Here is a 144,179-nt window from a genome sequence, read left to right as displayed (position 1 = left end):
CGGTACCAGAGCTGGATCGGTATAGCGGCTGGATCGGTACCAGTGCTAAAACACTACCAGAGCTGGATCGGTACCGGTCCTGGATCTGTACCAGTGCTAAATCAGTACCAGAGCTGGATCGGTACCAGTGCTGGATCGGTACCAGTGCTAAATCAGTACCAGAGCTGGATCGGTACCAGTGCTGGATTGGTACCAGTGCTGGATCGGTACCAGTGCTAAATCAGTACCAGAGCTGGATAGGTACCAGTGCTGAATCGGTACCAGTGCTAAATCAGTGCCAGAGCTGGATCGGTACCAGTGCTGGATCGGTACCAGTGCTGGATCGGTACCAGTGCTAAATCAGTACCAGAGCTGGATCGGTACCAGTGCTGGATCGGTACCAGTGCTAAATCAGTACCAGAGCTGGATAGGTACCAGGGCTGGATCGGTACCGGTGCTGGATCGGTACCGGTGCTGGATCGATACCAGGGCTGGATCGGTACCAGGGCTGGATCGATACCAGTGCTGGATTGGTACCGGTGCTGGATCGGTACCAGTGCTAAATTAGTACCAGAGCTGGATCGGTACCAGTGCTGGATCGGTACCGGTGCTGGATCGGTACCGGTGCTGGATCGGTAGAAGTGCTGGATCGGTACCGGTGCTGGATCGGTACCAGTGCTGGATCGGTACTGGATCGGTACCAGTGCTGGATCCGTACCAGTGCTGGATCGGAACCAGTGCTGGATCGGTACCAGAGCTGGATCGGTACCAGTGCTCAATCAGTACCAGAGCTGGATCGGTACCGGTCCTGGATCGGTACCAGTGCTAAATCAGTACCAGAGCTGGATAGGTACCAGTGCTGGATCGGTACCAGTGCTAAATCAGTACCAGAGCTGGATCGGTACCAGTGCTGGATCGGTACCAGTGCTAAATCAGTACCAGAGCTGGATAGGTACCAGGGCTGGATCGGTACCGGTGCTGGATCGGTACCGGTGCTGGATCGATACCAGGGCTGGATCGGTACCAGGGCTGGATCGATACCAGTGCTGGATTGGTACCGGTGCTGGATCGGTACCAGTGCTAAATTAGTACCAGAGCTGGATCGGTACCAGTGCTGGATCGGTACCGGTGCTGGATCGGTACCGGTGCTGGATCGGTAGAAGTGCTGGATCGGTACCGGTGCTGGATCGGTACCAGTGCTGGATCGGTACTGGATCGGTACCAGTGCTGGATCCGTACCAGTGCTGGATCGGAACCAGTGCTGGATCGGTACCAGAGCTGGATCGGTACCAGTGCTCAATCAGTACCAGAGCTGGATCGGTACCGGTCCTGGATCGGTACCAGTGCTAAATCAGTACCAGAGCTGGATAGGTACCAGTGCTGGATCGGTACCAGTGCTAAATTAGTACCAGAGCTGGATCGGTACCAGTGCTGGATCGGTACCAGTGCTGGATCGGTACCAGTGCTAAATCAGTACCAGAGCTGGATCGGTACCAGTGCTGGATCGGTACCTGTGCTAAATCAGTACCAGAGCTGGATCGGTACCAGTGCTGGATCGGTACCGGTACTGGATCGGTACCAGTGCTAAATCAGTACCAGAGCTGGATCGGTACCAGTGCTGGATCGGTACCAGTGCTGGATCGGTACCAGTGCTAAATCAGTACCAGAGCTGGATATGTACCAGGGCTGGATCGGTACCGGTGCTGGATCGGTACCGGTGCTGGATCGATACCAGGGCTGGATCGGTACCAGGGCTGGATCGGTACCGGTGCTGGATTGGTACCAGTGCTAAATTAGTACCAGAGCTGGATCGGTACCAGTGATAAATCAGTACCAGAGCTGGATAGGTACCAGGGCTGGATCGGTACCGGTGCTGGATCGGTACTGGTGCTGGATCGATACCAGGGCTGGATCGGTACCAGGGCTGGATCGGTACCAGTGCTAAATTAGTACCGGAGCTGGATCGGTACCAGGGCTGGATCGATACCAGTGCTGGATCGGTACCAGTGCTACATTAGTACCGGAGCTGGATCGGTACCAGTGCTGGATCGGTATCGGTGCTGGATCGGTACCAGTGCTGGATCGGTACCTGCGCTGGATCGGTACCAGTGCTGGATCGGTACCGGTGCTGGATCGGTACCAGAGCTGGATCGGTACCAGCGCTGGATCGGTACCAGAGCTGGATCGGTACAGCTGCTGGATCGGTACCAGTGCTAAATCAGTACCAGAGCTGGATCGGTACTGGTCCTGGATCGGTACCAGTGCTAAATCAGTACCAGAGCTGGATCGGTACCAGTGCTGGATCGGTACCAGTGCTAAATCAGTACCAGAGCTGGATCGGTACCAGTGCTGGATCGGTACCGGTGCTGGATCGGTACCAGTGCTAAATCAGTACCAGAGCTGGATAGGTACCAGTGCTGGATCGGTACCAGTGCTAAATTAGTACCAGAGCTGGATCGGTACCAGTGCTGGATCGGTACCAGTGCTAAATTAGTACCAGAGCTGGATCGGTACCAGTGCTGGATCGGTACCAGTGCTGGATCGGTACCGCTGCTGGATCGGTACCAGTGCTGGATCGGTACCAGAGCTGGATCGGTACCGCTGCTGGATCGGTACCAGTGCTGGATCGGTACCGGTGCTGGATCGGTACCGGTGCTGGATCGGTACCAGTGCTACATCAGTACCAGTGCTGGATCGGTACCAGTGCTGAATCGGTACCGGTGCTGGATCGGTACCAGTGCTGGATCGGTACCAGTGCTACATCAGTACCAGAGCTGGATCGGTACCAGTGCTGGATCGGTACCAGGGCTGGATCGGTACCGGTGCTGGATCGGTACCAGTGCTAAATCGGTACCAGGGCTGGATCGGTACCGGTGCTGGATCGGTACCGGTGCTGGATCGATACCACGGCTGGATCGGTACAAGGGCTGGATCGATACCAGTGCTGGATTGGTACCGGTGCTGCATCGGTACCAGTGCTAAATTAGTACCAGAGCTGGATCGGTACCGGTGCTGGATCGGTACCGGTGCTGGATCGGTACCAGTGCTGGATCGGTACCAGTGCTGGATCGGTACCAGAGCTGGATCGGTACAGCTGCTGGATCGGTACCAGTGCTAAATTAGTACCAGAGCTGGATCGGTACCAGTGCTGGATCGGTACCAGTGCTAAATCAGTACCAGTGCTGGATCGGTACCAGTGCTGGATCGGTACCGCTGCTGGATCGGTACCAGTGCTGGATCAGTACCGGTGCTGGATCGGTACCGGTGCTGGATCAGTACCAGTGCTGGATCGGTACCGCTGCTGGATCGGTACCAGTGCTGGATCGGTACCGCTGCTGGATCGGTACCAGAGCTGGATCGGTACCAGTGCTGGATCGGTACCGGTGCTGGATCGGTACCAGTGATAAATCAGTGCCAGAGCTGGATCGGTACCAGTGCTGGATCGGTACCGGTGCTGGATCGGTACCGGTGCTGGATCGGTACCAGTGCTAAATCGGTACCAGTGCTGGATCGGTACCAGTGCTGGATCGGTACCAGTGCTAAATCAGTACCAGAGCTGGATCGGTACCAGTGCTGGATCGGTACCAGTGCTAAATCAGTACCAGAGCTGGATCGGTACCAGTGCTGGATCGGTAACAGTGCTAAATCAGTACCAGAGCTGGATAGGTACCAGTGCTGGATCGGTAACAGTGCTAAATCAGTACCAGAGCTCGATCGGTACCAGTGCTGGATCGGTACCGGTGCTGGATCGGTACCAGTGCTAAATAAGTACCAGAGCTGGATAGGTACCAGTGCTGGATCGGTACCAGTGCTAAATTAGTACCAGAGCTGGATAGGTACCAGTGCTGGATCGGTACCAGTGCTAAATCAGTACCAGAGCTGGATAGGTACCAGTGCTGGATCGGTACCAGTGCTAAATTAGTACCAGAGCTGGATCGGTACCAGTGCTGGATCGGTACCAGAGCTGGATTGGTACCAGTGCTGGATCGGTACCAGAGCTGGATCGGTACCAGTGCTGGATCGGTACAGGTGCAGGATCGGTACCAGAGCTGGATCGGTACCAGTGCTGGATCGGTACCAGAGCTGGATCGGTATAGCGGCTGGATCGGTACCAGTGCTAAAACACTACCAGAGCTGGATCGGTACCGGTCCTGGATCTGTACCAGTGCTAAATCAGTACCAGAGCTGGATCGGTACCAGTGCTGGATCGGTACCAGTGCTAAATCAGTACCAGAGCTGGATCGGTACCAGTGCTGGATTGGTACCAGTGCTGGATCGGTACCAGTGCTAAATCAGTACCAGAGCTGGATAGGTACCAGTGCTGAATCGGTACCAGTGCTAAATCAGTGCCAGAGCTGGATCGGTACCAGTGCTGGATCGGTACCAGTGCTGGATCGGTACCAGTGCTAAATCAGTACCAGAGCTGGATCGGTACCAGTGCTGGATCGGTACCAGTGCTAAATCAGTACCAGAGCTGGATAGGTACCAGGGCTGGATCGGTACCGGTGCTGGATCGGTACCGGTGCTGGATCGATACCAGGGCTGGATCGGTACCAGGGCTGGATCGATACCAGTGCTGGATTGGTACCGGTGCTGGATCGGTACCAGTGCTAAATTAGTACCAGAGCTGGATCGGTACCAGTGCTGGATCGGTACCGGTGCTGGATCGGTACCGGTGCTGGATCGGTAGAAGTGCTGGATCGGTACCGGTGCTGGATCGGTACCAGTGCTGGATCGGTACTGGATCGGTACCAGTGCTGGATCCGTACCAGTGCTGGATCGGAACCAGTGCTGGATCGGTACCAGAGCTGGATCGGTACCAGTGCTCAATCAGTACCAGAGCTGGATCGGTACCGGTCCTGGATCGGTACCAGTGCTAAATCAGTACCAGAGCTGGATAGGTACCAGTGCTGGATCGGTACCAGTGCTAAATCAGTACCAGAGCTGGATCGGTACCAGTGCTGGATCGGTACCAGTGCTAAATCAGTACCAGAGCTGGATAGGTACCAGGGCTGGATCGGTACCGGTGCTGGATCGGTACCGGTGCTGGATCGATACCAGGGCTGGATCGGTACCAGGGCTGGATCGATACCAGTGCTGGATTGGTACCGGTGCTGGATCGGTACCAGTGCTAAATTAGTACCAGAGCTGGATCGGTACCAGTGCTGGATCGGTACCGGTGCTGGATCGGTACCGGTGCTGGATCGGTAGAAGTGCTGGATCGGTACCGGTGCTGGATCGGTACCAGTGCTGGATCGGTACTGGATCGGTACCAGTGCTGGATCCGTACCAGTGCTGGATCGGAACCAGTGCTGGATCGGTACCAGAGCTGGATCGGTACCAGTGCTCAATCAGTACCAGAGCTGGATCGGTACCGGTCCTGGATCGGTACCAGTGCTAAATCAGTACCAGAGCTGGATAGGTACCAGTGCTGGATCGGTACCAGTGCTAAATTAGTACCAGAGCTGGATCGGTACCAGTGCTGGATCGGTACCAGTGCTGGATCGGTACCAGTGCTAAATCAGTACCAGAGCTGGATCGGTACCAGTGCTGGATCGGTACCTGTGCTAAATCAGTACCAGAGCTGGATCGGTACCAGTGCTGGATCGGTACCGGTACTGGATCGGTACCAGTGCTAAATCAGTACCAGAGCTGGATCGGTACCAGTGCTGGATCGGTACCAGTGCTGGATCGGTACCAGTGCTAAATCAGTACCAGAGCTGGATATGTACCAGGGCTGGATCGGTACCGGTGCTGGATCGGTACCGGTGCTGGATCGATACCAGGGCTGGATCGGTACCAGGGCTGGATCGGTACCGGTGCTGGATTGGTACCAGTGCTAAATTAGTACCAGAGCTGGATCGGTACCAGTGATAAATCAGTACCAGAGCTGGATAGGTACCAGGGCTGGATCGGTACCGGTGCTGGATCGGTACTGGTGCTGGATCGATACCAGGGCTGGATCGGTACCAGGGCTGGATCGGTACCAGTGCTAAATTAGTACCGGAGCTGGATCGGTACCAGGGCTGGATCGATACCAGTGCTGGATCGGTACCAGTGCTACATTAGTACCGGAGCTGGATCGGTACCAGTGCTGGATCGGTATCGGTGCTGGATCGGTACCAGTGCTGGATCGGTACCTGCGCTGGATCGGTACCAGTGCTGGATCGGTACCGGTGCTGGATCGGTACCAGAGCTGGATCGGTACCAGCGCTGGATCGGTACCAGAGCTGGATCGGTACAGCTGCTGGATCGGTACCAGTGCTAAATCAGTACCAGAGCTGGATCGGTACTGGTCCTGGATCGGTACCAGTGCTAAATCAGTACCAGAGCTGGATCGGTACCAGTGCTGGATCGGTACCAGTGCTAAATCAGTACCAGAGCTGGATCGGTACCAGTGCTGGATCGGTACCGGTGCTGGATCGGTACCAGTGCTAAATCAGTACCAGAGCTGGATAGGTACCAGTGCTGGATCGGTACCAGTGCTAAATTAGTACCAGAGCTGGATCGGTACCAGTGCTGGATCGGTACCAGTGCTAAATTAGTACCAGAGCTGGATCGGTACCAGTGCTGGATCGGTACCAGTGCTGGATCGGTACCGCTGCTGGATCGGTACCAGTGCTGGATCGGTACCAGAGCTGGATCGGTACCGCTGCTGGATCGGTACCAGTGCTGGATCGGTACCGGTGCTGGATCGGTACCGGTGCTGGATCGGTACCAGTGCTACATCAGTACCAGTGCTGGATCGGTACCAGTGCTGAATCGGTACCGGTGCTGGATCGGTACCAGTGCTGGATCGGTACCAGTGCTACATCAGTACCAGAGCTGGATCGGTACCAGTGCTGGATCGGTACCAGGGCTGGATCGGTACCGGTGCTGGATCGGTACCAGTGCTAAATCGGTACCAGGGCTGGATCGGTACCGGTGCTGGATCGGTACCGGTGCTGGATCGATACCACGGCTGGATCGGTACAAGGGCTGGATCGATACCAGTGCTGGATTGGTACCGGTGCTGCATCGGTACCAGTGCTAAATTAGTACCAGAGCTGGATCGGTACCGGTGCTGGATCGGTACCGGTGCTGGATCGGTACCAGTGCTGGATCGGTACCAGTGCTGGATCGGTACCAGAGCTGGATCGGTACAGCTGCTGGATCGGTACCAGTGCTAAATTAGTACCAGAGCTGGATCGGTACCAGTGCTGGATCGGTACCAGTGCTAAATCAGTACCAGTGCTGGATCGGTACCAGTGCTGGATCGGTACCGCTGCTGGATCGGTACCAGTGCTGGATCAGTACCGGTGCTGGATCGGTACCGGTGCTGGATCAGTACCAGTGCTGGATCGGTACCGCTGCTGGATCGGTACCAGTGCTGGATCGGTACCGCTGCTGGATCGGTACCAGAGCTGGATCGGTACCAGTGCTGGATCGGTACCGGTGCTGGATCGGTACCAGTGATAAATCAGTGCCAGAGCTGGATCGGTACCAGTGCTGGATCGGTACCGGTGCTGGATCGGTACCGGTGCTGGATCGGTACCAGTGCTAAATCGGTACCAGTGCTGGATCGGTACCAGTGCTGGATCGGTACCAGTGCTAAATCAGTACCAGAGCTGGATCGGTACCAGTGCTGGATCGGTACCAGTGCTAAATCAGTACCAGAGCTGGATCGGTACCAGTGCTGGATCGGTAACAGTGCTAAATCAGTACCAGAGCTGGATAGGTACCAGTGCTGGATCGGTAACAGTGCTAAATCAGTACCAGAGCTCGATCGGTACCAGTGCTGGATCGGTACCGGTGCTGGATCGGTACCAGTGCTAAATAAGTACCAGAGCTGGATAGGTACCAGTGCTGGATCGGTACCAGTGCTAAATTAGTACCAGAGCTGGATAGGTACCAGTGCTGGATCGGTACCAGTGCTAAATCAGTACCAGAGCTGGATAGGTACCAGTGCTGGATCGGTACCAGTGCTAAATTAGTACCAGAGCTGGATCGGTACCAGTGCTGGATCGGTACCAGAGCTGGATTGGTACCAGTGCTGGATCGGTACCAGTGCTAAATTAGTACCAGAGCTGGATCGTTACCAGTGCTGGATCGGTACCAGTGCTAAATCAGTACCAGAGCTGGATAGGTACCAGTGCTGGATCGGTACCAGTGCCAAATTAGTACCAGAGCTGGATCGGTACCAGTGCTGGATCGGTACCAGTACTAAATTAGTACCAGAGCTGGATCGGTACCAGTGCTGGATCGGTACCGGTGCTGGATCGGTACCAGTGCTGGATCGGTACCGCTGCTGGATCGGTACCAGTGCTGGATCGGTACCGCTGCTGGATCGGTACCAGTGCTGGATTGGTACCAGCGCTGGATCGGTACCAGTGCTGGATCGGTACCAGTGCTAAATCAGTACCAGAGCTGGATCGGTACCAGTGCTGGATCGGTACCAGTGCTGGATCGGTACCAGTGCTAAATCAGTACCAGTGCTGGATCGGTACCAGTGCTAAATCAGTACCAGAGCTGGATAGGTACCAGTGCTAGATCGGTAACAGTGCTAAATCAGTACCAGAGCTCGATCGGTACCAGTGCTGGATCGGTACCGGTGCTGGTCGGTACCAGTGCTAAATCAGTACCAGAGCTGTATAGGTACCGGTGCTGGATCGGTACCAGTGCTAAATTAGTACCAGAGCTTGATCGGTACCAGTGCTGGATCGGTACCAGTGCTAAATCAGTACCAGAGCTGGATAGGTACCAGTGCTGGATCGGTACCAGTGCTAAATCAGTACCAGAGCTGGATAGGTACCAGTGCTGGATCGGTACCAGTGCTAAATCAGTACCAGAGCTGGATATGTACCAGAGCTGGATATGTACCAGGGCTGGATCGGTACCGGTGCGAGATCGGTTCCGGTGCTGGATCGATACCAGGGCTGGATCGGTACCAGGGCTGGATCGATACCAGTGCTGGATTGGTACCGGTGCTGGATCGGTACCAGTGCTAAATTAGTACCAGAGCTGGATCGGTACCAGTGCTAAATTAGTACCAGAGCTGGATAGGTACCAGGGCTGGATCGGTACCGGTGCTGGATCGGTACTGGTGCTGGATCGGTACCAGGGCTGGATCGATACCAGTGCTGGATCGGTACCAGTGCTAAATTAGTACCAGAGCTGGATCGGTACCAGTGCTGGATCGGTACCGGTGCTGGATCGGTACCAGTGCTGGATCGGTACCGGCGCTGGATCGGTACCAGTGCTGGATCGGTACCGGTGCTGGATCGGTACCAGAGCTGGATCGGTACCAGTGCTGGATCGGTACCAGAGCTGGATCGGTACAGCTGCTGGATCGGTACCAGCGCTAAATCAGTACCAGAGCTGGATCGGTACTGGTCCTGGATCGGTACCAGTGCAAAATCAGTACCAGAGCTGGATCGGTACCAGTGCTAAATCAGTACCAGAGCTGGATCGGTACCAGTGCTGGATCGGTACCAGTGCTAAATCAGTACCAGAGCTGGATAGGTACCAGTGCTGGATCGGTAACAGTGCTAAATCTGTACCAGAGCTGGATCGGTACCAGTGCTGGATCGGTACCGGTGCTGGATCGGTACCAGTGCTAAATCAGTACCAGAGCTGGATAGGTACCAGTGCTGGATCGGTACCAGTGCTAAATTAGTACCAGAGCTGGATAGGTACCAGTGCTGGATCGGTACCAGTGCTGGATCGGTACCAGTGCTAAATCTGTACCAGAGCTGGATCGGTACCAGTGCTGGATCGGTACCGGTGCTGGATCGGTACCAGTGCTGGATCGGTACCGGCGCTGGATCGGTACCAGTGCTGGATCGGTACCGGTGCTGGATCGGTACCAGAGCTGGATCGGTACCAGTGCTGGATCGGTACCAGTGCTGGATCGGTACCAGTGCTAAATCAGTACCAGAGCTGGATAGGTACCAGTGCTGGATCGGTACCAGTGCTAAATTAGTACCAGAGCTGGATCGATACCAGTGCTGGATCGGTACCAGTGCTAAATTAGTACCAGTGCTGGATCGGTACCAGAGCTGGATCGGTACCGCTGCTGGATCGGTACCAGTGCTGGATCGGTACCGGTGCTGGATCGGTACCGGTGCTGGATCGGTACCAGTGCTACATCAGTACCAGTGCTGGATCGGTCCCAGTGCTGGATCGGTACCGGTGCTGGATCGGTACCAGTGCTGGATCGGTCCCAGTGCTACATCAGTACCAGAGCTGGATCGGTCCCAGTGCTGGATCGGTACCGGTGCTGGATCGGTACCAGTGCTGGATCGGTCCCAGTGCTACATCAGTACCAGAGCTGGATCGGTACCAGTGCTAAATCGGTACCAGGGCTGGATCGGTACCGGAGCTGGATCGGTACCGGTGCTGGATCGGTACCGGTGCTGGATCGATACCACGGCTGGATCGGTACCAGGGCTGGATCGATACCAGTGCTGGATTGGTACCGGTGCTGGATCGGTACCAGTGCTGGATCGGTACCGGTGCTGGATCGGTACCAGAGCTGGATCGGTACCAGTGCTGGATCGGTACCAGTGCTAAATCAGTACCAGAGCTGGATCGGTACCGGTGCTGGATCGGTACCGGTGCTGGATCGGTACCAGTGCTGGATCGGTACCGGTGCTGGATCGGTACCAGAGCTGGATCGGTACCAGTGCTGGATCGGTACCAGAGCTGGATCGGTACAGCTGCTGGATCGGTACCAGTGCTAAATTAGTACCAGAGCTGGATCGGTACCAGTGCTGGATCGGTACCAGTGCTAAATCAGTACCAGTGCTGGATCGGTACCGGTGCTGGATCAGTACCGGTGCTGGATTGGTACCGGTGCTGGATCAGTACCGGTGCTGGATCGGTGCCAGTGCTGGATCAGTACCGGCGCTGGATAGGTACCGGTGCTGTATCGGTACCAGTGCTGGATCGGTACCTGTGCTGGATTGGTACCGGTGCTGTATCGGTACCAGTGCTGGATCAGTACCGGTGCTGGATCGGTACCAGTGCTGGATCAGTACCGGTGCTGGATCAGTACCAGTGCTGGATCAGTACCAGTGCTGGATCGGTACTGGTGCTGGATCGGTACCAGTGCTGGATCAGTACCGGTGCTGGATCAGTACCAGTGCTGGATCGGTACTGGTGCTGGATCAGTACCAGTGCTGGATCAGTACCAGTGCTGGATCGGTACTGGTGCTGGATCGGTACCAGTGCTGGATCAGTACCGGTGCTGGATCAGTACCAGTGCTGGATCGGTACTGGTGCTGGATCAGTACCAGTGCTGGATCAGTACCAGTGCTGGATCGGTACCGGTGCTGGATAGGTACCGGTGCTGTATCGGTACCAGTGCTGGATCGGTACCTGTGCTGGATTGGTACCGGTGCTGGATCGGTACCAGTGCTGGATCGGTACCAGTGCTGGATCAGTACCGGTGCTGGATCAGTTCTGGTACTGGTTCAGTTCTGGTACTGGTTCAGTTCCAGTGCCAGGTTCACAGGATGAAGAATCCCAGCAATCGACTACTTTAAATTACAGGAAACTTAGCATTTCCTTCAAAATCCTTACCCTGTAATGAGTGACTGGTTTCTCTTCACTCGGGATGTGTAGTACAAAGCATCTGTAGGGCATAGATCTTAATCAAAGTGCAGCCTGAGAATATAACCTCAGAAAACCTCAAGCTGTCACCTACAGGAATCTGACTCTCCACAGCAACTTATGGCCACATCACCATCTTTCATGTTCACAGCCATGGGCAGAGTCTTGTTTTGAGCTTCATTGAGCTGAGTGGAGGTCAGTGACAAAGAACAAATATCCATTGGATCATGCTGTGTGCTGGCATGTCTTAAAGGGACAGGCCAGGCAGCATCTGAAGTTACACAAGTGGATCAGAGGTGAAGCATTCATTGATTAACTTGAGGTGGAGATTCTGAAAACAGTTCTTGCCCAAGACGGCAAGGCCAACACCTCCCAAATCTGGCATGTTAAGGGTTAACTTGCGAACAGAGAGCTTTGCTGTGGGAAAATAAAAAATCAACTCACGGTTGACATGGGAAAATGAACTTAATGTTAAATCCAGGGATTTAAGTTTTGAAATCCAGACAGGAGGCTCAGTAACTCGAGCAGTTGACTCCTGACACTCAAACACCATGGGCTGAAGTCCCAGGGCTGCCTGTCACTTTAAATCACTCACCTCAGTCTGCAGTTCAAAGTCAGTGCAGAGAGATTCCAAGTGTTCATCAACACTGATACTCCCTAATTCTTTTGCTGGGCAAATATCTCATGCCTGAGCCAATCTGCTGCTCAGAGTGATGGGACCAGGTCATACCTGCGATTCCCTCACGTGTCCTTATGTTGTGTTGGGTGAAAACAGACTTGCATTTGTCCAGCAACTTCCAGGCCCTCACTCTATCCCATAGTGTTCTGCAGCCAATGCAGTGCTTTTTGAAGTGTAGTCACTTCAGTTTTGGAAACCAATTTGTGCACAGCAAGATTCCATAAAAGGCAATGAGAAAACTGACCAGTTTTAGTGATGTTGCTTGAGGGATAAACATTGGTCAGGACACTAGGGAAAACACCATTGCTCTTTCTCAAATACTGCCATGGGATATTTTACGTTCACCTGAGGGGGCAGACAAAGCATCATTTCAACACCTCATCTGAAAGATAGCACCGCCAACAGTGTAGCATGGAGGCATCAAGTCAAAATTACAGAAGCCCCTTGAGTGAGAATTGAACCCATGATCTTTTAAATCAGATGTAAGAATACTACCACTGATCCACAGCAGACACCTGGATCAGTCTTTAATACAATCAAGTGTGTGATCCTGGCATGAAACTGTGCCAGCCAGGAGCCTGTATCAAAAGGTGGCACACAGGGACTACTAAGGTTTGCTGCATGGGTGCATGATACACACTCTGAATAGGCAAAGTTCTCTGTGCTAGGACTGTGTAAGATTGACTCTCAATGTGGTGTGTTGTTACTAAACAGCAGCTCCCACTTCCTAAGCTGCAAAGTGACTAAGCATACATTCAGTGCACAGAGTGCCCAGTAAGATCAGGTATAGTGATATCCTGAAGGGCGCAAGTGGGTTCCCAGGAAAGCGGCCTGGACCTCAGAGGCCTGTAGTGTCAGCTCCTTTACAAAGGAGGCCAAAAATGATCTCACCAAGGGAATGCATGGGGTAACACCTGATCAGCATGGCAGCAGGGTACAACGTCCTCTACACTACCCCAACAAACATTCCCAGTCAATGAGCTCTTACAGACTAAAGTTCTACCTACCCTGCTCCACCAAACTTCTGCAGCTACAGCATGGGTTATATACAGAGTAACACACACTGTACTGCCCCAGGCGACAGCCAGCATTGTTTCGACCCTGAGTAAAGCTCCCTCTACACTGTCCCATCAAACACTCCCAAGACAGGTACAGCATGGGTTAGATACAGAGTAAAGCTCAAAAGAAAAGGAAAAAAAAAGAAGAAAATGGTGTTGGTTGCTGGCTAATTGGAGCTACTCAGGACCAGTGAGCAACAAGAAGTTTCAGCTGACTTGACTGTGAGTGGAGGCTGTTCAACTGCTGCAGGGAGGGAGAGACAGAAACAGAGAGAACACAAGAACACAAGAAATAGGAGCATAAGTAGACCATATTGCCCATCGAGCCTGCTCCGCCATTCAAAGAAAAAAAGGGAACAAAAAGGGATTAAAAACAGAGACAAGCTCCCTCTACCATGTCACATCAAATACTTGCATTAAGGTACAGCACAAGTCAGATGCAGAAGTAAAGCTGCCACAAAACCACCCATCAAACACTCCCTGACAAGACTCTGCATGGGTTAGATACAAGTGACAATCACCATGTACACTGCTCAGCTAATGTGCCCAGGGCAGCTACAGCGTGGGATAAATACAGAGAAAAGATTTCTCTAAACTGTCCCAAACACTCTTAGGGCAGTTACAGCATGGGTTGGATACAGAGTAAAGTTCCCTCTGTACTGCCCCATCAAACATTCCCAGGGCTGGTATAGCAAGGGTTAGATGCAGAGTAAAGCTCCACCTAAACTGTCCCACAAAGCAATCCCAAGGCAGGCACAGTATAAGTTATTGACAGTACAAAGCTCCTTCTGCTCTGGCCCATCAAATACTCTCAGGGCAAATTCAGCCCAGATAAGACACAGAATAAAATTTCCTCTACACTGACTAATCAAGCATTCCCAGGACAGGGACAGCCCAGGCTAGATAGAGAATAAAGCACTCTCTATACTGTTCTAACAAGCACTCCCAGACTAGAGTCAGCATGGGTTGGGTGCAGAATAAATCTCCCTCTATATGTCCCAAACACCCTGAGGACAGTTACAGCATGAGTTAAATACAGAGTCATGATCCATCTACACTGGACCAACAAACTCATCCAGGGCAGTACAGCATTGTTTAGATACAGAGTAAAGCTCCCGCTAGAGTGTCACATTTCACCCGGGCAGTAACATCATAGGTTAAATATAGTGTTGGAGCAAAATGTTGCAGATGTTGGAAATCTTTAATAAAAACAGAAAGTGTTGCAAATACTCAGCAGGTCTGGCAGCATCTGTGGTGAGAAAAAGAGATTCTCTCTCCACAGATGCTGCTCGAAACAGAGAAAGGTTCCCTCTACACTATCCCATTGAACACTCCCAGGTCATGGGCAGTTTGAGTCAGATACAGAGAAACGCTCCCTTTAGACTTGCCATTGTATACCTAGGTTGTATACAGCATGGTTTAGATCCAAAATAAAGCTTCAACTACACTGGACCATCAAACACACCCAGGACAGTACAGCATGGGTTAGATACATCCTCTCAGATGTTATGTACAGGCGACATATTTTTTCCACCTGGGGCGCTGCCTTCAAGACAACACCCACCTCCTGGTGGAGAACATTAGCCGTGCCTCTCTGAGGGAGTTGCCTGTTTTTTACCCGGATCTATTCAGAGTCTGGAACATGGTTTCCCACCGGCGGAGGAGAGCATCTCAGCTCTACGGGTGGCCGGCTCCGGGGAAGGACTGACGGGAAGAGGAGTAGCTGAAGCCCCCCCCCCCGGGACGCCCCTCACTGCGGATGACAAGGGGGCTCGAAAATGTGGAACTCTCCTGGCCGAGCTGACCCCTGCTTGCCAGAAGTACTCATCGGACCCAGGCCCCGAAACCCTCCTCGGGTGCCAATCCCGCACAACCCAAGCCGCCTCTCGGAAATGCCCTCCATACCATTCCACACAGCGCGGAGGGGTTTCCTGTACGGGCTGCTCCTGCACACTCTCCACTTCCTTGCCCTCATCAGCCGGCAGGACATATCGCGGCGGTCCATGTTGCAATCAGGCAGCGAGGGGAAACTCCGATGGAGGTCACTCTACGCAGAAGTCCTCCCCCTTTACATCGGGGACCTGGGGTGGAGGGTGCTGTACAGGGCAGTCCCGTGCAATAGACTTTTAAGCAGGTTCACAGACTCCCAGGTTGCCTGTCATTTCTGTGGCCTGGACGAGTCCGTGTTCCATGTATATATGGAGTGTGCGAGGTTGCAGCCCCTTTTTGAGTATTTAAAGGGGCTGTTCCTCAAGTTTTGGTTGCACTTCAGCCCCACACTCCTGATCTTTGGGCAACTGATGCGGAGGGGCTTGGGCCGGGAGGAGGATCTCCTCATCGGTCTGCTCCTGGGCCTGGCCAAGGTGGCAATTCACAGGTCCAGGCTGCGGGCTGTCGGGGGTGGGGGGGGGGGGGTCCGTCCACCCTGATTGCCTGCCCGGGCGCAAACATAACCACAGAAGAGGGGACTGGAGTGCATCGTCAACGCCGAGAATGGCATTTTAATTTGAGTTTTGTTTTATTTATTCAATCTTAATAAAACTATTTTTTAAAATGTATATAAGGGGGGCCTGGGGAATAAAGCCCCCCCGACATAATATACATAAAAGGGGCCTGGGGTATAAAGGCCACCTAAAAAAGGAAGAAAAAAAAGGGGTTAGATACAGAGTAAAGCTCCCTCGACATTGTCCCCATCAAACACTCCCAGGACAGGTACAAAGGAAAAAAAATTGGTTAGATAGAGAGTCAAGCCCCATCAACATTGTGCCAAACATTCCCAGGACAGAAAAGCATAGAATAGATAGATTAATACTCCATCGACACTGTTCCAAATATTCCCAAAATGCCACTTCTCCCTTGTTGCAACAGTGACTAAACTTCAAAAATACTTCATTGGCTGTAAAGCATTCTGAGATTTTGAAAGGTGCTATATATTTCACAGACAGATTCATATAGAACAGAGACATAATTCACAGTTAGATTTAGATTCATATGGAACAGTGAGACATAATTCGGTGTCAGATTCATATAGAATTGGAGCAGTGAATTTATAAACTTCAGTCAATCTACAAAGCGTTCCTCCCTGACCAACAATTAAACTCCGGTTGACCTCAGACTGCAGTTGCTTCCAAGTTTGTGTCTGAAAATTTTGGCTTATTGCAAACACAGCTCCACATCTGCAGCAGAATAATACATTCTCTGCAAATCATGCAACACTCTTGTAACAAGAAACAGGACATGAATAATGTAACGGAACATACTCTTATGTCAACCACGAACTTTGGCTATTTGTAAATCAGAGACCAGGATAGACAATGGCAAGAAGTATTGAAGTAAAAATATACAAGGCCTAATGGTGAACTGATCTCTGTTGAGTGACGAGTTAGGAAAAGGTAATGAGTGGAGCTGGGATCTAATTAATTGCAGTTAAATTTAATTACAGTTAAGATCAGTCACCCTGTCTGCAGGAACCAAGGGTATTTTCACAGAGGTTAATGGCCAGGCACCAGCTTGGATTAGAACAGGCACAATTTTTAGAACAACCGAGTCCAGCTCCACAAACCCTTTCATTCCCTTGATGATGTTTATTGGATTAATAATGATTCTGACCCATGCAGGTTTTGCAAATGAGATCATCATAAAAAGAGGAATTAACATTTGAGAGAGAGGGACAATAAGTAAGGTGATTTAAAACTTAATTGTCAGACTGTGAAACCCGTGAGAATCAGGACCTCCGGCTGCCTGTAAATGATTTTAATTTTTAATGCAAAGGGAACCATTTGAATTGTTGCTGGATTACTGTGGGGTTATAATGACAAATGTAGATTCCATTCACAAATCCAAGAATTTAAAGAGCCAGTGTCTCACTTCTCTTCCCCTCAACCATCCCCTCTCCATCGGGCTTCCCTGATTCTCATTGGTGTACTGCCCCATGTGCACTAACTGCTCTCAGAAATCCTGGCCCTGACATGTTTCTAACCTCTGCCTCGGCTTGGGCACTAGATCACAGAGATTCCCCTGCTCTGTAAGACTCATTACCACACTGAGTAGAGCATCTCACCACAGAACCCATCGGGGTAGCACCAATGAGCTGAATTGAATGATTTGGGAGATGTAGGAGATTCATTTAGAACCATGGAATCGTAGAACACTGAAGGAGGCAATTGGGTCCATCATGCCTGTGCTGTCTGTTTGAACCAGATATCTAACTAATCCCACTGCTGTGCTCCTTATAGATAGTACTCACTGCTGTCACTGTGCGTCGGTGGTGGATGGAGTGAATGTTTGTGGATGGGGTGCCAATCAAGCGGCTGCTTTATCTTGGATGGTGTTGAGCTTCTTGAGTGTTGTTGGAGCTGCACCCATCCAGGCAAGTGGAGAGTATTCCATCACACTTCTGACTTGTGTCTTGTAGATGCTGTACAGGTTGTGGGGTGTCAGGAGGTGAATTACTCACCACAGAATTCCCAGCCTCTGACCTGGCCTTGTAGCTACAGTATTTATATGGCTTTTCCAGTTAAGTTTCTGGTTAATAGTGACCCCCAGGATATTCATAGTAGGGGATTTAGCAATGGTAAACCCATTGAATGTCAAGGGGAGGTGGCGAGACTCTCTTGCTGAAGATGGTCATTGCCTGGCACTTGAGTGGCACGAATGTTACTTCCACTTATCAGCCTAAGGCTGAAAGTTGTCCAGATCTTCCTGCTTGCAGGGATGGACTGCTTCATTGTCTAAGGAATTATGAACACTGTACAAACATCAGCAAATATCCCCACTTCTGACCTTATGATGGAGGGAGGGTCATCGGTGAAGTAGCTGAAGATGGTTGGGCCTAGGGAATTGCCCTGAGGAATTTCTGTAGCAATATCCCTGGTCTGAGATGATTGGCCTCCAGTAACCACAACCATCTTCCATTGTACTAGGTATGACTCCAACCAGTGACTTCAATTTTGCTAGGGTTTCTTAATGCCACACTCAGTCAAATTCTGCCTTGATGTCAAGGCCAGTCGCTCTCACTTCACCTCTGGAATTCAGCTCTTATGCCCATGTTTGGGCCAAGACTATAATGAGGTCTGGATCCGAAATGGTCCTGGAGGAGCCCAAACTGCTTGATAGCACTATCAATGACACCTTCCATCGCTTTGATGACAACTGAAAATAGACTAATTGTCTGGATTAGATCTATCCTGCTTTTTGTGGACTGGACATATCTGGACAATTTTTCATATTGTCAGGTAAATGCCAGTGCTGTAGCTGTACTGGGACAGTTTGGTTAGGGGCGCAACTAGTTCTGAAGCTCAAATCTTCAGTACTGCAGGCAGGAATTTGTCAGGACCCATAGCCTTTGCTGTATGCAAGATGCTCAACTGTTCCTTGATATTATGTGGCTGAAGATTGGATTCTGTGATGCTGGGAACCTCAGGAGGTGACCAAGTTGGATCATCCGTTTGGCACTTCTGGCTGAAGATGACTGCAAATGCTTCAGCCTTGTCTTTGACATTTATGTACTAGGGTCCTCCATCATTGAGGATGGGGATGTTCACTGAACCTCCTCCTTTCTCCTGTTGGTTGTTTATTTGACTGCCGCCATTCAAGAGTGGATGTGTGAGAGAGAGAGAGAGTCATACAGCACTGATACAGGCCCTTCAGCCCACCGAGTCTGTGTTGACCATCAACCACCCATTTATACTAATCCTACATTAATCCCATGTTCCCTACCACATCCCCACCTTCCCTCAATTCTCCTACCACCTACCTACACTTGGGGCAATTTGCAATGGCCAATTTACCTATCAACGTGGTGGGACTGCAGAGCTTTGATCTGATCCATTGGTTGTTTTTTTTTAAATTCGGTCTTGGGATGTGAACGTTACTGGCAAGGCCAACGTTTATTGTCCATCCCTAATTTCCCTTGAACTGAGTGGCTTGATAGGCCATTTCTGAGGGCAGTTAAGAATCAACCACATTGCTAATAGTATGGCATCACATGTAGGCCAGACCAGGTAAGGACAGTAGATTTCCTTCCCCGAGAGTCATTAGTGAACCAGATTTGTTTTATTTGCATGACAGTCTAGCAGTTTCATGATTATGATCAATGAGACTGACATTTTATGACAGATTTATTAATTAATTGAATTTAAATTCCTCCAGCTGCCATGTGGGATTTGAACTCACGTCTCTGGAACATTAGTCTGGGCCTCTTGAGTACTAGTCCAAAGACATTACCTTTATGCTAATATCTCCCTTGCTTGGCTCTGTCTATAGCTTGCTGCTTCCACTGTTTAGCATGCATCACACCACTTCACCAGGTTGGCATCTCATTTTTAGGTCTGCGGGGTGCTGCTCTTGGAATGTTCTTCTACAGTCCTCAGAGTTGCTGCCCTGGTCTGATGCTAATGGTAGAGTAATTGCTGCACAGTGAGGTAACAGATTGTGATTGAATACAATTCTGCTGCTGCTGATGTCCCACAGCACCTCATGCATGCCCGGTTTTCAGTTGCTAGATCTGTTCTGAATCTATCCCATTTACCATTAAGAAAGAAAGACTTGCATTTATATAGCGCCTTTCACGACCACCAGACATCCCAAAGTGCCTTGTAGCCAATTAAGTATTTTTAAAGTTTGATCACTGTTGCAAGTGGGAAATACAGCAGCCAACTTGTGCACAGTAAGCTCCCATAAACAGCAATGTGATAATGACCAGATAATCTTTTTTTGTGATGCATGACTATTGACCAGGACACCAGAGAAACGCCCCTCCTCCGTGAAATTGTGTAATGGGAAATGACAGATGGGCCCTTGGTTTGACATCCCATCTGAGAGACAGCACCTCTGACAGGTCAGCACTCCCTCAGTACTGCACTGGAGTGGTAGCCTTAATTTTTCAGCTTATGTCTTGGAGTGGGACTTGAACCCACAACCTTCAGACTCAGATAAGAGTGCTACCAACTAAGCCACAGCCAACACAACATGGCATCTGACCTACACAATGCAATGGAGAGTGTCCTCAGTTTGAAGGCAGTACATCATCTCCACAAGTGCAGCAGAGAGGACTGGAGCTCCAGGACGAGGAAGGTGATGATCACTCTGCATCTCCAGAGGAGCCTGATGTGGTGAGGAAACCTCACTTAGCTGCCAAGGTTGCCCAGGACCGATTCATTCAAGCACACTTCAGCTGATCTGATGCAGTGAAGCCATCTGGCATACTGCTGCTGAACCCAATGTGCTCAGTGCCCAACACCATCCCGGACCCCAGCATGAAACAATCCTATAGTCAACAATCCATCCTTCTCACTGACATCCATTGCTCATCTTCTACTCTTGTCATTATCATTTTCCTTAAAGCTGAAGGCAATTTGGCAGCTAACACGCAGTAGCAGTGGGGAGGACGGGACAATGGAGATTTGATTTAAAGGTTATAATTCATGAACATTGAACATATAAGTGACAATTTAACAGTGTTAAACCCCCATGTGATTGCTTTTGTGCAACTACAAACTCTTCCTTTTCCTATAACTCCTATGCAGTGATATCCCTCTCACTTCAGCAGAACTAGAGGCAGGCTACTCGTTCCTCTGCTCTGACTGATGGTGGCCAGTATTCTCTGGGCTTTGACGCCCGTGAGGGCCCCACCAAAGTTTGCTCCACCTACAACTGTGCAGGAGCAGACTCAGCTATGGAGACTGGAGGAAGCATGTGGGGAACTGACTGACAGAGGGGTCAAAGGTGGGGGGGGGAGGAGTGAGTGCACCTTGAACAGAGTCCCCACTTCTCTCTGACCTTCCTTCATGGAAATGGAGACAAATTTACAGTGCAGAAGGAGGCTATTCGGCCCATTGTGTCCATGCTGACCAGAAAAGAGTTATCCAGCCTAATCCCACCCTCCAGCTCTTGCTCCTGAGACATCATGGTGTTCATTGTAGTAGAGACAAACTCCTCCAATCTCTCTTCAAGGGTGTACACTGCTTCTGGAAATGTTGACAGAAGCACGTTTTATGCTGCTGCTCCAGAATTGCCCTCTTGGTCAATGACCTCTGAGGCTCAGCACTTGCATCCAGCTGAGCAGGGCTTGGAGTCTTCTGTACTCTCCAATGGAATCTCTCCACTGCTCTCCCTGTCTCCAATACCTGCTCTTGCTCACTTGTGATGTGCGTTTCACCATGTGACAGCCCGATCCCTGTCCTGCCAGTCCCATCAAGGTGTGCTTTTCTCAGCTGGTGAAGAGTGTGCATGAGTCATGTGCTGGAACATCCTGAAAGTGGATGACCTTCTCTGAAGAGTCACCACCCTCCTTCTGCACCACCTCCTACATGAGCCTGTGGGAGATGAAAGTCGTGAATTAGAACTGACTGAGAGGGTTCTCAGTCATCATTGTGCAGATCATCGTCTTTCACTGGCTGCTGACATTGTTAGATGAGTGAGTGTTGTGTGCCATGTGGCTGTGTGCTATCTCATTCTGTCACCAGGTTGCTGGGAGATCCCATCTCCAAAGCCAGGCCTGTCGAGACTTTGCTTATCTCCAGTCTGCCCTCCTCTGCAGTGGTCAGAGTGGCAATGACTGGAGGGACAGCCCCCGGTTCTCAGCCTCTGCCGAGTGTTCTGTGCTCTCTTCACCTGCAAGAAGGGAAAGAAGAGAATTATGAATGTGAGAAATGGAATGTTTTAAGAGGAGGGAAGAACAGTGAGAGTGGAGTGTAACTGTGAGGGATAGGACATGACATGGCAATAGGATGAGGGTGAGTGTCAGTTAAAGGCCTGCTCGGGTCTGCAAATGAAACCCGACCTGAGTCCGACAGAACCACATCCGAACCGGCCCGAGTCCTTTCATTTTTTCCCGTGCCCGACCCGACCACCAGAATGAAGTTCGTTATATTACAGAGGTTGTGCTCTACCTTGGATGGAATCACTCACTGCAGACTAGTGCGGAGTGTTTACCGCCTTGACGTCCTGCCCGTCACTGTGTCTGACCCGGCCCGACCCAAGCCTGAATGCCGGACCCAGGAGAGCGACCTGACCCGACCCGAACCCGACACATGTCATCGGGTCCCGTCAGTTCAGGTCGAGTAGCCATGCTCTAGTGTCAGTGGTGGCTGGTCATATGGGGATGTGGGGATGTGCCTTGAGAGAGGAATGGGTGCACATGCATAGTGTGTAGGTCTGAGGAGAGCTGTGCAGGAGTGGGCTGGAGAAATCAGAGTAAGGAGGTTTACACTTCAATGTGGCACTTTGTTTCTGCCCTGATCAGGTCATTAAACCTCTTGCGGCACTGTATCAAGGAGCAAAGCACCACACTTCTGCTGCTGACCTCCTCAGCCACTTCAAGCCACACCTGCTTGAGCTCCAAGGCAGGCCTCTTCCTCCCATCTGCAGGGAACAGAATCTCCTTGCGATATGTTGTAGCCGCAGTATGATGTCCATGGATGGATCTGAGAACTGTGGGGAAACCTTTGCAAGTTGACCCTCCATCACTGGCTCTCTCCTGACCGTTGCAGGGTCCCTTTAAATAGTGTCATTGAAACAGTTGGGTACTACAACAACTACACAACAACAACTTATATTTATATAGCATCACTACTTTGGCCTCCTTATCTCGAGAGACAATGGGTAAGCGCCTGAGCTGGTCAGTGGTGTGTGGAGCAGCGCCTGGAGTGGCTATAAAGGTCAATTCTAGAGTGACAGTCTCTTCCACAGGTGCTGCAGAGAAATTTGTTTGTCAGGGTTGTTACGCAGTTGGCCCTCCCCTTGCGCTTCCGTCTCTTTTCCTGCCAACTGCTAAGTCTCTTCGACTCGCCACACTTTAGCCCCGCCTTTATGGCTGCCCGACAGTTCTGGCGATCGCTGGCAACTGACTCCCACAACTTGTGATCAATGTCACAGGACTTCATGTCGCGTTTGCAGACGTCTTTAAAGCAGAGACATGGACGGCCGGTGTGTCTGATACCAGTGGCGAGCTCGCTGTACAATGTGTCTTTGGGGATCCTGCCATCTTCCATGCAGCTCACATGGCCAAGCCATCTCAAGCGCCGCTGACTCAGTAGTGTGTATAAGCTGGGGATGTTGGCCGCCTCGAGGACTTCTGTGTTGGAGATACGGTCCTGCCACCTGATGCCAAGGATTCTCCGGAGGCAGCGAAGATGGAATGAATTGAGACGTCGCTCTTGGCGGACATACATTGTCCAGGCCTCGCTGCCGTAGAGCAAGGTACTGAGGACACAGGCTTGTTACACTCGGACTTTTGTGTTCCGTGTCAGTGCGCCATTTTCCCACACTCTCTTGGCCAGTCTGGACATAGCAGTGGAAGCCTTTCCCATGCGCTTGTTGATTTCTGCATCGAGAGACAGGTTACTGGTGATTGTTGAGCCGAGGTAGGTGAACTCTTGAACCACTTCCAGAGCGTGGTCGCCGATATTGATGGATGGAGCATTTCTGATGTCCTGTCCCATGATATTCGTTTTCTTGAGGCTGATGGTTAGGCCAAATTCGTTGCAGGCAGCCACAAACCTGTCGATGAGACTCTACAGACACTCTTCAGTGTGAGATGTTAAAGCAGCATCGTCAGCAAAGAAGAGTTCCCTGATGAGGACTTTCCGTACTTTGGACTTCGCTCTTAGATGGGCAAGGTTGAACAACCTGCCATCTGATCTTGTGTGGAGGAAAATTCCTTCTTCTGAAGACTTGAACGCATGTGAAAGCAGCAGTGAGAAGAAAATCCCAAACAGTGTAGGTGCGAGAACACAGCCCTGTTTCACACCACTCAGGATAGGAAAGGGGTCTGATGAGGCGCCGCTGTGCTGAATTGTGCCTTTCATATTGTCATGGAATGAGGTGATGATACTTAGTAGCTTTGGTGGACATCCGATCTTTTCTAGTAGTCTGAAGAGACCACGTCTGCTGACGAGGTCAAAGGCTTTGGTGAGGTCAATGAAAGCAATGTAGAGGGGCATCTGTTGTTCGCGGCATTTCTCCTGTATCTGACGAAGGGAGAACAGCATGTCAACGGTCGATCTCTTTGCACGAAAGCCACACTGTGCCTCAGGGTAGACGCGCTCAGCCAGCTTCTGTAGCCTGTTTAAAGTGACTTGAGCAAAGACTTTCCCCACTATGCTGAGCAGGGAGATTCCACGGTAGTTGTTGCAGTCACCGCAGTCACCTTTGTTTTTATAGAAGGTGATGATATTGGCATCGCGCATGTCCTGAGGTACTGCTCCCTCGTCCCAGCACAGGCATAGCAGTTCATGTAGTGCTGACAGTATAGCAGGCTTGGCACTCTTGATTATTTCAGGGGTAATGCTGTCCTTCCCAGGGACTTTTCCGCTGGCTAGAGAATCAATGGCATCACTGAGTTCCGATTTTGTTGGCTGTACTACTGCTACTACTTAAATAGCGCCTTTAACATAATGAAATGCCCCAAGGTACTTCACAGGAGCATTATAATACAAAGTATGACACTGAGCCACAAAAGGACACATTAGATCACATGACCAAATGCTTGGTCAAAGAAGTAGGTTTTAAGGAGTGTCTTAAAGGAGGAAAGTGAGGTAGAGAGACGGAGAGGTGTAAGGAAGGTATTCCAGAGCTTGGGGCCCACAGGCAACTGAAGGTGTGGCCACCAATAGTGAAGCAATTAAAATCAGGGGTGTGCAGGAGACCAGAATTAGAGGAGCGCAGGTATCTTGGAAGGTTAGGTCCTGGAGGAGATTACAGTGATAGGGAAGAGCAAGGGCATGGAGGGATTTGAAAACAAGGATGAGAATTTAAAATCAAAACGTTGCTTGACCAGCAACCAATGCAGGTCACCGAAGACAGGGGCTATAGTGGAATGGGACTTTGTGCAAGTTAAAATATGGCAGCAGAGTTTTGGATGACCTCAAGTTTATAGAGAGTAGAATGTGGGAGACCAGCCAGGAGTACATAGAACATAGAACATAGAACAGTACAGCACAGTACAGGCCCTTCGGCCCACGATGTTGTGCCAAACCTTTAACCTACTCTAAGATCAAACTAACTACCTACCCTTCATTCTACTATCATCCATGTACCTATCCAAGAGTCGCTTAAATGCCCCTAATGTATCTGCTTCTACTACCACCGCTGGCAGCGCATTCCACGCACCCACCACTCTCTGTGTAAAGAACCTACCTCTGACATCTCCCCGAAACCTTCCTCCAATCACCTTAAAATTATGCCCTCTGGTGATAGCCCTTTCCACCCTGGGAAAAAGTCTCTGATTATCCACTCTATCTATGCCTCTCGTCATCTTGTACCCCTCTATCAAGTCACCACTCATCCTTCTTCGCTCCAATGAGAAAAGCCCTAGCTCCCTCAATCTTTCTTCGTAGGACATGCCCTCCAGTCCAGGCAGCATCCTGGTAAATCTCCTCTGCACCCTCTCTAAAGCTTCCACATCCTTCCTATAATGAGGCAACCAGAACTGAACACAATATTCCGAGTGTGGTCTAACCAGGGCTTTATAGAGCTGCAGCATAACCTCGCGGCTCTTAAACTCAATCCCCCTGTTAATGAAAGCCAACACACCATACGCCTTCTTAACAATCCTATCAACTTGGGTGGCAACTTTGAGCAATCTATGGACATGGACCCCAAGATCCCTCTGTTCCTCCACACTACCAAGAATCCTGTCTTTAAGCCTGTATTCCGCATTCAACTTCGACCTTCCAAAATGAATCACTTCACACGTTTCCAGGTTGAACTCCATCTGCCACATTGGAATAGTCACATCTAGAGATAGCGAAGGCATGAATGTGGGTTTCAGCAGCAGATGAACTGAGACAGGGCAACGTCGGACGATGTTATGGAGGGGGAAATAGGCCATCTTAGAAATGGCAGGAATACGATGTTGTTTGTGAACAGACAGGCTTAATCTCAGACTATTGAGAGGGATGGAGTCAATAGTTAGGGAACCGAGTTTGGACTTGGGACCAAAAACACTGGCTTCAGTCTTCCCAATATTTAACTGGAGGAAATTTCTGTTCATCAGTACTGGATGTTGGATAATCAGTCTGATAATTTAGCAACAGTGGAGGAGTTGAGAGAAATGGGGGTGAGGTAGAGCTGGGTGTCATCAGCGTACATGTGAAAACTAACACTGTGCTTTCAGATGATGTCGCTGAGGGGCAGCATGTAGATGAGAAATAGGAGGGATCCAAAGATAGCTCCTTGGGGACAGCAGATTTAACATTGTGGGAGCAGGAGGAGAAGCCATTACAAGTGATTGTCTGGCTCCGATTAGATAGATAAGAATGGAACCAGGTGAGAGCAGTCCCACCCAGCTGGACGTCAGTGGAGAGGTGTTGGAGAAAGATGGTGTGGTCAACCATGTCAAAGGCTGCAGACAGGACGAGAAGGATGAGGAGGGAAAGTTTACTACAGTCACAGTCACATAGGAGTCATTTGTGACTTTCATAAGAGCTGTGTCAGTAATGCGTCAGGGACAGAAACCTGATTGGAGGGATTTAAACATGGAGTTCCAGGAAAGATGGGAACAGATTTGGGAGGCGACAGCACGTTCAAGAACTTTGGAGAGGGAAGGGAGGTTGAAGATTCGATGGCAGTTTGCAAGGGCACTGGGGTCAAAGGTTGTTTTTTTGAGGAGAGGGGTGATGACTGCAGATTTAAAGGAGAGAGGGAGAACACCTGAAAAGAGAGAACCATTTACAATATCGGCTAATATGGGGAGCAGGAGGGGAAGTTGGGAGATCAGCAGTTTAGTGGGAATCGGATCGAGACAATTATAAATGTCCTGCTCCAAGCCTTTAAACTTGTGTTTCAGCACACGTTTAATGCTTTGGAACAAGCCATCTAAGATTACCACAGACCTCAAAATTTTGACCACGGTCATTGATGTCTATGTACGGGAATGTTGCTGACCCCTGGCCAGGAGAGCGTTGGAATAGAGGAGTCTCGGGCTAAGAAATGCATCGATATGGGTTTCAGCATTGAGTGAGCTGAGGCAAGGGTGGAGACAGGCGAAGTTACAGAGGTGGAAGTAAATCCAAAAAAGACCCAATATAATCTCACACTATTTTCAACACAGTGCAAAAATTCTAAAGAATAAAATATATGTTAGATATGCAAAATTTTGAAGATTTATTCAGAGGCAATGATATTTCAATCCTTTTCTCAGTTATCATAGCCAATCCAGCTTCCCCTGTCTCCCAGCTCAAAGACTAACTGAATGATGCATGAATAATGCTTGTTGACAGCCTGCGAGAGCAATGGGCTCGTACGTGTGTGGTGGTTGAAAGTGTTGAGATACCAGACTGCCTCACGGAGATGTTCTGATGAAAAGAGCGAGATCCCCTGCTCGCTCCTGGGCCGACCAAATCCCATCAAAGCCCAATCCCTGGAATTTCACAGATCAATGCCCAATTCACAAAAGCAGCTTTTCACAAATTCTTCTCACTGCAGAATTAACTGGACACCCACCCCCTCCGAAAACAGGTTCAGTATAATTCTCATTCTTTACAAATACGACTGAAAAAGTGAATTTAAAGTGACGGAATTGGGAGGTGGTAATACTAACTAACGATGTGCAGTAAATCCTATTACCATTTCAGCCAATTTAATGCTGAAGTATTGAGCAACTTTTCTCAAGGAAATGCACGGTGTTTTTGAAATTCCAGCAGGTGAAGTGACAGCTTCAATCTTCTTCCTGCTTTACTTCGGTCTCCGGTGGTGTGAAATTGACACAGTCACAGCTACAAGGTCATGGGCAGCTCCTCCAACAAGCTGTGGCTGGTGGGAGAGAACTTCTGCCAGCAGTTGATTGGCCAGAGAACCACCAATCCCTGCTTTTGGAGACTGAAGAGCTTTCTACCGGACAAGAGGCAAATCAGATCCCAGCAAGAATTGGGCAGCAGGAAAAGAACCCATTCATGACTGGACAAGCCATCCTGTGAGAAGGTTAGCAATCTCTAGAACAGTGCAGTGATTGGTGCAGATGGAGGAGCTTGCTAGAGAGAGTATTGACCTCCTGGCCAAGCCAAACTCTCTGGACATAGGGAGGTCAAGTCTGTCCTCCTGCGGAGCAATTTTCATCCTGCTAAAATCAGCCCTTGGTGCTGGACTCCTCAACTTCCCCTGGGCTTTTAACAGAGCAGGAGGGATACACTCAGCCATCATTGTGGAAATGGTAAGTTCAAGCTCCATTTCGTGATTGTTTTCAATTAATGTCAGAACTGATTGTTCCTCTGCCACTTTTGCTATAAATTCTTCATGACCATTGATGTAGGAATGTTGTTGCAAGGGAATGAAACACTTCCAATTGTAACCATTCCAGTGTTACCATCAAACACTCCCAGGACAGTGACAGCATGGGTTATATACAGAGTAAAGCTCCGTCTGCACTGTCCCATCAAACACTCCCAGGACAGGTACAGCTCGGGATTGGCTGGAGAGTTGGGAGCACTTCCTGTGTGTAATCAGCTGAAGCAGCTGCAACTGTGGGAGCAGCAGCTGGAGAGTAGGAACTGAGAGCTGAGAACAACAAACTACAACACACTTGTGTGGAGCTGATTGGAGTAAAGAATCTACGAGTTATTTTGGAGAGGTGGGTGTTGGAGCACTTGTGAGCTGTTTTGCTTGGACTGTTATGGGAGGGAGGAGCCACCGGAAGATCCAGGGGTGGGGCTGAAAGATTCTATAGGGGGCCCCTGTATTTGCTTTTGTGTTCTCCTCCATCTTGCACAAAGGGGGCTCCCTTCCCACCCCAACTGCGTGGCTCGGGACGGCTGGAGCCTCCCGAATGAAGAAACTCTTTGCAACAACAGCAGAAAGTGGAAAGAACCAGAGGTTCCAGCCGACCTGGGCGAAGAACCCTCCCCTGACCAGAAGACTGGACTTTGTATTCTCTACAGTAAGGTGCTCCAATCACCAATTGAAGAGAAACATCCTCACAGCCTTTCTCTCCCTTCCACCACTCAGCCACCTAATCTCTACTCTCCTCTACTTTTCCTTTTCACCCCAATCCTCCTCCACCCACCCACCCGCCCCCCCCCCCCCCATTATATTGCTTTAGTTTAAATAAAACTGTTGTTTCCGTTATTTCTTAGGGGTGGGCGTGGCTCTTCGACCCCATGGCAGTCCCTCTTCACCGGTGGCGGGTCTTCTTGCACATATGCTGCTGTGGCTGCTGCAGCTGCACCTGTTGCCCTGTCACTGTTTGCGCCGATAACATCAAAGCATGGGGTAAAGAGCTATGTCCACCCCGATATGTCAATAGAGGCGTGTGTGAAAGCAATGGCTGAGGTTGTTGGCCCCTCGGCCATTGTTGCTGCCTCTAAAATGTACGGGAAGACTGTGTTATTCCTGAAGACTGAGCAGGCGGTGTCCCTGACCCCCTGGAGGCCACTGCGCAACGGGTCATTTTGTCAAATGTCCCGCCCTTCATTCTTGGTGAGCTCCTCCTTCCCCACCTGCACCATCTGGGGGAGGTAAAGACATGGCTCACCCCAGTCCTACTTGGTCTTCGGGAGAACAGCCTCTGGCATGTGTACTCCTTCCGCCGCCAGTTATTTATGCAGCTGGCGCAGGAGGAGGTCACGGATGGCCATTTCAATGTGGAGTTCCAGCGGACAGCCTACCGCGTCTTCTGGACCTTGGACTGGGCATGATGCCATGTCTGCAAGGGGGTGGGGAATGTTCATATGAACTGCCCCAACCTCCGGGCTGCCAACTCCACCTCGGCGGCCCAGGGTGGCACCACTGCACCTCCTCCCACTCCCCCTACACCTCCAAAAGACACCATTCAGTCGGTTCGGAGGCTGTGTTTTTCACGGCCTCCGGTGGGGAGGGGTGTGCCTGTCCAAGTGGAAGGAAGGCGCAGAGGAAAATTAAACGTCGAGAAGCGCATCCCCTGGACACCATGGCAAACCCGAGCCTGAGCTCAGCCCAAGTTCCACTCCCAGGAAATCCACCTGCCCCAGAGCTGGGCTCAGGCCCAGGGGACCAGGCAAAAGGTGAGTGCGGAGGCAGAGGCCCCTGATGACGTGGAGGTCTCTGAGCCTCTGCACCCTAGTGAGAAAAAGAGAAGACAGCCCCCACGGAGGTAACTCAGGGCCCTATGGTGCAGGGCACAACTGTTGGAGGGGAGCTGTCTCCTGGTTCGGGTCCCCAGGTTCCCCCTGCCACCACCACCATCAAGGCTGTAAAGTTGGGCTGGAACTCCCTATCCCTCAGGATGGAGGGGAGAGGGAGGCCCCTGTATATGTAGCCCCTCCTGGGGGAGCAAGTGGAGCCCTGCTTGTGGTGGCAGAACCTGGGGACGCTCCTGGAGAAGCCTCCCATTCTGCCATTGGGTCAGGTGCCCTGAGTAGAGGGGAGGGCGAGGCCCCAAAAGGTCAGCCTTCCAAGCCAAAATCCACTCCTGACCAAACAAAGAACAAAGAACAGTACAGTACAGGAACAGGCCATTCGGCCCTCCAAGCCTGCGCCGATCTTGATGCCTGCCTAAACTAACACCTTCTGCATTTCCGGGGCCCATATCCCTCTATTCCCTTCCTATTCATGTATTTGTCAAGATGTCTCTTAAACGTCGCTATCGTATCTGCTTCCACCACCACCCCTGGCAGCAAGTTCCAGGCACTCACCACCCTCTGTGTAAAAAACTTGCCTCGCACATCCCCTCTAAACATTGCCCCTCTCACCTTAAACCTATGTCCCCCAGTAACTGACTCTTCCACCCTGGGAAAAAGCTTCTGACTATCCACTCTGTCCATGCCGCTTATAACTTTGTAAACCTCTATCATGTCGCCCCTCCACCTCCCTCGTTCCAGTGAAAACAATCCGAGTTTATTCAACCTCTCCTCATAGCTAATGCCCTCCAGACCAGGCAACATCCCAGTAAACCTCTTCTGTAGCCTCTCCAAAGCCTCTGGTAGTGTGGCGACCAGAATTGCACGCAATATTCTAATTGTGGCCTAACTAAAGTTCTGTACAGCTGCAGCATGACTTGCCAAATTTTATACTCTATGCCCCGACCGATGAAGGCAAGCATGCCGTATGCCTTCTTGACAACCTTATCCACCTGCGTTGCCACTTTCAGTGACCTGTGGACCTGTACGCCCAGATCTCTCTGCCTGTCAATACTCCTAAGGGTTCTGCCATTTACTGTATACTTCCCAGCTGCATTAGACCTTCCAAAATGCATTACCTCACATTAGTCTGGATCAAACTCCATCTGCCATTTCTCCGCCCAAGTCTCCAACTGATCTATATCCTGCTGTATCCTCTGAAAATCCTCATCACTGTCCACAACTCCACCAACCTTTGTGTCGTCTGCAAACTTACTAATCAGACCAGCTACATTTTCCTCCAAATCATTTATATATACTACAAACAGCAAAGGTCCCAGCACCGATCCCTGCAGAACACCACTAGTCACACCCCTCCATTCAGAAAAGCACCCTTCCACTGCTACCCTCTGTCTTCTATGACCGAGCCAGTTCTGTATCCATCTTGCCAGCTCCCCTCTGATCCCATGTGACTTCACCTTTTGTATCAGTCTGCCATGAGGGACCTTGTCAAAGGCTTTACTGAAGTCCATATAGATAACATCCACTGCCCTTCCTTTATCAATCACCTTCGTCACTTCCTCAAAAAACTCAATCAAGTTAGTGAGACTCGACCTCCCCTTCACAAAACCATGCTGCCTCTCGCTAATAAGTCCATTTGTTTCCAAATGGGAGTAAATCCTGTCCCGAAGAATTCTCTCTAACAATTTCCCTACCACTGACATAAGACTCACCGGCCTATAATTTCCTGTAATTCATCCAAATCATTAATATAGATCATAAATATTTGAGGCACCAGCACTAATCTATGTGGCACTCCAATAGTTACATTTTGCCATCCTGAAAATTACACATTTGTCCTGACGCTTTGTTTCCTGTCAGTTAGTCAGTCCTTTATCCATGCTAATATATCACCCCAACACCATGAGCTTTTATCTTGTGTAGTAACCTTTGGTGTGACACCTCATCGAATGCCTTTTGGGAATCCAAATAGACTATATCTATTGGTTCCCCTTAATCCACTCTGCTTGTTACATCCTCAAAGAACTCTAATAAATTTGTCAAACGCCATTTCCATTTCACAAAACCATGTTGAATCTTCCTGATTGCTTTTTGATTTTCTAGATGTCTTGCTACTACCTCTTTAATAATGGATTCTAGCATTTTCCCAATGACAGATGTTAGACTAACTGGCCTATAGTTTCCTGCATCCTGTCTCCCTCCTTTCTTGAGCAGAGGTGTTCCATTTCTGGTTTTCCAATCCACTGGGATCTTTCCAGAATCTAGGGAATTTTGGAAGATTAACCAATACGCCCACTATTTTTGCAGCCACTTTCTTTAAGACCCTTGGATGCAGGTCATCAGGTCCAGGGGACTTGTCAGCCTTCAGTCTCATTAGTATTCCCATTTTTCTTTTCCAGTGATTGTGATTGTTTGAAGTTCCTCCCTCCCTTTTGCTTCCTCATTTTCTACTATTCTTCGAATGATTTTTGTGTCTTTTACTGTGAAGACGGATAAAAAATGGCCTCTGCCATTTCCACATTTCCCATTATTAATTTTCCTGTCTCATCCTTTAAGGCACCAATGCTCACTTTAGCTACTCTTTTCCTTTTTATATATTTGTAGACGCTTTTACTGAATGTTTTTATATTTCTTGCTAGTTTTCTCTCATACTCCAATTTCTCCCTTTTTATTATTTTTTAATCATCCTCTGCTGGTTTCTAAAATGTTGCCAGTCTTCTGGCCTACCACTAATCTTCACAGCATTGTCCACCTTATCTTTCAATATTTTACCACCCTTAACTTCCTTAGTTAACCACAGATGGGGCATCCTTCTGGTAGAGTCTTTCTTCCTCAATGGAATATATCTTTATTGAGAGTTATGAAATACTTCCTTAAATGTCTGCCACTGCTTCTCTACCGTCTTAACTTTCAACCTATTTACCCAGGGCACATAAGTGCAAAAGATAAGGCTGAAACATTTGCAGCCATCTTCAGCCAGATGTGCCAAGTAGATGATCCATCTTGGCCTTCTCCTGAGGTCCGCGACATCATAGATGTCAGACTTCAGCCAATCCAATTCACTCCACGACTGAAAGCACTGGATATTGGAAAGGCTATGGGCCCTGACAACATTCCAGCAATAGGACTGAAAACATGTGTCCCAGAACTAGCCATTCCACTAGCCAAGCTAGTACAACAACAACACTGGCATCTACCCAGAAATGTGGGAAATTGCCCAGGTGTGTCCTAGTCGCAAGAAGCAGGACAAATCCAACCCGGCCAATGACCACCCTATCAGTCTACTCTCGATCATCAGTAAAATGATGGAAGGGATTATCGACAGCGCCATCAAGCAGCACTTGCTCAGCAATAACCTGCTCACTGACGTTCAGTTTGGGTTCCGCCAGTGCCACTCAGCTCCTGACCTCATTACAGCCTTGGTTCAAACATGGACAAAAGAACTGAACTCAAGAGGTGAGGTGAGAGTAACTGCCCTTGACATCAAGGCAGCATTTGATCGAGTATGGCATCAAGGAGCCCTAGCAAAACTGGAGTTAATGGGAATCAGAGGGAAAATTCTCTGCTGGTTGGCATCATACCAAGCACAAAGGAAGATGGTTGTGGTTGTTGGAGGTCAATCATCTCAGTCCCAAGACATCACTGCAAGAATTCCTCAGGGTAGTGTCCTAGGCCCAACCATTTTCAGCTGCTTCATCAGTGACCTTCCCTCCCTTTCCTGTCTTTCATTTTCTTCACGTTCCTTCCGGAAGGCTCTCTCTTTCTCCCTCTCCCTTTCCTCAAATTCAAGTTTCCTCTGTTCCAATTGTATCTTTGCTAACAATACCCTGTCAGATTCTGCTTCTAACTCCGTTTCTCTTTCTTCAGATTCAAGGGAAAAATTGTTGGCCACTAGCCTTAGGAGTTCAGACTTCCTAGCCTTGCCACAAACAGTGATCCCACACTGCTCAGCCATTTTTGTCAACTCCTCCATAGACAGTTTTCTTTAACTTATCCCAAGTTACTTCAACCTGGCTTGGAGAGCTACTGGCTTCAGTTGCAGTTTCATGTTCGCATTCAATCACACACAAGCACAAGAAAACCTGTATTAAAATCTTGCTCTTTTTGACTGGGAACAATTTGGTTTCCCACTTCCAATTTCTCTTGTTTGTCTGTGGGTCAATTTTGGACGCTAGCGCCCAAATTTCTGTTATGACCAGACGAGAAAGGTATCAAGGGCCATTTCAGCCTTCACCTGATCTTACTGTAGCAGGATTTAATTTTTAAACACCCTGTGTTTTGAGCTCCCCCTTTGGTGAATCCTTGTTCACAGCTTTCCAGTTATAAGGCAAAGAAATGAGCACACCAGGTTTTCTTAGGTTTAAAGAAGAAAAGTGAAATTTATTAAAACTTAACTATTCGGTTAATGCCTACGGCTACATGACGCGCCGACACGAGCATGCATACACGATATGCACATGTAAATAGGGACAGAAAGAGCAGAAGAGAAGTAAAGTGAAAAAGTTTGAGGCAATCTCTCAAGGGGGTTATTTCTGTGCTACAAGCTCGCTGTTGAGTCCTTTTGTTGAAGGTATTGTCTTGCTTTTCGTTGGGACCCAGTAGTCTTCTTAAACCTTGTTCACTGTAGGAGACTTTTCTCTCTTGGGGTTCACGTGTCGTCAATGGGTCTTCAGTTTCATAAGAAAGAGATGGAAGCAGACAGGAGAGGCTGCACCGAACCAGCCACGAGCGGTCTTTTCAGTCCAGGAGCAAACAGCTTTCTGTCTTCAAACACAGTTTCTCCAATTTAAAACTCCCCTAGTTGGCCAGCAGGTGGTCGGGTGACCGACTGGTTTGACTAGGTCCCTTCTTTGTATTGGGGTAGGGACTGGCTCCTTTGTTTCAGCACTGTCTGCTAGTATTAAAAAAATGTCTTTCCAGCCAGGGGCTTGGCAACCCCTTGTAATAGGTCTTCTTTTCTTCCCACGCCAATACACTGATAATTTACACTTGCTTTCTGCCATTTTTCACAAAGGCTACTGGCATTATTATCTTGCATCTTTTTTTTGAAGCTTCCAACCTTTACCTTTAGGCAAAGATAAGGCTGAAGCATTTGCAAAAATCTTCAGCCAAAGGTGCTGAGTGGATGATCCATCTCGGCCTGCTCCTGAAATCCCCAACATCACAGATGCCAGTCTTCAGCCAATTCGATTAATTCCGCGTGATATCACAAAACGACTGCAGGCATTGGATACAGCAAAGGCCACGGGAACTGATAACATTCTGCAAATGTACTGAAGACTTAGTACTGAAAACCTGTGCTCCAGAACTTTCCGCGCCCCTAGCCAAGCTCTTCCAGTACAGTTACAACACTGGCATCAACCCAGCAATGTGGAAATTGCCCAGGTATGTCCTGTACTCAAAAAGCAGGACAAATCCAACCCGGTCAATTACTGCCCCATCAGCCTACTCTCGTTCATCAGTAAAGTGATGGGAAGGTGTCATTGACAGTGCTATCAAGCAGCACTCGCTTAGTAATAACCTGCTCAGAGACGCTCATGTTTGGGTCACGCCAGGGCCACTCAGCTCCTGACCTCATTATAGCCTTAATTGAAACATGGACAAAAGAGCTGAACTCAAGAGGTGAGGTGAAAGTGACTGTCCTTGACATCAAGGCAGCATTTGACCGAGTATGGCATCAAGGAGCCCTAGCAAAACTGGAGTCAATGGGAAGCAGGGGGAAAACTCTCAGATGGTTGGAATCATACCTAGCGCAAAGGAAGATGGTTGTGGCTGTTGAAGGTCAATCAGCTCAGCTCCAGGACATCACTGCAGGAGTTCCTCAGGGTAGTGTCCTAGGCCCAACCATCTTCAGCTGCTTCATCAATGACCTTCCTTCAATCTTAAGGTCAGAAGTGGGGATGTTCGCTGATGATTGCACAATGTTCAGCACCATTCGCGACTCCTCAGATACTGAAGCAGTTCGTGATGAAAAACAGCAAGACCGGGACAATATCCAGACTTGGGCTGATAAGTAGCAAGTAACATTCGCGCCACATAAGTGCCAGGCAATGACCATCTCCAACAAGAGAGAATCTAACCATCTCCCCTTTACGTTCAATGGCATTACCATCGCTGAATCATTCCACTATCAACATCCTGGGGGCTACCATTGACCAGAAACTGAACTGCAGTAGCCATATAAATACCGTGGCTACAAGAGCAGGTCAGAGGCTGGGAATCCTGAGGCGCGTAAATCACCTGCTGACTCCCCAAAGCCTGTCCACCATCTACAAGGCACAAGTCAGGAGTGTGATGGAATACTCTCCACTTGCCTGGATGGGTGCAGCTCCAACAACACTCAAGAAGCTCGACACCATCCAGGACAAAGCAGCCCGCTTGATTAGCACACTGTTCACAAACATTCACTCCCTCCACCACCGACACACAGTGGCAGCAGTGTGTATCATCTACAAGATGCACTGCAGCAATGCACCAAGGCTCCTCAGACAGCACCTTCCAAACCCGCGACCTCTACCACCTAGAAGGAAAAGGGCAGCAGATGCATGGGAACACGACCACCTGCAAGTTCCTCTCCAAGCCACACACCATCCTGACTTGGAACTATATCGCCATTCCTTCACTGTCACTGGGTCAAAATCTTGGAACCCTCTTCCTCATCGCACTGTCGGTGTACCTACCCCACATGGACTGCAGTGGTTCAAGAAGGCAGCTCACCACCACCTTCTCAAGGGCAATTAAGGATGGGCAATAAATACTGGCCTGGCCAGCGATGCCCACATCCCATGAAATGAATTGTAAAAATCATCCTCTGCTACCATCTTATTCCCCAGAAATCCAGTTATTGAAGGATAGAACTGGAGCCAATCTTTAAACACTTTTATATTTGTTTACACATTACAAGCATCCCAACCCCAACAACCACAGTTTTAGTCTGTGTCTATTTATAAGACACAAGTGAATTACCAGTTAATGGCACAGTTCTAAAGAGTGTACAGGGACAGGGTGACCTAGAGGTGCATGTGCATAGATTTTTGATGATGGTAGGACATATTGAGAAAGTGGTTAGTAAAGCTTATGGGATCTTGGGCTTCAAAAATTGAAGCATAGAGTACAAAAACAGGGAAGTTATGCTGAACCTTTGTAAAGGTCTGGTTAGGCTTCAATGGGAGTATTGTGTCCATTTCTGGTCACCACACTTCAGGAATGATGTGAGGGTCATTGAGAAGGTGCAGAGGAGATTTACCAGAATGGTTCCAGGGATGGGGGATTTTAGTTAAACGATTTGGTTGGAAAAGTTGGGTCTGTTCTCCTTAGAACAAAGGAGATTGAGGGGAGACATAATAGAAGTGTACGGAATTATAACAGGCTTAGATAATTTGGACAAGGAGAAACTGTTCCCATTAATAAGTTGTACAAAGACTAGGGGATACAGATTGAAGGTTTTGGGCAAGAGATGCTGGGGGATATGAGGAAGCACTTTTTTACGCAGCGCGTGGTAATGACCTGGAAATCGCTGCCCACGTGGGTGGTGGAAGCAGAGACATAGGAACATAGGAGCAGGAGCAGGCCATTCAGCCCATTGAGCCTGCCCCATAATTCAATATGATCATGGCTGATCTTCCACTTCAATGCCTTTTCCCCACACTATCCCCATATGTCCTTATGTCATTGGTATTTAGAAATCTGTCAATCTCTGCTTTAAACATACTCAATGACTGAGCTTCCACACCTCTCTGGGGTAGAGAATTCCAAAGATTCACAACCCTCTGAGTAAAGGAATTTCCCCTCATCTCTGTCCTAAGTGGCTTCCTCCTTACTTTAAAATTGTGTCCCCTGGTTCTAGACTCTCCAACCAGGGGAAACATCTTAGCTGCATCTTCCCTGTCTATCCCTTTAAGTATTTTGTAGGTTTCAATGAGATCACCTCTCATTCCTGGAAACTCTCGAGAATACAGGCACAGTTTCCCCAATCTCTCTTCATAGGACAGTCCCGCTATCCCGGGAGCAAGTCTGGTGAACCTTTGTTGCACTTCCTCTATGGCAATAATATCCTTCCTAAGGTAAGGGGACCAAAACTGCACACAGTACTCCAGGTGCAGTCTAATGTTCTATACAACTGAAGCAAGACTTCACTACTCCTGCACTCAAATCCTCTTGCGATAAAGGCTAAAATACCATTAGCCTTCTTAATTGCTTGCTGCATCTGCATGTTAGCTTTCAGTGACTTATTGACAAGGACACCCAGGTCCCTTTGTACAGCTACACTTTCTAATCTCTTACCATTTAAGAAATACACTGCACATCTATTCCTCCTACCAAAATGGATAACCTCACATTTTTCCACATTATATTCCATCTGCCACATTCTTGCTCACTCACAAAGTCTGTCCAAATTCCCTTGAAATCTTTACATCTTCCTCACAACACACATTCCCACCTAGTTTTGTGTCATCTGTGAACATGGAAATACTACATTTGGTCCCCACACCCAAATCATTGATATATATTGTGAACAGCTGGGGCCCAAGTACTGATCCCTGCAGTACCCCACTAGTCACAGCCTGCCAACGTGAAAATGGCCCATTTATTCCTACTCTCTGCTTTCTGCCTGTTAACCAATCCTTAATCCATGCCAGTACATTACCTCCTATCCCATGTGCTTTAATTTTGCTAACCAACCTCCTGTGGGGGACTTTATTAAAAGCCTTCTGAAAATCCAAGTACAACATGTCCACCAACTCTCCTTTATCAATTCTGTTAGTAACATCCTCAAACTACTCCAACAGGTTTGTCAAACATGATTTCCCATTCATAAATCCATGTTGACTGTGCCCAATCAGATCATTATTATCCAAGTGCCCATTTATCACATCCTTTAGAATAGATTCTAGCATTTTCCCAACAACTGATGTAATTCTGCAGGTCTGTAATTCCTTGTTTTCTCTCTCCCTCCCTTCTTAAATATTGGGGTGACATTTGCAACATTCCAATCTACAGAATCTATAGAATTTTGAAAGATGATCACCAATGCAACCACAATCACTGACTTCAAGAGGAAGTTGAATGGCCACCTGAAACAAACAGGCTTTCAGGGCCCAATGGCCTCCTGCTGTGCCAGAAATGACTCTATGGCTGGAATTTTACACCCCCCAAACGAGTGGGCTGGGTGTGGTGGGGTGGGGGGGGTTGGTGGGGCATAAAATTGAGTGGGAGGCGGGGACGACGTTCCTGACCCCCTCCTGCACCTGCTGCCAATTTATATGGTGTGGCAGCAACGACAAATGGCCCGCCCACCCGCGGCCAATCAAGGCCCTTAAGTGGCTAATTAACTGGCACTTAAGGGCCTCTGCCCACCGCCATGGGTATTTTACCCTTGGCTGGTGGGCGGCTGAAGCCTCACAAGACCCGCCTGATGAAACTAGGCGGCTTTCTTGCAGGGCCGTCCTTCATCTTCTTCCGATGGCTGGGTGCAGTCCCAGCAGTGGCCACCATACCCAGTGGCGCTGCTGGGACTAAGAGCTGCTGGCCTGATAGGCCGGCAGCTCCATTAAAGGCCTGGGGAACAAAGAATCCTGGTCTGTCTCCTCCCCAGGTTTGGCAGAGGTGGACTTTAAGGCCGATGCACAGGGCCTCCCACCCAATGAAAAATTCTGGCCTATGACCCTAATGCCCACGACCTGCATATAATTCAACACAATTAATATACAATTAACACTTCTTAACTACGCCCAGCACTCCTTACCTGCTCCCCTTACCCACACAGACCAGAAGGTGCCCAGGTCAGTCCTTGATCTATGTATGAATATCTGGCCTCAGCTCAGCCTCTCTAATTGGCCTCAATGCCCGAAGAAATGCTAAAATCAGCCAGGGTTCCTGTTCATGCTTACCTTGTCACAGCTCCTGTAAGAAAGTGTGTGTCTGTGTGTGTATCTGTGTATGTGTGTGTGCATGTGCCTGAACATGTGTGTGTGTGTCTCCAGGTCTGTGTCTGCCTGTATGTGTGCGTGTGTATTTGAGTGTGTGCGTCTTTGTATGTGTATGTCTGTTCCTGAGTCTGTGTCTGTCTATGTATCTGTGCCTGTGTGTATGTGTCAGTCCATGTATTTGTGTGTGTGTGTGTGTGTCTGTATGTGTATCTGTGTGTCTGTTTCTGTGTCTGTATATGTATGTCTGCGTGTGTGTGCTTGTGCCTGAATGTGTGTGTGTGTCTGTTCCTGTGTCTGTTTGTCTGTGTTTTTCTGCATGTTGAACAGGTATATCAAGGTCATTTCCTGCTCCCAGTGATGATCCTTTGGCCTCAGAACCTTCTCCAGCAGAGGCACAAAGGTCCCTAGTGCAAATACCCTGGGGCAAAAATCTCCTTCCTCAATCCAAGGATTAACTTTATTAACTGCCTTATCAACTTGCTCTACCACCTTTAAAGATTTGTGAATTTGCACCCCCAGATCTCTATGCTCCTGCACCCTCCTCAAAACAGTACCATTTAGATTGTACAGCCTTATCATATTGTTTCTCCTAAAGTGCATCAGTTCACACATATCTGCATTAAATTGCTTCTGCCATGTGTCTGCCCATTGCACCAGTCCATCCATGCCTTCCTGAAGTCAGCTACTAACATGCTCATGATTTACTGCATTGCCAAATTTTCCATCATCAATAAATTTTGAAATTGTGCTCCCTATACCCACATCCAGGTAATTTATATAACAAAAAAAGCAGTGGTTCTAATATTGACCCCTGGGAGATCCCACTCATACTTCACTTCAGTCAGAAAAACATCCATTCACCACTACACCCTGCCTCCTAACTCTTAGCCAATTTCTTACCCCAATTACCACCGTCTCTGAATACCATGTGCATCTATTTTCTGAATAAGTCTATTCTGAAGTACTTTAACAAATGCCTTTGGAAAGTCCATATATACAACATCCACTGCACCACCCTTATCAACCCTCTCTGTTACTTCATCCAAGAACTCAACCAGGTAAATCAAACATGATTTGCTTGTAACAAATCCCTGCTTATGGTCCCTTATTAACCGGTGTTTCTTCAAGTGAGAATTAATTTTGTTCTTGACAATTGTCTCTTGTAGTCTTCCTACCACTGGCAACAGGCTGATGGCCTGCAGTTCCCAATTTATTTTGAACACGGGTGTAACATTTGAATCCTCCAGTGCTCTAATACAGCACTAAAATCCAAGGAGGATTGAAAGCTTGTGGTCAGAGCTTCTGTTATTTTCACTGGAGCTTTCCACAGCAGCTTAGGATGCATTCTATCCCAACTGAGTGACATGGTAGCTTTGAGTGATGCGATCCTATTTAGAACCTCCTTTCTACTTGTTTTTATCTATCTGATATCTCTACTGCCCCCTCCTCTACTTCAACATTAACATCAGCCTCTTCTTTTGTGAAGACGGGTGCAAAATATTCATTTTGTACCTCAGTCATGCCTCTGCCGTGACTAGAATGGTTCTGTCTTTACAAAGGAGGACACAAATATCATACCAGAAATATTGGGGAACACAGGGCTTAGTGAGAGAGAGGAACTGAAGGGAATCAGTATTAGTAGAGAAATGGTGTTGGGGAAATTGATGGGATTGAAGGCCGATAAATCCCCAGGGCCTGATGGTATGCATCCCAGAGTACTTAGGGAAGTGGCCCTAGAAATAGTGAAAGCATTGGTGGTCATCTTCCAAGATTCTATAGACTCTGGAACAGTTCCTACAGATTGGAGGGTAGCTAATGTAACCCCACTATTTAAAAAGGGAGGCAGAGAGAAAGCAGGGAATTATAGAGCAGTCAGCCTGACGTCGGTCGTGGGGAAAATTCTAGAGTCCATTATCAAAGATTTTATAGCAGAGCACTTAGAGAACAGTGGTAGAATCGGACAGAGTCAGCATGGATTTACGAAAGGGAAATCATGCTTGACAAATCTACTAGAATTCTTCGAGGATGTAACTAGTAGAGTTGATGAGGGGGAGCCAGTGGATGTGGTTTATTTGGACTTTCAGAAGGCTTTTGACAAAGTCCCACATAAAAGATTAGTGTGTAAAATTAAAGCACATGGGATTGGGGGTAGTGTATTGCGATGGATAGGAAATTGGTTGGCATACAGGAAACAAAGGGTAGGGATAAATGGGTCTTTTTCCAAATGGCAGGCAGTGACTAGTGGGGTACTGCAGGGATTGGTGCTAGGACCCCAGCTATTCAAAATATATATTAATGATTTAGATGAGGGAACTAAACGTAATATCTCCAAATTTGCAGATGACACAAAACTGGGTGGAAGGGTGAGTTGTGAGAAGGATGCAGAGAGGCTTCAGGGTGATTTGGACAAGTTGAGTGAGTGGGCTAATGCGTGGCAGATGCAGTATAATGTGGATAAATGTGAGGTTATCCACTTTGGTAGCAAAAACAGGAAGGCAGATTATTACCTGAACGGCTATAAACTGAGAGAGGGGAATACGCAGTGAGACCATATATCAGTTGCTGAAGGTAAACATGCAGATGCAACAGGCGGTAAAAAAGGCAAATGGTATGTTGGCCTTCATAGTGAGAGGATTCAAGTACAGGAGCAGGGATGTCTTGCTGCAATTATACAGGGCCACACCTGGAATATTGTGTGCTGTTTTGGTCTCCTTATCTGAGGAAGGATGTTTTTGCTATAGAGGGAGTGCAGTGAAGGTTTACCAGACTGATTCCTGGGATGGCGGGACTGATATATGAGGAGAGATTGAGTTGGTTAGGATTATATTCGCTGGAGTTCAGAAGAGTGAGGGGGGATCTCATAGAAACCTATAAAATTCTGACAGGACTTGACAGGGTAGATGCAGGAAGGATGTTCCCGATGGTGGGGGAGTCCAGAACCAGGGGTTATAGTCTAAGGATACGGGGTCAACCTTTCAGGACTGAGATGAGGAGAAATTTCTTCACCCAGAGAGTGGTGAACCTGTGGAATTCACTACCATAGAAAGCAGTTGAGGCCAAAACATTGTATGTTTTCAAGAAGGAGTTAGATATAGCTCTTGGGTCTAAAGGGATCAAAGGATATGGGGCGAGAGCGGGAACGGGTTACTGAGTTGGATGATCAGCCATGATCTTAATGAATGTCGGAGAAGGCTCGAAGGACCGAATGGCCTACTCCTGCTCCTATTTTCTATGTAAGAGGATTTCCTCTTTTGATCCTAAATTGACCCCATCATTCCTTTAACTATTTTTTCACCTTTTTTTATTAATTTGTGGGATGTGAGCATCACTGGCAAGGTTGGCATTTATTGCTTATTTCTAATTGCCCTTCAGAAGATGGTGGTGATATGCCTTCTTGAACCCCTGCAGTCCATGTAGTATAGGTACAGCTACAGTTCTGCTAGAGAGGGAAGTCTAGGACTTTGACCCAACGACTGTGAAGGAACTGTGATATCGTTCCAAGTCAGGATGGTGTGTGGCTTGGAAGGGAACTTGCAGGTGGTTGTTTTCCCATTCGTCTGCTGTCCTTGTCCTTCTAGGTGGTAGAGTTCACGGTTTGGAAGGTGCTGTCAAAGGAGCCTTAGTGAGTTGCTGCAGTGCATCTTGTAGATGGAACATACTGCCGCCACTGTGCATCAGTGGTGGAGGGAGTGAATGTTTGTAGATGGGGTGCCAATCAAGTAGGCTGCTTTGTCCTGGATGGTGTCGAGCTTCTTGAGTGTTATTGGAGCTAAACTCATCCAGCAAAGTGGAGAGTATTCCATCACACTTCTGACTCGAACCTTGTGGACAGGCATTGGGGAGTCAGGAGGTGAGTTATTCACCACAGAATTCCCAGCCTCTGACCTGCTCTTGTAGCCACAGTATTTATATAGCAGGTCCAGTTAAGTTTCTGGTCATTGGTGGCCCCTAGGATGTTGATGGTGGGGGATTCAACAATGGTAATGCTGTTGAACATCAAGGGGAGATGGTTTGATTCTCTTTAGTTGGAGATGGTCATTGTCTGGCACTTGTGTTGCACGAATGTTATTTACCACTTAGCAGCCCAAGCCTGGATGTTGTCCAGGTCTAGCTGCAAGTGGGCACGGACTGCTTCAGTATCTGAGGAGTTACAAATGGTACTGAACACTGTGCAATCATCAGCGAACATCTCTACGTCTGACCTTATGTTGGAGGGAGGGTCATTGATGAAGCAGCTGAAGATGGTTGGACCGAGGACACTATCCTGAGGAACTCCTGCAGTGATGTCCTAAGGCTAAGATGATTGGCCTCCAACAACTACAACCATCTTCCTGTATGCTAGGTAAGACTCCAACAAGTGCAGAGTATTCCCCTTAATTCAATTTTACTCAGGCTCCATGATGTCACACTCGGACAAATGCCGTCTTGATGTCAAGGGCAGTCACTCTCACCTCACCTCTGCAACTCAGTTCTTTTATCCATGTTTGGACTGAGGCTGAAATGAGGTCTGGAGCTGAGTGACCCTGGAGGAACTCAACTGAGCATCGGGGAACAGGTTATTGCTGAGTAAGTACTGTTTGATAGCACTGCCAATGACACCTTTCATCACTTTGCTGATGATTGAGAGTAGACTGATGGGGTGGTAATTAGCCAGATCGGATTTATCCTGCATTTTGTGTACAGGACATACCTGCACAATTTTCCACATTGTCAGGTAGATGCTGATGTTGTAGCTGTACTGGAACAGCTTGGCTAGGGGCGCGGCTAGTTCTGGAACACAGGTCTTCAGTACTATTGCCGGAATGTTGTCAGGACCCATAGCCTTTGCAGTATCCAATGCCTTCAACCGTTTCTTGATATCACGAGGAGTGAATCGAATTGGTTGAAGACAGCATCTGTGATGCTGGGAACCTCAGGAGGAGGCTGAGATGGATCATCCACTCAGCACTTCTGGCTGAAGATGGTTGCAAATGCTTCAGCCTTGCCTTTTGCACTGATGTGCTGGGCTCCCCCATCATTGAGGATGGGGATATTTTTGGAGTCTTCACCTCCGGTTACTTGTTTAATAGTCCACCACCATTCACAACTGGATGTGGCAGGACTGCCGAGCTTTGATCTGATCTGTTGTTTGCGGGATTGCTTAGCTCTGTCTACAGCTTCTGCTGTTTGGCATGCACGTAGCCCTGTATTGTAGCTCCACCAGGTTGGCACCTCATTTTTAGGTATGCCTGGTGCTGCTCCTGGCATGCCCTCCTGCACTCTTCATTGAACCAGGGTTGGTTCCTTGGGTTGACAGTAATGGTAGAGTGAGGGATATGCTGGACCATATGTTTATAAATGTGTTTTTTTGGTTCCCTTTTATGTTACCTGCATTTCTTTTCCCATGCTCTTATAGTCTCTGTGCCCTTCTTATATCCTTTTTCTATTTCCCTCTGCACTCTCTGTATCCTGTCTGGTTTTTGATTACATTGTGTTTCTGGCATTTGTCATAAACCTGCTATTTTTTGTTTTATTTTAACTTCTTTTTCATTTGTCATCCTAACTCCTAACTCTTATCCAATGTCTTACCCAAGTTATCACTGTCCCTTTAATATAATGTGCTTCTATTTTCTGAATAAGTCTGTTCTTGGGTGCTTTATCAAATACCATTTGAAAGTCTGTTATGTAGAACATTCAGTGCACTCACTTCATCAGCCGTCTCTGTTACTTCATTCAAGAACTCAATCAGATTAGTCAGACGTGATTTGCCTTGACCAAATCCGTGCTTACTGTCCCCTTTATTTTTAACCTCTATTTCCTTTGCCATCCCAGGTGCTCTAGCTTTGGATCCCCCATCTTTCCTCCATATGGGAATATGCTTCATTTGTACCCGAACTATCTCTGCCTTTGAAGGTCTTCCATTTTTCCTTTACTGTTTTCCTGGCTAATCTTTGTTTCCAGTCCATTTGTACCATTCAGCAACCCCTGGAGCTAGATCCGGCACTGTTTCCTTGCTCTTGGGACTAAATGCACATTTCAGGAATTCTGCACCCCCTTGCCCTTTCCTTTGTTTCCCTTCCAGCCTATAAAAAGGTAATTAAAGTCTCCTACTGTTACTGTTCTATAATTTTAATTTTCTCTGCGATTTGCTGACAGAATTACTCGTCTATCTCCTTTTCATTTTTCAGGGCCTATCATTAACACCCAGCAATGTAACAGCTCCTTTTATGTTCTTTGTCTTTTGCTAAATAGATTCAGTCTTTGAGCCCTCTGGTATATCGTCCCTCTGTCGAACTGTAATATTTTCCTTGATCAATGCTGTCACCCACCCAGGCCTCTCCTTTCTTCGTTCTCTATCCCTATCCCTCATAGGTACATTGTACTCAAGAATCTTTAGTTCCCATTCCTGCTTTTGTTTAAGTTGGGTCTCCGTATAGCCACAATATCATAACGGCATATGGCAACTTCTGTCTACAGCTCATCAAACTTACACTCCTTGCATTAACACACATGCATATCAACACCCAGCAAGTCTGCTTTGCATTTTTCCTCCATCTAATTCTTGGTCTACCTCCCCAATTCTTTGTTCCTCCTATTCTCCAGGCACCTTGTCTCTCCTGTCTGATTCTGCATGCTGGTGCCCCTCTCCCTGCCAAATTAGTTTAAATCCTCCTCACAGAACTAGCAGCGTCCAGATGCAACCCGTCTGGTTTGTACAAGCACCTCCTGCCTCTGGTCTGCTCTCAAAGCCCCAGGAATCTGAAGCCCTCCCTTCTGCATCACTTCTCCAGCCACGCAATAACTTCCACCTACTTCAGTGAGAGTTTGCACATTTCTAATGTGGTGCAACTCTGCCCCCTACTGTCAGCAAACTGCCCTTTACTCACCTTCTCCTATTGGCTCTCGGTGCCATGACAACCACATTAATTTCTGTTTCTTGTAAAGACTGTCACCAATCACCAAAACTCTTCAAATGAAACCAGGAATGGTGTCCATTACACTGCAAGGATAGTTTCACAATTATTGCATCTCACTGTTTCAAAGGGATCTCACCGCTCCTTGCAGTCAGGTCCAGTCCAATCACTTTCCTGTTCTGTAACCTGTCACCAACTGTTTTAATATTGGATTCTGTCTGCTGCTGCACATGGTGTTCCCACAGAGACAATTCCTCATTCAGTCCCTCACTACCTTCAATCCCTCACACCCACTGCACTCCCTCACTCTGGTCAATCCAATGTTTACTAGATTAATACCTGGAATGAGCGGGTTGTCTTATGAGAAAAGGTTGGACAGACTGGGCTTGTTTCCACTGGAGTTTAGAACAGTGAGGGCAGACTTGATTGAAGTTTATAAGATTCTGAATGGTCTTGACAAGGTGAATGTGGAGAGGATGTTTCCTCTTGTGGGTGAGTCCAGAACTAGGAGGCACAGTTTTAAAATTAGGGGTCACCTTTTTAGGACAGAGATGAGGAGAAATTTTTTCTCTCAAAGGGTTGTGCGACTTTGGAACTCTCTGCCTCAGAAGGTGGTGGAGGCGGGGACATTGAATATTATAAGGCGGAGTTAGATAGATTCTTGTTAGGCAAGGGAATCAAGCGTTATCAGGGGTAGATGGGAGTGTGGAATTCGAACACAAGCAGACCAACCATGAACTTATTGAATGACAGAGACAATTCCTCATCAATCCCTCACTCCCCCGTCGATCCCTCACTCCCGTTTAATCCCTCACTCCCATTCAATTCTTCACTCTTTATCAATCCCTCACTCCCCATCAGTCCCTCAATCCCATTTAATTCCTCGCTCCCATTCAATCCCTCAGCCCCTTTCTCGTTGTATGGGTCCTGACAACATTCTGGCTGTAGTACTGAAGACCTGTGCTCCAGAACTGGCCGTGTCCCTAGCCAAGCTGTTCCAGTACAGCTACAACACTGAAATCTACCTAACAATGTGGCAAATTGCCCAGGTATGTCCTGTCCACAAAAAGCAGAACAAATCCAATCCAGCCATTTACCGCCCCAGCAGCCTACTCTCAATCATCAGCAATGTGATGGAAGGGGTTGTCAACAGTGCTATCAAGCGGCATTTACTCACCAATAACCTGCTGACCGATGCTCAGCTTGGTTTCCGCCACAGCCATTCAGCTCCAGAGCTCATTACAGCCTTGTTCCAAACATGGACAAAAGAACTGACTTGCAGAGGTGCGGTGAGAGTGACTGCCCTTGACATCAAGGGGTCCTAGCAAAATTCAAGTCAATGGGAATCAGGGGGAAAACTCGCCACTGACTGGAGTCATACCTGGCACAAAGAAGATGGCTGCAGTTGTTTGAGGCCAATCATCTCCACCCCAGGATATCACTACAGGAGTTCCTCAGGGTAATGTCCTCAGACCAACCATCTTTACCTGCTTCATCAATGATCTTCCCTCCAAAATAAGGTCAGAAATACAGATGCTCGTTGATGATTGCATAGTGTTCAGAACCAATTGCAACTCCTCAGATACTGAAGTAAACCACACCCTCAGGCAGCAAGACCTGGATAACGTTCAGGCTTGGGCTGGTAAGTGACAAGTAACGTCCGTGTCACACAAGTGCCAGGCAATGATTGTCTCCAACAAGAGAGGATCTAATCATCTCCCCTTGACATTTAATGACATTTCCATCACTAAATCACCCACCATCAACATCCTGGGGGTTACATTGGACAAAAACATAACTGGACCAGCCATATAAATACTATGCCTACAAGAGCAGGTTAGAACCTGGGAATACTGTGTTGAGTAACTCATCTGCTGGCTCCTCAAAGCCTTTCCAACATCTACAAAGTACAAGTCAGTACACAGGTTTGGAAGGTGCTGTTGAAGGAGCCTTGGTGAGTAGCTGCAGTGCATCTTGTTTATGGCACACACTGCTGCCACTGTGCACTGGTGGTGGAGGGAGTGAATGTTTAAGGTGGTGGATGGGGTGCCAATCAAGTGGGTTGCTTTGACCTTAACAGTGTTGAGCATCTTGAGTGTTGTTGAAGCTGCACTCATCTGGGAAAGTGCAGAGTATTCCATCACACTCCCTCTTTTTTTTTAATCTTCATCATCACTGGTAAGGCTGCATTCATTGCCCATCCCGAATTGCCCTTAATAAAATGGATCTTCCTCTTGAACTGCTGCAGTTCATATGGTGCTCCCACAGTGCTTTTACGGAGTGAGTTCCAGTACCTTGGAATATTTCCAGGTCAGGATGGTGCATGACTTACAGGTGTTGGTGTTTCCTTGCACCTGCTGCCATTGTCCTTCTAGGCAGTAGAGGGCACGGGTTTGAATGTGCTCTCGAACAAGCCCTGGCCAGTTGCTGTAATGCATCCTGTAGATAGTACACACTGCTGCCACAGTGTTCCTGTGGCGAAGAGATACTCTAACTCATTCTTTGCCAAGGTTGCAAAACTATGGAATCCTCACCTTCCTCGCCTTCACTTTCTTCCAAAATCTACAGGCTTTTAACTCAAAGTTTGATGTAAGTTTGACTTTAGTCATAGTCTTTCCATCCTTGCTGGTATATTGCACTGGGCACCCAAAAGAAGACCGGGGCATGGAATTTGGATAGTTTCAATCCACTCTGTGATGAGTATGGACTTCTAGCACAAAGGTGCCCCAAAAGTTGTGGTTCTGTCTGATTACTTTTAGCTCTCAGACATGGCTTAATGGCACGCTCAACTTAGTGTCAGAAGAACATGGCTTCAGGTCCCACTCCAGAGACTAGAGCACACATTGTGGTTGGCTCCTTGTTGTTCGAGTATGTCCAAGTCATCTATGGGTCCTCTCATGACTGAAGAATCTGTGTGGGATCAGCATGGACGTCCTCAGAACTGGCACTTCATACTGTTGTTATTGGTGCTTTGGGAAACTTCTGGAGCTGCGCAACCTCTGCCCTTCCTCCGGGCATATTGGACGTTGTGAGTTTGGTGTAGATGGTCCTCGAAACATGCTGAAGCAAATTTCAGTACTTGGCTCCATGTGGGCCAGTCAGCCACAGCGTTTTCCCAAGATAAGTGGTCTGCAATGCAGAAGTTTGTAAGACTCTATTTTAGGGGGTCCTTATATCATTTGTACAGACCATTTTGATGTTGTTTGCCCTGAGATAATAGACATAGGAGATATGCTTGGGGATTCTGTAATCATCCATGTGGGAGATGTGGCCTGCCCAGTTAAGTTTAATTTTGGGGAGGGTAGTTTCATGTTCCATGTTCAGAGCATATATAATCTAGGTTGACACATCAGTGCAGTACTCAGGAGGTGCTGCACTGTCGGAGGTGCTGTTTTTCAAATGAGATGCGAAACTGAGGTCCCATCTTCCCTCTCAGGTTCTCCCTCACAGTTCTGAAGAAGGTCTCGGACCTGAAATGTTAACTCTGCTTCTCTCTGCACAGATGCTGCCAGACCTGCTGAGTATTTCCAGCATTTCTTGTTTTTATCCCATCTTCCCTTTCAGGTGGATGCAAAAAATCTCATAGCATTATTCAAAGAAGAGCAGGGGAGTTCTCCCTGGTGTCCTGGTCAATATTTATCCCTCAACCAACAACTAAAACAGATTATCTGGTAACTTATCCCATTTCTGTTCTCGGGGCCTTGACGTACGCTAATCACCTGCCAGATTCCCTACAATGGTGACGACACTTGATAAGCACTACATTGGCTGCAAAGCACTTTGGGACATCCTGAGGTCATGAAAGGTGCTGTATAAATGACAGTTCCTTTTTTAATTTGCCACTATTTGTCAACCTCAGTCAATGATGACACAAGATGGTCCGTGTAGGAAATGGGGGAACAAAATGCCACAATGGTGAGATAAATGAGGTTGGGACTCTGGAGGATGTTATCCTCTTGCTGTGCTGTATCTGAGCCAGAACTGAAGCAGCAGAGCTTTAATCCCCAGCACTGACATTCCTCATTCATGAGAAAGCCGTTACTTGACCTCTTGCACCACCTCAGAGCAGCATTGACAGGGATGAGCCAGAGGTCATTCACCAACCATGGAGAGTACTTATAGTCGGGGGTCAAACTTTGATACCAGGGCTTTAAGATTTAAATTATGAGAACAAGTAGCAGAAACATGGCTTGTATTCCCTGTGAGTTTAGAAGGTTGAGGGATGATCTGAGGTGTTTACATTTTTGAAAGCATTTAATAGGACAGATGCAGAGATACTATTTCTGCTGGTGGGAGATTCCAGAACAAACAGACACAATGTTAAAATTAGGGCTAGGCCATCCAGGGGGGAAGTTAGCAAACACTTTTTTATTAAAGGATAATTCGGCCCTATTTTTTTGCAGAGGCATGTTCTCAGTGAGTCACAGGTCCTCTGATTCTGTAGCTGCAGCAGGTTTTATTGGCGAGTTAACAATCCCAGGCCTGTGTCTTTCAGGTTTCCCTTATCTTCCTCATCAGTGGGCTGGTGATCCTCGGCTACAGTTCTTCAGTCAGCAATCAGTCGACCTACCAGGGGGTGGTGAAGGAGATCTGTGGTCCTGCCATCGGGAGACTCTGTGAAATCTGCTTTGTCTTCAACGTCTTCATGATTTCGATTGCGTTTCTTGTTGTTGTCGAAGATCAGCTGAGCAAATGTGGGTGTGACTCAGGAGCCAGCATTAGTGTTCAATTGCCTTCATTATATAATTCCTTCCAAATAGTTGCTCAATTCATTACTCAGCAGCAGTAGATGTGAATATGATAATTCCACCTTTGACCTCAGTCATCTTTTCCCTTTCTGTCGGCATATTTTAAAATGTCAATTTCATCATAGAAAACTTTGGAGGAGGCCATTCAGCCCCTCAGCCCTGTTCTATTAGTCAATTAAATCATGACTAATCTGTACCTCGACTCCATTTTCTTGCCTTTGCTCCACACCCTTTGACGACTATCACCCAACTATCGATCTCAGTCTTGACAGCTCCAATTGTCCCCCAGAACCCACAGTCTTTTGGGGGAAGAGTTCCAAATTTCCATTATCCTTTAATAAAAAAGTGTTTGCTAACTTCCCTCCTGGATGGCCTAGCCCTAATTTTAACATTGTGTCTGTTTGTTCTGGAATCTCCCACCAGCAGAAATAGTATCTCTGCATCTGTCCTATTAAATGCTTTCAAAAATGTAAACACCTCAGATCATCCCTCAACCTTCTAAACTCACAGGGAATACAAGCCATGTTTCTGCTTTTTGTTCTCATAATTTAAATCTTAAAGCCCTGGTATCAAAGTTTGACCCCCGACTATAAGTACTCTCCATGGTTGGTGAATGACCTCTGGCTCATCCCTGTCAATGCTGCTCTGAGGTGGTGCAAGAGGTCAAGCCGAGGTCGATTTCCTTCTCATTTGACCCTTCCTCTGAGGAAGTGCCTGTCACCTCCCCCGTACATGACCAATGCCCTGTGCTTCACATGTAGTGTGGTACTAACTGTGAGGGAGGCTCTCCCAGCTTACACTTTGTGTTCTGTTCCAGTGTGTGACTCAATGGCTAAGAACGAAACTACATCAGAGGGTGTGGAATCCCCACGGCCATGGTATACGGACCATCAGCTGGGGCTGTCTGCAGTCTGCCTCCTAGTCATTCTACCACTATCACTCCCCGAGGAACTTGGCTTTCAGAAATATATCAGGTACAGCTATCCAATAGTGCAGCAGCAATGCAGTGTGCTGTATTAACTTGTACTTGGATTTACAATGAGGCTGGGAACTATGTCAATCGAAGGTGGTAAAATGCTTCTTGGACAGGGCAAGAGGAGATAGGGCATGGTCTGAAGATTCTCCAGGTGGCTGTCACGATGGTCGTGACCTGGACTGTGCCCTTCATTGCTCTCCAGCACCTGCCCGGCCAGTGAGGTCAATGGGCAGGCCTTGAATTTGAGAGGGGCAGGCAGACAGGTAGGTCTGTGCAAGTGTCACACTGCTCATGTTTGCCAGGAACTCTCCACCACTATTGTTTACCTTCAGGCAGGGGTGGGCCACACTGGGCCCTCCCTGACCTCAGTCGTAGTCCCAGTCTCCTGATCCGGGGGTGGGGGGGAGCAATTTACAGAAACTGAGGGGGGGTGGGGTAGGGATTCCAGGCCATTTGTTTGGTGTGGATCCAACCGGAAGCTCTCAACCTGGTGGAGGCCGGTTTGGTTCACCCTCTCGGAGTTCTGCCCTCCCTCCAGCCATGGTTAGTGCCTCAGGAGTAGAGGTCCTGGAACAGGGACTCCCCACTTCTGGCTCTAACCCATGTCCCTCACTCTATATAGCCTTATAAGGAGTGGACAGTGATTCCACCCTTTACCAGGGAAGTTTCTGGAAGCAGCAGATTGGGAGTTCCAGTGACCTTCCAACAGAGTTACAGCCAAGAAACTACAAGAAGTTTGGAGCCTATGTTTTCGAACCATATGTAAAGTAAGTGAGTTGTTAAAGAGGAGATCAGTCCCCTAGTGGCCAAGGATGGCATGTGGTAACAGGAAATGGTTAATGTATGAAATGAGCTCCTTCCTTTGGTCTTCACCATTGAAGATGATATAGAGGTGCCGCCTCCACTGAAAGCTCCTTGGAAACATAGAGCAGATGCATGTTTATTGTGTTTGTGTCATAAACAAACTCAAGACATTAAAGCCATAAAATTACTATCTGAGTTTATTGTGGATGAAACGTTAACACATTCGTGAGTCATTCTTCTGTCTGTTTTTCGTGCAAGTTCAGGTCTGCCGTGGATCTCCCCTTCGGTTCAGTGGTATCACTCACCCTATAAGTTGTCTCAGTACAGTATTTTCAAAGGAGTTGTCTCCTGCTGCTCCATATTGGATTGCAAAATAGTGTCGATGTGCCCCAAGCTTCCTTTCTCGGTTCCCATGTATTCTGATATTGTTAAAGATTCTCTATCCTCAGATACTGTACCTTCTCCTTCAAACCTGCTGTCATCACCACTCTCCTCAAAAATAAAACCCTTGATCCTTCGGTCCTTGCAAACTAACACCCCATCTCCATCCACCCTTTCTTCTCCAAAGTCCTCCCAAATGCTGTTGCCTCTTAAATCCATGCCCATCTTTCCTAGAGCTCCATGTTTGAATCCCTCCAATCAGGTTTCCACCCCTGCTACAGTAACATAACAGCTCTTATCAAAGTGTCAAATGGCATCCTGTGCAACAGTGACAAAGGTAAACTATCCCTCCTTGCCCTTCTCGACCTGTCTGTAACAAATGACATGGTTACCACACCATCCTCTTCCAACGCTTCTCCACCATCATTCAGCTAAGTGAGACTTCACTTACTTGTTCCATTGGTATCTATCCAGTTGTAGCCAAAGAATCACCTGCAATGGTTTCTCCTCCAGCACTGTTAACTCTGGCGGCCCTCAAGGATCTATCCTTGGCCCCCTCCTATTTCCCATCAAATGCTGCCCCTTGGAGACATCGTCCAAAAGCACAGCATTAGTTTTCATATGTACACTGACAACACTCAGCTCTACCTCACCATCACCTCTCTTGACCCCTCCACTGTCTCTAAATTATCAGACTGCTTGTTTTACATCCAGCAATGGATAAGCAGAAATTTCCACCACCTAAATATTGGGAAGACCGAAGCTACAAACTCAGTTTCCTAACCACCAACTCCATCCCTCTCCCTGGCACCTGTCTGAAGCTTAGTCAGACTGTTCATAACCTTTAATGCCATATTGACCCTGAGATGAGCTTCCAACCACATAACTGCACCAACATTAATACTGTCGATTTCCACTGCTGCAACATCATCTATCTCCATTTCTGCCTCAGCTCATCTGCTGCTGAAACCCTCATCCATGCTTTTGTTACCTCCGGACATGACTGTTCCAATACACCGGTGGCCAGTCTCCCACTTTTTACCTTCTATAAACTCGAGGTCATCCAAAACTTGTCCTTATTTGCACCAAGTCCCGTTGTCCCATCACCCTGTGTTTGCTGACCTACATTGGTTCCCGGATAAGTAACCCTTCAATTTTAAAATTCTCATCCTTGTTTTCAAATTCCACCATGGCCTCTCCCCTTCCTATCTCTGTAATCTCCTCCAGTCCCACAACCCTCAGATATCTGCACTCTTCCAATTCTGGACTCTTGGGCATCCCCGATTTTAATCACTCCATCTTTGGCATCTGTCAACAACCTAAACTCTGGAACTCCCTCCCTAAATCGCTCCACCTCTCTATCTCTCTTTCCTCCTTTATGACACTCCTTATAACCTACATCTTTGACAAGACTTTTGATCATCTTCCCTACTATCTCTTTATGTCAAATTTTGTTTGGTAACACTTTTGTGAAACACATTGGCATGTTAAAGATGCTATATAAATGCAAGTTGTTGTTCTTTTATTTATGTCTTTCATGCATGTACTTCTCTTTGAAGTCAGGCTGAGCCAGGTGAGGTTAGACTTGATACCTAAACAGACTTATTTTACAGCCATTGAACATGCAGTTGTGATTTGATTCCTACAGTTCAATCACTGCAAATTACCATCTTGTAATGACGCAAAATAAAGAACATGCCAGGCTTTCCCACATCAGTTGGTCATCTTAACTGACAGAAACAAAATGGCTTCCAGCTGTTCCTTTAGCATTTGAGTTTCTTAGTCTCGTTAAAACTGTTGCAAATTACTGTTTAAAAGCCTGGCTACCCTCACAGCTTTCCTGTTTCAAAAAGCATTCCACTGACTGTGCCCTTGTCTTTTTGATCTCTTTATTCACAGACAAATAAACAGGGATTTTCCAGCACAGTCTGGTGAGGTATTTTCCAATTATCCACTAGTTAACAAATTTCCTATTGTTTCGATCCTGGGGAAAACAACTTCCCTTTAACAGATTAAGCACCTTTTGCCACAGTGCCTTATAAACAAATGCATTTTGCTTTAAAACCAACATTAACATTAACTCATTTCAAAATCCTTTGCACAGAAATTCTGAAATGGAAAAGCTACTTTAACCTATTTAATATACACAGGTCAATCCCTCCATTACCATAACAATCTCTGGACCCCACTATTATCATTTACTAGGCTTCTTGGATTATCTGGGTCACAACCTAAAGGATTTAAGGGATTGAGTAATGAAATAGGTCAGTATATGAATAACATCTTCAAGAGTTCCGACATGTATCTGATGGTTTGCTTATTTAGTCCTAATATTCAAAAGCAGAAAAGGACAATCTGGATCATTATGGGCTGGTTACCCTGATAACTGCAGTTAGGAAAATTCTGAGGGTATTTCACAAGATGCAATGAATGTTCAATTCATGATCACTTCCTGAAATTCATCACCTTTACCAAGCTTTGATTACCTTTCTGAATCACTCACTTATATTTTCCAAATGCCTATCTGTGAGGCACATTGTGAAGTTTGTTTTTTGGCATTGTGGCAGCCATATAAATGCAATTTGTTGACCTAGGAACATAGAAAGGAACAGGAGTAGGCCATTTAGTCTCTATTCCACATTCAATTAGATCTTGGCTGATCTGTACCTTAACTTCATCTACCCACCTTAGTTCTAGAACTCTCAATGCTCTTGCCTAGCAAAAATATATCAATCTCAGTTTTAAAATGTTCAGTTGACCCTCAGCCTGAACAGCTTTTTGAGGGAGAATGTTCCAGGTTTCTACTGTCTTTTGTGTGAAGAAATTATTCCTGACATCACCCTTGACCAGCCTAGATCTGATTTTAAGGTTTTGCTTTCTTCTTCTGGGTGCCACCATCAAAGGAAATATTTTCTCTTTATCGAACCTATCAAATACTTTAATCATCTAAACACCTCAATAAGATCATCCATCAATCTATAATACAAGCCATCAATCAATAGAAAAACATCAAAGCAGTAAAAAGCAGAAGGTAGATAAGCAATGACGAGTAAGTTATTAGATTGCCACCTAAATATAGAAACATAGAAGGATTTACAGCACAGAAAGAGTCCAAATGTTATCAAATATGCTGATGACACCAAGCTACTTGCTCAGAAATCAATGTAGGATGCACTGCAAATATTCAAATAACCCATGACAATGGATGTATATGGGCCAAGTAATGGCAAATGGAGATTATGGTAGGAAAGTTCATGTGAATTGGCAAGAGTGGAGATGGGTGCGTGTGCATATAGAACAGAGGGATTTCCTTTGTCAGGAATGCAAAATGAGAATCTGTGAATATGGGCCAGGGTCCAGATGTGGGTGTGTCTATGTGTTCTGTGTGTGTGTGTGGATGTTTCTGGGTGGGGTGTGTGTGTTTTTATCTATATGGGGTGAATGGTTGTATGTGTGTGTCTACCTGTGAGTGTGTATGTCTGTGTCTGAGTCTCAGGATTGAATGTGATCTTTCCTCAGCTTGTCCTCACTACTCTTTTCCCTCCCTCAGTATCCTGGGGACTTTGGCAGCCACCTATTTAACAATTATGGTCGTTGTGAAATTCTACCTGATGACAGATTCCATTTTCATTCCAGAACTTCACAACTCCAGGTAAGAACCAAGGAAGTTCAGTCCAGCAGGGCTTTCTATTGCATCTGAGGATCACAATATAACTCTGTCACATCGAAATGGAGTGCACTTGCATCTGTGATGACAGTTCAGTACACCAGCTGAATCCACAGAGAAATACATTGTAATTGCACAACCAGGATTTTGTCTAATTTAATGCTGTAAACATTGTGAACCAGTACAGATTATTTTTTAATGTTTTTTGACAGCACTGACACACCATTTGAATAGCATGTGCTATCTTTATCATTATCAATTCATCCTTGGTATATTCTGGTTTACTTCCACTGGTATTTCTCTCCACAAGGATTTCTAAAATGATAGATTACCACACAGAGTGATACAGTGTGTTGGACATTAGCCAACCAAATCTTATGTTTAAATCAGAGGAACAAAGGAACAAAAGTAGGCTATTCAGCCCCTCGAGGCTGTTCCAACATTTACTTAAATTATGGTCAATCTATATCTTAACTGCATCTACCCACCTTGATTCCATAACCCTGAATACCTTTGAATAACAAAAAATCTATCAATCTACAAAACTCCACACTCAACTGATGTTTTGTACCTGACACCTGAGGTAGTGTGTTGCTCCATTCAGCGCAACCAAGGCCCTTCTCTGACAGTCCCATTCCAGCCTGGGGAATGTGGGGAGTGAAAGGAGGAATGATGGAGCGAAAGAGGGAACGGATGAGAAGACAGCATCTCTAAGAAAAGGAGGGGAATTTGGATCGGTAACTTTTTGGGGAAGTGGCAGTCTGGTTGGTCTGTTGAAAATCCAATGGTCACGTTGATTTTCCTTTTTGAGTAACTGAAAAGCAAAGATTTTTAAAATTAACCTGTGTGTAAAATTCCGAAATGTAAAGCTGATATTGTTTACTGAGGGAACATTAGATCCTCACCGCCTGTTTCGTATTTCCCAGCCATTCACCATTCATTTTGAAATCCAGTACAAGTGAAGGGATGTTTTGTGTCCCAACAGCTTAAGATACGGAAATCCTGGGACTAGTTTCTTTTACATGTGACAATCAGGGTGGGGTCTATAGTGTGGTCCATCCAGAAGAGTTGGTCAAAATTTGCTTGTTTTCCAAGTTGGCTTGTATGGTGACATCAGCCAAAGGAACAATTGAATAACCCAATCTCACGCCTCAGAGATGAGAACACTACCCACTGAGCTAGCGGTGACACCGAATGGGAACTGCTTCTCCATTCTGAGCTTTGATAAACCCAAAATCCACACCAAAAACTGCCTGTAAAAAACAAGAAAGCGACAGAAAGAAGTGGATTTCTCAGTGAACCTAACTGTGCAGTGAGCCCATTAATAGTCAGTGGGTCCTCATGGTAAACTGCAGCTTACACTTCGATTAATTGTGCTTTGTGTAAAAAGGCAGGAGATATATATCCCATATCCTGTGTTCCATGCCAGTCCTCATGTTAAGCACCATTTTGTTTCTTTCCCTTAGTGTTTCTTCATGGACAGTCATGTTCACAGTGGTGCCAACAATCTGCTTTGGATTCCAGGTAAAAGAGCAGTGGTTGAGGGTGGCTGAGGGGTCTAAGTGAATGTTCTATCTATCTTGAATATATTATGCTCCTGTAGGGTTTGTTTCTGCAGATGATGGGTCTGTATTCCACATTCTCCATCCTCTCTGTCATTAACTCCTTTAAACAAGGGCCCAATCCATTTCCAGTGTGAGCATCACATACCCAGGTCAGGCATGATAAGAATCCCAGCCCCTAAACAGCCACTGGAGTTAAAGAATTCCACATTGTAATTACTCAGTGTGCAGAACAATTCTCCTCACTTTGGTCTTCATTCTTCCAGTGATAATCCTCAATCTGTGCCTCTAATGTAATTGGGGGTGAATTTCCTCGGAGAGTGGGGTCTTGCCAATTGGCAACTGTAACTGCAGCAAAAGCCCCAGAGAAACGGTGGGAGACAGGGTTTCAATTCTCTCCAACCCAAACCCTTGCCAAAGAGGCAGTGACCAATGGGAGAGCCTCAACAGAAATTCACTTCCAAAGTATTTTTAAAACATTTTATGATGTCGGATGTGTCTTATCCTGTCTTGGCCAGTATGAAAAATCTGCCAATCCCATTGAGTTGCCATTGCAGTGGTTAGATGGATCAGTCAGGATTCCCCTAGGAGGAAAGTCAGTGCCATCTGCTTGCGATTGGTGCCATCCAAGGGGTAAAAAGGGCAGTGATGGCTGCTGGAAATGTTCAATGTTTGAGAGAGCCTTCTGTTATTCCAGAGATAGCTCCACGAGTTCATTTGTACCGCAAAACTTCAAAATCATCCTTCCAAATATAATGCCCTGTTTCTCCATATAGACTATATGTGCTGGCTGATGCAAGACTTCATTTCTGCTTTGGTGCCTTTATTTGCGTTCTTTCATTGATGTGTCTGTGGTAGCACTCTCGCCTCTGAGTCAGAAGACCATGTATTTAAGCCCCACTCCAGAGATTGAGCACATTATCCGGGCTGACACTTCAGTGTGGTACTGAGGGAGTGCTGAACTGTTGGAGGTGCCAATTATAAATTAACTATCTGCCCTCTCAGACAGATGCGAAACATCCCAGGGCACCATTTAAAAAAGAGTGGGTAGATCTCCCCAGTGACCAAACCAGGATTTATTCATCATTCAACATCAGCAAAGACAGACTATCTGGTCATTATCACATTACTGTTTGTGAGGATTCTTAGTGCACAAATTGGCTGCTGAGTTTCCTACATTACAACAACAACTGCACTTCAAAAGGACTTCACTGGCATTAAAAGCTCTTTGGGACATCCTGAGGAGGTGAAAGGCACTATATAAATGCATGTTCTTTCTTTCTTTCCCACTTTCTTTTCCACACGAATCTGTACAGAATGCAAGGAGTAATGCCATTGGGTAACAAGGCCACGATCTGTCACCCAAGGGAATCTTTCTGGTGAGGAGACCTGATAGGGCTGGTGTAAAGGAAATGGCTCCCTGGTGTGTTGATCTGGATCTCTGTGTCTGTGTTCCAGTGTCACGAAGCCAGTGTTGCAATCTACAGCAGCATGCAGAACAGGAAGCTGTCACATTGGATTCTCATCTCTGTGCTCTCCATGGTCGCTTGTCTTCTCATTTACTCCATCACAGGTAAAAGCTGAGTACAAAGGCAATCCATCTTCACTTATTCCTAGTGCTGTGGATTTTCAAAAAGCCCTAGGCTCCTCAATAGATTAATGGTGAAATGCACCACTTGGGATGATCAAGAACCTCCCAGGTGGCCAGAATGTGCCAGGCCATATCCCGAACCTCAACAACAGCGGGGCTGAGAATGACCGAAGAGTCTCCTGGTTACAGAGTGGAAAACAATCAGCCAAGATTCTGTCTGTGATCGTGGTCTAATAACCTCTGTTGGAAAGTGGCCATCAGGTAAAGACAGGATGAGGCATGGCTGTGATTCTCTCCATGCAGGAGTAACCTGCTGAAACCCACATAAGGAATGGCCATTATGCTGAGGTATCACCTAGATCATATACCCTGAGACCCTAACTCTAACAGAAAGTTTCATTCTGTTTATCAGAGGACACATGGTGATAAAAAGAATAATGATGATGATGATGTTAGTGGTGATGGTGACAGTGACAGTGAAGGTGATGGCGATGGTGATGGTCACAGTGACAGTGACGGTGACAGCGATAGTGATAGTGATGGTCACAGTGACAGTGATGGCAACAGCGATAGTGATAGTGATAGTGATGGTGACGGTGACAGCGATAGTGATAGTGATGGCCACAGTGACAGTGACGGCGACAGCGACGGTCACAGTGACAGTGACAGCGATAGTTATGGTCACAGTGACAGTGATGGCGACAGAAATAGTGATAGTGACAGTGACAGTGATAGTGATAGTCACAATGACAGCGATAGTGATAGTGATGGTCACAGTGACAGTGATGGCGACAGCAATAGTGATAGTGACAGTGACAGTGATAGTGATAGTCACAGTGACTGACAGTGACAGTGATAGTCACAGTGACAGTGACGGCGACAGCGATAGTGATGATCACAGTGACAGTGACAGTGACAGAGATAGTGATAGTGATGGTCACAGTGACAGTGACAGCGATAGTGATGGTCACAGTGACAGTGATGGCGACAGCAATAGTGATAGTGACAGTGACAGTGATAGTGATAGTGACAGTGATAGTGATAGTCACAGTGACAGTGACAGTAATAGTGACAGTGATAGTGATAGTCACAGTGACAGTGACAGTGATAGTGATAGTCACAGTGACAGTGATGGCGACAGCGATAGTGATAGTGACAGTGATAGTGATAGTCACAGTGACAGCGATAGTGATAGTGATGGTCACAGTGACAGTGATGGCGACAGCAATAGTGATAGTGACAGTGACAGTGATAGTGATAGTCACAGTGACAGTGACAGCGATAGTGATAGTGATGGTCACAGTGACAGTGATGGCGACAGCAATAGTGATAGTGACAGTGACAGTGATAGTGATAGCCACAGTGACAGCGATAGTGATAGTGATGGTCACAGTGACAGTGATGGCGACAGCAATAGTGATAGTGACAGTGACAGTGATAGTGATAGTCACAGTGACAGTGACAGTGATAGTGACAGTGACAGTGACAGTGATAGTGATGATCACAGTGACAGTGACAGTGACAGAGATAGTGATAGTGATGGTCACAGTGACAGTGACAGCGATAGTGATAGTGATGATCACAGTGACAGTGACAGTGATGGTCACAGTGACAGTGATGATCACAGTGACAGTGACAGTGATGGTCACAGTGACAGTGACAGAGATAGTGATAGTGATGGTCACAGTGACAGTGACAGCGATAGTGATAGTGATGATCACAGTGACAGTGACAGTGATGGTCACAGTGACAGTGACAGTGATGATCACAGTGACAGTGACAGTGATGGTCACAGTGACAGTGACAGTGACAGAGATAGTGATAGTGATGGTCACAGTGACAGTGACAGCGATAGTGATAGTGATGATCACAGTGACAGTGATAGTGATGATCACAGTGACAGTGACAGTGATGGTCACAGTGACAGTGACAGTGATAGTGATGATCACAGTGACAGTGACAGTGATGGTCACAGTGACAGTGACGGCGACAGCGATAGTGATGATCACAGTGACAGTGACAGCGATAGTGATAGTGATGGTCACAGTGACAGTGACAGCGATAGTGATAGTGATGGTCACAGTGACAGTGACAGAGATAGTGATAGTGATGGTCACAGTGACAGTGACAGCGATAGTGATAGTGATGATCACAGTGACAGTGACAGTGATGGTCACAGTGACAGTGACAGTGATAGTGATAGTGATGATCACAGTGACAGTGACAGTGATGGTCACAGTGACAGTGACGGCGACAGCGATAGTGATGATCACAGTGACAGTGACAGTGATAGTGATGGTCACAGTGACAGTGACAGCGATAGTGATAGTGATAGTGATGGCCACAGTGACAGTGACAGCGATAGTGATAGTGATGGTCACAGTGACAGTGACAGCGATAGTGATAGTGATGGTCACAGTGACAGTGACAGTGACAGTGATAGTGATGGTCACAGTGACAGTGACAGCGATAGTGATAGTGATGATCACAGTGACAGTGACAGCGATAGTGATAGTGATGGTCACAGTGATGGCAATGGCGATGGCGACGGCAACTGCAGTCGCGACAGTGAGGATGAGGGTGACGGCGATAGTGATGGTCACAGTGACAGTGACAGTGATAGTGATAGTGCTGATCACAGTGACAGTGACAGTGATTGTCACAGTGACAGTGATGGCGATAGTGATAGTGATGATCACAGTGACAGTGATGGTCACAGTGACAGTGACGGCGACAGCGATAGTGATGATCACAGTGACAGTGACAGTGATAGTGATAGTGATAGTGATGGTCACAGTGACAGTGACAGCGATAGTGATAGTGATGGTCACAGTGACAGTGACAGCGATAGTGATAGTGATGGTCACAGTGATGGCAATGGCGATGGCGACGGCAACTGCGGTCGCGACAGTGAGGATGAGGGTGACGGCGATAGTGATGGTCACAGTGACGGCGAAGGCGACAGTGACCGTGACCGTGACAGTGATGGTGTGGGCGACGGCGATAGTGATGGTCACAGTGACGGCGAAGGCGACAGTGACCGTGACCGTGACAGTGATGGTGAGGGCGACGGCGAAGGTGAGGGCGACGGCAATGGCGACAATGAAAGTGACAGTGATAATGACAGTGATGGTGACAGTGATAGTGATGGTGGTGACGATAGCGATGGTGACAGTGACACTAACAATACAATGATGGTGATGGTGGCAGTGATAGTGTTCATGACTATGACAGTGTCAGTTCTTCTGATAGTGATGATTATGGTGATGGTGACAGTCATAGTCACAATTACAGTATATGACATTGACCGTGAAGGTGACAGTGAGAGTGACTGTCGCACTGATGGTGATGGTGAAGGTTTACCCATGTACCGCATTTCTTGGTTTTCCAGAATAAAGCTGATTGTTCATCTCCCTCATGTTAGATCTGTCCTCTTTATGAGGTCATCGGACTCTCTGTGGATCCGCCATCCCACTTTCTGAAATGGTCCTTCTCCAATGCGGAGGTCTTCACCCCTTTACACGGGAATCTGACTCTCCCCTCTCTTTAGGATCCGTCTCTTCCCACACCTAAGGATCTGTCTCTTCCTGGTGTAATAATCTGCCTCTGCCCCTTATACTGAAGTTACAGTTACCTCTTGTGTGGATGTCCTCCTTCCCAAGCTCACATGTGGGGATTTATTTTTTCAGCAAAGAAATCTGTACTTCACCAATTTGGAATTCTTCCATTGTCCATAGCAGCCATTTTGTGATCGCTCTGACTGAGTTTGGCAATTTCACGTCAACCTAGAGGCAGATTTGTACTGTGGGCCCATCCTCAGTAACAATTGTATTGATACTGGTCCAATTGTGCTGTTACAGCTAGTAAATTGGACAGACTTTCACCCCATTATTGGAGAATTTCCTTAAAGCATTTTGTTATATTTTGGGGGTTTTATTCTAGATATGCTCCTTGGCTGCAATATCTCTGGCCGCATCCTTAAATGGATCCCATGTCCTTTATGAACTGGAGTGCGTCTTCACCTGTTCAATGACTAAGTAAATGTAGTGAGACAGAGAGATCAAGCAGATCACTTGCCATTGCATTCTGCCCTGCTGGAATGAATTATGTGCTGTCATCTGATCACCTCAACAGTGGAAGATCAAAGGATAAAAAGTAATACGTGTTTTACTTAACAGGATATTTATAGTCATTACAAAATGTACTATACTCCTCAAAATGTCAAAGCTGCAAAAACACTCTGCTCCCCTTCCATTTCAAGCTGACCCTTGAAATTCCTTTGCTTACATCATAGGTGGCCAACACAGAACTGCCGATTAACCCCTTGCTCCCAAAGGCTGAACACTGATTGCAGTCTTTGTACAACATCCACAATTTTCTTTTAAAAAGATTGATGTGGGGATGTGGGCTTTACTGGCAAGACTGGAATTGATTGCCCATCCCGGTTGTTTTTGAGATAATGATGGTGAACTTTCTTCTTCTTGATTCGCTGCAGTCCATGTGGTGTTGATACTTCCATAGTACTGTTTGGGAGGGAGTTCCAGGATTTTGACCCAGTGACAGTGAAGGAACAGCGACATAGTTCCAAGTCAGGATGGTGAATGGTTTGGAGGGGAACTTGGAGGTGGTGGTGTTCCCATGCATCTGCTGCCCTTGTTCTTCAAGGTGGTAGAGGTCAAGGGTTTGGGAGGTGCTGTTGAAGAAACCTTGGTGTCTTGCTGCAGTGCATCTTGCAGATGCTATATGCTGCAACCAGGGTGCACCGGTGATGGAGGGAGTTTGAGTCCAGTGGTGGGGCACCGATTAAACAAATGCAGCTGCAAAGTTGGCGTGAGTAGGGTCCAGGAGTGCTCCTCTGGATGCTACAAGAAATTCTCCACCTCCCCTCCCCCGGCTACCCTACCCCTTCGCAAAGCCATGCTGGGCTTCAATCCAACCCCTCCCTTACACTGACCTTATATGGGAACGTTATTCAGGATCCCTGGAAAGGGTCACTTGCTGCCACTCATCTTCCAACTCCCACCCACTGTCCTCCACATCATTCCTGCCTGGTTCGGGTGGTGGGGGAGGGGCAGTCAGGCCTGGACCATGTCAATGAGGACAGGGAGCAAAGTGGTCATGTCTCAGGTCAACAGCTCGGAAGGAACCTGCTGCTTGCCCCTCCACCTCTGTACTGAACTCTTGACCATGGGTTAAAATCTGGGTGTTTGCTTTGGCCAATAAAGAACTCAAGAAGTAGTCCACCACAGACAACAATACTTCATTTCTTTCTCAAGCAGTGTTATAGCAACTGACCCAGAGTGACAACACGTTCAATACTGTGCAGCACCACTGAATATTAACTGAACCTATCCACAAGTTATCATTACCATTCTCACACACCTCTATAAGACAGCAGATCAATGAGAACCAACAGCAAGAGTCTGAACCCTTACTTTAAGTGACGACAGTTTTCTGTTGAGTCAGGAGCTCTTCGGGTGTGTTGTCAGTCCCTGGCGAGACATCCTGTACTTCAAGGGTTGCAATTTATTAAATCTAGGCTGAGCTTACATTTTCTTATTAAAACAAAGGAAAACAAATCTGTAAACTGGACAACTCCTGTGGTATGTTTCAGGAATGTATGGATACTTAACGTTTGGTACGGATGTGGCAGCAGATATCCTAATGTCATACCCAGACAATGAGGTGCTCATTATCATAGGGAGGATGCTCTTTGGGATCTCCATCATCACCATATATCCCATAATACTCCATTTGGGGAGGTAAGTTGAGTCTTTCTAATCTTCATTCACTTCTCTAATAGTATGATAATTAACTGAGAAGTCACAGAGCTCCTTGGTGACAAGACAGAGAGCAATGCAATAGCGGGCAGTGCCTTCCAGCTGGCTGCTGCCCTCTCTGGGCACCACCCTCACTGCAGTTGGGCATTAAGGGAGCTCTGCTACTTGACAATGTAACAATCAGCCCTTGTGCTATCCAGCAATGAATTTCCGTTCTGGGGATGGGGGGGCTTTTCATCAGAGATGTCCAATCTCTCTACACCTCCATCCCCCACCAGGATGGTTTGAGGGCTCTCCGCTTCTTCCCTGAACAGCGGCCCAACCAGTCCCCATCCACCGCCACCCTCCTCCGCCTGGCTGAACTTGTTCTCACATTGAACAACTTCTCCTTCAACTCCACTCACTTCAAATAAAAGATGTTGCTATGGGTACCGGCAAGGGTCTTAGCTGTCCCTGCCTTTTTGTGAAATATGTGGAACATTCCTTGTTTCAGTCCTACTCAGGCCCCCCTCCCTTATCGCTTCTTCTGGTACATTGATGAATATATTGGTGCCGTTTCCTGCTCTCGCCCTGAACTGGAAAATTTCATTGGCTCTGCTTCCAATTTCCACCCTTCCCTTGCCTTCACATGGTCTGTATCCAAATCTTTCCTTCTCTTCCTCAACTTCTCTGTCTCCATTTCTGGGGCTAGGCTATCAACCAATATTCACTATAAGTGCACTGATTCCCACAGCTACCTTGAGAACACTTCCTCATATCCTGCTTCCTGTAAGGACTCTATTCCATACGCACAGTTTCTCCGTTTCCATCACATCTGTTCTGACGATGCAACCTTCCGTACCAGTGCTTCTGATATATCTTCCTTTTTCTTCAACCAAGGATACCCTCCCACCATGGTTGACAGGACCCTTGACTGTCTCTGTTCCATTTCACGCAAACAGGGTTCCCCTTGTCCTCACCTTCCACCCCACCAGCCTCTATATTCAAAGGATCATCCTCTGCCATTTCCACCACCTCCAGTGTGATACCACCACCAAACACATCTTCCCTTCCCCTTTCAGCATTCTGAAGGGGCTATTCCGTCTGCAATACCCTGGTCCACTCGTCAGTCATCCCACTCCCCTTTCACACCACCTTTCCATGCAAATGCAGGAGATGCAACACCTGTCATTTTACCTTCCTTCTCACCACCCAAGGACACAAACCCTCCTTCCAGATGAAACAGTGATTTACTTGTACTTCTTTTTATTTATTCATGGGATGTGGGCGTTGCTGTCTAGGTCAGCATTTATTGCCCATCCCTAATTGCCCTTGAGAAGATGGTGGTGAGCTGCCTTCTTGAACTATTGCAGTCCATGAGGGGTAGGTACACCCACAGTGCTGTTGGGAAGGGAGTTCCAGGATCTTGACCCAGCGATAGTGAAGAAACAGCGATATAGTTCCAAGTCAGGATGGTGTGTGGCTTGGAGGGGAACTTGCAGGTGATGGTCTTCCCATACATCTGCTGCCCTTGTCCTTCTAGGTGGTAGAGGTTGCGGGTTTGGAAAGTGCTGTCGCAGGAGCCTTGGTGCATTGCTGCAGTGCATCTTGTAGATGGTACACACTGCTGCCACTGTGCGTTGGTGATGATGGGAGTGAATGTTGAAGGTGGTGGATGGGGCGCTGATCAAGTGAGCTGCTTTGTACTGCTTGTTTGGCACTCCCTTTTAATTTAGTACACTCTATTCGCTGCTCACGATGTGGTCTGCTCTACATTGGGGAGACCAAATTGCAGACTGGGTAACTGCTTTGCGGAACTCCTCCACTCAGTCTGCAAGCATGGCCCCAAGTTTCTGGTCGCCTTCATTTGAATTCTCCACCTTGCTCCCACTCTGACCTTCCTGTCTTCATCCTCCTGCAATGCTCTAATGAAGTTCAATGCAAGCTCGAGGAACAACATCTCAGCCTTCGACTGGGAACTTTACAACCTTTTGAGTCAACATTGAGTTCAACAATTTTAGATTGCAACCTCTGCCCCCATTTTGGTTCCCTTTTCTTTGCTGGTTTGTTTTTTCTCTGTTGTTTCTTTATTCCTTTCCTTTGCTTTCCGATGGCAGCAATTCCTGATCCTGTCATACACATCTTTAATTTCTTCACTTGTCCCTTTGGCCTTGCACCATGAACACTGTTGTCATCTAATCTCTCCTGCCCTCCACTCTATCACAGACCTTCCCTTTTATTCTTCTTTCCCCTCTCCCTTTCACTTACTCAATTGCATTTCTAACTTCGTCCAGTTCTGATGAAAGGTCAAACCATGAAACACTAACTCTGTTTCTCTCTCCATAAATGCTCCCCGACCAGCTGATTTCCAGCATTTTCTGTTTTTATACCAAATAATCAACTTATTAGCAAAGTTAAAGCCCTTGGAATTCAAGGGACAGTGGCAGCATGGATACAAATCTGGCTAAGGGGTAGAAAGCAGAGCATAGTGGTGAAGGTTCTTTTTCAGACAAGGTAGGTAGACAATGGTATTCCCCAGGGGGTCAGTCAAAGGACCACTGCTCTTTTTGATACATATTAACAATCTGGACTTGGCTATATAGCGTACAATTTAAAAGATTGCAGATGATAGAAACCTTATAAGTTTTGTAAAGAATGAGGGGGGTAGTAACAAACTTCAGGAGGAAATAGACTGATGAAATGGCCAGACATTTTAGCTGAAATTGAATACAGAAAGATGTGAAGTGAGACATTTTGATAGGAAGAATTAGAGCATGGCTACCCGACCCGAACCTGACAGGACCCGACAACATGTGTCGGGTTCGGGCCGGGTCGGGTCGCAACTTCCGGGCCCGGCATTCGGGCTGGGGTCAGGTGGGGCGGGGTCGGACACACTCTAACACCACCTCCAGTAAGTGGCTCCAATGTTAATGTACTTTTTAGACTAGAAAGGTTGTTTAGTTACAGTTTTCATAAGCTTGTGCAGATAAGTAACAAAGTGAAAAACGGACGGTAGGTTAACTGATGATCGGGCCGAGTCGGGTAGGGCGCGGGAAGAAATGAAAGGACTCGGGCCAGGTCGGGCTCGGGTCAGATGTGGTTCTGTCGGGTTTCATTTGCAGACCTGAGCCTGCCTTTAGGAAGAATGAGGAGAGACAATATGAACTAAATGTACAATTATAAAGTGGGTGCAGGAACAGAGAGACCTGGGGAGAGGGGGAGGTGGGTACGGACACAAATCTTTAAAGGTTTCAGGACAAGTTGAGAAGGCAGTTCAAAAACTACATTGATTCCTTGGCTTTATTAATAGAGGAATATAGAAAAAAGCAAGGAAGTTAGGCTGAGCTTTTATATTGTTTGCAGTGGCAGAAAAGTCGATTAACTAGAGACACAGATTTAAGGTGATTAGCATAGGAATAAGAGATGACAGGAGGAACCATTTTTTTGTTTACACAGTGCATTGTAGTCTGAATGCTGTACCTGAAAGGGTGGTAAAAGCAGAGTCAACAGTAACATTCCAAAGGGAATTAGATAAATACTTGAAAGGAAGAAAATTACAGGGATGTGGGGAAAGAGCAGGGGTGTGGGATTAACTAGATTTGAGTTTGTAACCAGCAGAGTACATAAGGGGATGGAATGTTCCTGGATTGTCAGAAAGCATTCAATAAGGTGTCAGTCTAGAGGTTGTTGCACAAAATTAGGACACATGGAATTGGGGGTAATATATTAGCATGGATTGAGGATTGTTTAACAGACAGGCAACAGAGAGTAGGAATAAACTGGCCATTTTTGGGTTGACAGGCTGCAACTGGTGGGGTATTGCAAGCATCTGACCCTGGGCTTCAGCTATTTACACTCTATATTAATGACTTACATGAGGGATCCAAGATTGCTAACAACCCAAAGTTAGGTGGAAAAGTAAGCTGTGAGAAGGACACAAAGAGGCTGCAAAGGGATATTGACAAGTTAAGTAAATGGACAAGAATGTGGCAAGTCAAATATAATGTAGGGAAGTGTGAAGTTACCCACTTTGGTAGGAAAAATAGTAAAGTGGAATACTTTATAAACTGGGATGAGGGGATTGCCCTATGAGAAGAGATTGAGTAGAGTAGGCCTATTTTCCCTCAAATTTAGAGGAATGAGAGGTGAATTGAAATGTATAACATTCTTAAGGGGCTTGACAGGATAGATGCTGGGGGGATATTTCCCCTGGTTGGGGAGTCTAGAACTAGGAGTCACAGCCTCAGAATAAGAGGTCAATAGTTTAGGACTGAGATGAGGAGACATTTCTTCAGTTAAAGGGTTGTGAATTTTTGGAATTCTCTACCCCTGAGAGCTGTGGATTCTCAGTCATTGAGTATATCCAGACAGAGGTCAGTAGATTTTTGGGTACAAGGAAAATTAAAGGATATGGGGATAGTGCAGGAAGGTGGAATTGAGGTAGAAGATCATCCATGATCTTATTGAAATAGGAGCAGTTCAAAGGGCCAAATGGCCTACTGTAGTTCCTATTTCCTGTTTTCTATGCCTCCTTCTGTACATTATCATTCTATGGTTCTATGATTTTATAGACTATGTTATGACTGCGGCGGGAGCAACGCACTGTCAATTCAGTCCCGTCACTCCACTGGTCACAGCATATTATTTTAAACTTCACACCCAATCGGAAAAACAGTCAAATTAAACACTCTAGTAACCCCGAATAAAACAGACCAAACCAGGTATCTTCAGACAACAACAAATTAACTACTTATTAAAAAAACTAAATCTTAAACATTATTAAGATAAACCTATGTCTAAAGACCTTATAACTTCTTAATTTAATCTAAATCCCCCATTCACACCCATACATTCAAAAACCAACTGGTTTTAAAAGTGGAGTTTTTAAAATTAGCTGTCTCTTAAGAATAAATAAAATAAGAACGTCTTTATGGATTACGTTCCTGGTGGATAAGGCCTTCCAATGTGGAAATGGTCAAAGGTCACTCAAAGGGCTGATTTTTACATTGCCCCAGCGGGTCGGATGATGGCGTGGGGGCAGCATAAAATTGAGCAGGAGGCTCCAGGAGGTCTACCTGCCCTGCTCCCACGTCCGATCGACTTTACGGGGGTCGGGTGGGAGGGAACAGCCTGCCCGCCCGAGGCCAATCAAGGCCCTTAAGTGACCACTTAACTGCCCCTTAAGGGGCCATGCCCACCTACATGGGTATTTTACCCGTGGCAAGTGGGCATGCTAAGAACATGAAAGGCCACCCAGCGATACCTGCCGGCCTTTCCGTGCCCTGGGGGTGGGGGGAATGGCAGTCAGGCACAGGGTGCCCGATTGAGGGCTGCCCCCGCCTCCCAACCCACCTCTGAGACCCAAGACGCCCCCCTCTCCCCAAACGACCACTCCAGTCTCATCAAGGAAGGACCAATCTGCCTGGTGAGGCATGCCCAACCTACCTTGTCTCCTGGCTCCATCTGGTCTGCTGGGCTGCAGTCCCAGCAGTGGTCACCACTCCCAGTGGCGCTGCTGGGACTAAGAGCTGCCTGCCCGCTGATTGGCCGACAGCTCACTGAGGCGGGACCTCCTCCCTCAAGTGGGTGGAAGTCCCGTCTTGGGATAATTAAAGCCTGGGGACCCGTAAAATGCGGGACGGATCCGCGGGGTAGGCGGAAGTGGGGTCGCCACTGACCTTTACGTCCGTGGCGAAGCCCCATCCGCCTAAGGTAAAATCCAGCCCAAAGTCTTCATCTGGATGTGATGAAAATAGTCCTTCGGTAGATAGGCATTCAACTTTTTGGCTGCAGTAGCATTAAACAGTTCTTCGAACGATGAGCACAGCAATAAAAACGATTACTTGAAAAAGAAAAGCTTTTCTTTTTTACTGAGGGAATTAACTTGGCTTGTTGCTTCCTGTAGACATTTTGCTGAGAGAGAATAAAACAACTCCTTTTTTCTTCAGTTTGCCTCACTGGAAAATCTCTCAGAAGTAACTGTCTCAACCGGTTTCTGCCAGTTCCACACACAGTCAAGTAGACACATTGCACCATGTGGCGCAATGGTTAGCACCGCAGCCTCACAGCTCCAGCGACCCGAGTTCAATTCTGGGTACTGCCTGTGTGGAGTTTGCAAGTTCTCCCTGTGTCTGCGTGGGTTTTCTCCGGGTGCTCCGGTTTCCTCCCACAAGCCAAAAGACTTGCAGGTTGGTAGGTAAATTGGCCATTATAAATTGCCCATAGTATAGTTGGTGGTAGGGAAATAGAGGGACAGGTGGGGATGTGGTAGGAATATGGGATTAGTGTAGGATTAGTATAAATGGGTGGTTGATGGTCGGCACAGACTCGGTGGGCCGAAGGGCCTGTTTCAGTGCTGTATCTCTAAACTAAACTAAACTAAACTTCTCTCTCCTGTTGTTGCCCAGGGTAACACAAAATGCAGCTGGTACACTGTGTCTCCAGAAATTCCAGAACTTTCTCCCTTAATCGTGCACTGTTTTTAAACAAAGTCTTAAAGGCACACACACTATTTCTAATCCGAGGAGAAAAAATAATTACAGGTCTGTGACAACTATCAAATCAGTTTAACATATTGAACACCTCAATTAGATCACTCCGCAATCTTCTAATCTCAAAGGAATACAAGCCAAGTTTATGCAACCTCTCCTCATAATTTAACCCTTTATGTCTGGGTATCTAATTTACTCTTGATGGTGGCAGGTGTTCGGGATTCCCTGGGAGGTGTTGATATATGGTTAAAGAGTTAACTGATTCATGAACAGATCAACTGTAAGTCTGTTGCTTTGTCGTAAAAATCCACTGGTCCACGAATGTCCTTAAGGAAAGGGAACCTGCTGTCGTTACCCAGTCTGGGCCTATACGTGACTCCAGTCCCACAACGCAGGCTAAATTTAGTGCAGCTAGTGGGGGTCCTGAACCCTGCCTTGGCCCTTCAGAGCCCACCCCCCCCACCACCCGAGGCAATGCAATGACATTCGGGCATTTAACTGCCCAGCGCCGGGGATTCTTTTAAGGATGGGGATCCCACCTGCAACAGCTGCCAGCCAATCAGAGGGCCACAGCACACTAATATCTGCGGTGCCACCAGGAGAGGTGCTCACTGCCAGTACTACACCAGGCCTGGGACCAAGCTCAGTGTTGGAGCCCTGGACCCCAGGTAAATGTGGTGGGGTTACCAGGGTCTGTCTGGCAGGCCCCAGTGAGGGGCTGGGGGAGGATGGTTGTTGAGGGCAGGGGGCTGGTTAGCAGAAGGGCAGCCTTTGCCACTGGGTGCCTTCCGCAGTCCCATAGGGAGGATGCTTTGTTTTACTGGGTGACCTCCCTGTGTTGTGGAGGCGCCCCCTGCCACTGATTTAATTCCAGCTGTGGCAGGAAGAGGCCTTAAAGTGGCTGGCGATTGGCCTCAATTGGCCTCTGGACGGGAAGGTCGTCCTTGGTCTTTCCCGCCTCCGACTTCATTGCAGGGCGACCGCAAGGCAACGAGCCCTCCACGCTCGCCTTCCGTCGCTATTCAATGGGCACCCCCCCCCCACCCACCGCCTCCCAGCCCATCTCACGGGGGCCCATTAAAATCCACCTTATGTGATTGACTCCTACTGCCTGCCATAATGGCCACTCAGTCATCCGTCATTGTCAAGATGGATGGCAGCATCTGAAGCAGAAGGCTTACCTACTTCTCAGGGTGGTTCAATGCAGCCTGAGAACCAATGAACAAGAAGGACAGACTATCCACTCTCGTGGACGCTTGGACCCACACTGAAAGCGTGTGATAGGGGGCGATGAGGCAGATTAGTGTAGAGAATCAGTTAAAATCTACTTGTATGTCTCACTTTCTCTATCTCTTCCCTAGGTCTGTGATTCAGGAGCTGTGTATGAAGCATAGGCCTCAGAGTATGATGCTCACAGCAGCTTACGAGAGGAAACTGCGGGTGCTGCTGACAACTTGTTGGGTGCTGGTGACTATGGGGATAGCGCTGCTGGTCCCGGACATCAGTGAGGTCATCAGTCTCATTGGGGGAATCAGTGCTTTCTTCATTTTCATTTTCCCAGGTATAGCAAGTTCCTCAATGTACTTTTGGGGAGGTTATTATGACTCAGTAACATCTTTGTGTGGGGAGGGCCTCCATTCCATGTCCTCACTCAGAATCCTGAGGGATATTACTTCCCCACTCCCTACCAGCTCCACCCCACCCCTAGGGGTCCATGGGTGTCAGCAAATGCCCTCTCACTAACTCAACCAATTGTCCATTTTCATTTAGCGTCATAGAATCATTTACAGCACAGAAGGAGGCCATTCAGCCCATCCAGTCCATGGGCAGCTCTCCACAGAGCTATGCAGTCAGTCCCACTCCCAGCTTGATCCCCGTGGCCCAGCAAGTCTATTTCTCTCAGGTGGCCATCCAACTTCCTCCTGAAGTCATTGATCGTCTCCACTTCCACCACCCTCGTGGGCAGCAAGTTCCAGCTCTTTGCCACCCGCTGCATAAAAAAGTGCTTCCTCATATCCCCCCTGCATCTTTTGCCCAAAACCTTCAATCTGTGTCTCCAGGTTCATGTACAACTTGTTAATGGGAACAGGTTTTCCTTGTCCACCTGCCTGTCATAATCTTCTACTAAATCTCCCCTCAATCTCCTTTGTTCTAAGGAGAACAAACCCAACTTTTCCAACTTAACCTTGTAACTAAAACTCTCCATCCATGGGACCATTCTGGTAAATCTCCTCTGCACCCTCTGAAGGACCATCACATCCTTCCTGAAGTGTGATGACCAGAACTGGATGCAATACTCCAGCAGGGGCCTAACCAGAGCTTTATAAAGGTTCAACATAACTTCCCTCCTTCTGTACTCAATGCCTCTATTTATGAAGCCCAAGATCCCATATGATTTACTAACCACTCTCTCAATATGTCCTGCCATCTTCAAAGATTTATGCACATGCACTCCCAGGTCCCTCTGTTTCTGCATACTCTTTAGAACTGCACCATTAAGTATATATTGTCTCTCTCTATTCCTTCTGCCAAAATGCATCACCTAACACTTGTCAGTATTAAATTCCATCTGCCACCTCTCTGCCCATTCTGTTACCATATCTTTGTCCTATTGCAGGCAGTTCATATCATCCTCACTAATTGCTGCACCTCTAACTTTAGTGTTGTCAGCAAATTTTGAGAGACTGCTCCATATTCCAAATCTAAGTCATTTATATCGCGAAAAAAGCTCTGGTCCCAGCATTGACCCTCAGGGAACACTACTGTCTACCATCCTCCAGTCTGGAAAGCAACCATTTACTACTATTCGCTGTTTTCTTCCCTTAAGCCAAGTTTTTTTTTATCCAATTGGACACTGACCCTCCTATTCCATGAGCCTCAATTTTGTTAACCGCCTTTTATGTGGTACTTTATCAAATTCTTTCTTAAAATCTAGATAAAAAACATCCACCGCATTCCCTTCATCAACCTTCTCTGTTACTTCATCAAAAAATTCAATTAGATTGGTCAAGCATGATCTGCCTTTTACAAATCCATCTATCCTTAACTAACTTGAACCTCTCAAAGTGTCCGTTGATATTTTCCATGATTGTGATTATTGTTTCTAAAACCTTACCCATCACTAATTTTAAAACTAACTAGCATGTAGATGCGGACACTGCTTACACCCTTTCTTGAATAAGGGTGTCACATTTGCATTCTCCAATTCTCTGACACATCCCCCCTCTCAATTTTTGTCCTATCCATTGCTTCTACTTTCTCTGCTTCTCCTGACATTTGTCAGCCTCCGGTTCCTTAGTGAAAACTGATACAAAATACTCGTTAATATATTAGCCTTTCCCTGCATCTCTAAGCATATATTACACTCTCTGTCTCTAATAGGCCTCACTCCACCACTTACTGCTCGCCTACTATTTACATGCTGGTAGATCTTTGGGCTCTCTTTTATGTTGACTTCCATTATATTTTCATATTCTCTCTTTGCCAGTCTTATTTTCTTCCTCACCTCCCCTCTCAACTTGTTGTATATGGCCTGGTTCTCATTTGATGAGTTCACCTGACATGCAGGCTCTTTTTTTGTTTCATCATCATCGCTATCTCCCTCATCATCCAAGGAGCCCTACCTTTTACCCTTGTTGGAATGTTCCTAGCCTGTACCAGAAGCATCTCTTCCTTAAAGATAACCCATTGTTCTGATACAGCTCTTCCTGTCAGTCTTTGGTTCTATTCTACCCTATCTAGATCCCTTCTCATTGCTTTGAAATGAGCCGTCTTCAAATCTAGACATTCTACCTTATTTTGTTCCTTGTTTTTCTGCATTATTAGTCTAAACATTGATATAATGATCACTCTTACCCAATTGCTCCATCACAGACACTAGGTCCATTTGTCCCACCTCATTTCCCAGCACCAGATCCAGCAATGCTTCTTTTCTAGTTGGACTGTGAACATACCGAACAAAGAAGTTCTCCTGTAGACATTTCAGAAATTCCTCCCCCTCCCTTACCCTTTACTCCAAAATTATCATAATTGATATTTGGATAATTAAAGTCCCCCAATATCATCACTCTATTGTTCTCGCACATCTCTGTGATTTCCCTGCAGATTTGTCTCTCTATTTCTCTCACTATTTGGATACCTATAGAATACCCCTAATAATGTGATCATACTCTTTTTGTTCCTCAACTCTAACCAAATAGATTCTGTCCTTGCCCCTTCAAGGCCATCCTCTCTTTCCAGCAGTGCAATATCTTCACAAATCAGTACTGCAACCCCACCTCCCTTTTTTCCTTCTCTATCTTTTCTAAACACTTTATATCCTTGTATATTAAGTGCCAAGTCCTTCCCATTTTTATGCCACGTTTCCATTATTGCTACTACATCATATTCCCAGACTGCTATTTGTGCTTGTAGCTCACTAACCATATTCACCAGACTTTGTGCATTTATACACATGCATTGTAATCCTGTCTTTGCATTCCTCATAGTTCTTCTCAGTCCACTCCCATCTAACACGGAACTACTCCTTCTCTAGTACTGTCTAACACCCTCACTCTGACCTCACCTAATACTTAGCTATTTCATGCTCTAGTGCTAGCCATCTCTTCCAATTCTCTGTGCACCTTGGTGTTCCTCTCTTGTATTATCTGCTGGTTACCACATGCCTGCCATGTTATTTTAAACCCTCCCCAATAGCACTCGCAAAGCACCTCACAAGGCGATTTGTCCCAGCTCTGTTCAGGTGCAACCTGTCCAGCAGGGTCCACCTTCTCCAGAACTGGTCCCAGTATCTCAGGATAGGGCAGGCGGTGGCGTAGTGGTATTATCACTGGACTAGTAACCCAGAGACCCAGGGTATTTATCTGGAGACATGGGCTTCAACCCCACCACAGCAGAAGGTGGAATTTGAATTTAATTAATAAATCTGGAATTAAAAGCTAGTCTAATGATGACCATGAAACCATTGTCGATTGTTGTAAAAACCCATCTGGTTCACAAATGTCCTTTACGGAAGGAAATCTGCTGTCCTTACCTGGTCTGGCCTACATGTGACTCCAGACACACAGCAATGTGATTAACTCTTACATGCCCTCTGAAATGGCCTAGCAAGTCACTCAGTTGTACCTAACTGCTACGAAGTCCATAAAAAGGAATGAAACCGGACAAACCACCCGGCATCGACCTAGGCACCAGAAACGACAACGGCAAACCCAGCCCTGTCGACCCTGCAATGTCCTCCTTAATAACATCTGGGGGCTTGTGCCAAAGTTGGGAGAGCTGTCCCACAGACGAGTCAAGCAACAGCCTGACATAGTCATACCCACGGAATCATACCTTACAATGTCCCAGACACTGCCATCACCATCCCCGGGTACGTCCTGTCCCACCAGCAGGACAGACCCAGCAGAGGTGGCGGGACAGTGGTATACAGTAGGGAGGGAGTTGCCCTGGGAGTCCTCAACATCGAATCCGGACCCCATGACGTCTCATGGCATCAGGTCAAACATGGGCAAGGTAACCTCCTACTGATTACCACCTATCGCCCTCCGTCAGCTGATGAGTCAGTACTCCTCCATATTGAACACCACTTGGAGGAAGCACTGAGGATGGAAAGGGCACAAAATATACTCTGGGTGGGGGACTTCAATGTCCATCAGCAAGAGTGGCTCGGTAGCACCACTACTGACCGAGCTCCTTAGACAGCACCTTCCAAACCCGCGACCTCTACTACCTCGAAGGACAAGAGCAGCAGATGCATGGGAACATCACCACCTGCAAGTTCCTGTCCAAGTCACACACCATCCTGACTTGGAACTATATCGCCGTTCCTTCACTGTCGCTGGGTCAAAATGCTGGAACTCCCTTCCTAACAGCACTGTGGGTGTACCTACCTCACATGGACTGCAGCAGTTCAAGAAGGCAGCTCACCACCACCTTCTCAAGGGTAATTAGGGGTGGGCAATAAATGCTGGCCTAGCCAGTGATGCCCACATCCCATGAATGAATAATAAAAAAGGAATCTAAAGCTTTCCCTCCTGGACCATCTTTCCAGCCACGCATTCATCGGCACTATCCTTCTATTTCTATACTCACTTGCATGTGGTACTGGGAGTAATCTGGAGATTACTACATTTGAGGTCCTGCTTGCTAATTTCTTACCTAGCTCGCTAAACCCTTTCTGCAGAACCACATCCATCTTCCTACTTAGGTTGTTGGTACCAATGTGGACCATGACTGCTGGCTGTTCACCCTCCCCCCTCAGGATGCTCTGCAGCCATTCAGTGACATCCTTGACTCTGGCACCAGGGAGGCAGCACACCATCCTGGATTCATGTCTGCGGCCACAGAAACATCTGTCTATTCCCCTGACTATTGAATCTCCTACTTCTATCATTCTACCAGCCTTCTCTATACTCCATTATACAGCTGAGCCACCCGTGGTGCCATGGCCTTGGCTCTGGCTGCACTCCCCAGATGAACAATCACTCCCCTCAGTATTCCGAACTGTGAGACGCACTCAGAGATCTCCTGCACTACTTGACTGTTTCTTCTTGACTGTCTGGTGGTCACCCATTCCCTCTTTGACTGCATACTGTTAAGCTGTGGAGTGACCACATCTCTCAACGTGCCATCCACAAAGTCTCAACCTCATGGATGCACCACAGTGATACCAGTTGCTTCTGAAGATCTGAAACCTGCAGCTCAAACTGATAACACCTCCTCCCCACTGGTCTCTCTCTCTCTGCCGCCACTGGTGTCTCTCTCTGCCACCGCTGGTCTCTCTCTCTCTGCCATTGCTCTGTAAAACTCCCCACTGGACTCTCTCTCTCTCTCTCTCTCTCTCTCTGCGGTTGCTCTGTTAAACTCCCTGCTGGTCGCTTGCTCTCTCTCTTTCCCTCTGTCTCTGCCACTGCTCTCATAAACTTCTCACTGATCTCCCAGCAGGAACCGAGTGAGCCTGGTTAGTGTCGCAGGCTATTCCACCACAAAAGGCATTGTGGCCATATTTCAATCCAGTACTCACCCGATACTTAACATTTTCTAGCAGGACATTTTTTATCTACATGTCAGGCACAGCGTGAACCACTCTCAGTAAGACCTTGCGTGGAATGTCACAAAACCCCAGAGTGTCAACAGGGTCTCATAGTGGGGAGGTTTATCAGAATATCGAGAATATGCCTGGGAATTTCTATTTGCTGAAGTCAGCATTTATTTTTATTTGATATTGGAATAGGAACATGGGAACAGGAGGAGGCCTTTCAGCCCCTCAAACCCGTTCTGCCACTCAATTAGATCATGGCTAATCTGCACCTCAACTCCACTTGCCTGCCTTTGATCCCTATCCATTAAGTTAGGGTTAGGGGCAATTTATTAGCTTGGATAGAGCATTGGCTAACCAACAGAAAATAGAGAGTCGGAATAAATGGATCCTTTTCTGGCTGGCAAGATGTAACTAGTTGGGTGCCACAGGATTCGGTCCTCAGGCCCCAATTATTTACAATCTATATCAATGACTTGGATGCAGGGATAGAAGGTACTATAGCCAAATTTGCAGATGACACTAAAATAGGTGGGATAGTAAGTTGCAATAAAGAAATAAGACATTTACAAATGGATATGGATAGGTTCGGTGAATGGGCCAAAATTTGGCAGATGGAGTTTAACGTGGATAAGTGTGAGGTTATCCACTTTGGTCGGAAGAATAGAAAGGCAAATTATTATCTAAATGGAGAGAAACTACGGAGTGCTTCAGTGCAGAGGGATCTGGGTGTCCTCGTGCATGAATTGCAGAAAACTAGTTTGCAGGTGCAGCAGGTAATAAGGAAAGCAAATGGAATTTTGGCATTTATTACTAAAGGAATAGAATATAAAAGTAGGGAAGTGTTACTGCAACTGTACAAGGCATTAGTGAGACCACACCTGGAGTATTGCGTACAGTTTTGGTCCCCTTACTTGAGGAGGGATGTAGATGCATTGGAGACAGTTCAGAGGAAGTTCACTAGATTGATTCCAGAGATGAGAGGTTTGTCTTATGAAGAGAGATTGAGCAGTTTAGGCCTTTACTCTTTAGAGTTTAGAAGAATGAGAGGAGATCTAATTGAGGTATATAAGATGAGAAAGGAGATTGACAAAGTAGACGTAGAGAGGATGTTTCCTCTTGTGGGGCAATCCAGAACAACAGGTCATAGTTTTAGGATAAGGGGTAGCAGATTTAAAACAGAGATGAGGGGAAATTACTTCTCTCAAAGGGTCGTGAATCTGTGGAATTCACTACCCCAGAGTGCGGTGGATGCCGGGACATTGAGTAAATTTAAGGAGGAGATAGACAGATTTTTTATGAGGAATGGGTTGAAGGGTTATGAAGAACAGGCAGGAAAGTGGAGTTGAGGCCGAGATGAGATCAGCCATGATCGTATTGAATGGCGGAGCAGGCTCGAGGGGCTGAATTGCCTACTCCTGCTCCTAGTTCTTATATTCTTATGTTAATACACTTACCAACAACAATATATCAATCTCAGTCTTGAAATCTCCAAGTGTCCAAGCATCCACAGCCTTCTGGGGAACACAGTTCCAGTTTTCTACCACTCTTTATGTGAACAAGAGCTTCCTGACATTACCTCTGAATGACTTGGCTCTAATTTGTAGATTATGCCCTTTTGTTCTGGACTCCCCCATCAGAGGAAATAGTTTCTCCGTATCTACTCTATCAAATCTCTTCATCATTTTAGTACCTCAATCAGATCACTCCACAAACCTCGAAACTCAAGAGAATGCAGCCAAGCCTATGCAATTTTCCCTCATAATTTAACCCTTTAAGCCATGGTATAATTCAGTGAGGTTGTGGTTAATACTGGCAAGGTCACATATAATGGACTTTCTCCATGAACCACTGCAGTCCTTGTGCTGATGGTTGTCCCATGATGGTGGTAGGTCGGATGCTGAAAGAACAATTAGAGATGTTCAAGCCAGGATGATGTGTGGCTTGCAGGGGAACTTGGAGCTGATCTACATGGACTCAGTGCTTGTCCTTTCCTCCTGTCTCTGCTAAAATGGCACTAATAAAAGTCACAAATTACATCCCCTCTGACTGTACTGTAGTGAACAATCCTTCCTTATCCTTCTCAACCTCGCTGCATCCTTTGACATGGTTGACCATACCATTCTCCTCCAACATTTTTCAGCTCAGTGGGACTGTTCAGTCGTAGCCTAACATTCTCCTGAAATAGCTTCTCTTCCCACCCCCACACCATTATCTCTGGAGTCCTCCAAGGACCTAGACTTGACTTCCTCTGTGAAGCGCCTTGGGAGGGTTTTCTATATTAAAGACACGTTGTAAATACAAAATCAAAATTCTGCAGATTCTGGAAATCTGAAATCAACACAGAAAATGCTGGAAATACTTAGCAGGTCAGGAAACAACTGTGGGGAGAGAAACAGAGTTAACGTTTCAGGTCTGTCTGTCTGTTGCGGTCATCAGAACTGATGAAAGGTCATTGACCTGAAACGTTAACTCTGTTTCTCTCTCCACACGTACTGCCAGACCTGCTGAGTATTTCCAGCATTTTCTGGTTTTATTTCTGTATAAATGAAAAAGGAAGCATTCGTAAGGGCTGGAAGGCTAGGAACAGACGAATCCCTTGAGGAATATAAAGACAGTAGGAAGGAACTTAAGCAAGGAGTCAGGAGGGCTAAAAGGGGCTATGAGAAGTCATTGGCAAACAGGATTAAGGAAAATCCCAAGACTTTTTATACGTATATAAAGAGCAAGAGGGTAACTAGGGAAAGGGTTGGCCCACTCAAGGACAGAGAAGGGAATCTTTGTGTGGAGCCAGAGGAAATGGGCGAGGTACTAAATGAGTACTTTGCATCAGTATTCGCCAAGGAGAAGGACTTGGTGGATGATGAGCCTAGGGAAGGGAGTGTAGATAGTCTCAGTCATCTCATTATCAAAAAGGAGGAGGTGTTGGGTGTCTTGCAAAGCATTAAGGTAGATAAGTCCCCAGGGCCTGATGGGATCGACCGCAGAATACTGAGGGAGGCAAGGGAAGAAATTGCTGGGGCCTTGACAGAAATCTTTGCATCCTCATTGGCTACAGGTGAAGTCCCAGAGGACTGGAGAATAGCCAATGTTGTTCCTTTGTTTAAGAAGGGTAGCAAGGATAATCCAGGAAATTATAGGCCGGTAAGCTTTACGTCAGTTGTAGGGAAATTATTAGAGAGGATTCTTCGGGACAGGATTTACTCCCATTTGGAAACAAATGGACTTATTAGCGAGAGGCAGCATGGTTTTGTGAAGGGGAGGTCGTGTCTCACTAATTTGATTGAGTTTTTTGAGGAAGTGACGAAGATGATTGATGAAGGAAGGGCAGTGGATGTTATCTATATGGACTTCAGTAAAGCTGTTGACAAGGTCCCTCATGGCAGACTGATACAAAAGGTGAAGTCACATGGGATCAGAGGTGAGCTGGCAAGATGGATACAGAACTGGCTCGGTCATAGAAGACAGAGGGTAGCAGTGGAAGGGTGCTTTTCTAAATGGAGGGATGTGACTAGTGGTGTTCCGCAGGGATCAGTGCTGGGACCTTTGCTGTTTGTAGTATATATAAATGTAGCTGGTCTGATTAGTAAGTTTGCGGACGACACAAAGGTTGGTGGAGTTGTGGACAGTGATGAGGATTGTCAGAGGATACAGCAGGATATAGATCGGATGGAGACTTGGGCGGAGAAATGGCAGATGGAGTTTAATCCGGACAAATGTGAGATAATGCATTTTGGAAGGTCTAATGCAGGTGGGAAGTATACAGTAAATGGCAGAAGCCTTAGGAGTATTGACAGGCAGAGAGATCTGGGCGTACAGGTCCACAGGTCACTGAAAGTGGCAACGCAGGTGTATAAGTTAGTCAAGAAGGCATACGGCATGTTTGCCTTCATCGGTCGGGGCATAGAGTATAAATATTGGCAAGTCATGCTGCAGCTGTGCAGAACTTTAGTTAGGCCGCACTTAGAATATTGCGTGCAATTCTGGTCGCCACACTATCAGAAGGACGTGGAGGCTTTGGAGAGGGTACAGAAGAGGTTTACCAGGATGTTGCCTGGTCTGGAGGGCATTAGCTATGAGGAGAGGTTGGATAAACTCGGATTGTTTTCACTGGAACGACGGAGGTGGAGGGGCAACCTGATAGAGGTTTACAAAGTTATAAGCGGCATGGACAGAGTGGATAGTCAGAAGCTTTTTCCCAGGGTGGAAGAGTCAGTTACTAGGGCACATAGGTTTAAGGTGAGAGGGGCAAAGTTTAGAGGGGATGTGCGAGGCAAGTTCTTTACACAGAGGGTGGTGAGTGCCTGGAACTTGTTGCCGGGGGAGATGGTGGAAGCAGGTACCATAGAGACGTTTAAGAGGCATCTCGACAAATACATGAATAGGATGGGAATAGAGGGATATGGACCCCGGAAGTGCAGAAGGTGTTAGTTTAGGCAGGCATCAAGATCGGCGCAGGCTTGGAGGACCGAATGGCCTGTTCCTGTGCTGTACTGTTCCGAAGAAGGGTCACTGACGTTAACTCCGCTTCTCTTTCCACAGATGCTGCCAGACCTGCTGAGTGAATCCAGCATTTCTTGTTTTTGTTTCAGATTTCCAGCATCCGCAGTATTTTGCTTTTATATTACTGTACTGTTCTTTGTTCTTTGTTCTAAATGCAAGTTGCTGATAATATCACCCATCTCCCTTCTCTCCTTTGCAGGCCTGTGTCTAGTGTGTGCGATGCAAACTGAACCAGTCTCACCCAGAGTCAGGTAAATTCCAACCTATGTCAATCAGCATCAATGTACTGCTCACAAAATGGGAGCTGGCCCTGCTGAGCAAAGGTGAACTGAAAAGTTTATCCTCTGGATACTGGTGGAATGGGTGGCAGTGAGACCAAAATCAGATGGGAGACATCCTGCCATCTTTGTGGTCACTCCCATTTTGGTTTGGGCCTTGATGTAGGTTCCCTGCCCAACAGATACAAACCCCATGACTACATGCAAATTGGAGGGCTTTTCTGCATGTCATCTGTGGCGCAGTTCGCAATGCTCTTGCCTCTGAGTTTGAAGGTTGTGGGTTCAAATCCTATTCTACCTAGTTGAACATGAGCATTAAGTTTGACATTGCAGTACAGAGCTTGGGAGTACCAGGGGAGTTATCTTTGTGTCCTGGCCAATATCTATTCCTCAATCACCAACAGATTTTCTGGTCATTATCACATAGTTGGATGTGGATGTTTGCTGTTTGCAAATTGACTTCTGTGTTTCCTATGTTACCAGGAGCAGCACCAGGCATACCTCAAAATGAGGAGTCAACCTGGTGAAGATACAACACAGGACTATCTGCATGACAAACTGAATAAGCAGCATGCGATAGACAGAGCTAAGCGATCCCATAGCCAACAGATCAGATCTAAGCTCTGCAGTCCTGCCACATCCAGCCGTAAATGGTGGTGGACAATTAAACAACTAACTGGAGGAGGTGGCTCCTCAAATATCCCCATCCTCAATGATGGAGGAGTCCAGCACATCAGTGCAAAAGATAAGGCTGAAGCATTTGCAAAAATCTTCAGCCAGAAGTGCCAAGTTGATGATCCATCTCGGCCTCCTCCTGAAGTCCCCAACATCACAGATACCAGACTTCAGCCAATTCGATTCACTCCACGTGATATCAAGAAACAACTGAAGGCACTGGATACTGCAAAAGCTACGGGCCCTGACAATATTCCGGCAATAGTACTGAAGACCTGTGCTCCAGAACTTGCCATGCCCCGAGCCAAGCTGTTCCAGTACAGCTACAACACTGGCATCTACCCTGCAATGTGGAAAATTGCCCAGGTATGTCCTGTACACGAAAAGCAGGACATGTCCAACCCGGCCAATTACCGCCCCATCAGCCTACTATCAATTATCAGTAAAGTGATGGATGGTGTCATCAACAGTGTCATCAAGCGGCACCTGCATAGCAATAACCTGCTCAGTGACGCTCAGTTCCTGACCGCATTACAGCCTTGGTTCATACATGGACAAAAGAGCTGAACTCAAGAGGTGAGGTGAGAGTGACTGCCCTTGACATCAAGGCAGCATTTGACTGAGTATGGCATCAAGGAGCCCAAGCAAAACTGAGGTCAATGGGAATCGGGGGGAAAACCCTCTGCTGGCTGGAGTCATACCTAGCACAAAGGAAGATGGTTGTGGTTGTTGGAGGTCAATCATCTGAGCTCCAGGACATCACTGCAGGAGTTGCTCGGGGTAGTGTCCTAGGCCCAAACATCTTCAGCTGCTCCATCAATGACCTTCCTTCAATCATCAGGTCAGAAGTGGGGATGTTCGCTGATGATTGCACAATGTTCAGAACCATTCGTGACTCCTCTGATACTGAAGCAGTCCGTGTAGAAATGCAGCAGAACCTGGACAATGTCCAGGCTTGGGCTGAGCCACACAAGTGCCAGGCAAGAATCATCTCCAACAAGAGAGAATCTAACCATCTCCCCTTGACATTCAATGGCATTACCTTCAGCTGTGCTGAAGGAGGGCACAATGGAGGACTCGAGCAGTGAGGCAATATGGGCAGAACTCAGAAATAGGAAGGGTGCGGTAACAATGTTGGGGCTGTACTACAGGCCTCCCAACAGCGAGCGTGAGATAGAGGTACAAATATGTCAACAGATTATGGAAAGATGTAGGAGCAACAGGGTGGTGGTGATAGGAGATTTTAATTTTCCCAACGTTGACTGGGATTCACTTAGTGTTAGAGGTCTAGATGGAGCAGAATTTGTTAGGTGCATCCAGGAGGGTTTTCTAGAGCAGTATGTAAATAGTCCAATTCGGGAAGGGGCCATACTGGACCTGGTGTTGGGGAATGAGCCCGGCCAGGTGGTTGAAGTTTCAGTAGGGGACTACTTTGGGAATAGTGATCACAATTCCGTAAGTTTTAGAATACTCATGGACAAAGACGAGAATGGTCCTAAAGGAAGAGTGCTAAATTGGGGGAAGGCCAACTATACCAAAATTCGGCAGGAGCTGGGGAATGTAGATTGGGAGCAGCTGTTTGAAGATAAATCCACATTTGATATGTGGGAGGCTTTTAAAGAGAGGTTGATTAGCGTGCAGGAGAGACATGTTCCTGTGAAAATGAGGGATAGAAATGGCAAGATTAGGGAACCATGGATGACAGGTGAAATTGTGAGACTAGCTAAGAGGAAAAAGGAAGCATACATAAGGTCTAGGTGGCTGAAGAAAGACAAAGCTTTGAAAGAATATCGGGAATGTAGGACCAATCCAAAACGAGGAATCAAGAGGGCTAAAAGGGGTCATGAAATATCTTTAGCAAACTTCTTTCTTTTTCTTTTGGGCCTCCTTATCTCGAGAGACAATGGATACGCGCCTGGAGGTGGTCAGTGGTTTGTGAAGCAGCGCCTGGAGTGGCTATAAAGGCCAATTCTGGAGTGACAGGCTCTTCCACAGGTGCTGCAGAGAAATTTGTTTGTTGGGGCTGTTGCACAGTTGGCTCTCCCCTTGCGCCTCTGTCTTTTTTCCTGCCAACTACTAAGTCTCTTCGACTCGCCACAATTTAGCCCTGTCTTTATGGCTGCCCGCCAGCTCTGGCGAATGCTGGCAACTGACTCCCACGACTTGTGATCAATGTCACACGATTTCATGTCACGTTTGCAGACGTCTTTATAACGGAGACATGGACGGCCGGTGGGTCTGATACCAGTGGCGAGCTCGCTGTACAATGTGTCTTTGGGGATCCTGCCATCTTCCATGCGGCTCACATGGCCAAGCCATCTCAAGCGCCGCTGACTCAGTAGTGTGTATAAGCTGGGGGTGTTGGCCACTTCAAGGACTTCTGTGTTGGAGATATAGTCCTGCCACCTGATGCCAAGTATTCTCCGAAGGCAGCGAAGATGGAATGAATTGAGACGTCGCTCTTGGCTGGCATACGTTGTCCAGGCCTCGCTGCCGTAGAGCAAGGTACTGAGGACACAGGCCTGATACACTCGGACTTTTGTGTAGCAAACAGGGTTAAGGAAAATCCCAAAGCCTTTTATTCATATATAAGGAGCAAGAGGGTAACTAGAGAAAGGATTGGCCCACTCGAGGACAAAGGAGGAAAGTTATGCGTGGAGTCAGAGAAAATGGGTGAGATTCTAAACGAGTACTTTGCATCGGTATTCACCGAGGAGAGGGACATGACGGATGTTGAGGTTAGGGACAGATGTTTGATTACTCTAGGTCAAGTCAGCATAAGGAGGGAGGAAGTGCTGGGTATTCTAAAAGGCATTAAGGTGGACAAGTCGCCAGGTCCGGATGGTTACTGAGGGAAGCGAGAGAGGAAATGGCTGGGGCCTTAACAGATATCTTTGTAGCATCCTTAAACACGGGTGAGGTCCCGGAGGACTGGAGAATTGCTAATGTTGTCCCCTTGTTTAAGAAGGGTAGCAGGGAAAATCCAGGTAATTATAGACTGGTGAGCCTGACGTCAGTGGTAGGGAAGCTGCTGGAGAAGATACTGAGGGATAGGATCTATTCCCATTTGGAAGAAAATGGGCTTATCAGTGATAGGCAACATGGTTTTGTGCAGGGAAGGTCATGTCTTACCAACTTAATAGAATTCTTTGAGGAAGTGACAAAGTTGATTGATGAGGGAAGGGCTGTAGATGTCATGTACATGGACTTCAGTAAGGCGTTTGATAAGGTTCCCCATGGCAGGCTGGTGGAGAAAGTGAAGTCGCATGGGGTCCAGGGTGTACTAGCTAGATGGATAAAGAACTGGCTGGGCAACAGGAGACAGAGAGTAGTAGTGGAAGGGAGTTTCTCAAAATGGAGACGTGTGACCAGTGGTGTTCCACAGGGATCCGTGCTGGGACCACTGTTGTTTGTGATATACATAAATGATTTGGAGGAAAATATAGGTGGTCTGATCAGCAAGTTTGCAGACGACACTAAGATTGGTGGAGTAGCAGATAGTGAAGGGGACTGTCAGAGAATACAACAGAATATAGATAGATTGGATAGTTGGGGAGAGAAATGGCAGGTGATGCATTTTGGAAGATCCAATTCAAGAGTGAACTATACAGTAAGTGGGAAAGCCCTGGGGAAAATTGATGTACAGAGAGATTTGGGTGTTCAGGTCCATTGCTCCCTGAAGGTGGCAACGCAGGTCAATAGAGTGGTCAAGAAGGCATACGGCATGCTTTCCTTCATAGGACGGGGTATTGAGTACAAGGGTTGGCAGGTCATGTTACAGTTGTATAAGACTTTGGTTCGGCCACATTTGGAATACTGCGTGCAGTTCTGGTCGCCATATTACCAAAAGGATGTAGATGCTTTGGAGAGGGTGCAGAGGAGGTTCACCAGGATGTTGCCTGGTATGGAGGGCGCTAGCTATGAAGAGAGGTTGAGTAGATTAGGATTATTTTCATTAGAAAGACGGAGGTTGAGGGGGGACCTGATTGAGGTGTACAAAATCATGAGAGGTATAGACAGGGTGGATAGCAAGAAGCTTTTTCCCAGAGTGGGGGATTCAATTACTAGGGGTCATGAGTTCAAAGTGAGAGGGGAAAAGTTTAGGGGGGATATGCGTGGAAAGTTCTTTACGCAGAGGGTGGTGGGTGCCTGGAATGCGTTGCCAGCGGGCACGATAGCGTCTTTTAAGATGTATCTAGACAGATACATGAATGGGCAGGAAGCAAAGAGATACGGACCCTCAGAAAATAGGCGACAGGTTTAGATAGAGGATCTGGATCGGCGCAGGCTTGGAGGGCCGAAGGACCGAAGGGCCACTATCAACATCCTAGGGGCTACCATTGACCAGAAACTGAACTGGAGTAGCCATATAAATACCGTGGCTACAAGAGCAGGTCAGAGGCTAGGAATCCTGCGGTGAGTAACTCATCTCCTGACTCCCCAAAGCCTGTCCACCATCTACAAGGCACAAGTCAGGAGTGTGATGGAATACTCTCCACTTGCCTGGATGGGTGCAGCTCCAACAACACTCAAGAAGCTCAACACCATCCAGGACAAAGAAGCCCACTTGATTGGCACCCCATCTACAAACATTCACTCCCTCCACCACCAACACACAGTGGCAGCAGTGTGTGCCATCTACAAGATGCACTGCAGCAATGCATCAAGGCTCCTTAAACAGCACCTTCCAAACCCGCGACCTCTACCAACTAGAAGGACAAGGGCAGCAAATGCATTGGAACACCACCACCTGCAAGTTCCCATCCAAGTCACATATCATGCTGACTTGGAACTATATCGCCGTTCCTTCGCTGTCGCTGGGTCAAAATCCTGGAACTCCCTTCCTAACAGCACTGTGGGTGTACCTACCCCACATGGACTGCAGCGGTTCAAGAAGGCAGCTCACCACCACCTTCTCAAGGGCAATTAGGGGTGGGCAATAAATGCTGGCCGAGCCAGTGACACCCACATCCCATGAATGAATAAAAAAAAACAGTGATTACACTTCAAAAGTACCTCATTGGCTATGAAGTGATTTGGGATGTCTGCTGGTCGCAAAAGGTGCTTTATAAATGCAAGTCTTTATTTTCTTCCTACGATGTACCATCACATCCTGGGGGCTAATCTGATGGTAAATGCTTGCCACCCACAGTCCTGAGGCCCCGTTCACTACAATGCTGTGGAGCTCAGGACCCTGGAGGCCAGTGGAAACAACACAGCAGCTGTTTTGAATCATTCTTTGTGGCCAGGATGACCCACAGACCAAGGAGAAAAATGCTAACTCCCACTTTCTCAACTCCCAACAACCACACGACCTCCTCCACCCCCCAATAAATCAAACTCGGTCTGCCAAGTTTCAATGAAGGCCGGCCATCCAAATGGCCTCGGGGCCTCCCGATCGTAATCCCTCCCCCATTGCCCACCTGATGTATGCAACACACCAGGATCCTGGGGGAACGTTCATCTCCGCCACTGGTTAGCAGTTCAGCTCTTCATTGTGACATTCACTGAAAATGGGAATTTTCAGTCAAGCTCTCTGCATGTCTGAGACATGTAACCAGCATCCTCACCCCAAGCACCAAGATAATCCAGGGTCTTCCTGATAGTCTATTTTCTATTTTGAGGTCTAACATCTCCCAGGCCTGGATCCGGTAGCAGTTGCACTGTCCCGTCACAGTTTTAAATTCAGAATGATGGAGCACAGAAAGAGGACATTTGGTCCATCATGTCTGTGCTAGCTCTTTGAAAGAGCTATCCATTAGTCCCACCCCCCTGCTCTTTCCTTAAACCCCTGCAGGTTTTTTCTGTTTTACATGTGTATCCAGTTCACTGAAGAAGAATCTGCATCCACCACCCTTTCAAAGTATTTATTATAGATCTTAACAACTTTCTACCTAAAAGAAATTGACAATACCTTAAATCTGTGCCCTCTGGTTATAGACCCACCTGCAGTGAAAGTGGCTTCTCCCTGTCGACTTTATCAAAACCCTTCATCATTTTGAACATCTCTATCAAATCTCCCGATAATCCCAGTTTCTCCGGTCTCTCCACATAACTGAAGTCCCTCATCCCTGGTACAATTCTAGTAAATCTCCTCTGCACCCTCTCCAAGGCCTTGACATACTTCCTAAAGTTTGGTGCCCAGATTGGACACAATACTCCAGCTGAGGCCTATCAAGTGATTTATAAAGGTTTAGCATTCCTTTCTTGCTTTTGTAGTTTATACTGTTGTGATATATGGGTAGGGGCAAGGAGAGAGGAGGAACTGGAGTTAGTCAACCCCTTGAGAATGTCTGTTGCTCTGAACGTAGGGAACTTCACTGACCTTGGTTTACTCTCGCCTTTGAGTTCAATGGTTGTGAGTTCAAGTCCCACTTCAGAGACTTGGGCAAATAATCTAGGCTGACATTCCACTCCAGACCAGTCTGAAGGGAGTGCTGCACTGTTAGAGGTACCATCTTTCAGATGAGACATTAAACCAAGGCCCCATTTACCCTCAGAGCTGGACAATAAAGATGCCATTGCACTATCCCTGTGGGCCTGGCCAAAATATATCCCTCATCCAACATGACTAAAATAGTTTATCTGTTCATTAACACATTGCTGTTTGTGAGAGCTTGCTGTGTACAAATTGGCTGCCATGTTCCCTTCATCACAACAGTGACTGCACTTCAAAAGTACTTTATTGGCTGTTGTTTTTGTTGATTGCTGCCATTTTATTGAACTTCTTTGCTGCCCTCAGGTCCTGTTTGATTGTCTGGGGAACAGTCACAATCCTGTGTGGAGTGTTCATCTTTGGACAGAGTACAGCCACTGCAGCTATGGAGCTTATAGAGAAGCTGGTCTAAACCCTGGGAGTGTGGAATCCTCACAGGGTTCAACGTGTCTACAGTATATTCAAATACATGGAGTTAACTGTCAAATATTCTGTCATCATTTTATTTTCAAAAGTGGTTTGGCTGTAAGTTTGTGTGTTTCTCTGTGTGTGTGTTTCTCTGTGTGTGTGTGTTTCTGTGTGTGTGTGTTTCTGTGTGTGTGTGTGTGTTTCTGTGTGTTTTTGTGTGTGTGTGTTTCTGTGTGTTTTTGTGTGTGTGTGTTTTTGTGTGTGTTTCTGTGTGTGTGTGTTTCTGTGTATGTGTGTGTGTGTGTTTCTGTGTGTATGTGTTTCTGTGTGTGTGTGTTTCTGTGTATGTGTGTGTGTGTGTTTCTCTGTGTGTGTGTGTGTGTTTCTCTGTGTGTGTGTGTGTGTGCGTGTATGTGTTTTTGTGTGTTTGCATCCCTGTCACCCCTCAATATGTGGTACAGGAAGACATTCAAGCAGGGGGAGTAAATAGGAATGTAGTGGTAGTAGGAGATAATATAGTCAGGGGGATAGACACTGTTCTCTGCAGCCCACAGCAAGACTCCAGAGGGCTGTGTTGCCTTCCTGGTGCCAGGGTTCGGGACATCTGCTCAGGGCTGGAGAGGAACTTGCAGTGGGAGGGGAAGGATCCGGTTGTCATGGTCCATGTAGGTACCAAAGACATAGATAGGACTAGGAAAGAGTTTCTGCATAGGGAGTCTGAGCAGCTAGGGGCTAAATTAAAAAGCCAAACGTGAAAGGTAATAATCTCTGGATTACTAGCTGAGCCATGAACAAATTGGCATAAAGTAAGATTAGACACATGAATGTGTGGCTCCGAGACTGGTGTGGTAGAAGTGGGTTTCAATTCATGGGGCACTAAAACCAGTACTGAGGAAGGTAGGAGCTGTACCGTTGGGACAGTCTTCACCTGAATCATACTGGGACCAGTGTTCTGGTGAGTCATAGAACTCAGGTGGTATAGAGGGCTTCAAACAAAATCGTGGGGGGGAAGGGATCAGGCGAGGTGAGATGTGGTAACTCAAAGGAAAACAACGAGCTAATAGAACAGGGTAGCGATTTGGGTAAGGAAGGGACAGGAAGGGCAGGAAGAGGCAGAGTGTACAAACGTAAGACTGCACCAGCAGATAAGGCCAAAAATTGCAGAAATGACAAAAAGACAGAGTTAAAGGCTTTGTATCTGTAGGCATGCAGTATTTGTAACTAAATGAATGGTAAGCACAGATATAAATATGTATGACCTGATAGCCATTACAGAGACATGGTTGCAAAGTGACCAAGGCTGGGACCTGAATATTGAAGGGTATTCAACATTTCAAAAAGACAGGAAGCTAGGGTAAGGTGGTGAGGTAGCTTTGTTAAGGATGTCATTAGTACAGTGGCAAGAGATCACCTTAGCTCCGAAGAGCAAGGTTTTTTTTATTTGTTCCTGGGATGTGGGTGTCACTGGCTCGACCAGCATTTATTCAACATCTTTAATTGCCCTTGAGAAGGTGGTGGTGAGCTGCCTTCTTGAACTGCTGCAGTCCATGTGGGGCAGGTACATTTACAGTGCTGTTAGGAAGGGAGTTCCAGGATTTTGACCCAGCGACAGTGAAGGAACAGCGATATAGTTCCAAGTCAGGATGGTGTGTGACTGGGGGGAACTTGCAGGTGGTGGTGTTCTCATGCAACCGCTGCCCTTGCCCTCCTAGGTGGTAGAGGTTGCGGGTTTGGAAGGTGCTGTCCAAGAAGCCTTGATGCGTTGCTGCAGTGCATCTTGTAGATGGTACACACTGCTGCCACTGTGCGTCGGTGGTGGAGGGAGTGAATGTTTGTTAATGGGATGCCAATCAAGTGGGCTGCTTTGTCCTGGATGGTGTCGAGCTTCTTGAGTGTTGTTGGAGCTGCACCCATCCAAGCAAGTGGAGAGTAGTCTATCACACTCCTGACTTGTGCCTTTTGGTGGTGGACAGACTTTAGGGAGTCAGGAGGTGAGTTACTCGCCATAGGATTCGTAGCTTCTGACCTGCTCTTTTAGCCACAGTATTGATATGGCTACTCCAGTTCAGTTTCTGATCAATGGTAACCCCCAAGATGTTGATAGTGGGGGATTCAGCGATGGTAATGCCATTGAATATCAAGGTGAGATGGTTATATTCTCTCTTGTTGGAGATGGTCATTTCCTGGCACTTGTGTGGCGTGAATGTTACTTTCCAATTATCAGCCCAAGCCTGGATATTGTCCAGGTCTTGACGCATTTCTACATGGACTGCTTCAGTAGTTGCGAATGGTGCTGAACATTGTGCAATCATCAGCGAACATCCCCACTTCTGACCTTATGATTGAAGGAAGATCACTGATGAAGCAGCTGAAGATGGAACCCCTGCGGTGATGTCCTGGAGCTGAGATGTTTGACCTCCAACAACCACAACCATCTTCCTTTGCGCTTGGTACGGCTCCTACCAGCGGATTTCCCCCTGATTCCCATTGACTCCATTTTGGGGGGGTGCCCCTTGATGCCATACGCGGTCAAATGCTGCCTTGATGTCAAGGGCAGTCACTCTCACCACGTCTCTGGAGTTCAGCTCTTTTGTCCATGCTTGAACCAAGGCTGTCATGAGGTCTGGAGCTGAGTGGCCGTGGCAGAACTGAGCAGGTGTCGACGACACCCTCCATCACTTTACTGATGACAGAGAGTAGGCTGATGGGGCAGTAATTGGCCGGGTTGGACATGTCCTGCTTTTTGTCTACAGGCCATACCTGAGCAGTTTTCCACATTGCAGGGTAGATGCCAGTATTGTCGCTGTACTGGAACAGCTTGGCTAGGGGAGTGGCAAGTTCTGGAGCACAGGTCTTCCATACTATTGCCGGAATATTGTCAGGGCCCATAGATTTTCCAGTATCCAGTGCCTTCAGGCGTTTCTTGACATCACGTGGAGGGAACGGAATTGGCTGAAGACTGGCATCTGTGATGTTGGGGATTTCAGGAGGAGGCCGAGATGGATCATCCACTCGGCACTTCTGGCTGAAGATCGTTGCAAATGCTTCAACCTTATCTTTTGCACTGATGTGCTGGGCTCCCCCATCATTGAGGATGGGGATATTTATGGAGCCACCTCCTCCAGTTAGTTGTTTATTTGTCCACTGTTCCCAACTGGGTGTGGCAGGACTGCAGCTTAGATCTGATCCATTAGTTGTGGGATCGCATAGCTCTGTCTATTGCATGCTGCTTACGTTGTTTGGAACACAAGTGGTCCTGGATTGTAGCTTCACCAGGTTGACAACTCATTTTGAGGTAAGTCTGTTACTGCTCCGGGCAGACTCTCCTGCACTCTTCATTGAACCATGGTTGGTCTCCTGGCTTGATGGTAATGGTAGAGTGGGTGATATGCTGAGCCATGAGGTTACAGATTGTGGTTGAGTACAATTCTGCTGCTGCTGATGGCCCACAGCCCCTCATGGATGCCCAGTTTTACATTGCTAGATCTGTTCGAAATCTATTCCATTTAGCACGATGTTAGTGCCACACAACACGATGGATGGTATCCTCAATGTGAAGACAGGACTTGGTCTCCACAAGGACTGTGCGTTGGTCACACCTACCAATACTGTCATGGACAGATGCATCTGCGGCAGGCAGATTGGTGAAGACAAGGTCAAGCATGTTTTTCTCTCTTGTTGGTTCCCTCACTGCCTGCCGCAGACCCAGTCTAGCAGATATGTCCTTTAGGACTCGGCCAGCAGTGGTGTTACTGAGCCACTCTTGGTGATGGACATTGACGTCTCCCACCCAGAGTACATTCTGCACCTTTGCCACCCTCAGTGCTTCTCAAGATGGAGGAGTACTGATTCATCAACTGAGGTGGAGGGAGGGCCAGTAGGTGGTAATCAGCAGGAGGTTTCCTTGCCCATGTTTGGCCTGATGCTATGAGACTTCATAGGGTCCGGAGTTGATGTTGAGGACTCCCAGGGCAACTCCCTCCCGATTGTATACCACTGTGCTGCCATCTCTGCCCGGTCTGTCCTGCCAGTGGGACAGGGCATACCTGGGGATGGTGATTGCGGTGTCTGGGATATTGTAAGGTATGATTCCATGAGTATGACTGTGTCAGGCTGTTGCTTGACTAGTCTGTGGGACAGCTCTCCCAACTTTGACACAAGCCCCCAGATGTTAGTAAGGAGGACTTTGTAGGGTCGACAGGGCTGGGTTTGCCTCGGTTGATGCCAGGTGGTCTGTCTGGTTTCATTCCTCATTGATTGAGCAGCATTGAGTGGCTTGTTAGGCCATTACAGAGTCAACCACATTGCTGTGGGTCTGGAGTTACATGTAGGCCAGACCAGGGAAGAACAGCAGATTTCCTTCCCTGAAGGACATTCGTGAACCAGATAGGTTTTTTACAACAATCGACAATAGTTTCAAGGCCATCATTGGAGTAGCTTTTTTTAACCTTAGATTTATATATTTTTTTAAATTAATTGCATTGAAATTCCATTTTTTGCTATGGTGGGATTTGAACCCATGTCCCCAGAGCAATACCCTGGGTCTCTGAGTTACTAGTCAAGCGATAATACCACAAAGCCACCACCTCCCCTTTTGAAAGAGAAGCAGAGTTAACGTTTTGGGTCAGTGACCCTTCTTCGAGTTCCGAAGAAGGGTCACTGACCCGAAACGTTAACTCTGCTTCTCTTTCCACAGATGCTGCCAGACCTGCTGAGTGGTTCCAGCATTTCTTGTTTTTATTTCAGATTTCCAGCATCCGCAGTATTTTGCTTTTACCTCCCCTTTTGATGTAGATGTAGAATCTGTTTGGGTAGAGATAAGAAATAGGAAAGGTAAGCAGTCACTTGTGGGAGTAGTTTATAGGCCCCCCTAACAGTAGTTACACTGTCGGACAGACAATACAGGAAGAATAAATGGGGCATGTAAGAAAGGTATTGCAATAGTCACGGGTGACTTCAATCTACATGCAGGTTGGGTGAATCAGATTGGCAAAGGTAGCCTTGAAAATGAGTTCACAGAGTGTATTTGGGACAATTTCTTAGAGCAGTACATTCTAGAGCCAGCTAGGGAGCAGGCTATTCTAAAACTGATAATGTACAATGAGACAGGATTAATCAATAACCTCATGGTAAAGGAGCCTCTAGACAACAGTGATCATAATATGATAGAATTTCACATTCAGTTTGAAGGAGAGAAGTATGGGTCTAAGACTAGTGTTTTAAACCTAAACAAAGGTAATCACAAGGGTATGACAGCAGAGCTAGCTAAAGTGAACTGGGAAACTAGGTTAAAGGTTCGGACTGTAGAGATGCAGTGGCAGACTTTTAAGGAGATATTTAATAACTCTCAGCAAAGATTTATCCTAGTGATAAAGAAAGATTCTTTGAGAAGGATACATCATCCATGGCTAAATATAGAAGGCAAGGACAGTATCAAATTAAAAGAAACACTGTACAAATCTGCAAAGATTAGTGGTAGGTCAGAAGATTGGACAGGTTTTAAGAACCAGCAAAGAATGATGATTAAGAGGGAGAAAGTAGAGTACGAGAGAAATCTAGCTGGTAATATAAAAACAGATAGTAACAGACAAGTATTTAAATAGGAAAAGAGTAACTAAAGCTAGTGTTGGTCCTCTAGAGAGTGAGGCTGGGGAGTTGATAATGGAAAACAAGGAAATATATAGGGACGTCGAACAGATATTCTGTGTCTGTTTTCACTGTAAAGGACTTAGAAAACCTGCCAAAGATACTTGAAAATCAAAAAGTGAAAGGGAGGGAGGAACTTAAAACAATCACTGTCACCAGGGAAAAGGTGCTGGGAAAACGATGAGACCTAAAGGCTGACAAGTCCTCAGGATCAGATGGCCTGCATCCAAGGGTCTTAAAAGAAGTGGCTGCACAGATAGTAGAGCCTTTTTTATAATCTTCCAAAATTCCTTTGATTCTGGAAAGGTCCCAGTGGATTGGAAAATAGCAAATGTAACACCTTTATTCAAGAAATGAGGGAGACAGAAAGTAAGAAACTATAGGCCAGTTAACCTAACGTGTGTGACAGGGAAATTACGAGAATCCATTATTCAGATTATAGCAGGATACTTAGAAAATCAAAATGGGATCAGACAAAGTCAACATGGGTTGTGTACTTGGATTTCCAAAAAGGCATTTGATATGGTGCCACATCAAAGGTTACTCCACAATATAAGAGCACATGGTGTAGGGGATAACACATTAGCATGGCTAAAGAACTGGTTAATTAACAGGAAGCAGAGAGTAGGGATAAATGGGTCTTTTTCAGGTTGGCAAGCTGTAACGAGTGGAGTGCCAAGGAGATCAGTGCTGGGACCTCAACTGTTCACAATTTATATCAATGATTTGGATGAAGGGACTGAATGTTTGATAGTTAAATTTGCCAATAACACCAAGATAGGAAGGAAAGTAAGTTGTCAAGAGGAGATAAAGAGTCTACAAAAGGATATAGATAGATTGAGCGAGTAGGCAAAAAATTGGCAGCTGGAGTATAATGTGGGAAAATGTGAACTTGTCCATTCTTGCAGGAAGAATAGAAAATCAGTATACTATTTAAATGGAGAGAGATTGCAGAACTCGGTGCGACAGGGGGATCTGGGTGTCCTGGTACATGAAGCACAAAAGTTTAGTATGCAGGTACAGCAAGTGATTAGGAAAGCAAATAGAATGTTGCCATTTATTGCAAGCGGAATTAAGTATAAAAGTAAGGAAGTTTTACTGCAACTATAAAGGACCCTGGTGAGACCACATCTGGAGTATTATGTACAGTTTTTGTCTCCTTATTTGAAAAAGGATATAACTACGTTCGAAGCAGTTCAGAGAAGGTACAGCGACTAATTGCGGGAATGAAAGGCTTATCTTATGAAGAAAGGTTGAACAGGTTGGGCCGAAACCCATTGGATTTGAGAAGAATGAGTGATCTTTTTGAAATGTCTAAGATCCTGAGGGGACTTGATAGAGTGGATACTGGGAGGATGTTTCCCCTTGTGGGGGAGACTACAACGAGGGGACACAGTTTAAGATTGAGAGGTCTTCCTTTTAAGACAGAGATGAGGAGAAATTGTTTTCTCAAAGGGTCATTAGTCTGTGGAATTCACAGAGAGCAGTGGAAGCTGGGTCATTGAATTTATTCAGGGCTGAGTTAGATAGATTTTTGATCTACAAGGGAGTCAAGGGATATGGGAGGCAGACAGGAAGGTGGAGTTGAGACCACAACCAGATCAGCCATGATCTTATCGAATGGTGGGGCAGGCTCAAAGGGCCAAATGGCCTACTCCTGCTCCTAAGTCCTATGTTCCTATGTACTCAAGGGAATACAAGCCAAGTCTAAGCAACCTGTTCTGATAATTTAATCCTCAAAGCCCAGGTAGCATTCTGGTGAATCTGAGCTTCAACCCCTCCAAAGTTAATATACCTTCCTGAGATGCAATGTCCACAGCTGAACACTGTACTCCAGGGTTTTATGGAACTAATGAAATAACTTTCACCCCATCGTATTCCGGCTCCCTTGAGATAAAGGCCAACATTCTGGTAGCCTTTTTTGATTATTTGTTGTACCTGCCCACTGGTATTTAATGATTTCTGTGCTTTGACTTCTTAATCTCTTTGCTCATTCACAGTCCCTTCAATTTGCTTTAATTTCTCTTTCTTGGGTCCAAAGTGGATGATCTCACATCTGCCCACATCAATGTCTATTTGCCACAGTTTTGCCCATTCACTTAATCCAAACAATGTCCCTTTGCAATTTCCTGCTCTCATCTGCACTACTTACTGCCCCTGCTAACTTGGTATTATCTGATCATTAATAGATATGGTAAAAAGTTAAGGACCAAGAACAGATTTGTGGGGAACACCATTTGTCACATCCCACCAATAAAATTACCTACCCTTTAACCCACTCTTTGGGCAAAATTTTATGCCACCCCAGCAGGTCGGTTGGTGATGTGGGGGCAGCGTAAAATTGAGCGGGAGGCTCCGGGAGGCCACCCACTCCGCTTCTGTCTCTGGTCGACTTTATGGCAGTCGGGCGGGGGGGGAGGGGGGGGAACAACCTACTCGCCCGAGGTCAATCAAGTCTCTTAAGTGGCCACTTAATGACCACTTAAGGGCCCCGCGCCTGCCTCCACAGGGATTTTACCCATGGCACGCAGATGTACTGGGGACGTGAAAGGCCACCAGCAATAGTTGCCGGCCTTTCCGCGCCTTGAGAGGGCCATGGCAGTCAGGCACAGGGTACCCGATTGAGGACCGCCCCCACCTCCCAATCCACCCTCGGGACCCAAGACGCTCTCCCCTCCTCCCAAATGACCATTACAGCCTCACCAGGGAAGGGCTGATCTGCCTGGTAAGGTGTGCCCAACTTACCTTCACTCCCAGATCCATCTGGTTGGCTGGGCTGCAGTCCCAGCCATGGCCACCACTCCCAGTGGTGCTGCTGGGACTAAGAGCTGCCAGCCCGTTGATTGGCCAGCAGCTCACTGAGGCGGGACCTCCTCCCTCAAATGGGTGAAAGTCCCGCCGCAGGACAATTAAAGCCCGGGGACATGTAAAATGCGGGACGGATCTCCGGGTGAGGCGGAAGTGGGTTCGCCACCGACTTTTATGTCGGTGGTGAATTCCCGTCCGTCTAAGGTAAAGTACAGCCCGTTGTCTCCTACCTCCCCAAACTAATTTCCAAACTGAGTCAAAAGCTACTTCCAATTCCATGTGCTCATTTCACTAATAATCTTTGTGTGAAATTTTATTGACTGTCTTCTGGATGCTCACATAAACATCTATGGACGTTCACGTAACTAGCTTATTAGGCACCTCATCAAAAAAATGGAATTACATTTATTAGATATGACTTCTCCTTATCTGGGACTCAGATCAGCATCGAACCCATGGACACCCGACTCATCCCACGTTTTAGCATCAATCCCTGGAACAGTGGAACAGTCCATTGATCCCACTTCCCAGCATCGGTAAGGGATTTTACCAGCCCTCCAACATCGGGGGTTGTGGCGGGGGTGGGGCCCGGAAAATACTTCCAGGAAAGGCCACCACGATCCGCGACGCCGGGTAGGTCCTGCCTCATTTTACCGGCAGCGCCAGGACCTCGGTGCAGCCCCCTCGCTGCTCGGCGGCTGAACCCCAATTCGAATATGTAAGCACTATTTACCTTCCCTGAGTATGCATCCCGCTGACTCTCACACCACAGTTCCATACTTTTCGGTGAGAGGGCAGCTGTCACGTGCTGTCCTGTTCACGACTGAGATAGGCCAACAGACCCGCAGAAGTAGGAGTAATTGAAGACACTGCAGCTAAGTCTCGATAGACGGGTCTCAACTCTGCATACTTGAAGGGAGCTGGGAGTGGGGATGGTATTATCGGGGGCACAGCTCTGCAGGCATGAAGGGAGGTGGGAGGGGGGATGATATTACTGGGGGCACAGCTCTGCAGCCATGAAGGGAGGTGGTAGGTAGGAGGGGGGATGGTATTACATCGAAACTTAGAAAGTAGGAGTAGGCCATTCGGCCCTTCGATCCTGCTCCGCCATTCATTATGATCATGGCTTTCCCCCAATATCCTTTAATTCCTTTCGCCCCAAGAGCTATATCGAACTCCTTCTTGAAAACATATCATGTTTTGGCCTCAACTGCTTTCTGTGGTAGCGAATTCCACAGGCTCACCACTCTCTGGGTGAAGAAATTTCTCCTCATTTCAGTCTTGAAAAGTTTACCCCGTTTCCTTAGACTATGACCGCTGGTTTAGTTTAGTTTAGTTCAGTTTAGAGATACAGCACTGAAACAGGCCCTTCGGCCCACCGAGTCTGTGCCGACCATCAACCACCCATTTATACCAATCTGACACTAATTCCATATTCCTACCACATCCTCACCTGTCCCTATATTTTCCCTACTAGGGGCAATTGCTAATGGCCAATTAACCTATCAACCTGCAAGTCTTTGGCATGTGGGAGGAAACCGGAGCACCCAAAGGAAACCCACGCAGACACAGGGAGAACTTGCAAACTCCACACAGGCAGTACCCAGTCCAGTTCTGGACTCCCCCACCATCGGGAACATCCTTCCTGCATCTACCTTGTAAAGTTCTGTTAGAATTTTGCACCTGCTTAGCAATAACCTCAGTTTGGGTTCCGCCAGGGCCACTCAGCTCCTGATCTCATTACAGCCTTGGTTCAAACATAGACAAAAGAGCTGAACTCAAGAGGTGAGGTCATAGAGTCATAGAGTTATACAGCACAGAAACAGGCCCTTCAGCCCATCATGTCTGTGCCGACTATCAAGAATCTAACTATTCTAATCCCATTTTCCAGTACTTGGCCTGTAGCCTTGTATGCTGTGGCATTTCAAGTGCTCATCTAAATACTTCCTAAATGTTGTGATCATTCCTGCCTCTACACCTCTTCGGGCAGCGTGTTCCAGATTCCAACCACCCTCAGGGTGAAAACTTTTTTCCTCAAATCCCCTCTAAACCTCCTGCCCCTTACCTTAAATCTATGCCCCCTGGTTATTGACCCCTCCACTAAGGGAAAAAGTCTCTTCCTGTCTACCCTATCAATGCCCCTCATAATTTTGTATACCTCAATCATGTCCCCCCTCATCCTTCTCTGTTCTAAGGAAAACAACCCTAACCTTTTCAGTCTCTCTTCATAGCTGAAATGCTCCTACCCAGGCAACATCCTGGTGAATCTCCTCTGCACCCTCTCCAGTACAATCACAACCTTCCTATAGTGTGGTGCCCAGAACTGTACACAGTACTCCAGCTGTGGCCTAACTAGCGTTTTATACAGCTCCAGCATAACCTCCCTGCTCTTATATTCTATGCTTCGGCTAATAAAGGCAAATATCCCATATGCCTTCCTCACCACCTTATCTACCTGTGCTGCTGCTTTCAGTGATCTATGGACAAGTACACCAAAGTCCCTCTGACCTTCTGTACTTCCTAGGGTCCTGCCATCCATTGTATATTCCCTTGCCTTGTTAGTCCTCCCAAAATGCATCACCTCACACTTCTCTGGATTAAATTCCATTTGCCACTGCTTTGCCCATCTTACCAGCCTATCTTTATCGTCCTGTAATCTAAGGCTTTCCTCCTCACGATTTACGACACCAGCAATTTTCATGTCATCTGCGAACTTACTTATCATACCTCCTATACTCATGTTTAAATTTTAAATCATTAATGTACACTACAGCAAGGGTCCCAGCATCGATCCCTGTGGTACACCACTGGTCACAGGCTTCCACTCGCAAGAACAACCCTCGACCATTACCCTCTGTTTTCTGCCACTAAGCCAATATTGGATCCAATTTGCCAAATTGCCCTGGATCCCATGGGCTCTTACCTTCTTACCCAATCTCCCATGTGGGACCTTATCAAAAGCCTTACTGAACTCCATGTAGACTACATCAACTGCTTTATCCTCATCTACACATCGAGTCACCACCTCAAAAAATTCAATCAAGTTTGTTAGACACGATCTCCCCCTGACTAAGCCGTGCTGACTATCCCTGATTATTCCCTGCCTCTCTAAGTGGAGATTAATCCTGTCCCTCAGAATTTTTCCCAATATTTTCCCAACCACTGATGTTAGACTCACCGGCCTATAATTACCTATCCCTGCTACCCTTCTTGAATAATGGTACCACATTCGCTGTCCTCCTGTCCTCTGGCACCTCTCCCGTGGCCAGAGAGGATTTGAAAATTTGTGTCAGAGCCCCTGAAATCTCCTCCCTTGCCTCACATAACAGCCTGGGACACATCACATCTGGGCCTGGGGATTTACCCACTTTTAAGCCCACTAAAGCATCGAATACTTCCTCCCTTTCAATGTTAATATGTTCAAGTATATCACAATCCCCCTCCCTGATCTCTACACCTACATCGTTGTTCTCCACAGTGAAAACAGATGAAAAATAATCATTCAAAACCTCACCTACATCCTTTGGCTCCACACACAAAGAACAAAGAACAGTACAGCACAGGAACAGGCCATTTGGCCCTCCAAGCCTGCGCCGATCTTGATGCCTGCCTCAACTAACACCTTCTGCACTTCCGGGGCCCATATCCCTCTATTCTCTTCCTATTCATATATTTGTCAAGATGTCTCTTAAACGTCGCTATCGTATCTGCTTCCACCACCTCCCCTGGCAGCAAGTTCCAGGCACTCACCACCCTCTGTGTAAAAAACTTGCCTCGCACATCCCCTCTAAACTTTGCCCCTTGCACCTTAAACCTATGTCCCCTCGTAACTGACTCTTCCACCCTGGGAAAAAGCTTCTGACTATCCACTCTGTCCATGCCGCTCATAACTTTGTAAACCTCTATCATGTCGCCCCTCCACCTCCGTCGTTCCAGTGAAAACAATCCGAGTTTTTCCAACCTCTCCTCATAGCTAATGCCCTCCAGACCAGGCAACATCCTGGTAAACCTCCTCTGTACCCTCTCCAAAGCCTCCACGTCCTTTTGGTGGTGTGGCGACCAGAACTGCTTGCAATATTCTAAGTGTGGCCTAACTAAGGTTCTGTACAGCTGCAGCATGACTTGCCAATGTTTATACTCTATGCCCCGACCAATGAAGGCAAGCATGCCGTATGCCTTCTTGACTACCTTATCCACCTGCGTTGCCACTTTCAGTGACCTGTGGACCTGTACGCCCAGATCCCTCTGCCTGTCAATACTCCTAAGGGTTCTGCCATTTACTGTATACCTCCCACCTGCATTAGACCTTCCAAAATGCATTACCTCACATTTGTCCGGATTAAACTCCATCTGCCATTTCTCCGCCCAAGTCTCCATCCGATCTATATCCTGCTGTATCCTCTGACAATCCTCATCATTATCTGCAACTCCACCAACCTTTGTGTTGTCCGCAAACTTACTAATCAGACCAGCTACATTTTCCTCCAAATCATTTATATATACTACAAAGAGCAAAGGTCCCAGCACTGATCCCTGTGGAACACCACTCGTCACATCCCTCCATTCAGAAAAACACCCATCCACTGTTACCCTCTGTCTTCTGTGACTGAGCCAGTTCTGTATCCATCTTGCCAGTTCAGCTCTGATCCCATGTGACTTCACCTTTTGCACCAGTCTGCCATGCGGGACCTTGTCAAAGGCTTTATTAAAGTCCATATAGACAACATCCACCACCCTTCCCTCATCAATTATCTTCATCACTTCCTCAAAAAACTCAATCAAATTAGTAAGACACGACCTCCCCTTCACAAAACCATGCTGTCTCTCGCTAATAAGTTTGTTTGTTTCCAAATGAGAGTAAATCCTGTCCCGAAGAATCCTCTCTAATAGTTTCCCTACCACTGATCCAAGGCTCACCAGTCTATAATTTCCTGGATTATCCTTCCCACCCTTCTTAAACAAAGGAACAACATTGACTATTCTCCAGTCCTCTGGGACCTCACCTGTAGCCAATGAGGATGCAAAGATTTCTGTCAAGGCCCCAGCAATTTCTTCCCTTGCCTCCCTCAGTATTCTAGGGTAGATCCCATCAGGCCCTGGGGACTTATCTATCTTAATGCTTTGCAAGACACCCAAAACCTCCTCCTTTTTGATAATGAGATGACTGAGACTATCTGCACTCCCTTCCCGAGGCTCATCATCCACCAAGTCCTTCTCCTTGGTGAATACTGATGCAAAGTACTCATTTAGCACCTCACCCATTTCCTCTGGCTCCACGCATAGATTCCCATCTCTGTCCTTGAGTGGGCCAACCCTTTCCCTGGTTACCCTCTTGCTCTTTATATATGTATAAAAAGCCTTGGGATTTTCCTTAATCCTGTTTGCCAATGACTTTTCATGACCCCTTTTAGCCCTCCTAACTCCTTGCTTAAGTTCCTTCTTACTGTCTTTATATTCCTCAAGTGCTTCATCTGTTCCTAGCCTTCCAGCCCATACAAATGCTTCCTTTTTCTTTTTGACTAGGCTCACAATATCCCATGTTATCCAAGCTTCCTGAAACTTGCCAAACTTGTCTTTCTTCCTCACAGGAACATGCTGGTCCTGGATTCTAATCAGCTGACGTTTGAAAGATTCCCACATGTCAGATGTTGATTTACCCTCAAACAGCCGCACCCAATCTAAATTCTTCAGTTCCTGCCTAATATTGTTATAATTAGCCTTCCCCCAATTTAGCACCTTCACCCGAGGACTACTCTTATCCTTATCCACAAGTACCTTAAAACTTATGGAATTATGGTCACTGCCCACGAAATGCTCCCCCACTGAAACTTCGACCACCTGGCCAGGCTCATTCCCCAATACCAGGTGCAGAATGGCCCCATCCCTAGTTGGACTATCGACATACTGTTTCAAGAAGCCCTCCTGGATGCTCCTCACAAATTCTGCCCCACCCAAGCCCCTAGCACTAAATGAGTCCCAGTCAATATTGGGGAAGTTAAATTCACCCACCACTACAACCCTGTTACCTTTACATCTTTCCAAAATCTGTCTACATATCTGCTCCTCTACCTCCCGCTGGCTGTTGGGAGGCCTGTAGTAAACTCCCAACATTGTGACTGCACCCTTCCTATTCCTGAGCTCCACTCATATTGCCTCGCTGCATGACCTCTCTGAGGTGTCCTCCCACAGTACAGCTGTGATATTCTCCTTAACCAGTAATGCAACTCCCCCACCCCTTTTACATCCCCCTCTATCCCGCCTGAAGCTTCTAAATCCTGGAACATTTAGCTGCCAATCCTGCCCTTCCCTCAACCAAGTCTCTGTAATAGCAACAACATCATATTTCTAAGTTCTAATCCAAGCTCTAAGTTCATCTGCCTTACCTGTTATACTTCTCGCATTGAAACAAATGCACTTCAGACCACCTGTCCCGCTGTGCTCAGCAACATCTCCCTGCCTGCTCTTCCTCTTAGTCCTACTGGCCTTATTTACTATGTCCTCCTCATTTACTTCACCAGCTGTCCTGCTGCTCTGGTTCCCACCCCCCTGCCACACTAGTTTAAACCCTCCCGAGTGACGCTAGCAAACCTCGCAGCCAGGATATTAGTGCCCTTCCAGTTTAGATGCAACCCGTCCTTCTTGTACAGGTCCCATCTGTCCCTGAAGAGAGCCCAATGGTCCAGATATCTGAAACCCTCCCTTCTACACCAGCTGCTCAGCCACGTGTTTAGCTGCACTATCTTCCTATTTCTAGCCTCACTGGCACGTGGCACAGGGAGTAATCCAGAGATTACAACCCTGGAGGTCCTGTTTTGTAACTTACTACCTAACTCCCTAAACTCCCCCTGCAGGACCTCATCACTCTTCCTGCCTATGTCATTGGTACCGATGTGTACCACAACCACTGGCTGTTCACCCTCCCCCTTCAGAATGCCCCCTGTCCGTTCAGAGACATCCTTGACCCTGGCACCAGGGAGGCAACATACCTTCCTGGAGTCTCTTTCACGTCCACAGAAGCGCCTATCTGTGCCCCTGACTATAGAGTCCCCTATAATTATTGTTCTTCTGCGCTTTGTCCCTCCCTGCTGAACAACAGTGCCAGCTGTGGTGCCACTGCTCTGGCTGCTGCTGTTTTCCCCTGATAGGTCATCCCCCCCAACAGTATCCAAAACGGTATACTTGTTAGAGAGGGGGATAGCCACAGGGGATTCCTGCACTGACTGCCTGCCCCTTCTAGCGGTCACCCATCTATCTGCCTGCACTTTGGGTGTAACCACTTCTCTAAAACTCCTGTCTATGATGCTTTCCGCCACCTGCATGCTCCTAAGTGCATCCAGTTGCTGCTCCAACCGATCCATGCGGTCTGTGAGGAGCTGCAACTGGGTACACTTCCTGCAGATGTAGTCATCTGGAACGCTGGAAACGTCACGCACTTCCCACATCTCACAGGTGAAGTACTTCACCCCTCTAACTGTCATTTCTATCACTAATTAGTTAATTGAAATAAAATAAATAAATACTTATTAAATCCTTACTAAATTATGATACACTTCACTATGTGGTCCCTCGTGCTAGATTTCTACAATAAATATTAAATGCTGTCTAAATACAGTAATCTCCTCCCTCTGGTTTAGTTACTCTATTTATTAATTAGTTAATTAGTGTTTTAATCAATTTTTTATCAGTTTTATTTTTAAATTCGGTACAGATTCCCGACCGGCCAATCAGGTCACAGCTTTCCTGGGACGTCACTTTTTCAGTTTTTTTTCCCCCACCCTGCCGAAGCTGCCGAATCGCTAGGTAAGTACTTTATACTGAAACTTACCTTCCCAGCTGCCCCCTGGCTCGCACTCTCACTGCTACCGCTGTTCAAAAAATAGATTGCCACTTTAGTCCCTAATGGGCCCTACTCTTTCCCTGGTTATCCTCTTGCCCTTGATATACTTATAAAAAACCTTAGGATTTTCCTTTATATTGACCGCCAATGTTTTTTCATGTCCCCTCTTTGCTCTCCTAATTACTTTTTTAAGTACCCCCCTACACTTTCTATACTCGTCTAATGCCTCCGCTGTTTTCAACGCTCCGAATCTGCCATAAGCCTCCTTTTTTTTCCTCATCCAATACTCTATATCCCTTGACATCCAGGGTTCCCTGGACTTGTTGGTCCTACCCTTGACCTTAATGGAAACATGTTGGCTCTGAACTCTTACTATTTCCTCTTTGAATGACTCCCACTGATCTGATGTTGACTTTCCTACAAGTAGCTGCTCCCAGTCCACTTTGGCCAGATCCTGTTTTATCAAATTGAAAACAGCCTTCCCCTAATTCAGTACCTTTATTTCTGGTCCGTCTTTGTCCTTTTCCATAACTACCTTAAATCTTACAGAGTTATGGTCACTATTCCCGAAATGTTCCCCCACTGACTCTTCTACCACTTGTCTAGCTTCATTCCCTTGGATTAGGTCCAGTACTGCCCCTTCTCTTGTAGGACTTTCTATGTACTGGCTCAAAAAGCTATCCTGTATGCATTTTAAGAATTCTGCCCCTTTAAGCCTTTTGCACTAAGACTATCCCAGTTGATATTAGGTAAGTTGAAATCCCCTACTATTATTACCCTATTATTTTTACACCTCTCTGAGATTTGCCTACATATCTGCTCCTCTATCTCTCCCTGACTGTTTGGGCGCCTGTAGTACACTCCCAGCTAAGTGATTGCCCCCCTTTTGTTCTTAAGTTCTACCCATATGGCCTCAATTGAGGAGCCTTCGAAGATATCATCGCTCCTTACTGCAGTAATTGACTCCTTGATCAACAGTTCAATACCACCACCTCTTTTATCCCCTCCCCTGTCACGCCTGAAGATTCTATACACTGGAATATTGAGCTGTCAGTCCTGCCCCTCCCTCTGCCATGTCTCTGTGATAGCAATAATATCATAATTCCATTTGCTGATCATTGCCCTCAATTCACCTGCCTTACCAGTAAGACTCCTTGCATTAAAGTATATGCAATCCAGCCTTACATTTTTCACTTGTGCCTTAACAGGTCTATATTTGCTCTGCCTTCCAGACCGGCTCAGTTTCTCTTCTATATTTGGCTGTGCCTCCCCCCTACTGTAACTCCACTCTGTATCCCATCCCCCTGCCAAATTAGTTTAACCCACCCCCAACAGCACTAGCAAACCTCCCAGCAAGGATGTTCATCCCGTTCCGGTTCAGGTGCAACCCGTCCAACTTGTACAGGTCCCACCTTTGCCAGAAACAGACCCAGTAATCCAGGAAACTAAAGCCCTCCCTCCTGCACCATCTCCTCAGCCACGCATTCATCTGCTCTTTCCTCCTATTCCTATACTCGCTAGCACGTGGCACGGGGAGTAGTCCAGAGATTACAATCTTTGAGGTCCTGTTTTTTAATTTGCTACCTAGCTCCCTAAATTCTTGTTGCAGGACCTCATCCCTCTTTCTACCTATGTCGTTGGTACCAATGTGTATCACGACCTCTGACTGTTCACCCTCCCCCTTCAGAATGTCCTGCAACCGCTCCGTGACATCCTTGACCCTCACACCAGGGAGGCAACATACCATTCTGGAGTCACGTTTGCGGCCACAGAAATGCCTATCTGCACCCCTTACGATAGAATCCCCTATCTCTTCCAGCTCTTCCACCCCTTTTCCTCCCCTGCTGTGCAGCAGAGCCATCCATGGTGCCATGAACTTGGCTGTTGCTGCTTTCCCCTGGGAGGTCATCCCCCCCCAACAGTATCCAAAGTGGTATATCTGTTTGAGAGGGGGATGGCCACCGGGGACTCCTGCACTACCTACCTGCGCCTACTACTCCGCCTGGTGGTCACCCATCCATTTTCTGCCTGTGCAGCCATTACCTGCGGTGTGACCAACTCACTAAATGTGCTATCCACGACGTCATCAGCATCGCGGATGCTCCACAGTGAATCCACAGGCAGCTCCAGCTCCGTAATATGGGTAGCCAGTAGCTGCAGATGGATACACTTCCTGCACACATGATCGTCAGGGACACTGGAAGCATCCCTAATTTCCCACAAAGCGCAGGAGGAACATATCATGGGTTGAGCTCTCCTGCCATGACTTACCCTTAGATTAGTTAGTTACTCCCTTAATTAAAAAAATACTAATTACACTAGGGGCTTTGTTCTACCCACTACAATCTAAAGTCCTCAATAAGCTGAATTAAAAAAACACTTTAGTCGTACTCACCTTATCACCAGAGGTTTTTTTTTAACAAAAAAACTTTCCCCCTATTGTTTTCAGCTATTTAATTGCACTAACAGCTGCTACTCACCCAACCAATCACCTTGCAGATTTCCCATGATAGCACTGTAATATTTTTTTTCGAGTCACAGCGCGCGCCGAGAGGGAGAGCAGGTCCGCCAGCGGCCGCCGCTCCTGTCTTCAGGTAAGTGTTGGCCTCGAGCCCCACGCTCTCTTTTACAGCGCCCACTTCGGATCAGCTTTTGCCCAGGACCGCCAGTCGCCGCCGCTCCTGTCTTCAGGTGAGAGTGACTACCCTTGACATCAAGGCAGCATTTGACCGAGTATGGCATCAAGGAGCCCTAGCAAAACTGAAGTTAATGGGAATCAGGGGGAAAACTCTCAGATGGTGGGAGTCATAGATAGCGCAAAGGAAGATGGTTGTGGTTGTTGGAGGTCAATCATCTCAGCTCCAGGACATCACTGCAGGAGTTCCTCAGGGTAGTGTCCTATGCCCAACCATCTTCAGCTGCTTCATCACTGACCTGCCTTCAGTCATAAGGTCAGAAGTGGGGATGTTCGCTGATGATTGCACAATGTTCAGCACCATTCGCAACTCCTCAGATACTGAATCAGTCCATGTAGAAATGCAGCAAGGCCTGGGCAATATCCAGGCTTGGGCTGATACGTGGCAAGTAAACTTCATGACACATAAGTGCCAGGCAATGACCATCTCCAACAAGAGAGAATCTAATGATCTCCCCTTGACATTCAATTGCATTACCATTGTTGAATCCCCCACTATCAACATCCTGGGGGTTACCATTGACCAGAAACTGAACTGGAGTAGCCATATAAATATCATGGCTACAAAAGCATGTCAGTGGTAAAGGCCTGCTACCCGACCTGAACCCGATGGGACCTGATGACATGTGTTGGGTTCGGGTCGGGTTGGGTCGCTCTTCCGTGTCCGTATTTCGTGCTCGGGTCAGGTCGGGCTGGGTCCAGGTTGGGTACACACAGTAAGAAGTGTTAAAAGTAAAAAACCTAGCTGAGCGGGGAGTCCGGGACATCAAAGAGGGAAACTCTGAGTCCACGCAGTGAGCAAGTGAGCATCTCTATGATGTCATCACACTCATGCTATAGCTTCCTGAAGATTGGGAGTTGCAAGGTAGGTAAAGGGAACATTCTGGTGGTCGGGTCCGGTTGGGTCGGGTCTGGTCAGTCTCGGGTCGGGTCGGGCGCGGGAAAAATGTGGAGGGACTGGCTCAGGTCCGTCGTTCTGTCAGGTTCGGGTTGGGTTTTTTTCTCCTGACCTGAGCAGGCCTTTAGTCAGAGGCTGGGAATCCTGAGGCGAGTAACTCACCTCCTGACTCCCCAAAAGCCTGTCCACCATCTACAAGGCACAAGTCAGCAATCTGGAAATAATCAAATAATTTACTTTACCAATTCTCTTGACCACTTTATACAGACCACTGAACCATGCTTTCAGTGGTTCACCCTGTAAAGGCAGTAATACTAACACCTCATCCCCTGGTTGAAATGTTCGGGTCTTCACTATTGAGGATACAAATAACATCCCAGTATTAGCTGTAAGTCAGGAAATAGAAGGGAGGGAGGAACTCAAGAAAATTACAATCACCAGGGAAGTGCTACTGAACAAATTATTGGAGCTGTGGGCTAACAAGTCCCTGGGTGCTGATGGTCTTCATTCTCGGGTGTTAAAAGAAGTGGCTAGTGAGATAGTTGATGCGTTAGTTTTAATTTTCCAAAATTCCCTAGATTTGGGGAAGGTTCCATTAGATTGGAAAAAAGTGAATGTCACTCTACCAATTAGAAGGACAAGGGCAGCAAATACATGGGAACACCACCACCTGCAAGCTCCCCTCCAAGTCACACACCATCCTGACTTGGAACTATATCGCCGTTCCTTCACTGTCACTGGGTCAAAGTCCTGGAACTCCCTTCCTAACAGCACTGTGGGTATACCTACCCCAAATGGACTGCAGCGGTTCAAGAAGGCAGCTCACCACCACCTTCTCAAAGGCAATTAGGGATGGGCAATAAATGCTGGCCTGGCCAGTGACGCCTACACCCCATGAATGAACAAAAAAAAAAGGGGGCGAGACAGAAAGCAGGAAATTACAGGCCAGTTAGCTTAACATCTGTCTTAGGAAAAATGTTAGAAGCTATTTATTAAAGATGGTATAACAGGGCATTTAGAAAGATTCAAGGTAATCAGGCAGAGTCAACATGGTTTTGTGAAAAGGAAAACATGTTTAACCAATTTATTGGAGTTCTTTGAGGGAGTTACCTATGCTGTGGATAAAGGGGAACCGGTGGATGTATTGTACTTAGATTTCCAGAGGCATTTGATAAGGTGCCACATCAAAGGTTATTGCAGAAAATAAAACGCTCATGGTATAAGAGGTAACATATTGGCATGGAAAGAAGATTGGCTAGCTAACAGGAAACAGACAGTAGGCATAAATGTGTCATTTTCTGGTTGACAAGATGTAATGGCTGGTGTGCCACAGGGATCTGTGCTGGGACCTCAACTTTTTACAATTTATATAAATGACTTAGATGAAGGGACCGAAGGTATCGTTGCTAAATTTGCTGATGACACAAAGATAGGTAGGAAAGTAACTTGCGAAGAGGATATAAGGGGACTACAAAGGGATATAGATAGGTTAAGTGAGTGGGCAAAGACCTGGCAAATGGAGTATAATGTGGGAAAGTGGGAAATTGTCCACTTCGGAAGGAAGAATAAAGAAGAAGCATATTATCTAAATGGTGAGAGATTGCAGAGCTCTGAGATGCAGAGGGATCTGGATGTCCTAGTGCATTAATCACAAAAGGTTAGGATGCAGGTACAGCATGTAATTAGAAAAGCTAATATAATGTTATTGTTTATCACGAGGGGAATTGAATACAAAAGTAGGGAAGTTATGCTTCAGCTATACAGGGCATTGGTGAGACCACATCTGGAGTACTGTGTACAGTACTGGTCTCCTTATTTAAGGAAGGATGTCAATGCATTGGAGGCAGTAAAGAGATTTACTAGACTAATTATTTACTCGTCCATTATTAAGGAAGAAATAGCAGGACATTTAGAAAAGTTTCACACAAACAGAGTCAACATGGTTTTGTGAAAGGGAAATCATGTTTGACAAATTTGCTAGAGTTCTTTAAGGATATAACAAGCAGAGTTGATAAAGGGGAACTGGTAAATGTAGGGTATTTGCGTTTCCAGAAGGCATTCAATAAGGTGCCACATAAAAGATTATTACACAAGATAGGAGCTCATGGTATTGGGGGTAATATATTAACATGGATTGAGGATTATGTTCTAATACCTGGAATGGGCGGGCTGTCTTACAAGGAACAATTGAACAGGCTAGGCTTGTATCCGCTGGAATTTGGAAGAGTAAGAGGTGACTTGATTGAAACATATAAGCTCCTGAGGGGTCTTGACAGGGTGGATGTGGAAAGGATGTTTCCCCTTGTGGGAGAATCTAGAACTAGGGGTCACTGTTTAAAAATAAGGGGTCGCCCATTTAAGACAGAGATGAAGAGAATTTTTTTCTCTCAGTGGGTCATGAGTCTTTGGAATTCTCTTCCTCAAAAGGCAGTGGAAGCAGAGTCTTTGAATATTTTTAAGGCAGAGATAGATAAATTCTTGATAAGCAAGGGGGTGGAAGGGTATCAGGGTAGGTGGAAATATGGAGTAATCAGTTCAGCCATGAACTTATTGAATAGCGGAGTAGGCTCGAAGGGCCAAGTGACCTACACCTGCTCCTAATTCATATGTTGGCATGCTTGTCTGCCCATTTCTTCATGATTGTTTGGGAAGCTTTCAGGTGTTCCTGAGTCATTTTGCAGGCTTTTGTGAGCTGTTCCCAGACCACAGATACATAATCTAGCACAGAAGATTTGACCCTCTGTTCTAAAAACCTTTATTTAGTTTTATGGACCTCTTATCTCATGTCCATAAATGAATTCAAAAGGACTAAAACCGGTAGACTGATTAGGTGAATCCCTAGAGGTAAACAAAAGAAATTCTAGCCCTTTATCCCAGTCATGGGGATATTCATGACAGTATGCCCTGAGCATCATTTTGAGGGTCTGATGGTACCTTTCTAAAGCTCCTTGTGTCTGTGGGTGGTATGCTGAAGACTTTAACTGTGTTCTCCCCAAATTACTCATAACGTCCTGAAAAATTTCTACATGAAGTTGAAACCTTGATCCGACTGGATCTCAATTGATAATCCATATCTAGTGAAGAATTGGGTTAACCTCTCTCCCAGCACCTTAGCAGAAATTGTTCTCAAGTGAATGACCTCTGGGAACCATATAGTCATATCCATAACAGAAAGTATGTATTGGTGTCCTGCTTTTGTTTTCAGTAAAGGTCCTACACAGTCTACCAATACCCTACTAAATGGTTCCCCAAAAACTGGTATGGGAATTGGAGGTGCCAGTTTTATGGCAGTTGTGGTTTTCCCACAATCTGGTACGTGTGGCACGTTTTACAAAACTGCACCACATCCTTGGACCAACCTGGCCAGTAAAAATGTCAACCTATACATGACTGGGTCTTCCGGATCCCCACATGTCCCGCTATAGGAATTTCATGGGCGATCGTTAATATTTCCCAGCGATACTTGGGTGGTACCACTATCTGGAAAACAACCGTCCATTCTTCGTCCGCAGATCTGTGAGGAGGTCTCCACTTCCTCATCAGAATCCCATTTTTAATATAATAACCTTCCAGAACTCCCTTTGCCTCAGCTTCTATTGGAGCTGATTTGACACTTTATTTAACTCTGTATCAGCTTTCTGAAGCTTGATCAGAGAAGACTTACTGAACATTTCCTTCACATTATTCAAATCCCCAAAGAAAGTTTCAAATATTCAGATAGTCTGTGGTGCCAATTTTACCTCCGACAATGGATCTTGTTTAGTCATTGCTCGGGTGACTACACATGAAGGAAAAATTCCTGGAACCTTTTCCTGCAACTATTCTGTCTCTTTAACTTCACTTGGTTTTCCCATGACTACTGGAGAAGCTACTACCTTCGCTCCAGCCAATCATTCCCTAGGAGTAGGTCATCTCCGTCTACAGGCAAACTGTGGACAACTCCATTCCAGACATTAGGTCACACTCTAGGTGCACCCGATACAAAGGTACTGGTATATACTCCCCACCAATGCCATTCACTAAAACCTTGGCATTCAGTGCACTCTCTGGTGGAAGAAAATATGCCTTTTGCCAGTAAAAGAGTTTGGGTGGTTCCTGTATCCCTAAGTATAATGATAGGTTTACCTGGCTCACTTGAAGGATAAGGAGTTACTTTTCCCTTTGACAAGAATTCCTTATAACTCTCAGGTATCTTATTCATGACCTCTGCACTCACAGTGGTTTTTGAATTTGACTTTACAGCTGCAGTCAGCGCTATAACCTGATCTGTCGTACTCTCAGTCAGGGTCCCTTTCTCTGCATTGACCTTGTGTAAGTCCCATGGGTTTACCCTGAAACTTCCAGCATTCTGCACAAAGGTGTCCCACCTTGTGACAATGGTAACACTTAGGCTTGTGGACCTCACTTCCACCATCAGCATCTTCCTTTCTGGCCTGAGGAGGAGATCCCAGGGTGTTCCCAGCTGTCCTTTGTTATCCCTGTCTACTTGCCTTCCTTTCACCCTCCCATCTTCTATCCTTCTCGGCTTTGTGGGGGTGACTGAGAAAGGATTTGGGCTTGTAAATAAGCTCATAATCATCAGCGATTTCTGCTGCCTGTCTGGCTGTTGAAACCTTCTGGTTCTCTACATGGGTTCTTAGTCATGGAGGGAGTGAAATTTTACATCCTTCCACAAGAATTCGTTACCTAAGTGCCTCATACCTTTAGTGCCTGTAACCAATGATTAAAATTAATTTGTTTTACCCTCTCAAATTCTATATAAGTCTGCCCAGACAATCTCCAGAGGTTCCGAAATTTCTGCCGATACGCTTCAGGGTCCAACTCATTATCAGCGAGAATAGTCTTTTTTGCCATCTCATAATCTGCAGAAGCCTCCTCAGAACACATAGCACAAAATTCATGAGCTCTGAGCATCAATCTGCTTTGCATAAGCAGTATCCACTTAATCTGTCTGGCTATCTTTTCAAAAGAAATGAAAAATGCCTCTATGTCCCATTCCTCAAACTTCGGGAGGGCTTGTAAAATTTAAACTGCTCTTCACTGGGCTGGAGTCAGATCTTTCCCCACCAAAATTTTCACTGGACTGAAGATCACCCCTTTATTTTAGTTCCATCTTTTTAAATTCAAATTCCCTTCCTTCTCTTTCACTTCCTCTTTGAAATTCTCGTTCAAATTTGTTCAAGCTTAAGTTTTTCCAATTCTATTTCTTTTCCTTTTTCCTTTTCAAGTTCAAGCTGCTTCATCTGTAACTGAATTTTAGCTAATTCAACTGCCCTACCCTCTGGTTCGTCTTTTTCTTCTTCCAATTTCAAATGGTGTGCTGTTCCCTCAATTATATCTGCTTTGTTTGCTCCTGGTTTTAACTCTAACACCAATTTTCTGCCAATTCCTTTAGCTTAATCTTGGTTAAGTTTCTCAAATCACTCACGATATAACCTCCTTCCCCAGAAAGGGCACAGCAACTAACGAAGACATTTCGGTGGTGTAGACCTTATTGTACAAGAAATCTGTTTTTTTTTTAACTTTTCCTCTTTTCAATTATTATTACCCCACTTACAACTGTACATCATCGGCGTTGGATTATCCCAGACGAGCCTCCAATTATATGTTACAATCGCGGTGAAAGGATTGCATTGTTTTTCTAGTTCCACTTCTCCACAGGTCACAACATATATTTACATTTTTTCCCAGTTACCGATACGGTGAATCTATTTTTATCCCAGAATAAAATGCACCAACCAGGTGCACGCATGACCTTCTGACTCAGAAGTCAGAGAGCTACACACAGTTTTGGTTCCTTGAACGGAGCAAGGACATCAGTCTGAACAAACAACTCAGGATCATTAACTGGGTTTAATGTGCATTTTATTCATATAACTTCATGTACATAATAATGTATAATAATTAATTTAATGCAGTATGTATGCAGCACAGGTTTCCTCATCCATACTGTGCTAACAGTGAAAATCAATTCATTTTCTAAATCTAGATCTTAACATCTATGAGTTGCTATTCTAATCTTCTAACAAAAGTGAAACATCAGCAGCTTAATGTTCTAGAGATTGGAGCTATCAAACTAAATGATGCACAAACTCAGCTAAATTAACACTTACAGTAAAGTAGCAGGCTGCCTGACAGTCCCTAGTCATTACCCTTTAAACCAGCCCTTCCACCCAAACGTCCCTCCCTGCCCTACTCAACATTTCCCCTACACTACTCTCCCCTCATGCACTCTCACACCATGGACCCCTCCCCCCACACACCCCTCCCTATGACAGAACCAGCTCAGGCCTAAGCACTGACACAAAAGGTGGGGAGTTGCTGCCTTACCAAATGGAGTCAGGAGTACCACTGCGTGATGAACTTTGAACTAAAGGGCAGAAAGACCAATGCTGCCCAAATCCATGTGCTTGACTGATGTGTGTAACTGCTACGGGTCATACAGCTGATCCCTCACCTTGTACCAACATATAATCATGGGTAAACGTGGCAACCTGCATGACCCAGGGCACTGGGATGTAGTCGTGTGGCATGAGTGCATCTTGCCCTCCCTTTCATCCTCATTCTCTCTGTCCTTTGTTTACTAATTCTCTTCTGATTACAGCCCCAGTGCTTTCCACCACTTTCTCTAGTTGGACATTTGAGCTGAAGTGAGTGCCAGCCATGGAAGCCCAGCTATCCCAGTGTTTATAGCAGCAGTGAATGCCCTTTATTAAAGCCAACACTTTCAAGTGAGGGCTCTAATTATTGCTATGAGTGTGGAAATAGCCAGAGAAAGCAAGAGGAATCCATGCAACTGGCAGGGAGCCTGTAAATGTGGGAGATTGGCTTCAATGCTCATCTCCTGTCTCAGTCTGTGATCTCCTTGTGAGTCTGTGACCTCTGTGTGAGTCTGTGACCTCTGTGTGAGTCTGTGATCTCCTGTCTCAGTCTGTGATCTCTGTGTGAGTCTGTGACCTCTGTGTGAGTCTGTGACCTCTGTGTGAGTCTGTGATCTCCTGTCTCAGTCTGTGATCTCTGTGTGAGTCTGTGATCTCCTGTCTCAGTCTGTGATCTCTGTGTGAGTCTGTGACCTCTGTGTGAGTCTGTGACCTCTGTGTGAGTCTGTGATCTCCTGCCTCAGTCTGTGATCTCCTTGTGAGTCTGTGACCTCTGTGTGAGTCTGTGACCTCTGTGTGAGTCTGTGACCTCTGTGTGAGTCTGTGACCTCTGTGTGAGTCTGTGATCTCCTGCCTCAGTCTGTGATCTCCTTGTGAGTCTGTGACCTCTGTGTGAGTCTGTGACCTCTGTGTGAGTCTGTGATCTCCTGTCTCAGTCTGTGATCTCTGTGTGAGTCTGTGACCTCTGTGTGAGTCTGTGACCTCTGTGTGAGTCTGTGATCTCCTGCCTCAGTCTGTGATCTCCTTGTGAGTCTGTGACCTCTGTGTGAGTCTGTGATCTCTGTACGAGTCTGTGATCTCCTGTCTCAGTCTGTGATCTCTGTGTGAGTCTGTGACCTCTGTGTGAGTCTGTGACCTCTGTGTGAGTCTGTGATCTCCTGTCTCAGTCTGTGATCTCTGTGTGAGTCTGTGACCTCTGTGTGAGTCTGTGACCTCTGTGTGAGTCTGTGATCTCCTGTCTCAGTCTGTGATCTCTGTGTGAGTCTGTGACCTCTGTGTGAGTCTGTGATCTCCTGCCTCAGTCTGTGATCTCCTTGTGAGTCTGTGACCTCTGTGTGAGTCTGTGACCTCTGTGTGAGTCTGTGACCTCTGTGTGAGTCTGTGATCTCCTGTCTCAGTCTGTGATCTCTGTGTGAGTCTGTGACCTCTGTGTGAGTCTGTGACCTCTGTGTGAGTCTGTGATCTCCTGCCTCAGTCTGTGATCTCCTTGTGAGTCTGTGACCTCTGTGTGAGTCTGTGATCTCCTGCCTCAGTCTGTGATCTCCTTGTGAGTCTGTGACCTCTGTGTGAGTCTGTGACCTCTGTGTGAGTCTGTGATCTCCTGTCTCAGTCTGTGATCTCTGTGTGAGTCTGTGACCTCTGTGTGAGTCTGTGATCTCCTGCCTCAGTCTGTGATCTCCTTGTGAGTCTGTGACCTCTGTGTGAGTCTGTGACCTCTGTGTGAGTCTGTGACCTCTGTGTGAGTCTGTGATCTCCTGTCTCAGTCTGTGATCTCTGTGTGAGTCTGTGACCTCTGTGTGAGTCTGTGACCTCTGTGTGAGTCTGTGATCTCCTGCCTCAGTCTGTGATCTCCTTGTGAGTCTGTGACCTCTGTGTGAGTCTGTGATCTCCTGCCTCAGTCTGTGATCTCCTTGTGAGTCTGTGACCTCTGTGTGAGTCTGTGACCTCTGTGTGAGTCTGTGATCTCCTGCCTCAGTCTGTGATCTCTGTGTGAGTCTGTGACCTCTGTGTGAGTCTGTGACCTCTGTGTGAGTCTGTGATCTCCTGCCTCAGTCTGTGATCTCCTTGTGAGTCTGTGATCTCCGTGCGAGTCTGTGATCTCCGTGCGAGTCTGTGATCTCTGTGCGAGTCTGTGATCTCTGTGCGAGTCTGTGATCTCCTGCCTCAGTCTGTGATCTCCTTGTGAGTCTGTGATCTCCTTGTGAGTCTGTGATCTCCTTGTGAGTCTGTGATCTCTGTGCGAGTCTGTGATCTCCTTGTGAGTCTGTGATCTCTGTGCGAGTCTGTGATCTCCGTGCGAGTCTGTGATCTCTGTGTGAGTCTGTGATCTCTGTGTGAGTCTGTGATCTCCTGCCTCAGTCTGTGATCTCCTTGTGAGTCTGTGATCTCCTTGTGAGTCTGTGATCTCCTTGTGAGTCTGTGATCTCTGTGCGAGTCTGTGATCTCTGTGCGAGTCTGTGATCTCTGTGCGAGTCTGTGACCTCCTGTCTCAGTCTGTGATCTCTGTGTGAGTCTGTGATCTCCTGCCTCAGTCTGTGATCTCCTGCCTCAGTCTGTGATCTCTGTGTGAGTCTGTGATCTCTGTGTGAGTCTGTGATCTCCTGTCTCATTCTGTGATCTCCTTGTGAGTCTGTGATCTCCTGTCTCAGTCTGTGATCTCTGTGTGAGTCTGTGATCTCTGTCTCAGTCTGTGATCTCTGTCTCAGTCTGTGATCTCCTGTCTCAGTCTGTGATCTCTGTGTGTCTGTGATCTCTGTGTGAGTCTGTGAGCTCTTGCCACAGTCTGTAATCTCTGTGTGAGTTTGTGAGCTCCTGCCTCAGTCTGTGATCTCCTGTCTCAGTCTGTGATCTCTGTGTGAGTCTGTGATCTCCTGCCTCAGTCTGTGATCTCTGTGTGAGTCTGTGATCTCCTGCCTCAGTCTGTGATCTCTGTGTGAGTCTGTGATCTCCTGCCTCAGTCTGTGATCTCTGTGTGAGTCTGTGATCTCCTGCCTGAGTCTGTGATCTCTGTGTGAGTCTGTGATCTCCTGCCTCAGTCTATGATCTCCTGTCTCAGTCTATGATCTCCTGTCTGAGGAGAGATATACAAGAGGGTGTTAGAGTAGGAGATACACGAGAGGGAGACACAGGAAAGGGAGACACAGGAAAGGGAGACACAGGAAAGAGATACCTGAAGGAAATACAGGAGGGAGATATACAAGGGAGATACATGAGGGAAATACAAGAGAGAGACAGAGATATAAGAGAGCGATACAGGAGAGATGCAGGAGAGAAACACAAGAGGGAGATTTAAGTGTCAGATACAGGAGAGAGGTGCAAGGGGGAGATACAGGAGAGAAGTGCAGGAGAGAGATAAAGGTGAGAGATGTCCAGGAGAGATAGAGGTGAGAGATACAGGATGGAGACATAATTGGTAAATATGGGGGAAATTCGGGAGAGATATAGATGGAAAATAGAGAGGGGAGATACAGGAGCAGGTATAATAAAGCTACAGGGGAGGTTGCAGTTGGAGATGTGTGGTTATTAATTAGAATAACGAAGGAATGAATTATTGTTATTTGGCTATCGCTCTCAGGAGTCCATCAGTCTGGCCTGTGACCGAACTGATTCCAACAGCTAATCTCTACCATTGGCCTGTTTCAAAGATCTCTGAATATCCAGCAAATGAGGGTGTGGTTGGGAGGTTTCTTTCTTAACACCTTTTCCAAACAAAATACAATTGTAGAGTTGGATCGAGCAGTGTTCTCTGTACCCACATTTCATCACCCTCACACAAGGCCAGACCAGGTCAGAGTTATCCTGCAACCAGACCATCTTCAGGCTCCAACTTGTGTGATATGAACAGGGCCAGGCTTGGGTCAGGCCTGGGCCCAATGGGGTGAAACCTCCCAACTCTCTATAAAATAAAATAGAGTTAAGCTATTATCTTCAAGGTTTTTTTCCCCCTTTTTTTGATTAGAGTTTGTCAGACATTCACAGCTCTACTACTCCAATTCTCTTTAATAATTAATGCGCTTAAAATAGTCAACAAATATTCCTGGAAGTAACTCATTACAAAATACACAAAGGGTTTGCCGCTTGTGGAAGCTGGCATTCTTGTGAAGGAGGGGAACTATCTGTCCAGTCAAAATCTGCAGCTCCTGACGTCCAACTGTCCCGGGCGGCTAAAAGTTATTTTCCATCCAGAGTACACCAGGCAGCTGAAGGAAGAAAAGAAACAAAGGATTTCAATCAAGCATGGGGCCAAGGAGGCTGTACTCAGACAACAGGACTCCAGCGCAGTAATGTGACCTCTCTATCCAGACCTACCCTAATGGTTCAGTAAGAAACATCACTGTCCACTGTTGACATCAGCTATACTAATCAGAAAAGTTCCTGGGTCTATCCACTGCCCGTGTAGTGTTAGCCAGTCTCTGGGACAGTGATAAAAGTTCTCGAATTAGTTTCAGTGCTCCTGACCTACATAAACCAGGATATCAGCTCAAAATCAGTGACTGGTGATTCTTCCTGCAAGCTGAGTATGTGTGGCTAATTCCGTGGTTGGTTGTGATGACTTGCATGGTAGAATACCCTCCCTGCACTCACTGTCTTTATTTTGGGTCTCAACCCACCAAGTCTGGGCTGTTTTTCTTTCCACATGAGTGACCCAGTCTAATTTCACTTTCTATCTTGTTCCCCATACGCTTCAGTATTCCACCCCATCTAATCTCCCTCTCCCTCTCGTTCCTCAGAGCCTATATTATCCCACCCAGTCTATGAAATGCTCTGCTCATGCCAGGAACGGAAGACTTCCCTCACCTGGTATAAAGAGTGTGGAGACAGTCTCGGGCTGGGTCAGTGTGTCCACTTTGACATGTTGAAAAGCTTTAGATCTTGCACTTTGAAGATTGCTGGAGGAAAACCAAAAAAATAAATGAAGAACAGAGTCTGAGTATGAAAGCAGTTTGATAGCAGCAGCTGGAATTCAAGACAGCCGTGACCGATTGGACGGAGCCTTCAGTTTAATCAACAGCAGAGTAACTGGAATGGTCAGTACTGGGAATGGTCAGTACTGGGAATGGTCAATACACGGAATGGTCAGTCCAGGGAATGGTCAGTCCAGGGAATGGTCAGTGTTGGGAATGGTCAGTGTTGGGAATGGTCAATTTTTTCCCATATTTTTATATTTGTTCTCGTGATGTGGGCATTGCTGGCCAGGCCAGCATTTATTGTGAATCCCCAATTGCCTTTGAGAAGGTTGTGATGAGCCACTTTCTTGAATACAACTGAGTGGCTCGTTAGGCCATTTCAGAGGGCAGTTAAAAAAACAACCAATTTTCTGTGGGGCTGGAGTCACATATTATCCAGACCCGGTAAGAACGAGAGATTTCTTTCCCTAAAGGGCATTAGTGAACCAGATTAGTTGTTCGGACAATCTGGTAGTTTTATAGTTATGTTTACTGATATCATCTTTTTTGTTCCAGATTTAATTTATTAACTGAATTTAAATTCCCCAGCTGCTGTGGAGGCATTTGAACCATTGTCTCTGGATCATAAATCCAAGCCTCTGGATTAACATAGCCAGTATTGCACCATCTCCATAATGGTCAGTATTCGGAATGTGCAATATTGAGAATGGGCAGTACAGGGAATGATCAGTATTGGGAATGGGCAGTACAGGGAAAGGTCAGTAATAGGAATGGGCAGTATTGGGAATGGGCAGTACTGGGAACGGTCAGTACAGGGAACGGGCAATATTAGGAACATGCAGTACAGGGAACGGTCAGTATTGGGAATGGTTACTATTGGGGATTGTCAGTATCGGATATGGTCAGCACAGGGAATGTTCAGTACAGGAAATAGTCAGTACAGGGGATTGTCAGTATTGGGAAAGATTAGTACTGGGAATGCTCAGCACTGAAAATGGTCAGTATTGGAAATGGTCAGTGGAGTGATCAGTATTGGGAAAGATTAGTTCTGGTAATGGTGAGCACTGGAAATGGTCAGTACAGGGTATTGTTAGCACTAGGAATGGTCAGTATAGAGTACGGTCAGTACAAGTCTGGTACTGCTGGTGTAACAACAGTGTTATCCTGATGGGTGCTTTTTCTTTTCAGTCTCTGCTGAGGTTTGCTGTTGTGGTTGTTATTACACAGTGACACCAATGTGAGACACACATACAGTATAGGCCCTGAATGGCAGTGTGAAGTGGGTCATTGTGTGTGAGTGAGGAGTTAGACCAATACCTGTCCCAGGTGGGACCATAACTGTGAGTGTGAAATTGCTGGGAGCTGTTAGAATTGCTGAATGGTCTGAGTGTAGTTGGGTTGAGATGGGCAAGTTCCAAAATGGCTTCCACTTTCAACTAATATAAAGCAGGAATTAAGATGCAGAATGTCGGGACCCTTCAAATACGTTAGGAATTCACAGATCCAGAGAAGGAATCCCCCAATATCCCCCAGGAATCTCATGTCACTTACTTCTTCCACTGCTCCTCACTCTCCCAAAACTCATAAACAACGAAGGTCAATCCATCTGGTAACCTCACAGCTGTAACACTAAGGAGGAGAAGAAGGATTAGAGAGACTCCGGTCCAAATTCACATAACACCATCATAACCCCTCTGAATAAACAGTCAGTATTGGGAATGGTCAGTACTGGGAATGGTCAGCACTGGGAATGATCAGTGTTGGGAATGGTCAGCACCAGGCATGGTCAGTGTTGGGAATGGTCAGCACTGGGAGTGGTCAGCACCAGGCATGGTCAGTGTTGGGAATGGTCAGCACCAGGCATGGTCAGTGTTGGGAATGGTCAGCACTGGGAGTGGTCAGCACCAGGCATGGTCAGTGTTGGGAATGGTCAGCATCAGGAATGGTCAGTGGTGGAATGGTCAGCACTGGGAATGATCGATATTGGGAATGGTTGGTACCAGGAATGATCAATATTGGGAATGGTTAGTTCCAGGAATGGTCAGTACAGGGAATGATCAATATTGGGAATGTTCAGTGTTGGGAATGATCAGTATTGGGAATGAACAGTATTGGGAATGGTCAACTTTGGGAATGGTCAACTTTGGGAATGGTCAACTTTGGGAATGGTCAGTCCAGGGAATGATCAGTACAGGGAATAATCAGCACTGAAATGGTCTGAACAGGGAATGGTCAGTGGTGTGAATGGTCAACACTGCAATGGTCTGAACAGGGAATGGTCAGTATTGGGAATGGTCTGTCAGGAATCATCAGTACAGGGAATGGTCAGTATTGGGAATGGTTTGTCAGGAATTATCAGTACAGGAAATGGACAGTATTGGGAATGGGCAATACAGGGAATGGTCAGGGTTGGGAATGGTCAGTACAGGGAATGATCAGTACAGAGAATAATCCGTGTTGGGAATGGTCAGCACTGAAATGGTCTGAACAGGGAATGGTCAGTGGTGTGAATGGTCAACACTGCAATGGTCGGAACAGGGAATGGTCAGTCAGGAATCATCAGTACAGGGAATGGTCAGTATTGGGAATGGTCTGTCAGGAATTATCAGTACAGGAAATGGACAGTATTGGGAATGGTCAGTTCAGAGATTGGTGGGTATTTGGAATGGTCAGCACTGGGCAGGAAAAAAGACAGAGGCGCAAGGGGAGAGCCAACTGTGCAACAGCTCCGACAAACGAATTTCTCTGCAGCACCTGTGGAAAAGCCTGTCACTCTAGAATTGGCCTTTATAGCCACTCCAGGCGCTGCTTCACAAACCACTGACCACCTCCAGGCGCGTATCCATTGTCTCTCGAGATAAGGAGGCCCAAAAGAAAGAAAGAAGCACTGGGAATGGTCTGTACAGGGAATGGTCAGTCTTGAGAATGGTCAGTATTGGGACTGGCCAGTATTGTGAGCGGCCAGTACAGGGAATGGTCAGTAAAGCTAATGGTCATGGGGTTTACTAACTGACAGTGAGAGATGCCTCAGGGTGTTCGGTAATCTACACTGACAGTGCGAGACATCTGTTGAATTACTCGGTCCAATGATTTGCATATCCCTAGTTCCATGGAAACTCTGTCTTTTACTGGCATTCCCCTCTGATACTGCGCCCAATGATAAGTCTTTGTGATTGAGGCAGAAAAATGGGTGTTAATAGGTCATTAAAGCATGGGGGAGTATCAGAGCCAAGGCCAACACCTGCACCAGCACACATTGCAGATGGAGGTGACTGGATGGTGTAAGAGAGCAAGTTCCCATTGCCCTGTCTTCGGTAGAGATGACCCTAGGCAAAGGACTTAACCTGTGAGCCAACTAGTTCACCTCAATCAAACAGCGACCTCTCTCACTTGAGATATAACTGATTGGAGCCCTCTGATGGTACATTCAGTTTCTCTCACATCTGGGTCCCGACTTTAGTGAAAATCCAGGCCAGGTTAAACTGGGGGAATGGGGTGTGTTAACACCAGCAAAGCAGGAGCAGCTCCCAGGAACTTGGAGGCCCGTCTCATTTCTGAATGACACTGTCTCCTCCTGCCTCCATCCTCACCGTCTTGAATTGAAGACTCATCTGACTATCTCTGACTCTAAAAGCCCTGGTCTTTAGCTCTGTCCACCTGTGGCTCGAGGTGGCTGGGGGTTTAAAATAGCAGCAGGTTGTTACCCACTGTCACATATGTCTCCCGTCGATTTTTAAAGGCCAGAGTTTTTGTCTCTGTGAAGCTGCTGTTGGAAATGTAGGGGTCCGGTGACATCATTCGGACCCCGCCCCGATAAAAGCGGGAGTCGCAGTGCCGACACCTCGAGGAAAGAGCTGCGGGCTAAATGGATCCAGGCCAGAAGAGGCCCAAGTAAGTCAATGTGTTTCAGATTTCCTTCTGGGCCTGGACAGCAGGACCAGCCTCTCACAGCCTCACAGGGAGACTTTGGATTTCCCAGTCCTGAGCTTCCCTTCCTCGCCTAACAAGGGGCCAGACACTGTTCCCTCACCCTCCTGATGCATGAGAGCCTGCTCCCTCTCGCCAGCTTCAGGCGGGAGTCTGCCTAGTTAATTGAATTGAAACCTGGGAGTTACAATGTTTGGGCCTCACGTTGGCTCCCCCATGTACACTTCCCTCTTGTGCCAGCACCCACACCAGGCTAAAATCAGACCTGAATGACATCCTTTCACAGGAACAGGGTGAGGCCATTCGGCCTCTCGAGCACATTCCTATAATCTCTGAAATAAAGGCTGATCTGTACCTCAACCCCATTTGCTTTGTATCCCTTGATGCTTTTTCCCATCATCCCCAGCTAACCTCAATCACTGAACCCTCGCCTCCCTTGGCAACCTTTCCCCTTGCAATCTACAATTGAAAACCTTAGCTTGGTGTCATCTAATCACTACATCCTGGTTTACCTCACCAGCTCTGGCTACTCTCCTTCAGCCTCCAATTGTGGGCCTTGCATTTGGGGAAAGACACAGCCCTTCATACTGAGATAATCCCTGAATGGTTGGACTCACTGGAAGCAGTCTTGCTGTACCGACACATCCTTTAGATATTGCTTCAGGGAGCAGCCGAACTCTCCCAGCTGCTTCTGCCCGACGCTCATGTGTTGGCGCACGAGGAAAAGATGCTGGAGAGAAAGAGCAGAAAAATGGAACAAAGGTAAGCCACAGGCTTCAACATTAACAGAACAAGAGAGAGACAGAGACAGACAGAAGCACGGGGAAAGATGCAACGGATCAGCAGGGAGTGGAGGAAAATGTCACGGACATCCTATTCAGGAGTCATTACACAGACAGGATTGCGGAACTGGAGATGGGTTTTCTCCTGCTCCTGCCACCAAGTTGTTCATCCACTGGAGATTTTGATTATAAGTCTTCAGTAACCAAAGTCATTTCATTATCGATCAGCAGTGAAAAACTTGTAGTGTCTCCTTTTAATCTACTTCCAGGTCATGGCTGAGATTCTCCTGCCCATCATCCTCCCTTGTTGATCGGTTTGATGAGACAGTGTAGAGGGAGCTTTATTCCAACACAAAAGCAAAATACTACAGATGCTGGATATCTGAAATAAAAACAGAAAATGCTGGATATATCCTGCAGGCCTGGCAGCATCTGTGGAGAGACAGAGAGAGCGTGAAGATTTCAGGCCGATGACCCTTCATCAAAACTGGGAAAAGTTAGAGATGTTAATAGGTTTTAAGTAAGTGAAAGGGGGGAGGGTTGGAAAAAGAACAAAAGGAAAGGTCTGTAATAGGGTGGAAGGCAAGAGAGATTAAATGACAAAAGGGCAGAAGTGCAAGACCAAAAGGAATGGTAACAGGACAAATAAAAAATCAAAAGATGCGTCTAGAGTGTTCTAATCCAGAAAGCCAGTTGTTGAAGGATAGAACTGGAACCAATCTTTACACACTTCTATATTTATTTACAGAGTTACATATTACAAGCATATACCTCCTAAACCAGCAACCACGGTTTCAGTCTGTGCCTATTTATAGGCCAAGTGAATCCCCAGTTAATGCCGATCATGGGCACACAATTAAACACAATGAATATACAATTAACAAATCCCCTTCTCACTTTAAATAAAGAATAATATGTACAATCAATGTCCTTTACAGAAGGAAATCTGCTTGCATTACCTGGTCTGGGCTACATGTGACTGCAGACACACAGCAATGTGGTTGAATCTTAAAAGCCCTCTGAAATGGCCTAGCAAGCCATTCAGTTGTATCTAACCACTACAAAGTCTATAAGGAATGAAACCGGACAGACCACCCGGCATCGACCTAGGCACCAGAAACGACAACGGCAAACCCAGCCCTGTCGACCCTGCAAAGTCCTCCTTACTAACATCTAGGGGCTCGTGCCAAAGTTGGGAGAGCTGTCCCACAGACTAGTCAAGCAACAGCCTGACATAGTCATATTCACGGAGTCATACCTTACAATATCCCAGACACCACCATCACCATCCCTGGGTATGTCCTGTCCCACCAGCAGGACAGACCTAGCAGAAGTGGCGGCACAGTGGTATACAGTCGGGAGGGAGTTGCCCTGGGAGTCCTCAACATTGACTCCGGATCCTATGAAGTCTCATGGCATCAGGTCAAACACAGGCAAGGAAATCTCCTGCTGTTTACCATCTACTGCCCCCACCTCCACCTCAGTTAATGAATCAGTACTCCTCCATCTTGAGAAGCACTGAGGGTGGCAATGGTGCAGAATGTACTCTGGGTGGGAGACGTCAATGTCCATCACCAAGAGTGGCTCGGTAGCACCACTGCTGCCCGAGTCCTAAAGGACATATCTGCTAGACTGGGTCTGCAGCAGGTGCTGAGGGAACCAACACAAGGGAAAAACATGCTTGACCTTGTATTCACCAATCTGCCTGCCGCAGATGCATCTGTCCATGACAGTATTGGTAGGTGTGACCACCGCACAGTCCTTGTGGAGACAAAGTCCTGTCTTCACATTGAGGATACCCTCCATTGTGTTGTGTGGCAATCCCACTGTGCTAAATGGGATAGATTTCGAACAGATCTAGCAATGCAAAACTGGGCATCCATGAGAGGCTGTGGGCCATCAGCAACAGCAGAATTGTATTAAACCACAATCTGTAACCTCATGGCCCGGCATATTCCCCACTCTACCATTACCATCAAGCCAGGGGACCAACTCTGGTTCAATGAAGAGGTCAGGAGGGCATGCCAGGAGCAGCACCAGGCATACCTCAAAATATCAACCTGGTGAAGATACAACCCAAAACTACTTGCATGCCAAACAGTGTAAGCAGCATGTGGATAGACTGAGCTAAGTGATCCCACAACCAACGGATCAGATCTAAGCTCTGCAGTCCTGCCACATCCAGCTGTGAATGGCGGTGGACAATTAAACAACTAGCTGGAGCGGGTGATTCCACAAATATCCCCATCCTCAATGATGGGGGAGCCCAGCACATCCGTGCGAAAGATAAGGCTCAAGTATTTGCAACAATCTTCAGCCAAAAGTGCCGAGTTGTTGATGCATCTCGACCTCCTCTTGAAGTCCCCAGCATCACAGATGCCAATCTTCAGCCAATTCGATTCACTCCACGTGATATCAAGAAATGCCTGAAGGCACTGGATACTGCAAAGGCTATGGGCCCTGACAATATTCCGGCAATAGTACTGAAGAACTGTGCTCCAGAACTTGCCGTGCCCCTAACCAAGCTGTTCCAGTACAGCTACAACACTGGCATCTACCCTGCGATGTGGAAAATTGCCCAGGTATGTCCTGTACACAAAAAGCAGGACAAATCCAACCTGGCCAATTACCGCCCCATCAGTCTACTCTTGATCATGAGTAAAGTGATGGAAGGTATCGTTAGTGCAATCAAGCGGCACTTGCTTAGTAATAACCTGCTCAGTGACGTTCAGTTTGTGTTCAGCCAGGGCCACTCAGTTCCTGACCTCATTACAGCCTTGGTTCAAACATGGACAAAAGAACTGAACCCAAGAGGTGAGGAGAGGGTGACTGCCCTTGACATCAAGGCAGCATTTGACTGAGTATGGCATCAAGGAGCCCTAGCAAAACTGGAGTCAATGGCAATCAGGGGAAAAACTCTCCGTTGGTTGGAATCATACCGAGCGCAAAGGAAGATGGTTGTGGTTGTTGGAGGTCAATCATCTGAGCTCCAGGACATCACCGCAGGAGTTTCTCAGGGTAGTGTCCGAAGCTGAACCATCTTCAGCTGCTTCATCAATGACCTTCCTTCAATCATAAGGTCAGAAGTGGGGATGTTCGCTGATGATTGCACAATGTTCAGGACCATTCACGACCCTTAAATACTGAAGCAGTCTGTGTAGAAATGCAGCAAGACCTGGACAATATCCAGGCTTGGGCTGATAAGTGGCAAGTAACATTCGCGCCGTACAAGTGCCAGGCAATTACCATCTCCAACAAGAGAGAATTTCAACATCTCTCCTTGACATTCAATGGCATTACCATCACTGAATCCCCCACTATCAACATCCTGGGGTTACCATTGACCAGAAACTGAACTGGAGTAGCCATATAAATACCACGGCTACAAGAGCTGGTCAGAGGCTAGGAATCCTGTGGTGAGTAACTCACATCTTGACTCCCCAAAGCCTGTCCACCATCTACAAGGCACAAGTCAGGAGTGTGATGGAATACTCTCCACTTGCAGCTCCAACAACACTCAAGAAGCTCGACACCATCCAGGACAAAGCAACCCACATGACTGGCACCTTCTCCACAAACATTCACTCCCTCCACCACCGATGCACAGTGGCAGCAGTGTGTACCATTTACATGATGCACTGTAGCAATGCACCAAGGCTCCTTAGACAGCACCTTCCAAACCCGTGACCTCTACCAACTAGAAGGACAAGGGCAGCAAATACATGGGAACACCACCACCTGCAAGTTCCCCTCCAAGTCACACACCATCCTGACTTGAAACTATATCGCCGTTCCTTCACTGTCGCTGGGTCAAAATCCTGGAACTCCCTTCCTAACAGCACTGTGGGTGTACCTACCCCACATGGACTGCAGTGGTTCAAGAAGGCAGATCACCACCACCTTCTCAAGGACAATTAGGGATGGGCAATAAATGGTGTCCCAGCCAGTAACGTTCACATTCCCATAAAAGAATTTTTAAAAAACACATTTTCGAAACAAATTAAATCAAAAACCTTCATATTCTGTACAAAGAATTACATTGTGAGGTGCTCCTCCTCTAGAATCGCTAACAATTTCTTTATATATGTATTTCGTTTAGGAAAAAAATCAGACAGTTGATGACTTGCAGCCACTCATTTATCTTTACAGGTTACCTTTCTCTCCTGCATTTGTTTAAAGCCAGCAAGGTCAATCTGTAAGCTTTTCTCACTCACACTTTTCGTAGACTGTACATTATCCCACAATGAATGACTATCTACATTACATTCAATGAGTATAGTATCTTTAGTATGGTCCTTGTACATAATCTCCCATAAAGTATTTGACAAATAGAATCGCATATCCACTTCCTCCACAAGACCCAGTGTTTCAGGAGCCAAAGTACTTTCAACAACAATTTTTATTTTTCTCAGCTGTTTAAGCTAAAGGACAACATTTCCTATTTTCAGCAATAAGAAAGATGAAATCAGGTGCACCAGAATTTCCGTCAGGAAGATTAGCATGTGAAACATAGGCTAAAAATGACTAGTTTCATGTTCCTTGGGTCACCTAAGGATGAAAACTTAAGTATGCATTTCTCAATTTTTTTATGTTTTATTTGCCCTTAAAACATTTTCAACTTCAGGGTGTTTCATCATAGTTCTTAGCTCTAATATATTAAAACTAGCATTTGGTCTAGTCTGATTGCCCAACCAGTTCAACTGACCAATCAAGCTTCGCAATTGCTCTGTCTCTTGATATAGCATCTTTCTTTGAGGCCCTAGTACAATGTGAGTAACACTCTCTACCTGGATTGTTGATTAAAGTTATTCCAGACCTACTCTACTTAAAATCGAAATTGATGCATTTAAAAGCCGCACAAGCCTGACCCCCAATTTTAAATTATGTTCCAATCTTATTTATAATACATCTCTCAAATACCACAGTAACACCCCATAAGAAATCATCAACATGCATCATGAAGATGCTGAAAGTTTTCCTTTCTGATACCAATAAAACATTGTGGGATCTGCTTCGAGTTGAACACAATCTACTTTCAGCAAAACAGAACCTACCAAAAAATACCACATCTCGGAGGCATCATTCAGGCCATAGATGCATTTGTTTAGTTTCCATAGTTTTCCTTCTGCATCTGCTTCTCTCTAAAAAGTATCATGTTGCAGAAATGCAGCTTTTATGTCGATCGATTGACACTTGCATGAATGGGGTGGATTTTATAAGTTCCCTGCCGTACACCAAGGAGCTGCTGCAATCTCAAGCCCAGTGGCTCATTGAAATAGCCAGGACGGGCCGCGCCCCCGGATCATGTGGAGGGGGTGGGCAGTCCATCGCCAGAAATGGCATCAGCTGCCTGTGTGCAGGTGCTGACACCATTTTTAAAGGAGTTCATTTGATTTGCCCCTCTCCCACCCCCTTAGTAACAATTAAATTAATTATTTACCCTTCCCCCCCCACCAAAAACACCATCTGACCTTCCCTTCCTAAACTGCACAAAGTTTAACTTACAACCCTTCCCACCATCCCCTACACCCATGATGTTAATCTGACCCCATCCCCCCACCTCTCGCACTGATGAACTTACCTCCTTCCCCTCCCCACCAGTGTTGCACCTTGTTTCCCCGGACGGGGATCTGAAGGTGCTGGAGTGCCAGCCGCCGGCCCGCAGATTGCGGCAGGCCATCAAGATGCGACATAAGTATATTTAAATGAATTAATTTAATTAATTTGAATATTACAATTGTGGTCTCATCGCCCAGCGGCGGGGGCCACCATAGTTCCTCTCTGCCACCAGGAGGACCAGACCAGGCCCTGCTGGCGTCAAGGTCCGTGGAAGGCCTCATCTGGGGCCACGGATCCCAACATCAAGAGCTCCTTAAAATCCAGCCCAATATGTGGTCAAAAGAGCTAAAAGGATTTTCAAGATTGTTTTTCCAGTTGTGAGAGTCCACTCTAGTATCCGTATCACACAGTCACTCTTCAAAACCCTCTCACAACTAACCTTGCTTTAACCTTATAAATCCCATCTGCCAGGACTTTTTCAGTGTCCCACAAAGCTGATTGCCCTTGTCTGCTACTTCAGAATAAACTCCAAACTCTCTCCAACAATCAAACTCCCTCCAACTATCAAACTCCCTTTGTTTTGCCTCTCTTAGTTTATCCTCAAGTTGATTGGCAGCCACCAAAACTTTACAATCATGAGGGTTTCTGCTTCAAGTTCTGTTCCAAGACTGTTTGGTGACCTTTATTTCATTGTGCAATCTACTTGCACTTTAATGTCTGTTAGGACTTGACTACTATGAGATTGCCCTCTTGCACTATCAGAGTCTTTCTCCAGTATGTGATCATTTTCTGACATGAGAGTCACTTCTGGATCCACAATGGTATTTGCACTGTGCTTTCGTTCTCCACTCTTTCACTCCATTCTCCCAGTCCATTGACTACGCTTTCTTGGCCACCATCCTGAACATATTTAAACTTGCTCGTAGCTTTTCCTGTATGTCCCACAATTTTTGCATTCCTCCATTCAATGGACCCGTCTGAAATTTTGTCATCCGAGTACCCACTCTGGGCAAATGGCCTGCAAATGTGATAACTCTGTCCTGTGCACCATGACTACTCCTTACCACTATCCAGCCCTTGATCTACTGTATTCTGTTCCTCAAGACCTTCATCACAAAACACATGAGCTTTTGCAGTACAAAGTGCCATGTCTATCAATTAATTCATTAATTCTGATTCATTTTAGGAATGAACCTTAACAGTTTGAGTGCCATCTTTTGCAACTACTATCTTACCAAGGCCTTCCCTTCCCTATGACTCTCTCTTTTATAATAAATGAACTCTCCTGAATTAAATTCTTCACAGATGGTCTTGCACAATGCTGCAGAGCTCTCTGACTTTTCTGAGACCTCAGCCTTGATGAAAGCCTGTCTCTCTGCATGTAAAGCATTCAAATGTGCAAAAGAAGTGAAACTAATTGTAGGATCTTCTAGAGCAGGAAAACTATCACCCAGCAGAGAAGGCAATTTGGAATTTTGCCCATAGACTAACTGATAGAGACTTTACCTTCCAACCACCTGGAATGAATTCTTTTGCATGAACCGCCCATGCCAGGGCAGTTGTCAACTTGCAGCTAAAATTTTATGCAACATTTCATTGATCCACCACATGATTGCTTTCACAGAGCCCATTGCTGAAAGAACTTTCAGCTGCAATATTCAGGCCGTGCATTTATGCTTTCACACATCTCTGAACTCGACATTGGCAAATTCCCCTTCATTCGCAGTCAGAAATGTTGCTGGTGCCCCAAATCCAGTTCCTATCCATGTCTCTATGATTTTGTCTATAATCACCCTTTTGTCCTTGCAAAGTATTATTGTAGAAAGACTATATCTGGTCCCCAGGTCTACAAAATATAGAATGAAAATATTTTTGTTTTTATCCCATACCTTTAGATCTATGACAAATACCTCATTACAGTCATGTGCCAATGGAAGGCTTACAATAGGACATAGTGTTGCCATCTGATACATTTCACACTTCTCACTAATCTCTTCCATTAGCTTCATCTATTCTTCATCAACCACACCTGATCTTTTAGCAAGATTCTTTAACCTTTGACAAGTAGGGTTGACAAATTGTCTATGCAAGTTTAAAACAATTGCCTTTTTTTTATCTGATTCTCATCACCTGATGCCATTAATACTTGTCTAACACTCTAATGAGAAACATCAGGTTTTGTTAAGGGGATACAGTAATGTCCTGACTGGGTAAACTGTAGATCTACTGACTTTCTAAATATAATTGCCTTGTCATGCTCCATATAAAGTTTCATCTGTGCCTTTTTCATAGAAGGTTTATTCAACAGCATAGATATCTCACCGGAGACTGTAGGGCTGGATTTTACCAGTCCTCTCGGGACAGGCTGGGAGGCAGGGGTGGGGGAGGTTGGTGGGTGTAAAATGGTGACGGAAGGTGGATGGAGTACTCGTCGCTGTGGAGTTGTAGCAGGGGTGGAGAATGTCAAGGACAGCCTTCCCGCCCACAGACCAACTAATTAAGGTCCAATTAATGGTCTCTTCACCACTGGTGTTTTACAAGCAGTGGTGGGGGTGGGGGGGAGGTGGCCCTCCGTCATGTGGGGAGGCTGCCCACAAAAAGCTGGTGCCTCCCTGCAGGTTGGGAAGGACTGCTCCCTGGGAAACACCACCCCCCCCCCCCCCCAACATCCTGGTGGGCCTGGCTGACTGGCCCCAGTGAGCCACACACACTTACCTCCAATCCAGGGCCTCCTCCATATTGGCTGGTCTGGGTCTGCTGCAGTACCAGCACTTGTCCCAGTGACACTTCTGAGACTGAAGAGCTGCTGGCCAATCAGAGGTTTTGGTCTTGGAGGCAGTCTTGGAGGCGGGAAGGCTGTCCTCAAGCTTGGATTAAACTAAGGTGTCTCATTTTACAGGCTGCTCATTATAACTGGTGTTCGGTTCTCAGAGAGGGAGGCCCTGTTGGATCAGATGTCTGCTGCCTTTAAAAAGTTCTTGAGAAAACAGTCATTTCCTAGTCCTGGTCCAGGGATCCTGAAATTGACTTTCTTCAATCTTTTATACAACCTGGTAAAGACCATGATATGGAATAACCATCTGCTTTCTGAAATCTATCAAAAGTCCAAGCATGCCTCCTAGATACTGAACAGATCATCTTCCTTGTAAATTTCATCCAAGAACTCTAATAGAAGATCCAAACCTTCATCATTATCCAACTGACAGGCATCCAACTCACTAAATACTTTACAGGAAGTGACAATTCAAAGCCAAGGCCACACCTTGTTTCTTCTTTGCTAGGGACTTAACCTGTGTCCACATATCCACTTCATTCTTCCACTTGTCATATGGTTCAGACTCCAAAAACATCAGAGGGTAATCGTACTCTGACAATTTACACTTGTTTTCTGCCATTTTCACAATGGCTACTGGAATTGTAATTTTCTGTCTCAATTTTTTTTTATTAGCTTCAGACCTTCAGCTTTAGGCAACCACTCTCTGCTACCGTATTATATTTCAGAAAGCCAGTTGGTGAAGGATAGAACTAGAGACATTTTTTACACACTTTTATACTTATTTAGAGTTACACATTACAAGCATATACCTCATAATCCAACAATCATAGTTTTAATCTTTGTCTATTTACTCAAGTGAATTCCAAGTTAATGTCCACCACCTGCATACAATTGAACATAATTAATATACAATTGACAGAGGAGGTGTGAATGGCAGAATCATGAACAACTGCCATCTGACAAAAAGAAGAAAAGAGAAAGGTCATCAACCTGAAACTTTAACTATTTTTCTCTCTCCACAGATGCTGCCAGAACTGGTGTGCATTTCCAGCATAAACTTTATTACAAGTCACTTACAATGACATTTTAAAATTCCCCATTGCCTCGGCTTTGGCCTCCATGCACCACGATACTTCTGCGCTGCCAATCTGCTCAATCACATCCTCAACTCAACTTGATGCTCTTGTCCCCAGTAAAACCAGTATTCTCTCCCACTCCAGTCATTACCCTTGGTATAGCCCTCATCTCCACTCCTTTAAGTCCAAGAGATGCAGATTTGAACATCTGGTGGACAAGTGATTTAGCCATTCATCATCGCCAGATTGGGCTGGATCACAGAAAGAACTATTGGGTCCAGAAAGTGCTAGCAGTTCATGTTCTTCGTTGTCACTAAGATTGATATCATCACTCAGCTGGCTCTGCCACTTCCCTCCCTTCCCCTAGCCCAGTGGCCCAAACTTCCTCCAAGGTTTGCCCTGCCCTAGTCCTGAACTCAAATCTTTCTCTAGTTTCCCTCCTATCTTCTCTCATGCCCTCTCCAAATTCATCTTATCCATGAGCCCCACCTCGTGCTCCCTCTACCCGATTCCTAGCAAGTTGCTGACCACACAACTTTCCTTCCTAGTGCCCATGCTAACTGATAATGTGAACAGTTTCCTCTCCTCAGGTCCTGTACCCACTCCTGCCCCCCACCACCACCCCAACCCCCCCCCCTGCCCCCACTGTTTCATAAAAGAAGTGCAAGTGGTTAGAAAGAGTGAGGTGGACACAGAACCAGAAGAAAAATCAGACAGCAAAACAGAGAAAGTTGGAGCTAGGCATAATCATGCAAAAGACAGAGAGAACAACAGAAAGAGAGAGAGAGAGTGAGACCAAGTGAGTGAGAGACAGAGAATGTGAGAGTGAGAGACAGGGAGAGGGAAAGCAAGTGAGAGAAAGGGAGTGAATGAGAGAGGCAGCAAACAAGAGTGAGAGAGAGTGAGAGACAGAGTGAGTGGGAGAGAGAGAGCTCGAGAGCAGAACGAGTCAGAATGGAAGGCAGGAAGCATAATGAGAGAAAAGCAAAACAAAGGAATGAAAAGTGAATTGCTTTTTCTCCGACGAAAGTCACATTTAAATAGGAGACTGAAGTGTATGTGCAGGATTGTGAGCACAGGCTGTCACTCCATTACACATCAGCATCCTGCTGTTTACTGGTCTAACGGTGTTTAACTGAGAGCAAAGATTTATTAAACACAGTGTAAGCAGAGCGGGAAGCTCATTGAGTGTGGGAGTTTAACACTGACAGCCCATCAGCTCCTAGTAAATCACATGGCTTCTCCACTTACTAACTGCTAATTAGATCAACAAAATGCCAACAATCCTTCAAACACAAAAGCCCACGTTAAATTAAAAACCTGATGCACAGTCTCCCTCTGAGCCGACACATTAGTGTCACTGCAATACAAGAGCCTGTCTAGAAAAGCCGAGACTGTGGGCGTGTAGACACTGAAGTATTTAAAGCGATGAGGGGACTAGATTGTGCCTGTGTGGTCAGATTATCTGAACTAGATAGGTCAGAGGAAGCCAGAAGTCATGTGTGTTGGATATTAAACATAGCACCTGGTTAGATGTCAGGAGATTTTTGCTTGCACAGAGCATTATTGGTGTTTAATGCAAGTTGCCAGCTTGTGTGGTGAGTGCAGATTTGCTGTAATTGTTCAAAGAGGAGCTGGACAAATTCCTCATTGTGAACAGCATACGAAGAACAATACAGCAAAGAAGGAGATCCCCCCCCCCCCCAACCCATCTCTGTACTGGCTTTTTGAAAGAGCTATCCATTAGTCCCATTCCCCTGCTCTTTCCCCTGCTCTTTCCCCACAGGCCTGCAAATCTTCCCCTTCAAATATTTATCCAATTCCCTTTTGAAAATTACTCTTGTTTCCACCGCCCTTTCATGTAGTGCATTCCCAATCACAACAACTCGCTGAGAAAACGAATTCTCCTCCTCTCGTCCCTGATCCTCTCGCCAATCATCCGCTAGTTACCAATCCTCCAGCAGTGGGCGCAGTTTCTCCCTATTTACTCCATTAAAACCCTCTATTATTCTAAACACTCTATTTAATGAGACAGTAGGTTGGATATTGGGTCCGTACCTCGTGGTCACTCTGGTCTCCTGAACTCATTTTAATCACCTGAGGAGAGCTGGTGAGGAATTTTCCCAATTATTTTCCCCACTGAAAGGGCCTAGGAATTTTAGGCAGTTTGTTGCCTCTCCCAGGAGATTACTCAGCTGCTGGTGGGAGGAAATGCTGGGAGTCCTGACACTGGGTCATCTCCTGACAGTTCAGTACAGGCTCCATGGACTAGCCTGTCACTTCCTGTCCGCCTGTTCCTCCAGACTGAGCAGATAGAATTGGTGCAGTGGAAGATGTTGTTATAAACCCCCTGCAGCTGTTGGTGAGCATGGGTTCATCCAACAACAAAATCCTCCATTGTTCTAGCACCTTTAACATCGTAAAAACACTTCACAAGAAAATTATCAAACCAAATTCGACAACAAGCCACATAAAGAGACATTAGAACAGGTGACCAAAAAGTTGGGCAAAGACATAGTTTTAAGGTGCATCGTACAGAAGGTGAGAGAGGTGGAGAGGTGTAGGGGGGGAATTCCAGAGCTTCAGGCCTACACGGCTAAAGGCAATGTGGGGGACAAAGAGACTGGGGGATACACTGGACACCTGGAACTAAACTTGCTGAGCGGTCAGGGCTGTCAGGCTGAAGTGTATAATGTGCATTCTATCTACCATGTGCACACAAGACCATGTCTTCTCACAGTGCACAGTGGTGCTTATTGCAGCAAGGGTCATTTCTCTGCTGCCATGCACTATGGGTAATGGACTCCTCCATTATTGTCAAATCCTGGTCCTCGGGCAGGAGGTTGTAAGATGAGGCTTTGACTGAGTCACAGTAAAGTGAGTTACAGTTTGTTCTGTATGAGGAGCTGATACAAAGAACCAGGCAATGCTAACATTGGAATCAAGGATGGAGAGAATACTAGATAAATGAGGAAGTAAAAAAAACTTGCATTTATATGGCACCTTTCATAATCTCAGAAAGTCCCAATGTTTTACGATTAATGAAGTACTTTTGAAGTGTAGTCTCTGCTGTAATGAACGGAAACAAGGCAAACAATTTGTGCACAGCAAGCTCCCACAAACAGCAATATGCTAATAGCCAGATCACCTGTTTTAGTGATGTTGGTTGAGGGATCAATATTGGCCAAGAACACTGGGGAGAACTCCCCTGCTCCTCTTCAAAATGGGATCTTTTACATTCAACTTCAGAAAGCAGACAGGGGGCTGGATTTTACCAGGCTTCGGAGATCGGGCACGACGATGGGGGGGGGCTGGAAGATCGTTCTGGCAGAAGCCCGTTATGGAGTCCGATGTCAGGAGGGCCAGGCACAATCTTTCCGGCAGCAACCAGTCTCTGTGGCGCCCCCCCCACCCCACCCCCCGTCCCTGCTGCCGCTGGGCGATGGGACTCGGCTTTGCATATTTAAAGTAGCACATGAATATATTTAAATAAACTTACCTGGGATCTTCCGGGCCCAACACGATCTTCAGTGAGGGGGGGGGGTGCGGGGAGTTAAGATTTAAGATTTTTAATGCGGGGGGGGGGGGGGGGGGGTGCACGGGGTCAAAAAGTCGTCATGAGTGTAGGGGATGTCAGGAAGGGGTGAACTGTAAACTTTGTACAGTTTGGGGGTGGGTAAAGGTCATATTTGTAAGGTAAATGTTTTTGGGGGTAAAAGGGCAAATACTTAATTTAATTGTTATTGGGGGGTGAGAAAGTGGTATTAGAATTTTATTCGGCACATTTTGGGGGGATGTTTCTTTAAAAATGTAAATTAACCAGCAGGGCTGGCTGCCCTTTAAAATGGTGCCAGAGCCTACGCATAGGCAGCTGACATCATTGCCGGGGTCAGACAGCCCACCCCCTCCATATGATTGGCTGACCCGGGTATTTAAATGAGATGCTAGGCGGTAGATTGCGGTGGCTCTGCGGCGTGCGGCCCGCATTTGTTTTTGCTCGCCGCCACTCTTAAAATCCAGCCCAGGGCCTTGGTTTAACATCTCACCTGAAAGACTGGACCATTGCCAGTGCATCACTCCCTCTGTACCACACTGCGAGTGTCAGCTTATACCTTGTGCTCAAGTCGCTGGAGTGGGACCTGCTGCAGAGTCAAGAGTATTACCCACTGAGTCACGACTGCCACTAGTAACTGAATGATTCCAGGCCTGGGTTTTAAAACCCTGTCGATTGGAGGACAAAGGGATGCGAGGAATTCCATTATTTAAAAGGTATTTGAAAAGGAACGACTTAGATTAGGAGGCAGTGTGATGAGTCTCAATTTTGGATGGTGGGCTGAATTTAATGATCCCAGGGAGTGGGGGGGAGGGGGAGGGGGAAATAGCAGCAGTCCCGCGTGTCACGTGAGAGGCCGTGCTGCCATGATTATGTAGCAGGCGGCCATTTCACATAATGGAGGCGGCTGTCTCCCCCAAGCACGTGCCGGGGGTGGCAGGTGAGATGGCATCAGAGCAGATGCTGGTGCCATCTTTAAAAGCCTGCCAGCCCTGCGTTCACTCTTGCCTTGCACTTTACCGAAGCTCACTGAGCTGAAAAGTTTATAAATCCAGATCACTATTAACTTCAACAAACATCCCCCCAGGGAAGACTGTTGAGGAGGTCAGAGGTCAGAGGTCAGAGCAAACGTGACCCCACACTACAGTGATGCCTCCCTGCTGGTTCTCCTCCAGGCTGCGAGGGAAAGGTGGGAGGGTCTCTTCCCCAGTGATAGCAAGAAGAGGTTCTCCCACCTGACCAAGCAAGCCTGGATGGGGATCACAGAGGAGGTCAGCAGCTGAGGGGTCACCCAATGCAAATGGGTGCTGTATATGAAGAGGGTCAATGACCTCCTGCGTTCAGCCAAGGTGAGTGCTGTGTTCTGAAGTTTCTTTCTGGGATTTGGGTGTCACTACAGGGTGTGTGACATGATGAGGGTGCCACTGCCGTTCCAAAGACAGCGAGGTGATAACATGATCATGACAGATGCATGGCTGCATTGGTGAAACAAGCCACCCAGGTATATAGCTCAGCCCCAGTAGATTCCATGACAGCATGAGTCAGTATGAGATACATCACATCTCCCAGTTGGTGACGAGGGGCCCATGGTAGCTGAACAGTCATGGTGGAATGTATGCTAATTTATAATTGTACCAACCTTCCTCTTGCAAGGAGCGCCCAATAAACAGAAACCCTTACAGAGCTCCCGATAACCAGAAACCCTTGCAGAGCCCCCGATAAACAGAAACCCTTACAGAGCTCCCGATAAACAGAAACCCTTACAGAGCCCCCGATAAACAGAAACCCTTACAGAGCCCCCGATAAAGAGAAACCCTTACAGAGCCCCTGATAAACAGAAACCCTTGCAGAGCCCCCGATAAACAGAAACCCTTACAGAGCCCCCGATAAAGAGAAACCCTTGCAGAGCCCCCGATAAACAGAAACCCTTGCAGAGCCCCCGATAAACAGAAACCCTTGCAGAGCCCCCCAATCAACAGAAATCCTTGCAGAGCCCCCGATAAACAGAAACCCTTACAGAGCTCCCGATAAACAGAAACCCTTGCAGAGCTCCCGATAAACAGAAACCCTTGCAGAGCCCCCGATAAACAGAAACCCTTGCAGAGCCCCCGATAAACAGAAACCCTTACAGAGCCCCCAATCAACAGAAACCCTTACAGAGCTCCCGATAAACAGAAACCCTTACAGAGCCCCCGATAAACAGAAACTCTTACAGAGCCCCCGATAAACAGAAACCCTTACAGAGCCCCCGATAAACAGAAACTCTTACAGAGCCCCCGATAAACAGAAATCCTTACAGAGCCCCCGATAAACAGAAACCCTTACAGAGTTCCCGATAAACAGAAACCCTTGCAGAGCCCCCGATAAACAGAAATCCTTGCAGAGCCCCCGATAAACAGAAACACTTACAGAGCCCCCGATAAACAGAAACCCTTGCAGAGCCCCCAATCAACAGAAACCCTTGCAGAGCCCCCGATAAACAGAAACCCTTGCAGAGCCCCCGATAAACAGAAACCCTTACAGAGCCCCCGATAAACAGAAACCCTTGCAGAGCCCCCAATCAACAGAAACCCTTGCAGAGCCCCCGATAAACAGAAACCCTTACAGACCCCCCGATAAACAGAAACCCTTGCAGAGCCCCCGATAAACAGAAACCCTTGCAGAGCCCCCGATAAACAGAAACCCTTGCAGAGCTCCCGATAAACAGAAACCCTTGCAGAGCCCCCAATCAACAGAAACCCTTGCAGAGGCCCCGATAAACAGAAACCCTTGCAGAGCCCCCGATAAACAGAAACCCTTGCAGAGCCCCCGATAAACAGAAACCCTTACAGAGCCC

At 46.9% G+C, this 144,179-nt stretch overlaps 2 protein-coding genes across 2 annotated transcripts in view; one reads left to right on the top strand and one right to left on the bottom strand.

Moving 5' to 3' along the window:
* Nucleotides 1-28,267: 28,267 nt before the first annotated feature.
* Nucleotides 28,268-100,733, top strand: slc38a8a (solute carrier family 38 member 8a). Its single transcript, XM_068048911.1, has 15 exons — nucleotides 28,268-28,459; nucleotides 51,677-51,875; nucleotides 52,747-52,903; nucleotides 57,641-57,742; nucleotides 59,224-59,281; nucleotides 60,778-60,892; nucleotides 66,525-66,672; nucleotides 74,522-74,721; nucleotides 84,902-84,953; nucleotides 92,398-92,497; nucleotides 92,607-92,616; nucleotides 97,246-97,332; nucleotides 97,471-97,974; nucleotides 99,319-99,406; nucleotides 100,655-100,733. The coding sequence occupies exons 1-15, from the start codon at nucleotides 28,268-28,270 to the stop codon at nucleotides 100,731-100,733; spliced, it is 2,091 nt and encodes a 696-aa protein (XP_067905012.1).
* A 21,980-nt stretch (nucleotides 100,734-122,713) lies between these two features.
* Nucleotides 122,714-144,179, bottom strand: part of necab2 (N-terminal EF-hand calcium binding protein 2) — a 487,163-nt gene continuing 465,697 nt past the window's right edge. Inside the window, exons 11-14 of the mRNA XM_068049966.1 lie at nucleotides 128,215-128,327; nucleotides 125,222-125,299; nucleotides 123,561-123,652; nucleotides 122,714-122,962 (exon numbers count right to left, since the gene is read on the bottom strand). Coding sequence (XP_067906067.1) covers nucleotides 122,934-122,962; nucleotides 123,561-123,652; nucleotides 125,222-125,299; nucleotides 128,215-128,327 — 312 coding nt within the window. The 3' untranslated portion in view covers nucleotides 122,714-122,933. The remainder of the gene's footprint in view (nucleotides 122,963-123,560; nucleotides 123,653-125,221; nucleotides 125,300-128,214; nucleotides 128,328-144,179) is intronic.

The sequence above is a fragment of the Heterodontus francisci genome, chromosome 17, assembly GCF_036365525.1.
Source record: "Heterodontus francisci isolate sHetFra1 chromosome 17, sHetFra1.hap1, whole genome shotgun sequence".
Classification (NCBI taxonomy): domain Eukaryota; kingdom Metazoa; phylum Chordata; class Chondrichthyes; order Heterodontiformes; family Heterodontidae; genus Heterodontus; species Heterodontus francisci.
This window is presented reverse-complemented; position numbering and strand designations above follow the sequence as displayed.

What these genes read in the sequence shown, in the direction of transcription:
- slc38a8a (XM_068048911.1), top strand. Translation starts at nt 28,268, where the DNA reads ATGGAGGAGCTTGCTAGAGAGAGTATTGACCTCCTGGCCAAGCCAAAC. An exon ending in CGAAGATCAGCTGAGCAAAT is followed by an intron (nt 51,876 to 52,746) that starts GTGGGTGTGACT and finishes GTTCTGTTCCAG; the next exon opens with TGTGTGACTCAATGGCTAAG. An exon ending in CAAATCTGCAAAGATTAGTG is followed by an intron (nt 97,975 to 99,318) that starts GTAGGTCAGAAG and finishes TATTTGAAAAAG; the next exon opens with GATATAACTACGTTCGAAGC.